Source organism: Xiphophorus maculatus, chromosome 1 (genome assembly GCF_002775205.1).
Source record: "Xiphophorus maculatus strain JP 163 A chromosome 1, X_maculatus-5.0-male, whole genome shotgun sequence".
Lineage (NCBI taxonomy): Eukaryota > Metazoa > Chordata > Actinopteri > Cyprinodontiformes > Poeciliidae > Xiphophorus > Xiphophorus maculatus.
The window spans coordinates 26,620,901-26,763,961 of record NC_036443.1 but is presented as its reverse complement, the minus strand read 5'-3'; the positions used below and the strand labels follow the sequence as shown (position 1 = coordinate 26,763,961).

General features: G+C 36.8%; 8 protein-coding genes and 1 long non-coding RNA gene across 21 annotated transcripts in view; 6 read left to right on the top strand and 3 right to left on the bottom strand.

The window, feature by feature from the left end:
- Nucleotides 1-13,545, top strand: part of LOC102235697 (membrane-associated guanylate kinase, WW and PDZ domain-containing protein 3-like) — a 134,242-nt gene extending 120,697 nt beyond the window's left edge. Inside the window, exons 13-22 of one of the 4 annotated variants that reach the window (XM_023335790.1) lie at nucleotides 523-617; nucleotides 762-954; nucleotides 2,030-2,245; nucleotides 3,967-4,152; nucleotides 4,262-4,355; nucleotides 6,785-6,860; nucleotides 6,949-7,086; nucleotides 7,432-7,570; nucleotides 7,838-7,910; nucleotides 9,929-10,010. In XM_023335790.1, the coding sequence (XP_023191558.1) occupies nucleotides 523-617; nucleotides 762-954; nucleotides 2,030-2,245; nucleotides 3,967-4,152; nucleotides 4,262-4,355; nucleotides 6,785-6,860; nucleotides 6,949-7,086; nucleotides 7,432-7,570; nucleotides 7,838-7,890 (1,190 nt within the window). In that variant the 3' untranslated portion in view covers nucleotides 7,891-7,910; nucleotides 9,929-10,010. Of the gene's footprint in view, nucleotides 1-522; nucleotides 618-761; nucleotides 955-2,029; nucleotides 2,246-3,966; nucleotides 4,153-4,261; nucleotides 4,356-6,784; nucleotides 6,861-6,948; nucleotides 7,087-7,431; nucleotides 7,571-7,837; nucleotides 7,931-9,928 lie in introns of all 4 variants that reach the window. The other 3 variants (XM_023335786.1, XM_023335774.1, XM_023335778.1) reach the window with 3 other exon arrangements.
- A 714-nt stretch (nucleotides 13,546-14,259) lies between these two features.
- On the top strand, nucleotides 14,260-24,062 carry LOC102223544 (round spermatid basic protein 1-like). The gene is made up of 7 exons (XM_005798964.2): nucleotides 14,260-14,875; nucleotides 15,837-16,504; nucleotides 18,752-18,889; nucleotides 19,591-19,733; nucleotides 19,833-20,000; nucleotides 20,514-20,622; nucleotides 20,699-24,062. Exons 1-7 carry the CDS (start codon nucleotides 14,275-14,277, stop codon nucleotides 21,221-21,223), a joined length of 2,352 nt encoding a protein of 783 aa, XP_005799021.2. The 5' UTR covers nucleotides 14,260-14,274; the 3' UTR covers nucleotides 21,224-24,062.
- Nucleotides 23,482-45,528, bottom strand: LOC102223284 (tyrosine-protein phosphatase non-receptor type 22-like). Its single transcript, XM_023335798.1, has 26 exons — nucleotides 45,198-45,528; nucleotides 40,520-40,628; nucleotides 38,045-38,121; nucleotides 37,819-37,914; nucleotides 37,691-37,729; nucleotides 37,526-37,597; nucleotides 37,210-37,269; nucleotides 36,854-36,996; nucleotides 33,641-33,707; nucleotides 33,468-33,545; nucleotides 33,231-33,317; nucleotides 30,662-31,223; nucleotides 30,496-30,570; nucleotides 30,262-30,339; nucleotides 30,050-30,121; nucleotides 29,830-29,960; nucleotides 29,136-29,163; nucleotides 28,893-28,982; nucleotides 28,618-28,686; nucleotides 28,396-28,529; nucleotides 28,244-28,271; nucleotides 26,962-27,024; nucleotides 26,592-26,695; nucleotides 25,947-25,977; nucleotides 25,779-25,862; nucleotides 23,482-24,162 (listed from the first exon to the last, which is right to left on the bottom strand). Exons 1-26 carry the CDS (start codon nucleotides 45,321-45,323, stop codon nucleotides 24,101-24,103), a joined length of 2,565 nt encoding a protein of 854 aa, XP_023191566.1. The 5' UTR covers nucleotides 45,324-45,528; the 3' UTR covers nucleotides 23,482-24,100.
- Nucleotides 45,529-47,651: 2,123 nt separating this feature from the next.
- On the top strand, nucleotides 47,652-52,758 carry LOC111609685. Its single transcript, XM_023339321.1, has 5 exons — nucleotides 47,652-47,703; nucleotides 48,915-49,247; nucleotides 49,370-49,687; nucleotides 51,991-52,144; nucleotides 52,250-52,758. The coding sequence occupies exons 1-5, from the start codon at nucleotides 47,670-47,672 to the stop codon at nucleotides 52,395-52,397; spliced, it is 987 nt and encodes a 328-aa protein (XP_023195089.1). The 5' UTR covers nucleotides 47,652-47,669; the 3' UTR covers nucleotides 52,398-52,758.
- A 1,970-nt stretch (nucleotides 52,759-54,728) lies between these two features.
- Nucleotides 54,729-67,057, top strand: LOC102227137 (membrane cofactor protein-like). Of its 7 annotated transcripts, none has more exons than XM_023331104.1 (13): nucleotides 54,729-54,824; nucleotides 55,578-55,676; nucleotides 55,787-55,975; nucleotides 56,196-56,292; nucleotides 56,897-56,970; nucleotides 57,051-57,230; nucleotides 57,326-57,511; nucleotides 58,338-58,397; nucleotides 59,154-59,192; nucleotides 61,442-61,486; nucleotides 62,251-62,305; nucleotides 64,815-64,872; nucleotides 66,241-67,057. In XM_023331104.1, exons 2-13 carry the CDS (start codon nucleotides 55,619-55,621, stop codon nucleotides 66,241-66,243), a joined length of 1,044 nt encoding a protein of 347 aa, XP_023186872.1. In that variant the 5' UTR covers nucleotides 54,729-54,824; nucleotides 55,578-55,618; the 3' UTR covers nucleotides 66,244-67,057. The 7 variants fall into 7 exon arrangements, with proteins under 7 accessions (XP_023186872.1, XP_023186869.1, XP_023186862.1 ...); XM_023331101.1 differs by having other exon boundaries at nucleotides 64,812-64,872; XM_023331094.1 differs by lacking the exon at nucleotides 64,815-64,872.
- A 144-nt stretch (nucleotides 67,058-67,201) lies between these two features.
- LOC106700284 (C4b-binding protein alpha chain-like) lies at nucleotides 67,202-75,059 on the top strand. Of its 2 annotated transcripts, XM_023331137.1 has the most exons (9): nucleotides 67,202-67,786; nucleotides 68,070-68,151; nucleotides 68,238-68,426; nucleotides 68,639-68,738; nucleotides 70,078-70,151; nucleotides 70,227-70,406; nucleotides 70,508-70,687; nucleotides 71,068-71,109; nucleotides 72,912-73,050. In XM_023331137.1, the coding sequence occupies exons 2-9, from the start codon at nucleotides 68,100-68,102 to the stop codon at nucleotides 73,001-73,003; spliced, it is 909 nt and encodes a 302-aa protein (XP_023186905.1). In that variant the 5' UTR covers nucleotides 67,202-67,786; nucleotides 68,070-68,099; the 3' UTR covers nucleotides 73,004-73,050. The 2 variants fall into 2 exon arrangements, with proteins under 2 accessions (XP_023186905.1, XP_023186910.1); XM_023331142.1 differs by lacking the exon at nucleotides 72,912-73,050 and adding an exon at nucleotides 74,260-75,059 and having other exon boundaries at nucleotides 67,202-68,151.
- A 1,562-nt stretch (nucleotides 75,060-76,621) lies between these two features.
- Nucleotides 76,622-84,525, top strand: LOC102229824 (membrane cofactor protein-like). The gene is made up of 9 exons (XM_023334422.1): nucleotides 76,622-76,708; nucleotides 77,266-77,365; nucleotides 77,452-77,640; nucleotides 78,374-78,473; nucleotides 78,552-78,625; nucleotides 78,705-78,884; nucleotides 80,695-80,874; nucleotides 81,410-81,451; nucleotides 83,180-84,525. Exons 1-9 carry the CDS (start codon nucleotides 76,697-76,699, stop codon nucleotides 83,218-83,220), a joined length of 918 nt encoding a protein of 305 aa, XP_023190190.1. The 5' UTR covers nucleotides 76,622-76,696; the 3' UTR covers nucleotides 83,221-84,525.
- A 2,102-nt stretch (nucleotides 84,526-86,627) lies between these two features.
- Nucleotides 86,628-97,872, bottom strand: LOC111608685. Of its 3 annotated transcripts, XR_002752805.1 has the most exons (7): nucleotides 97,800-97,869; nucleotides 96,593-96,726; nucleotides 94,475-94,525; nucleotides 92,507-93,874; nucleotides 91,719-92,424; nucleotides 89,370-89,444; nucleotides 86,628-87,203 (listed from the first exon to the last, which is right to left on the bottom strand). It is a non-coding gene; the product is annotated as an uncharacterized LOC111608685 (long non-coding RNA). The 3 variants fall into 3 exon arrangements; XR_002752804.1 differs by having other exon boundaries at nucleotides 91,719-93,874; nucleotides 96,593-96,708; nucleotides 97,800-97,872; XR_002752803.1 differs by having other exon boundaries at nucleotides 91,719-93,874.
- A 6,646-nt stretch (nucleotides 97,873-104,518) lies between these two features.
- On the bottom strand, nucleotides 104,519-126,371 carry LOC102233648 (hematopoietic progenitor cell antigen CD34-like). The gene is made up of 8 exons (XM_005798918.3): nucleotides 126,079-126,371; nucleotides 111,048-111,101; nucleotides 110,699-110,910; nucleotides 110,531-110,608; nucleotides 108,360-108,471; nucleotides 108,219-108,271; nucleotides 107,778-107,924; nucleotides 104,519-105,977 (listed from the first exon to the last, which is right to left on the bottom strand). Exons 1-8 carry the CDS (start codon nucleotides 126,158-126,160, stop codon nucleotides 105,786-105,788), a joined length of 930 nt encoding a protein of 309 aa, XP_005798975.1. The 5' UTR covers nucleotides 126,161-126,371; the 3' UTR covers nucleotides 104,519-105,785.
- Nucleotides 126,372-143,061: the final 16,690 nt, after the last annotated feature.

Below are 143,061 nucleotides of genomic sequence, written 5' to 3'. Positions count from 1 at the left end.
TCTTTCATTCAGCTGTGCCTGAATCATCTTAAAGAGACAGAAGCCCAATTTCAAGGCGCTAACTAGGAAGTCCATATCTGAGTTCAGTTATGTGACCAGGATGCCACCATTCAGAGGTTTCCAAGCACGCACCACTGGGAGTAAACCCCAGGGGAAATCAAGATAAACTACATATCCCTTCAAGCCCTGGAACCCCCTGGGAATCCTAAGAGAAAGCTGGAGAGTGCAGCTTGGAACAGGAAACCTACGTTTCCCCCAGGACTTATTAGTTCCACGATCTGATCTCAGATAAGACAAAGAAGATATATGGATATTTAGTCTGAAATGTAGACTAAAAATTCTACTGACAGACAATAAATTATGTGCTATTACATTTGAAAAAGAAATATTTACATAAACACATTTTCCTGAAGGTTGATTTTCTTGTAGTGTGATTTCTTGATTTGTGTGACTTTTCCAAATGAATCATTTTTGACCAGGGTGAAAACTTTCCATCTCTTCTTATTTCTTTCCTGTCTTCAGCACCTAATGCCAAGGATCTGGATGTGTTTATCAAACGGAACCAAGAGTCAGGCTTTGGCTTCAGAGTTCTGGGTGGCGAGGGGCCAGATCAACCGGTGAGTTGCACAAATTATGTGGGATGATAGTAAGTTTCCAAAAACAAAAACAAAATAGACTATCAGTTAATATAAACTCCTTATAATCACATCAACAGGTTGATGTGCTCTTTCAAGCACAGATCATTTCGATTTCTTCTTCAGGTGTACATCGGCGCCATTGTTCCACTCGGTGCAGCCGAGAAGGACGGCCGTTTGCGAGCCGGAGACGAGTTGCTGTGTATAGACGGCGTTCCCGTTAAGGGCAAGTCGCACAAACAAGTGCTGGAACTGATGACCAACGCCGCGAGGAATGGCCAAGTCATGCTGACCGTCCGCCGGAAGCTGACACACACAGGTAGGTCTGCTGTGTATAATCAGCTCTGCATTCCTCCGAGGGCACTCGCAGCACAGTTCCTTCATCTCCTCATTTGCCTCAGATCAGCATGCTAGAGGAGAACCTCGGGGAAAAAGCTTTGATGTGGGATTTGCTCAGTAATCCTTTAAATTTGCTCTGGGTGACTTCCCTGTTGGAAAAAAAAATTGGAATAAATGAAGTTTGATTAAAACGATGACTTTCTGCTTTGAAGGCACTTTCTCTACCTCTTGAAAGAAGATTTAATTTGATTTCATTAAAGATATTAAAACTATTTTACAAAAAGGTTGAAATAAGATGGTCGCTTTGTTGCTACATTAAAAAGCTGAGCTGATTTACACCTCAAAGTACTTTCTGAAAGTGTTTTTGCAGTAGCTCATACCTCCTGCTGAAATAAGGCCGTTTTAAACCCGCAAATAGCCACTTTATCCTTAGCAGGAGCACTTTTTCTAATGACTGTGCAGAAAATAAGCATCTGTCATGAGGACTCTCTGCTTTTATTGCTGGGTTTTAGAAAGATGAATAGGCTGGTTAAAGATCACGAAGCAAACATTCAACAAAAAGGGACTGACTCACATTCTTTTTTTCACATATCAATGTCTTTAGATTTGTTCTCTGTTCAAGAGAAGCAATAAATCTCCTGAGCGCCAAAAGCACATATTTAACACCTACATAAGTTTGTAAAATATATCAATATATGTGATATTAAAAAGAAAACTGAATATAATACATATATTAATATTTCTTTTGAAAAATATGAGACGATTAGAAAATAAAATGAGAAAATATATAATTCTATTTCATTTGACTATTTCATACGCCTGTGTTGCTGTATATCAATAATTTATTTTAGAGAATGTGTGACCAAAACAATCAGTTACTAATTTTCTCTCATTTTTACGTACATTTATTTATTACAATTTTATTTTATTTTAAATACCATACAGCCAATTACTCATTGACGGGATGGCCCTGATGTTCTGTTAAACCGGTCTGTACGGACTAGCCTGTAGTCAAAACACAAACATTGTCTTGTTTGTGTTTTGTCATTCTTCAGAGGCTGACGAAGAGGAAGAGAGCAGCCAGCAGCCTCAGCAGGTGGCGTCGGCTCTGGTCAACAGCTCTCCCAAAGTGCCTCGCGTTGAGGCGCCAAACGCCGTCCAGCCTGCTCAGCTCCCCAGACCAGAGAGCTTTGATGTTACCCTGCAGCGGAAAGACAATGAAGGCTTTGGTTTTGTTATCCTCACATCAAAGAACAAACCCCCACCTGGAGGTGTGGAGCAAACACAAACACGACACATGCATGATTTTTGTTTTCCTAGATCAGATTTTAGAATTGATGCAAATCAGCACAGCAATGGGTCAGGATATGCTTGAGGGTTTCAAGAATTTACTTCAAGTTTCGTATTATAGCAGCAGTTTACAACAACATTAAGAGCCAAAAATCCAATTTAGCCCCATCTATACAGACTCTAAGTTCAAATTCTGTTTGTTTCAAATGCATTCATTTCAATGTACATTATTAATAACTCTGTTTGCGGCTTTGTACAGAAAAGAAGCACAGACGCAGTGATTCTGTAGTGCTGTCTTTAGGAAATTTATGACTATACATAATTAATGGCAGCAATATATCAATCAGAAGTTTTGTCTAGAAAAGAGAAACAGCTGATAATGAAATCACTGAGCCGGGAATACTTTCTATGGGAAAGAAAAACGATTAATTGTGATTAATCAATTGTCGAATAATTAACTAATTCAGTAATTGATTAATCGTTAATTGAAGTATACAGACTCCACCAAACTCAATTTTCTGAAAGAACATAATTATCAGAGCAATAATTAAGGCAAGACTTTACAAAAAATATGTACATTTTGCATTTAAGTTAAAAAAAACCCACCTTTGTTTGTAAATATGTTCATCCCAGAACTCTTTTAGTGGCATAGTTCTACCTGGACCTAATTGAAAATCCTTTTAAAAATCTTTTATCAAATTATTAATCATTTAAACCAAAAAATAATCATCAAATTACCCCTACCTGGCATTAATGTTAAGTTGAGTAGAAACGGATGAAATTTTCACATGGTAGAGTAAGACGTTTTTTTGTTTTGTTTTTTTTTAGCTGCAGTTGCATTCTTTGCTACAAATGATCAACTGTATACTGAAGGCACATACAGTTGAACATTTGCCTAAAATGCAAATGTTATTGCATTCTAGCCAATCAATTTTTTATTTTCTTATTTAAAAAAGGAATTGATTCATTTCCTTTTTTGCATCTTTTATTTATAATATCGTATAAAAATGTTTAAGTGATTAAATGAAAAATCTGCAGAATATGTCAAATTTCTATGATTAATTGATTTACCATCTGAATAATTGATAGAATAACAAATTACTAAAATAATTATTAGTTGCAGCCTTAATACATGATAATTACTCAGAAATGACTCTATTAATGATTCCATTCAGAAAAGAGAACCAGAGGTAATGGCAGTAGTAGTTCTATCCGTGATGCATAAAAGAGAGTTAAACACAGAAGCACTGGGACAGAGATGATGCAAAGTAAATGACAATAAAAGTTTTGTCAGTCACGCATTCCAGAAAAGAAACAGCTTATCGCAGCATCACTGGGCTTACCTTCGACTGCAAACGTCATAACGAATAGTGCATTCGATGAACAGGCTGCCTAATTTGACTTCTTCTGAAAGGGATGCGTTTGTGGCTCGATTTCAATAAACTTCATTCCAATAAACACAGCCTTGTTATTACAGCGCTAGAACCACAGCTGACTTCATTAGTTTTTTTGTGGAACTCTTAAAACACAGAGAAAAAAGCTCTTTAGCTTTATTGAAATATCAGACATTGCTGTTCTGTGACATATTTTATTGTAAGCAAACTATTCCTTTGGATGTAGAATCAGGATGCGTACCACTGAATCACTGCTATAGAAACATGCTAAAAGTCAGAGTTTTTCCTTTCATCTTTTTTTATGACAGTCATACCGCACAAAATCGGTCGTATTATCGAGGGGAGCCCCACAGACCGCATAGGTCGCATGAAGGTGGGGGACCGTATATCTGCTGTCAACGGCCAGTCCATCATGGAGCTGTCGCACAACGACATCGTTCAGCTCATAAAAGATGCCGGAAACACAGTCACGCTGACTGTCGTCCCTGAAGAAGGTAATCAGGCGTCACTCTGGCTTCTGTCCGGCTAATTGGGAGGGTGTCCCTTCTTCTTTCTTTTTCTAATGGGCTAACAGGACTGTCGATGCTTTCTCTGTCCTTACAGACGGCGCTCCTCCATCTGGAACAAATTCAGTAAAGCACAGTCCTTCAGTCCAACATAGAGCCATGGGCCAACAGCCTTCCAGTCATCTAGACAGGTATAGTAACACACAGCGATATGCAATAGGTTAAGTCGGCTTGAACAGAAAAATATTTCAAAAAAAATCTCCAAAGTGCTTATAATTTTTATAAAATTTTCTAGTAGATTTTAAATATGTCATGTTTTTTCTTTGATTTTGAGTTTGGCCATCGCTAATTGCTAAAAATGTCATCAACTCTAAAATTAAACCATAAAGTTCCTGTAAAGTGGATTAAACCCAGCCATTTTCTAATTTTTAGACAAATTAAGCAAGGATTGAATCTTTTGTGCTGTAGTTCAGAGGAACAGTCCAGTTTGGAAAGCCAAGAAAACAGAATGCTGCTGAGTAAGACAGAGGAATAAAAAGTCCCAGTTGACTGTCTTAAAGCTTCTGGAAGACATGGCGTTCTGTTTGTCGCTGTCGTGCCGTTTGTCTTGTGTCCTCACCAAGCATTTAAACAAGCCCCAAGTCCAGACAGTGGAAGAGATCAAATACAGCTGTTCCTTAAAGGAGCACAGTGGATAGAGAACAAAATATTTCAGATTTTTGTTTAACATGAGGAGAGTTCTCTGACCAACACTGTTCCTAAACATAAGATATCTTTAGTATACTTTCTGGAAAAGTATGGAATTTTATTCAAGTATTGTCCAAGTCGGGATACGTATAGGCATAGAAAAATATTAGTCTTTTTTAAGACTTATTCTTCATTCCCTTGTCTCAAAGTTCCATCTATTCATTAGTCCACCTATTCACTTGTCCATCCTTAGAAATGTCTGGCAGACGTTCTTAGTCACATGTTGTACTATATTGTAAAATAGTACAAATAATTTATTTCAAATGGCACTTAAAATCCAAAATGAGTTGCTGCTGGCCACGCCCCTCAATACAATGTTTACATTTGCATGTGAAAATGGCAGCAAACAGATGGCACAGTTTTTCAACCATACATCTTTGAAAAGCATTAGTAAAACCTTGTGTACAACCAACAAGAATGCAGTAAGTGGTTTCTGGATGGTATGTCAGCAACAAAGCCATTTTCTAGCAGCCATTGGAGATTTTCTAGCAGCCATTGTACAGCGCATACAGCAGTACAAACAGCTGACCAAACGTGCTGGAGCTCCACTTGTGTTGCTAGGTAACGGATAGCAATTGTGACTTAGCAATTGGAAGGTTTTTGAAATGACTAATTTTGCAGGCACCATAAAACATGAAATTATTGCCAAAAAAACAGCTGGGAGTTTTTTTAAGCACTTTGGCTGTTTTTGGAAGCAGTTGAGACAAAACTGGAAGTATAAAGAATTTGTAATATTTTTGCATAAAAATTAAAACATAATTTTGTAAAACTATGTTTTCATAATAAAACAGAAGAGTGAGCTTTAATCTGGTTTAATGTCAGACAGAGAAAAACGATTATGCTTGTTTTTATACATCTCATTCCAAATGTAAATGTATTATTTTGACAGTTTGGTGTTTTGTGACCTACATCTTGTTTTAAGCACCTTGGGGCTAATTAAGATGGCTTACCTTCACTGCAGAACGTTTTGTAAACTCAAGCAAAGGTGTTGTTTTTAGACATCCAATTAAAGGTTCTAAAGAAGCTCCCAGACTTCTGTTCATCTGTTTCCTGCTTCTTTATCTTTCATATTTCTATGTAAAAGATGCTTCATAGAAATCATCTCTCTCACAACATGCCACTGTGTTTGAATCAGAGAAATTTGTACACCCACATGAGACACTAGACGGTCCACTGCCGGTTCTTCCACGTGAAATCACAAATTACCTCCCAAAGTCACAACTCTCGTCTGTTTCTGCACTGCCATGGGGCTCATTATCATCTCCTGTGGTCTGCACACATCTTGTTACCAAAGAGCACAGAGAATCCCCCAGTGGTCACTCCTTGGACAGAGAGGAAGCAAACAGGGAAGGATTAATGAACAGGCTTTCTTTCTTTTTGAACTTTCTTCAAACAAGATTACCTGTGCGAGAATCCTCAATCCTTTCTCAGTGGTTTCATTTGGACTTTGCATTAACCCCTTTTTTAATTACCAGAGCATGCCTTGGCTTTGGCTCAGATATGAGCAGCGGCTGTCGGCTTCAGCTTGGCAGTCGGAAGTGAGCAAACTCTTCTCAGCACAGAGAATTTCTCAGCTCTTCAGATGGTGTGTCAACGCAGCAAAGTTCCCACAAAGGCATTGTAATGAGCTCTTCAAAGCATTAAAGCGTGCCGCTGTTATCTGTCACGGAAATGTAAAAGCAACACAGCTCTTTGAAGGATTTATAGTTCTCAGTACATGCTGTAATGAAAGCAACAGAGAGAGGCTACACTGCTGTAATCACAACGTGGAAGTGTGTAGATATTAACACCACTTCTTGTTTTAATCTAGTCTTCTAGTATTTCTTCTGTTTTGTGTCTCATTATAACATGTTTGCTGTCTTCTCTGTGGTAGGGCCGCGGAGTCTGAGATGAGGAACTCTCTTCAACCGAACGAGATGGGAGCAATCGCCACATCTGGACCCAAACAGGTAAAACTAGAGCTAGGATTGCACCTATTCAGCTTTGTTGCAAGGTTCCTGAGGTAACAAAGCTCACTTCCTTGGGTTGGAACTACAGGGCTGCTTTGTGGTGGAGCTGGAGCGCAGTCAGAGGGGCTTCGGCTTCAGTCTGAGAGGAGGAAAGGAGTACAACATGGGCCTGTACATCCTGCGCCTGGCCGAGGAGGGGCCTGCTCTTAAAGATGGACGGATACATGTGAGTTGGTTTAATAATGTCTCTCTGACATCCTGATAAACCAGGTGATACCACAAGCTGATCCTAATAAACAACACACTGACATCCATCCTTTTGTATATGCATTCATCAAGCCATTTTCCATCCATCCATCCATTCATATGGCCAGCCATTCATCAGTCATCTATTTGTCTATCCATCTATCCATCCATTCACGAGTAAATCCATCTCCATCCATCCAGCCATTTTCCATCCACTATCCATCCATCAATCCGTCCATCCATCTATCTATCCATCATCATAAACTTGTGGTTATAGTGACATCATGGGAAGTATGCTTGTAAACTGAAACTATTGTAATTTCAGGTTGGGGATCAGATTGTGGAGATCAATGGCGAGGCCACTCAGGGCATCACACACACTCGGGCCATCGAGCTGATCCAGGCAGGGGGCAACAAGGTTCACCTGCTGCTCCGACCCGGCCAAGGCCTCGTCCCAGATCACAGTGAGTCACAGCATCCATCCGCCTGCACACACATCAGATCAACAGCATATTAACCAGGCATACATTAGAGCGATATGGTTGGCAGGGAGGTGCATCCTGATTCACATGCATGAGTTTCAGGCTTCTCTTTAACCTTTCTCTCTTGCCATTCTCATCTAAAACTTCTAACTCAGTCTGCCTGTTGTGCTGTTTATCCTCCTTGCTTTCTCCCTGTTTCCTCTCTGGCACGGCTGTCTGTTTCTACCTTTTTATCTCTTCCTCCAATAGGTTCCAACTCTTCTTCCACCCTGTGCTTCTACATGAAACCAGAACATCACTAAAGGCCTCACTGCTTTTCTCGGTCTGTCTCTAATAAACTTGGTAAAACTTTTTGCCTCTAATTTTCTCTCAGATTTCAAGTGCTGTATTGACATCCCTTGAATGTTTCTAAGTGTCAGTGTGATTTTGTGTGATAGACTTGCAAAGGAAAATGATACACAGTTTTTAATATTTCAACGATCTAAAAATCTGAAATGTGTGGCGTACATATGTATTCACGCTCTTTTACTCTGATACAACCGTTGGTTTCATTAAAGTGTCCTGTGCAGCAGAGTAGCACTGAATTGTTGCCAAGGAGAAGCGCAACATTACAGCTCACAAGCTGTAATGCTCCACTTGTGAAAAAAAGTAATAATAATACTACAACAAAATTAAATCCACTGCGAACAAATTCTGCCAGAAGTTAGCTGGTTAATACAAAGAGCTCCCCTGAATAAAAGCCAGCTATTCTCTGAAGGCCTCAGAAGTTTGTTTGAATGAACAGCATTGTGAAAGTAAAGGAACACAACAGACAGGTCAGGGTCATCTGTGAAGAAGTTTAAACCAGTGTTAGGTGATAAAATGACATTTTATGCTTTGAATATAAAAAAATGCAAACCTGATTAATCACCTGATTAATCACCTAACCTGTCAGTATGGTGACTCTGGAAGAGTTGCACAGATCCATTCTGGATCCATTGTCCAATCCAATGTCCAAAGGAAAAATATATTAAAGTTAGTGGTTATAACATGAACAAATGTGAACATGTCAGGAGGTATAAATACATTTGCAAAGCACTATATGTATGTGTGTCCACAATGCCACTGAACACACCATGTCCTCTTTTGTAAAAGAAAAAAACTGTGGAAAAGTTCTTAATCTGTTATTGATCAAAGAGTGACAGGTGATAACAGGATCTGTGTGCATTCACTGGCATCAGCCTTTTAATTTCAATGACAAAAAGAAGAAATAATTCGTATGAGTTGCTGCTCCGAGAAATCCAAAAAGCTCATTTCAGTGCCGGTAGATCCATCGCTCTGCTTTATTTATTTATTTTTTTTGTTCCTCTCTTGAATTTTTCTGCCGCCTATATCAGCTCAGAGCCACGGCTGTGCGCTTCTTATCAGCTCGGTGGAAAATTGAAACGTCAGTCCCAGTTGAACCCTAGCACCCTTCCAGCTGATGCATATCTGAAGCTAGGCCAATATTTAGATGGAGATTGCAAAGGCTTATTGCAGAAAGTGTGATGCTGCTTCTAATGAATAATGTTTTTATTTGTCTTAATTTTTGTTGACTTTGCAGCACATGAAGAGGTTTTAGTTTTTACATGATGTTTGAAATCCTGCGTAGTGTCAGAGTGGCTCTCAAAAGTTTAGACACCCCTAGAAAAATGCTTACGTTTTTATATATCCAAAGAGACAATGGAACTTTTTCCACCTTAAATGGTATTTAATTTATTCAGTTCTGCTATATGTGATTGCTTATGATTGCAAAACCTTAAGCTAACAAGTTGTTAAATCAAAAGCAGCACCCAGACTCTGTTGGTAGAACCTTATTAGCTTTCAACATCTTGATTTGGTAATATTTGACCTCACTCTCTTGCAAAAAATCTGTAAGATTATGGAGACGTCTCTCTTATAGTGACCCAACAAATTCAATTCTGGATTTGTCTGGGCCACTCCAAACCTTTTTTTCTTCAGGTGAAGCTTTCTATTGTTGATTTTGGGTGCTTGCTTGTATTCACTGCGATGTTTAAAAGTAAAATCTTACCTAATTGTCAGATTCCTAAAGGTTTTGGGCCAAATCTCATTCATTCATTTAGTTCCAGCTAAAGAAAGCAACTACCATCACCGTGTTTCTTGTTATTTTCTAGATTATTGCAGAGGTTTTTGTTTTTTGTTTGAATTGTATGGAATAAATGTCACCTTTTAACGTTGGAAAATGTTTTGAGATCATTTGAAATGGTGTCTAAACCACTGAAATCCAGTGGATGCTTAGCAGAAATGTTTTTCAATATCTGTTATTGTTATATTTGTTATATCTGTTATATTTTTTTCCAGGTACAAAAGACAAAGTAACCATTCCAACGACAAGCTTTCCCAGACTCTCTGCATCCGATGACCAGTCATCTCCAGCTTCCCCGTCCTCTAACTCAGGATGGTCACCATCTTCCTCCAAAGTATTTGCCCCTGATGAGCCATCAGCCGGGGATTACAGAGTGCCTGGTTTCCCCGGTGCTGGACAAGAGCATGGTAGACAAGCTAACCGATCAAGAGGACAGCAGGTCCCTACTCACAATCATAGGCGTTCTACTAGCCCTAGAAAAACTGGGCAGAGCGACTACAAATCTGGCAGTCCCAGGAAAGTAACAGAAGGTCAAATGGACAATGTGGAGCATTCTCAGAGCCCCCAAAAAACACTGGAGGACATGAGCAAGGAAAGAAAAACTCCTGGGCAGCGAGACCAGCGCTCCTCTAGTCCAAGGAAGGGCCCCAAGAGGGAGCATGATCCTGTCCTGCATTCAAGGAACCCAGAAGACCCTCAGAGCCCCAGACGCCCAGCTGGACAACAGCCGGCGGGGGAAGTGAGAGACTGGAGACATAAGGGGGAGGATGCAACTTACCGGCAGGAGAGAGGGGCTGCAGAGAGTGGAGACAAAAGCTGGGGGGCCGACGATCATCACAAGAAGGGAAAGCGAGCTGAGAAAGAGGCAATGGCGCAGAAATCCCACAGGGAGAGGGCAGGGTCGGACGCCGACCCTGCCACTGCCAGCCAAAGGGGTGGAAGAGAGAAAGCCGAAAAGGAATATCCAGAGGCCAAGTATCAGGGGCCGGCCGAGCAAGCAAACAGAAGGGACCCTAGAGGTTCCAGCAGTAGCATCCAGGATCCCAACTGCAACGGGACCAGCACCAGCAAGAAGGCTCCCATCACCCCCGGCCCGTGGAAAGTTCCCAGCTCAGCCAAGATCCAGTCCCACGTGGACTCCACATATGCAGACATCTGAAATCTCTCCAGGGCTGGATGAAGACGAAGCTCGGCCTACGAGAACTGAACACGGGTCGGAAAGATCGGCTCAAAATATAACCAGCAACATACCTTCTCATTTATACGTACGTCTCGTCGTTTTTTTTTTCTCACCCAGTTTGCCTCAGATTGTTTGCACCAACCTGCTGATCTCTGACATAAAACAAGTATTTGTACTTGACTCTGCTGCACGGCCACGTCAGATGAGTTGTGAGCAGGGTCTTTGGAAGGAAATCTATTCTGTGCCAATCAGAGACTCTGGTTAAATGGAAGCTGCTCCTGATAGCACTCACTGTGAATCAGTTTGGAGGAGTCCAAATGAAGTGCTCACCCTGTCTACCCGAGCCACATGAAGGAATCTGTGTTTTTTGTGTGTGTTTACTTTTGAAGGATTACAAGCATACTCAAGCACTCACAGCTTTTAAACCGAGCAGGATTTATTCACTGTTATAGTCCCAAAAGGGACCTTAGTTTTCTTCAAATGATCTAATTAGACAAACTTTTTTTTTCTTTTCATTTTGAGAAGCCGATGAAAGCTGTGATTTGTGTGACTGCATCCGAACATGTGAAGTTATAAATCCCATGTTGGTGGGAGGACCACTATGAAGCTTTATATGCATCAATGAGCAGACCAGATACTTGTGGTTATAGATCTAATGTTTTTTTGGTTTTTTTGTACTTGTGTTGTGAAAATAATGTGAGAATTAAAGCAAACAGGATAGTCTACACACGCGTCCATGTCGAGTGCACTTAGGTGGAGGCCGAACATGTAGATACACATCATTGCTTAAACAAATCCCCATTTTAAAAGCCTCAGACTTTACATGATATCTCACGGTCTATAAGCAGCGTCATCCATCATGTTGTTCACTGTTAGCAGCACTGTGCCGATGTGTGTTTTATTTATTCCTTTAGGATCTAATGTACTTCATCTGAAAAATTTTAATATTTAGCAAAGTGATTACTCAAATATTGAACATATTTAGGATAAATAAATTAGCAGAGCCTTGCAACTGGTAAAAGTGCAAACTTTCCTTTTTTAATTTGCATAAAACATTTTGATATCTATTTGTATTATAAATAGAGGCACAAAAAACATCAACCCTAGTTCAAATGTTTGATATATAATGCCAGATGCATGCATTGGCACTCCTGGTAAAGATGTCCAAAAAGCCATGAAATCTTTGAATATTGTATTGCAGAGGTATCATTTCAGACCAATATTTTAAAAACGTACATCCCTTGTTAAGATAATTATCTTTACGATTATATAAATAATAATTATGATGTTCTGTCCAATTTCTTTGGAAGAGAAATTGGCCTACAGCATACATATCCTCCACCATGCTAAACAGTGAGTTTTTTTGTTTGTTTTTTTACATATTTTTACACTTTATTTTACAGGAAACACACCTGAAGTGTTAGCTGCCAAAAAGTTTAACCTTACTCTTATCTGAGCAAGAGTTTACTCTTTGCTGCAGTGCTTCAAGGATAACCTTTGCATACCAACTTCCCTGCCATCCTCCTCACTGTGAGTAGGAAATTTGCTTTTGTCCAAGAAAAGTGACTCTGTCTTTACACCACTAGGAAACTAAAAATTGTGAATTATTAAAATGTTTCTATGTACACAGACCAACTTAAAAAAAACAACCTCTGCTTACATATATCTTTAAACTAATTGTAAGGGTACACATAACTATTATTTTGTTAGATAAAATGTTTTTCTTCACAAAATAGATGTCCTAAAAATTTATGTTTCTTCTTCAATTGTCTTATTAAGATTGTTCCACTGCAATAAAAACAAACTTATTTTAAGGCTTTTTACACATCTTTTACCAATGCTGCCAATCTTTGTGACTGGTGCTGTATTTTACTGTATATTAAACTCAAAGTGTAAATCTTAACATGTATTTCCAACATGGTTGTCAAGGTTGTTTTATACACAAAACCAGACCCTTAAAAGATTCGAACTAATCTTCAGTTTTGACATGAAAGCTGCTTGTTTGTGATTGCAGATACATCTACATAATGTGAAAACTTCTGCTCTGATTCTTTGGTAGTCTAATGGGAGGTTCTGATCAAAATGGGATTTAGTCTGGTGTTAAACGATGTAAAAATTACGAAAGCATTGACTACAACAACTGTGCTCCACCAACAAGAAAGAAAATGTAGCGTTTTGGTATTCCTACTGTGGACTAGAGTGACATCTAGTGCTCCAACCTCTGCTCTGCACAAACAAGTCATAGCTTTAACCCCAACCCTCATCCCCCTACCTGCATATGAAGACGCAACATATGTTTGTCTGTGAGGCCGCTGAATAATTTATTGTCTGTTTTCACGTTGATATGATGGGCTACTGTCATTTTTACTGTTCATATCTTTACCATGTCTGATGCTGTGGCCTTGCATTGCTCCAACATATATAAAAGTCATAGTTTTGACATCATTGTAGTTGTAAATGTTTATAAATTGTACAGCACCTGTATAAAAAAAATGCCTTCATGAAGAAAAAAAAATCTATGTAAATTGTTCCATTATTTTTTTAAGGGAGATGAGAGGAAATGTTATGCAATGGGTGAAAAAATAAATAAATAAACTGATCATGGCATACTGTTCATGCACTGATAAATAAAGGTTTACGGATTAAATATAACAGAGTTCAAGTATTTCATTCTGTCTCATACCAGGCAATGTTAGTAAAAACGTTTACAGCATACACATCCAATTTCAATTTCACAATCTTCAACACCAACAGACATTGTACCGCAGAATACAGAAGATGACATTTGAAAAGACAGAAGACTACAGAAAAGACAGGTATGCTGATGACTAAACAAACCTTTCACTTATTTTGAACATGTCCTTGCGGACACATTGACTTTCTTTACTATAATTAACCCATTTTGTGCTCCGTGGAAAATCACAGTATAATTCTGAAATGTACATTCTTTTTCAGTTTGGGGTAACCACAACTGTTATTTTTTTAAAAAATATTATTATTACTACATTTATTTATTTATTTAGTTTGCTTGCTTTTTTGTGGGGGGCGGTTTATTGACCGGTTCTTGACCGTTTATTTAACCCGTATGTTTTCTTTATTTTAATTTTCTGCTGATAAATGTTCACTAACGGTTCAGCGTCTGCCGCGTGGAAGCACTCCCTCTTGTGGGTGTGATCAAATTAACCATGACGTCAGCTGAGCGAGAAGAGTGCGTGCGGAGCCGCACGCAGTCACCTCAAGTTCAACTACAACTCCCAAGAAGCCATGCGACAAATGCGAACTACAAAACCCACAATGCAACCACAACGCATGCGCAGCATCGTCAAAAATGTTTAAGTTGACTACAAATTGTTCGGATAAGAACTACAAATTGTCGCGGGCATGCGCAGTAGAAGCTCCGAGCCCTTTAAACATACTGTACGTGCAAAGATGGCAGCTCAAGTCGACTTGCTCCGTGCGAAAGTGAACGACGAACGGATAAGGGACAACTATGACAGATTCATCAAAGAGAAGAAAAAGAAGAAGAAAAGGGATTTGTCGCCGTCAGCCGACAAAAAAGAAAGATTTGAGAAAGTGGCGAAAAAGGTGAAGCTCCATCATCACCATCACCACCACAACCACCAGCAGCAGCACGCCGAGAACCGGAGCCACCAACCGCATCAGCTGCAGCAGAACCCCAAAGCCCAGAACTTCAGCCCGGATAAACACGTTCTCCACATCCACCACCACCATCTCCTCCACGGCCACCACCATCACGGTCTCACCAACGGCACCAAGAAGAGCCTGCAGCCCGCTTTCCCAGCTCCGAAGCGAGCCGTGCCCACTCAGCCACCTGCGCTCTTCACTTTCACGCCCCTCAAAGTGGTGAAGGCCCAGCCGCAGGAGCTCAAAGACAAGCGCCGGGAGAAGGAGCACAAGCTGAAGCTGAAGAAGGAAAACTCGGAGGCCAACGTTAAGCTTCCTGAACTGAAGAAGAAAAAAGGTGAGCTTATTATTTGAGTGTTAACGGCTGGAAGCCGTTTAATGACACCAGATCATCACATCACAAATGTCAACAGTAGCTTGTAAACGGATAATTTTAGCTAGCTAGTTTATTATATGGCCAGTTCAGTAAGGATCGTAGTGCTTACATTTTAAACATCTTAGCTGACTGTTTAAAATTAGCCTTTCTTTTCAGTGAATGAACAATGAATTTTAAATTAGTCGTTTTAATTTAATCTCTAAGCACTGGTTTACCGCCATTTGCTGTATTTAAGTACCATTATTTTTGCTCTATTCATTTTATTATAAATTATTATACATATATTGTTTACGAACTTTTATTTAACTTATTTATTCAGCTTTTATATTAGATTTATTATCATTTTATTTATGTATCCATTGTCTGTCCTTTGTATTTAAATCATTTTAGTTTTCATTCTATAGTTATTCTTTAGATTGTACATTATTGTATTTTCTCTACATTAATCCCGTTTAATACATTGACAGATTTGGATATTTTGGGGCTTTCTAACCTCTTTTGAACATGTCTTTACCTGTTTGTTTTTTAACAGGTTTTCAAACTTATGCAACTGTTTACATAGCATAAAGTTGCAGAAAGAGTGATACACTATTAAAGTTTCTTTGAGTTATTGATTGATAGATTTTGATTTTGTCTTTAAAAATGGCAGAAATGCATATTGTGTTTGTGTTGTGGTATCTTGTCTTTACAAACATTTATACTTCATTCTAACCTCAGAATTACAAATGCCATGTACAAACATCACTTACAACAATATATCTTATTATTAAGTAGTAGAGATGCTATATATTAAGAAAATATGGCATTGAGAGATTGAAGTCGATTATTGTTTTGGAGATAAACCCAGTTTATTTCTCAGCAACACAAATAACTCTCTCCACTTTTCTAATTTTGTCTGACTTTTTTAATTGTGTATTTTCAGAGTTGATGCCCAACAATGAAAATGGAAAGTCTCTAACACTAGAGGAATATCTTCTGAAGAAGAAGAAAAAGAAGAAGAAGCATCGTGACGATGATCAGGGTGCTAAGAAGGTCCGACATCTGCACACCAAAGCGGTTCAGACTGTATGCGCTGGGCTTGGGGCTGACCTCACAGTCCTTGTTAACCCTGAAGCTCCGCTGCCCGGCGTAATAAAGCAAGAAAGCACTCGGCTTCCTGGCAGAGAACCTGCCGACAACTATCCACCTTACCTCCAAGCGCTCAAAATGGGCCGCGCTCCTTTCCTCTCGCATCAGGACCACTACATCCGCAGCTCCTGCCTCCAGACCGGTACCAGATATGGACGCTTTCTTCACGAGGAGAAGCAGCCCAACGGAGGCGGATCTGTGCTGCATGCTTACGCCGACGAGTTGGCGTGCCTCAGTCCAGCTGAGATGGAGGGATTCTCCCGGGAGTTCCTGGAGCTGACCTTTGCCGAGAAGCCCAAAGGTGCAGCGGTCTACGCCTTGACTGTGATCCACGGCGCGGCTTCGTACCTGCCTGACTTCCTGGACTACTTTGCCTTCAACTTCCCCAACACACCTGTCAAAATGGAAATACTGGGCAAGAAAGACATTGAGACCACCACTATAAGCAACTTCCATTCTCAGGTATGTAGAGGAGGGGAAAACAAAGGCAATGTTCTCGACACAACATGGCTTCAAATTTAAACAACCCAACACTCCTAGTGCTCAGTAGGCTGTGCTGTTGTGTATTGAAAAGCACCTTATAAACTCCTCAGGGTGTCCACAGATCTTTAAAAAGTCTTTAATTCATGTGTCTAAAATCAAGGCCTCAAAATGTCTTAAGTTGTTTTTTATAAAGTAAGTTGGTCTTCAATATGCTAATCATAGGTCTTAAATTTTGTCTTGACAGGACTAATTAATCGTATGGCAGAGTGTTAGGGCCATCCTAAGAAAAACTTTTTAAAAATTATAAGAAAAAAGTCATAATATTACGAAAATAAAGTCAAAATAACACAAGAATAAAGTTATAATAACATAATAAAGTCATCTTAAGAGAATAAATGTATATGAGACTAAAGTCAATGTGATACTAACATAATGTAATTTTACCAGAATAAAGTAATGTTATGACTTTATTCTCGTAATTTTATTTATTTATTTTTTTCTTGCCATTACCCTAATACTCCATAGTTTGTACATTTCTTACGACATTTAGGTATTAAATTCCATTCAAAATGGGCTTTAAAAGGTCTTGAAAAGTCTTAAATTTGAGATGGTGAAACCGGCAGAAACCCTGGTTGTGAGCTCAGTCGGTTTGTCCTTCACCAGAATGATAACAAAAAAATGCAACTGGAAAAACCTGAATTCTGGCAAGTTTTATTTGGAAGTAACTTCTGCTCCCGTTCTGACTAGTTTTATTACTCTTATTTTATGCAAAAAAAAAATTGTTAGTGCAAAACAACAGGCAAGACAGCTGTCATTTGCATAAAAACAAAACAATTTTGCTTTTCTGTTTAGAAAAACAGCAGCAGTAGGTACAAGCATTTCTCATTTGTTTACTTTCTAGTATGAGAAGGAGCAATCTGCCATCAGTCCTCTGTGTATGTAAGGGCTGTAAGCTCTGGCTGATGATGATTGTATGTCACTGTGTAATATTTCCCTCTATGCTGTGACTGCAGTGCATGGAAAACATGTGCCAGCAGGTACCAGTTTACACACTAGGATAGGTATATCACAATGACTATTAGACATTAACGATTAAAAAACAATTTTAGATATGGCTGGGAAGCAGTACATTCCTGGTAAAAAACTTCAAAACTTCTAGATCAATTAAAAATTGTGAAAGTCAACAAAATAGTATATTTGTATGGTTAAAGGTAAAAAATTATAAAGCTAAAGATGGAATGATTTTCATCATTGTACTGATGACGACTCTGCACCAGGACAAGTTGCTCTGTTACAGGAAAAGAGCCCAGAGGCCCCACTTAACTTTGGAAAATATCCAGATGCATTTCAGTCTCTGAGGATTTCTGGTATTTGGCTGAAAATGTCTGACTTTAAAACCTCAGAAAAACTCCTGAGTTTTTTTTTTTTTTCTTTGAAAATTTGTGACTTCGCAATGTCCGAAAATAGCTTAGTTTTAACATTGTGCATTGTTGGCTTTAATTTTTCTTTTCCACATCCAATATGTGAAAATATGTGAAATTAATGTAGAAATATTGAGGCTTTTTTGGTAGAAATGTATTTCTTTGTGGCCACATTTGAATGTTTTTCATTAATCTACAATTGCGACAATTTTCCGCTGTACTTGCTAAGCACTTAGAGTTCAGCATGTAACATTTTATCTGTAGCTCTACACAGTTTTAACAACCTGGAGCTCATGTGCAAATAACTGAATGGGTTAATGGGATTCACACACTGTGCTCTACATTACTGGTGTGTAAATGTGGGCGTATCAGAAAGCCATTAGTAGTAATGTGGATTTCTGGAGGGTTTTAGAGCAGAACCTGTCGTTTCTGGCAGGTGACTAATTGTGACAGTTTTTGTTCTGCTAAAAGGAAAAGACAGTGAAGCCTGGATGGTTTTATTCATTCTGATACCATCTGCTTGATGGAACAGCTGTGTTTTTATTATATATTCAGTACTAAAAATGGAATTATCAAGAGAAAACTCAAGTTAGTAATAATGATTGCTGTATTGTCATTCTACAGGATGCAGTTCAACTGTGTTAAACAAAAAAAGCAAAAGTAAAAAATTACAATAAATCTTTAAAAAATGTATTGTATTTTTATGGCCCTTAATTGCTTTCATCATTCAAATTGAGAAAATATTATTTTAGCTTATAGATAAGTGGCTTGTAGCACTTAAAGGTTCCTTTACTTCTTTCCCCAGGTGAGCCGGACGTATTGTTCTGGAACGTACCGAGCCGGACCCATGAGGCAGATCAGCCTGGTCGGCGCCGTGGATGAAGAAGTCGGAGATTATTTCCCAGAGTTCTTGGACATGCTGGAGGAGTCGCCATTTCTCAAGGTGGGAGAGAGATTTATTTTCCTGCTCTTTCAATAGCTTCTGTAAGAGATTGTGTGTGTGTGTGTGTGTGTATTAGTATTTTAGAGCAAGGCAAGCAAAAAAAGTATGTAATCTGTTGTTTGTAGTGTCAAAATATCTTATTTTTAAGACAAACAGAAAGAAAAGCTATTTAGCTAAATTATTTACATTCATCTCATCTTGATTTTTGCTTTGACTTATGCATATTAAGAATATATGCATGCTTTGGAAACATATTAAGAAAATATGGATGTCCAAAGTGTCATTGGCAGCTGGAAGATATGCAGAAACAGAGATGATGCAGGCTAAAAGTGCTTGAATTGTAATAAGAAAAATGGAAAAAAGCCTCAAAGGCTTCACAATATGCATATGAGTTTCATTCCAGAAAAATATGAACATGAAGGGAAAAAATGTCTGCAACAACCCAAGCTGCCAGAAGAGGGAGACATTCTATATTTTAAATGTTATTTATATGTTGTGCAAATGTTATTCAAAATGTACTTTTGATGCCGTCATTTTCAATAAATTCATTGTATATTGGGCTCAGGATAGTTATGAAACAAATTTCATTAGATCTTGAATATTGTTTCAGTATTCTGGCATATATTGTCTTGTAGTTGCAGGAATTACCTTGAATCATGCCCATTTAAATGTATTGTCTGTATCTGTGAATGGTTTTGTAGATGACCCTGCCTTGGGGAACCCTCTCCAGTCTGAAGCTGGACTGTCGCTCTCAGAGTGACGACGGACCCATCATGTGGGTCCGACCGGGAGAGCAAATGGTTCCAACGGCTGATATGCCCAAGTCTCCATTTAAGCGTCGCAGGTAAGAGCTTATGCAAGAAAGTTGGACATCTACCTCTAACTGAAAGGAAAAACGGCTGCTCATCTGCTGCTTTTCTATTTATTTATTTTACTCTTTTAGATCTATGAATGAAATAAAAAACCTGCACTACCTACCGAGGGCCAGTGAACCCAGAGAGGTCCTGTTCGAAGACCGGACTAAAGCCCATGCTGATCATGTAGGTCAGAGTTTCGACTGGCAGAGCACAGCTGCAGTGGGGGTCCTGAAGGCTGTGCACTTTGGAGAAGGGTGCGTTTCCTTGAGCATAATCAGATTTGCCTCACCTTTGTTAACTACACTGCAGAAACACTTAATCTTAACTAATATGTTTAACCAGTTTTTTGTACAAATATTTTAGTACACTTGTAATGAGTCAAAACTAACTTACAAGTAACTTTTCAGCAAGATATTGGAGCTTGTTTCAAGAAAATAATTTCTTAATATTGGTTTTCAAAAAAGTACTAGTTCTACTGGCGGATTTCTTTACATATAACATGGAAAATGTTTTATTATAAGTGAAATAATCTGCCAGTGTAGCTATTATTTTTTTTAAAGAATACTCTCTTCTTCATTCTTAGCTTTTCTTGCTGAAAAGCTACTTGTAAATTAGTTTTGTCTTATTTCAAATGTACTAAGATATTTTCCCTTCAAACTAGACAAAAATACTTGGCAAGAATTGATGTTATTGCAGTGCAGTTGATTTCTCAAACCACAATATAACATGATTATTTACTTGTTTATGTTTAATGGGATCTCTTAAAGGGATAACCGCCCTCGGATTACCAAGGATGTGGTGTGTTTTGATGCTGGGGACTTTAACGAGGTTGTCCAGAGGCTGCAGCTGGATCTTTATGAGCCCCCAGTTTCTCAGGTAAATTCAGATTCCAGTTAAAAATAAGGTCTTATTTTCTGTATATGTTTAATAACGTGCGTGTGTCTTGGTGAAGTGTGTCCAGTGGGTGGATGACGCCAAGCTGAATCAGCTGAGGAGGGAAGGCATCCGCTACATCCGTGCTCAGCTCTGCGACGACGACATTTACTTCATCCCCAGGAACGTCATCCACCAGTTCAAGACGGTGTCAGCCGTCTGCAGCCTGGCCTGGCACATCCGCCTCAAACAGTACCACTCGGCCGAAGACACGGATGCCACAGAGGAGCAACAGCAGCCCAAAGATCTCAGCCCCACATCAGGCCGAGTCTCTTTTTCCTCCCCTGCCAGACCAGACTCCACCCTCACCCCTTGCTCACGACGCCAGCCGGACAGCATCCATGGCGGGGTGGCCAAAACCGAGGAGCCCGAGTTCCAGAGGCCGGCCACGCCGTCGAAGGAGCCTCAGCCGGCCCCTCCTCAGCCCACCAAATCCACTCACCTCCCCCACCTTTACCCCACCCCGGTCCACTCTGGCTGCACGCCCTCGAAGGAGCCCTCGCTGCCAAAGGCTAACAGCCACACCACGGAGATCCCCAAATGATCCCAGCCAGCCCTTCTTTCTTCCAGCTATAGCAGGAAGTATTTAAAATTTTAGACTAAATTTGACATCTGAGTCAATCAGGAAGCTTTTAAATTATTATTCTTTTTTATCTCACAATAATGGTGTGTTTTTGTCTTCTTTTTTTTAACCTACTGTATTGTTATTGTTTAATGGGACAGAATAATATATATATTTAGTTATCGGATGTAAAGAATCTTATTATTTTTAAACTGATATTGTAAATTGCCACACGTGCTGTGTGAAAGAAGCTTTTTTTTTAATTTCACGGTGAACTTGTTTCTTGAAAACTAATTCACCCACTAACCTGGATGTGTTCTTTATCGTTAACAGAATTTCTTCAGCTGCATGAACCTGCCATCTTATCATGTTTGACCCCTGAAACTTATGAAGATCACTTTAATAAGCCCTGGATTATGTATTTTTATTCGATTGATTTGGAAACATGGGCAGCTGTGTGCAGTGAGCTCAGCGCAGATTGGGCAGGGTGTTAATTTAGCTTGGCTGGGGTCACTTTGCGTCAAAGTAAGATTGAAAATCCCCCAGAAATTGGATGTCCATTCTTCAGAGAATCCAGTAATGTTTAAAGCACCATGTACAAAACGTCAGTGGTTTGACCGTTGTAGCTAATTATCAGGGTGGCAGCATATCTGGGAACTGGCAGCCTGATGGCAACAGTAGTAGCATATCCCTGGTGTGTGATACAAATTCACATCATGGCCCTTGCTGGTGTGCTTGGTCACTGAACCAAGATTTTGTAGCAGGACTGACCACAAGCCAGCCTAACCCTGGCCACACTGAGCAGGCATTACACAAAGTAACTTCTTAAACACCATTTACACCACAGCAGCTATGTGCTTGGTATTCTGACGCCACTCTGGCTTCAACAAAAAGAGGATCTCACCAAAGGCAACTTATACCATGTTCTTCACACTAAAACATAAAAACATGTGATGATTAGTCTCTATCCATATAAATTTTAGTATGAGCAAAGCTGCCAATGAAGCTGCAGAGAAGTGCTCACACCTCCAAATTGCACATGTTGACTTGTTGTTAAGCACCTGAGGGAAGATTAAGGTTTTCTGTTGTCTGCAATTCAATATGTTTGGGGAAAATTGTTTTGAGAGAAGAGGAAGCGCGAACAATGTCTCATTAGGTTCATGAATTAATTTCTTTGTTGCGACTAAAAAAGGAGGAAGTGTTTACCGAGGTATGATCCTTCACAGCAGCGCTGTACATCCTGGAGGACGTACAGGATTCTCAATTTTAAAATGAAGTTCCACGTTTTCTGATTTGATACTTGTGGGTGTGTATCCAGTCTGCAGTAGGGTGACACTTGCCTTTAAACTGAAATGACTTTTTCTGAGATCCCGAAGGCCGTCTGAAGCCACTATGAAGTGGACTAATTTCCCCCTTGAAAAACATAATGCAATTATGTTAATAAACTTAAGGCACTTAAATCTTTTTTGCCAGTTATGACTTTGTATTTACAAAGTCATAATTCAAACTTTGTATTAATGTTAACTCGTTTGATTGTTTATATCTTTTGTATATTTATTTTCTGCAGATTCTGATTTCTGATCCGGTATCTCAAGTATCTTTTAATCACAAAGGAGCTGCAAAAGTTGCACTTAGCAATAATAGTCAGTCATTTTTCATGTTTAGAATGAAAATGGAGTGTAATATGTCGTTGTGATAGCTGAGATTATGTGAATGTTGTGATGGTTTTATTGTTTTTTTTCATCAAAATCCTTCGTAAAGTGATGACTTTAGGTAGTTTTAGAAAGAATGTCTAGGATGAAGGCTAGAAATTATGTTCCAAAGCGTCCAGACATTGGATTGAGATTGAGGTCTTCAGTTTCTTGTTTTCAGAATGATGTTTAGAAGGTAGGAAGTGAAGTCGTGCTACTTAGTGCCTTTTGCATGAATAGCCGAACTCAACACTGAAGGCTTCTATTTTTTTGATGACTGAAATGGGAAATAAGTACCTGGTAGCAAATACTTTACACATAATAGTTTGGCTTTTCTAAATCACAGAATGGATTTTTTGCTATGTTATTATGGCTTCCATATAGTCTTGACTTCTTGTAGCTCTTCTTTCTTGAAGATTTTTAGATTTAGTTTTTTTCCCCTAACTTGTCGGCATCATAAATTACAGACAGAAAGATACAGGATGCATACATTGTTTACCCTTGTAAAATAATCCAATTATGCTTAAATGGGAAAAATACAATTGGAATGCAAAGAGATATTTTTTAATAAATAAATGTGCAGTTGCAGCATATCCATATGCATAACATTCAATATTTATCAGGATTACCATTTTATCATATCGCTTTTAAATAATATGGCGAAGAAGCACTGAAAGATGCAAAGTCCGCTCTGTTTGAAAGACAAAGTGCAGCGCTCATGAGGATTCGTTATACCCGTTTTCTTGTTTCACACTGAAAGCATAAATGCGATCACAATCTTCAGACACATGGACATTTAAATTTAGTCCTAACATCATGCAACAGCTTTGCCTTGAGCACAAAATAAAACTTAGACCTATAGAAACTCACTCCAAGCGGTTTCTCATATCTGAATATTTAAAGTCCCACTTGAGTCAATGTTGCTTTTTGTTTTATAGAAGGCACTGTTCAGTAGTTAAAAATTTGCTTTACTTTATAAATTGCACAAAGACTTCGCCCTTCCTGTGTGTTTCCTGATGGGAGGTGCTGCTGCACAGAAACGTCTGTTTCGGCTTTTCTTTGCTCTTCTTCTGCTGTGTCGGATGTTTTCTTGACAAATTTGTAATAAACCTGCTTCTGTCCCAAAGTCACTCAGTAGTGCAGTGTATCATTTTGAGACCAAGTCTCTTCAGATCCAGCTCTCCGGGTAGCTCCGAGGACCTTTTGGCTTTCCAAAACGGTTCCCAAATCCTGTGGAAGGTAAAGATGATTTCAGAAATTAGATTTGTGATGGTTTTGTTTTATCACCTGGCAAAAGTATTTTTAAATCTATTAGCTGCTTTTTATGATTCCCTTTTCACAAATCCAAACTCCAGTGTATTCTTAATACAAATTCAAAGCAGACTTTATTGAGCCAAAAGGATATGATGTAGTAAATAAAGAGGTGAAAGTAGGGGAAATTTCATGTGGTCAACAAACACAAAGATAAAGTATTGCATAATTGTGAAGTGGAAGTAAAATTATACATTCGGGCACAACTACTGACTTCACATATGTGCATCAATTTTAATTCTTGCCACAAGTTCTCAGTTTGTTTTTGGTCTGGACTTTGACTGGGCTACTTTATTGAACCTTTAACCAGTAAACTATTAAGAACAAGTTGTTATTTACAGTGACAACCTGACAGGGATGGGAATTAAATAGTGTGGACAAACAACATTAGCTTCTAAAAAGCAAAGGAGGTGAATTAGCAGTGCTTGCCATCAAATGATGGTTTCATCCAGGGCATACTACTTTTGGAACATGTCATGACGATCATGAGATTGACAATCTCCAGTCAGAAGATTCACTGCGAGACCAACTGCTACTGGAGACCCTTGCAGCCCACAACATCACCATCCACAGCGACTCTTGGATGACGTAAGTTATGAGATTTAAATTAAATGTCTTTAAAATTCATGTATCTAAAATAAGGCCCTTGAATGACGTACTTTTTAAATGAAATAAAGTTTGCCTTTAATACATTAATCACTCATCTTACATTTTGTTGTGGTAGGACTATTTAATCATGTATATTGTTTTTTTGATTTTCTTCACAGGACTTTTCTGTCATCTGCAGACATTATCACTGCGTTCTGTGGCTTGAGGTGGTTGCGGCTACCGGTAACTAGCTGCTAAAATAATCTAGATAGCTAGCAAGCTTTCTCATGTCCATCATGGGTAAGTGCAAATTTATTGCCAGTTGGCTGGATGATGTTCATCTAAACCATGGACTCACTTCTTTTGCCAAACCACACAATGTACAATTTTATTTTGTACATTTTTCATTATTTAGGTCTTAAATTCCATTCATAATGGAATCTTAAATCTGAGTTGTTCAAACCTGCAGAAACCCTGAAAAAAAAAATTCCTGAGTAGAATTGAATCGCCACAGCATGATTCTGCCACCAGCATGTTTCAACATGGAGAAGGTACGTTCAGGGTGTTTGCTTATCCTCTCAAATAGCTTTTCTCTTGGAGACCAAATAGTCTCATCTGTATAGGCCACTTTCATCCAGTGACCTGAAAATAATTTGCACAGATGAACTCTACTTACTTATTGCTTAAAGGTAGTTGCTGTACTGGATTTTATTTAGTGGTGTCAAGCTAAAAAAGGCTAATTATAAATACATGGAACACTTTTTTGGAATATTTAAAAAAAAACATTTAAACCACTTATGATTTTTCTTCCATTGCAGAATTTTGCTTTACTTTGTATTTTGTCCACTACATAAAATTCAAGTGAAATAAAATATAATATAAATAAAGTTTGTGGTTGTGACATGACATAAATTGTACGTTGAGTATAAACTGGCATGTTGACTTACCAAATTTAAACACAGTAAATGAGCTACTATGTGAGGTGGGAGTAGCTCCAGCCTGAATTGGAGGCGGTGGAGGGGCTGTTTTAGCTAGGAATAAAGTTTTCACACAGTTAATTTGAGAGAAATTATTAGTTTTATTAATGACGTGAAGTACAGAATAACATTACTTACGTTTTGATTTATGCCTAAAAAGTTTCAGGCTCTAAATAAAGAAAAGAAAATTATTGATATATGCTTTAAATCAGTGGTTCTCAAACTGATTTCAGTGATGTACCCCCTTAAAAATATATTTTTAGTCAAGTACCCCCTGACATGGGCAAAACATTTTCGGAATAAAAAAGAGGCACAGAGATCGTGGACATAAATCCCATTAAAACATACTTTTCCATGTACGTTCTGTACTTTGTCGGCTTTGGTTTTGCCTTCTTTTTCACTTTATCTGTACTTTCAGCAGCATTGCTGCTACGCTTTAGCCACGTCTCCATAGTTACAATGTAATCATGATAATGACGAGTGCCCTGGGTCCGTGGGTCAAACTAACTTGGTGGGGGGGTCCGTTTTATTTTAAAGGATATTGAAACTAAATACTGAATATAAAATTCAGTGCATGAACACACATTTATATTTTATCGAACTTTTTACAAAATAATTTTTCCCAAGACTTATTATGAGGAGCCTACTGATTTTTTAAAGATATTTTGAAAAGCTTCACGTACCCCCTGCAGTACCTCCATGTACCCCCAGGGGTACGCGCACCCCCATTTGAGAACCACTGCTTTAAATTATCCATAGCTTATAACATTGCTCTTGTCTTACCTTTGATCTCAACATGCTCTTTTCATTGCTTTTGTCTACTTTGCTTCCTGATCTGTCGCTGTTTGGGGTGGGCGTGTGGTTTATATTCTGTTGTTCCACTTGCGCTGATGAACATAGAAATGGAAAGGAGATGAAGCATATTTTTGCCCAGATTTTCATTTGACGCGATGCTCCCCCCTCATGTCTGTGCAAAAAACCTTATCCGAACTCTTAAAAGGAATCTCAGCTTCCTTAGATGTGCAGCATTTTGTGGCTGATCTGCTTTTCTTGATATGTCTGAGGATCTTCTGTCATTTTGATAAGTGCTTGTACTGTTATTAATAAACTGTGTGAGAAAGGCTACTGTGTAGTGTGCATCAAACTGACTCACCACTTCCTCCTTCAGCTGCGACCACAGGAAGAGGAGTGAGCTGCGGAAATGCACTGAGGGGCTCTGCAGTATGAACACAATGATTAATGAAAACATCCCCAGTTGAAACATATTTATTTCCACTAATAATAGTAATCAGCATGCAGAACATTTAACCAGTCAAGCTTTAAACCTCTTCATACCTCCTTGTGATAGTGACATTTATTTTTGCTCTCTGCGAATCTCCATGGTTGTACTAACAAAAAGCTTAAGTTTCTTTACTGATGAGGAAAACTGATGCAGTGAATTAAACCAGCATGGACTTGTTCTAAGCGCTTCCTGTCACTATGTAATTATATTTAAAGAATAAATTATCTGATCCATACCTGCATAGCGAAACATTAGAGCATAGCTAACCTGAGACTTTATTAGCCCAGAATTTGATTCGCGTATCCACTTCTAATTAAAGTACATATTTAAAAACAAGAAATACTTAAAAGTTTGAATGTATAACAATAAAAATAGGTAGCTTGCAATTTTAAAACACACATTTCATAATCAAAAAGAATGTTTGGAGTCCACTAAAACAACAACGGACTACTACAAATGGATGATGATGATGTCTCTAGTGTTGACTTTGAACCTATCACCCTTTATAGGTGTGAACAGATGTCTTATTGTTTTTGACGAAACATGTCAAAACATTAATGTGAGAACGCTTAGTTTCACTCAGAAAAAGGATTCAGCAAGCACCTTATCGGTCACTATCTTCTACAGAGTAAATGAGTCTAAGCTTCACAAATTTAAACAGATGGGGAGAATTGATTTGTTCTCATTATTCAACCAGGGAGTAAGCAGTCACATCATGAGGTGACTATAGGTGATGTTTGTGAGCATAAAGTTGGTCAGGTAAGAAAATATTTTATTTTACTGATATATGTCTTCAGAAGCATTGTGTTCTCTCTATATTAGAGCCAATTAGAAGAGAGAACATTTGACAACAGTTATCTGTTGTTTAAGCTTCCTTCAAGCACCACCTGTAGCAGTAGTGTAAAGTGACACCTTAGACCCAAACAACCTGCTGTTTCCAGAAAACTAACCCAGTCAGCTTGAGTAATTAAATTATGGTATAAATATGCAAAAAAAAACTACAAGTATATATCTGCAGGCCTGGGATCCTATGCAATAGTTTAAATCGTTGATGCTCTACATCCGAGTCACAGATCTGAGCAACAAGCAGGTGGCTATCTGTGTTAACTTTTAACTGCTTAAAGGCTCAGTAAGATGAAGGCAGATAACTCACCTGAACGTGAACTTTTAGCACGAACACTCTGAGAAAAGATATTAGACATGTTAAAACTTAGGGGAGAAAAAGGAAATTTGGCTTTAGGGCCCAGTAAAAACTAACCCAGAGTAATTCTTTTGAACCTTATGACATATTGGAGTTCATATTACCTTGCTCCGGTTCATGACAGCATCCAGGAACTTCTTGGGCTGGGAGGTGCCATCCCACTCTGATGACATTCCTACTCTTGGAAGGGGCTGTGTTGAAACCATGGAAAGAGGGCGTTGTATATTTCTCTCCAGAGCTAAGAGATCAGACAGCGGCAGTTCTTAGACAAACAACTCTTTCTGTACAAGCTGAATCGCTGTATAACAAGGGAATGAAATGCTCACTCGTTTCTGCAGGGAGGGGGAAGGATTCTGGGACTCTTTTAGCAACAGGTGATGCCAGACTGTCCTCAGCTACAAACCCAAGTATAAAAGAATGTTTAATTCTCCTTTTCTAACCATTTTTGATTCATTCTGAAATTTAAATAATATTTGCACAAATTTTTAACTTTATTCTTACAAATTGGAATGTACACATAGATTTTTTTTCCCTTTTCTAATCAGTTCTGAAAGAAGAAAAACATTTACATTTCTTAATCTTTTATATCGGACAAGCTTACTGTGAGGAAGAGGTGGTGGAGTCATAGGGACCAGAGGTGGACGGGAATTGTGGAAATTTGTTTGATCAAGTTGCATTACTGAAGTTGGAGCTATCATGAAAAAACACAAAGCTGATTACATTATTGCTCTTCTAGAAACATCAAAGCTCGCAAATGTTAAACTGAGAAGAAAAAAAATTGAAATTATCAGTTACAAATTAACAGTACTTTGCTGTGGTTATTTTATCAATCAGAACATCTTACCTGAGAGAGTCATCTTTGCTCTGAGGCTCTGCAAGAAAAAAAAAAAAAGCTTGCTTTCAGAAAATCTACAGAAATATTTTCTAGACATGCAGCATAAAGTTCATAGCTTGACTGTTAAATAAAAAATCCAGAAAATGAGAGGTACCTAGTCTCTCAAAGACAGATATAGGGTAAGCAGCTCCTCTTCAGTATTTAAAATACAGACTGTTCCTTAGGGTGTTTTCACACTTAATAGACCAGTAGATGTAATTTGATGGCAGACCAAAGCTGCAACATTTGCTAAAGTTTCCTTTCACATTATACTGTGTGAAACAAACCACACCCTTTGACAAACACCTTCCCCGTAAGAAACAACATAAAAACCGAAGAATAGAGCGCAACATCATTCTTCATGAAATGTAAACATGAATGGAGTGGCATCAGATTTTATAAGTTGCGTAATTTCTCTTTTGTCTCTGGTAAAAGATCATGAGCCATTTCTTTCACTAGCACTGGATTCAGTTAGTTTTGGTTGTATTTACCCAGTGCTATTCTCTGCATCCTGCATAATTGTTGACCATTGTTGAAAGCACTGCTATCCTCTGTTTAGTAAAAAAAATTGCTTTGAGGAACAATGCTAATCTGTTCTACATCCTACCTTCCATTAAATTCCAAGAATAATCTACATCTTCCAATGAGAAGAATGTTTCCTCACCTTGCTTCTCACAAATGTTTTTTCCTGTTCAATTGCATCTTCTTGAGTCAAAGTTCCCGACCACTCTGAAGACAGTCCTATTACGCCCAGGTTCACTGCCAGTGGCACCCTTGCCAGAGTTGGGACAGGAACTGAAAAGCAGAATTTGCTCATTTGAAAAGAAATTTCCAATTAAGATAATCTAAAATGTGGCTATATTGGGATGCAGTAGCAATATTACCTGGATCAGAGGCTAATTCAAATGATTCTGGGGTTCTCTCTGGAAGCGGTGGGGCAGGTGATGGGGGGCTTCCTAAGAATTTAGAAAGAGGAAGTTAAATATTTGAATAAAAATCAGTGTTTGAAGTATGCAAAGAATTACTACACATTTAAGGAAAATGGCGGCAGACATCTTATGTTCTTAACGAAAAGTTTTCATGGATGTGTTCTTACCTGCCTGCTCCCTTATTGGTTCAGCAGCAGCATTTGGTGGAAAGATAACCGACAACCTTTCACATGGATCTGGCAGCTCTGTCAGACGACATTTTGTTCAACAAATACAATGCAGCAAGATTTTATGTGTCACTCACTTTTCAATATGTATTGCACAATCAGAGATGATCAGATTTTGAAATAGATAATGCCACCAGATATTTTTCTTTTCATATCTAGACTGAGGAAACTAACCTTCTTCCTCAGCCAGGAAGTAGGATTCCGGGGTCCGTTCGGGTAAAGGTGGAGGCGCCTCATCATCGGCTGGAGCTTTGAAAGTAAAACAAAACACACGACTGCAATTCAGCAACTCTTATCTGTTTTTTGTAAGACTAAGTCATTCAAACAAGTTTCTGCTTACCTGAGGCTGGAGAGCTGTTTTCCATGTTCTGGTCATTCAAGAGAAAAGAAGGTGCGCTGAAGAGCGGGCTGCATGTCCATTTGGAGTCTTCTTGTCCTTCTTCCACTATAGCCTCATCAGATGAAGGGGAGCTCAAAGAAGTGTCAAAGTAGGGGTCTTCCACCATCAGACACACAGCCTCAGGCACAGCAGGTGAAGATGAAGAATTCAGTACAGAGGTGTCATCTTTGTTTGGTATGCTCTCACTCGTTGTAAACGCAGCAGGGTTGGCATGAAGCTGTTTAGGAGAGTTGGTCGGTCTCTCGTGTAAGTCCTGCGTAGCATTCACAGCCTCTGGTATGACTTGGAATGGGTTATATTGTTGCTGGACCCAGTGTAAGTCTTCGTATTTGTAGGCAGTTAGATTTTCTGAAGCCAGAGCCAAAGGAGAGCTGTATTGTTGGAAATAACCCCTCTCTTCTTCAAGCAGGTGTTGATGGTGTGGGGTTAAGTCAAGTTCCTCACTCTCGTCAGAGAGATCATTTTCACTTGTGGCAGCAATGGCTGATTGAAGCATCGTCACCTGTTCAGATGAAAACACAAATAGTTACAAGAGGATTTTATCAGATGACCAGGTATGTACCATTTCTTTATCTGAAGCAAAAGGTCAAAGGGGTTATATACAGGCCACATGAGGTTGTACATTGATGTGATCTATCTATAGATGAAGTGACCTTATAGTCCAAAGCCCAGACCCCAGGTGCAAGTTAACCAACAAACACAACCAAGATACAGCAGTTGTGTCATGAGGAATTGGCCAAAATTTCAACAAACTACTGAGAAAAGCTTGAAGAATGTTAACTGGAACAAGTGGCTTAAGTCATACAGTTTAAAATTTAATTCAGCCAAGTACTAAGAGAATTTGTGAGAACTTCTAAATTTAAATCTGCAATTATCCTGTATCAGTAAGTTGTTTATCCACCATTAGCACAATTTTTTTGAAAACTGAATTTAAGGTGTTTTAAACTGGTCAAAGTACTATGTTACTCATCATCATCATCATCGTCGTTGTCGTCATCGTCATCATCATCAGTTATTAAAAGATGACATGTTAAATTTAGTTGTATGAGTCTTTAATATTCCACCTCTGGAACATAACGTTATTACTTTCAGCAGCTAAAGATTACATCATACAAAATTACAAAATCAATTTAGCCTGTGCAACAGATGAAATGCAGTCTGAACTAACCTTCCTAGTTGCATTGTTAGACATATGATGTCAATCAAAATAAAAAAAATTAAACTCATAGTTTGATGAGAGAAAACCTGAATTTGCTCATTTTTAATCTTGCCACTGGAAGTGAACACTGCAGAGATCAGATTAACTTTAAGAAAATGATTTTTGCTCATAGCAGATTACCACACCACCATCACAACTTCTGATTTTCCACTCGTCATGTGACTACAATCTAAATTTATGATACGTTGAAACCACAAGAAAGCCCGCCGCAGCTGTTTGCGTTCTTCGATCTGTACCTTGTGCTTTTCATATTTTGGCATTCGGAGCGCTCACAGTTGCATACAAAAATGATCGATTTTTCAGATTTTAATAATAGATCTCAGCTTATTGATTGTGGTACTGCATGTTTACGATCTTGCTGCAACAATTAGCTTCACTTTCAAGTGCATTGCAATAGCTTAGTGTAACATTAAACAACAAATGTTCAGTGTGAAAAATGAAGCTAAGTTTAATTACACATAGATATGCTTTTTAACATCTAGCTCAGTTAAATTTTATGAAGTCATTATAATTATGTCATAATTACTGTTCTCATAAAAAAAATAGTACAAGACTATCATTGTGCATATCCATCAACAGGTTTGCTTTCTTATCCACTGATTAACACTGTGTGAGTTTCTCTATGAGGTTTAGGTCACTTAACAACGGTAATGTTATTTGGCAGAGTGGATAAGTACCAAGTCTTATTAGATTAAAGAAAGATTCTCCAAACTGCTTGTCAGCAGGTTGAAGCATGCAATGCTTCACAGAAAAAATTTGAAAGTTGTATGTCATGTCCTGTATATTTTTATGAGAAATAATTCTCAAAGAACTGTCTCTGTCTGCAGTCCATGTATTGTGAATTTCCCCTAAATTCTTGGCTACAGTTAGTTCCTGTTCACACTTTTTACTTCCACTTAACTATCCTTTAATATGCTTAGTATTAATACCATGTGCAGTCAGCTTCTTTAGTAATGACCTTTTGTGGTTTACTCTCTTTGTGGAGCATGTCAATGACAGCTGTTAAAACATTGGTCTTCCACCTGATTGTGTAGGTCATCACATGTCTGTATTAAAAAATTATATTTTTATTGGTTTCATGCAATATTCCAATTATCTGAGAACCCATAAGTACTAAATAACAGAAATACGCACTTTAAATAAGCCCTCTCCAGATAGTTTGTTTTTTTAGTTTACCTTACCAAAGCATTAAACATTAGAACACTTATGATCAGTGGTTTTGCATGCCACTGCACATATTTTCCTTTTCAACCTGCACCTTTAGATCGATTTCTTGTTGTAGTTGCTCACCTCTGTGTTGCAGCTTTGTGTCTCCATAGTTTGCAAATACCTCCGAAACAGTTCCCCGATAGTTCTGTAGACGAGCAGATATTGTTCCTGAGGGTAAACCACAAAAGCATACTGAGTTACAACATGTGTCTTTAGAACAAAATACAAATCAATCTTTTACGCTGCAGAGAAATGGAAAGGAAGCTGACGCTATTGGCCTGAAGAGAAGTTCTGCTTTCTGGAAGGTTGCGTAAATACCTTCGTTTGAACTACAGATGGCCTCTGGGTTCTCATGTCTTGAACTAAGTTATAGATGTTAAAGTCTGACGTGATCGTCTGCAAGCAGGCACACATAAAATAAACCATATATATAAAATATGTTGCTGTCCAACCAATGAAAACAACAATATTCTTACACTGCCCTGTCTTACCTGACTCCTGAGGAGGTTCCATGTATAATCAATGACACACAGGGCTCCTGTTCTTCCACAGCCAGCACTAAAATCACAACAGCAAAAAGTTTTGACCAACGTTTAGCATCAGGACAGCTAAGTTGAAGTAAATAGTCACAAGTGCACCCTCTATGAATTCTATTTGCTTACAAAGATGTGAAGTCGTCTAGTTATTTAGCCTAACATCATGTTTATAAAACAACACAATGGATACTTTTATTATACATTCATAAAAGAGCTATTAATAAATAACTTTGGATTGCACATTAGTATCAGAATGAATCACAAGACCTTTGGAACAGTTTGTGCTTTTGACACTGAAGCAGAGATGTGTGGCCATTAATGCACAGCACCATGTCTAATTAGCCCAACTAATAAATATGGGGGTGGAATGGAAATAGTTTGGATATACCACAAATGACCCATTATGGATCATTTTATCATTTCCATCATGCAAGTGGATCTGGCATGTTTACTGTTAAAAGATACAGTTGTTTATTATTAAGTAGCTGCACGACACATTATTGGGAAGCAAAATGACTGTAGGAATGTCAAAGAACATTTAGTTGAAATTTAGAATGTTCTGTCTTTAAATGTTTACCGTTTCATATCTGAGTTTTCACAACAAGAAGCATTGTTTGAATCTTTCTAGAAAAAGTTGTTTTGTTGTCTCGATAAAACAATGTCTTAAAAAAGGAAGTGAAACTCTCAGTCAGTCTTACTGATATGGCACATCCTATTTTGCCAGTAAATCTTACGCTGCCACGACCTTAGAGTGTGAATCATGTAGCGCATTAACGTACGTATCGATGCGGTGTGGGATCTAATTAATTTATTCCAGCACAGAACACACAGGCAGTTTTCTGCCTGAATCATTCATTTTTGAAGGCCGTAACCTTATGCAACCTTGAATAAGTGATAAGGGTGAGTGATGAAACCACAATGCAAGTGGTGGAAAAACTCAGAAGGAAAGCCCACATGTGCGTTTTAAAGTGCAGTGGGCCGTTGGTTCACCACCTACGTGCATTTCCTGTCAAAAAAAAGAGGAGGGGCCTAACGACTTAGGCCTGATGCATGAGGACATGTACCCACAAGTAACACGGCGGCATCAGTCAAGCCTCTTTCTGCATCTCAAATGATGTTCACACATGAAGGTGCAAAAACAAAAAACAAAAATAAATCAAGTGAAATGTGAGTTAACAAACTTCAAATGCCTGATGCTTGCATAAAATAAATAGAATAGCTTTCAAATATTTAAAACAATAATTTAAATCAAATAGTGATAGTAAAAAAGTGACATTTTGAAAATGTGATTGAGCTGAGGTGTGAGCATCTCCCTGTCATTTTCAGTAGCTCTAAAACTAAAGCTTCATTTGCAATAATTGTGTTAAATATGGTCTAACTTTAATTTTCTTTTTCAATTCTAACAGTTCGTACAACCTTAGTTATGATCTGCAAGGTTGCCGAGCTTTATGTTTCTTAGTCGATCTTAATTGACTATTGAACTACTCGACCTATTTGTATAGTTGTACAAATATTTTCAGTAAGCTAAAATAGTTTTTTTCTAACATATTTGGATACATGGATAATTCATAGCAGATTAATCCAAACTGAAAATTCTAAATTCAAGTGATAAATTGATTGTAGAAATGCCTTAAAAACGTAATAAAAAAAGCAATATCCTCAGTTAATGTCTACTCTCTAAAAAACATGAAGAGCAGACAGACGTTTGTTGTTCTTTAGATGAGTGTGAAATAGCAAGAATTTTTTTTTTGCATTAACCAAATACATAATTCACAGAAAAGAGCCTACAGTTTGCAATAAAATGTATTTTGGGTTTCAGTGTTTTTTTCCAAGAAACCATTTACTCCCACATTTGTTTCTACTTATTCTCCTAATCTAATTTATGACTTATTCATGTTTGTTTCTGCAGACCTCCAAACAGAGTTGACATATTGTTACCAATTGTCCAAAAAATAAGGAAAATGTTGAAAGAAGTGAATATTTATGAAGTATCATGTACTTCATATTTGCATTGTATTGCAGTGGTATGCCAAGGTAAAAAACAGTGACTTGAATCACCAGGCCTGATTTGATCTGATCTGACACTGCATTAAATTTCATGCCATTTCTTTTTGGATGCCATAACAAGAACCCCATAAGAGCTGCAACAATCCCATATACTGTAGAAGCTTTGTCTGTGACTGATGAAGTTGTCAAAGTCATAGATGTTTTCTCTGGATTATTTTATGATTAACATTCATTCAAGAACTGTGAAGCTCTCAAACTTAAAAAAACAAACAAACATCAGAGCAAAAAGTAAATTGCTCTATTTAGAGCAAACAGTTTATCCCAATGCATATACAGTATACAAAATAAAAGGTGAACTTTATTTCCTCACATTTAAACACATAGGAGACATTTCTAGATCTTTGTGTGTCAGGATAAGAAAGCAGCTTAATATTAATTTAATATTGCAATTATGAAGTTTCTGTGCTTAATTCTTTGAAACCCCCATGTTCTACACGGTATATGTAATCCTTTATTGTTTTACACATCATCAAAATAGCCTTATGTGTGTTAATAAGTTATTCATCATGAAGTCTATTGTTATTTCTGAGTGGTGAGTACACTGTGAGTTATCTGCATGACTAGTAATGTTCCCCTCCAGGTAATTTGGGTAGCTTTTGGGGATTCATGATGAGAATAGAGGGAGTCCAAGTATGCAACCTTGTGGTCCACCAAGTTGTCTGACACATTTATCAGTGCTGAAAACATGGGGTGAGTAAGTGTTTTTTGTTCTTGTAAACCCCAAAATAATGGTTCTGTCAGTCTAACAATGTGCCATTTGATTATCTGATTAAGAAGTCTAGAATTACCATTAGCATTATTCTGAAAACACAAAGAAAAAAATGATTCCTTGTTAAGAATTTTTATGGTTTGATTTTTGATTTTGTATTTGAACATTACTTTGTTTTGTGGTTTAATTGATAAGCTAAATATCTACACCAGGGTTATTTCTTCAGAAACAGAGAAAAGTCTAATTGTTTAGGAAATGATTATTGCTTACATAATCAACAACATATTTGCCATTTATCATTTTCAGACAAATAAATGAATATTTGTTAAAAGAAAAAGTCTTTGCTCATCAGACAATGGCTAACATTCCCATGTACTAGTAAAGTTTCTGACCTGCAGTGGATGCATATGGGGATGTCGTCATGCGCCTGGTAACAGCGCATTTCATGCAGCATGTCCAGAATGGGTGGGATGGTGTCTGGTACGCCGTGATCCGGCCAGTTGACGTAATGCAGCTGTTTCAAAGTTCGGCTACACTGAAAAATAGAAAATTTAAATGTTTGGGATCAGTTCATCCCAAATTTTATGTCACATGTTTTTGTTTGCAAACCTAACATTTGAATAACTCAGTGAGGTTCGAGGTTACAGTCTGTGTTTTCAGTCGTTGTAGCTGTCAACAAACCAGTTCCTTATCTCCTGATTGTCTCAGAAAAAATGCCATGACAGTTACTTTCAAGGTTAATGCTTACGTTGCGATAAGTCAACCTTAACGTCCTTGTCAGATAGTCTCCTTTACTTTCCTCAGAATCCTGGAAAAAAGTGGAAAAAAAAGAAAAACACTTTTAAGATTGCTGAGTATTAAAAACGGCTAACTAATAAGATACAAAAGAAAAAAGAACGAGTTATTTTGTTCATGTTTTTAAGTTTATATTGTTCAAACGTTCCATGACGTGCTGTGGGTGTCGGATGTGAATAACTGGAAAACTGGAATGTCAATGTATTTTAAAACAATTATAGGAACCTGTCTGAGTGGGAAGTGTGACAAAGTGATACAAAATTACTCACACAGTGGACGGTAAAAGCTTCGCATATAAAAGTATCCTCTTGATTTTGTGGCCAGTACACTTCACACTTTTTCTAAAAAGAGAGAAAGAAACAAAGATTTACTTTTGAAACGTTTTCATTTTAAATCCATGAGAAATCATTGTTTTATGTGGACGCTATTGTTACCTTTCCCATTTCAAATTCTCGACAGGACATGACAATAACCTGAGGAATGAAGCAAAATGAAAGGAGTTCAACAGGATCATAACAGAAACAACGTTTTGACAAACGCAGCAAGTGACAAGCAGACCAACATTTATGTTATATTCCCAAATCATCCGTAAAAAGTCCACCAGTGTGTGTGGAAGCGGACCCTGAGTAGCAATATACGCCCTGGATCCTGAAACTCCCTGTAAACAGAACACAGCATACAGTCAAAGGATGTTGTTAATTATACTACCTAGTTATTAGTTGCACTGTTTATCACATCAAATGAGTAATAGAGCTACTTCCTGAGAAAACAAAGTACATTTAATTTACCTTAATATAACTTGCATTGATGTAGTCGGTGTCTTTTTTCGATGTGGTGAGAGTGAGCTTTACTCGGGTGTGGTCAACTGGAAGAGGAGAAACATGTGGTCAAAGTACCATCAATGTAAAATTTCAATGATTGCATAAACTTTAATTTTCCTTTTGAGCAACACAGCAAAAAACTAAATTACGTCAAACACAGAAGTGTAAAGATAAAATGCATACCTAAATGTAATTTTACAGGTGCACCATTCATAACAGTCAAAAAGGAAAGCAGAAAACTGTTAAGATGAATCCAACATGTATTTGTTGTATACCACCTTGCCTGACTTTTAAATCGACACAATCGACGCACTCGGCTCGTGCGTCGATGAAGAACGCGGTTAGCTGCAAGAACTAATGTGATTTGCAGGACACAAATCACTAACAAATTTCCAAACACTCCAAACAAATTTCAGCTACAATTTACTATCACCTTCCGTCTAGACATGGAAATGTGATGGAAAAAGTCAAAGGTAAAAAGGCGTCCACAGAAAGATTTTATTGATTTCAAAATGTGGTTGGAAAGTAGTTGGAGTTGATCACATGAGCAAACCAGCCCTGAATCATAATGTCTTTGTCAATGTGTGGGCTTACATAACAAAGCAAGGTGTTTTCAGTAAAAACACCTAAAAGAAAAAAAAAAAACATAAAAAGATGTCAACAAATGTCCAGTGTTTTCAAAGAAGTGACAGAACAGTTACGTACTGTGAAGCAATCAGATGGACAATGATTTGGCAGAAACCCAGCAAAAGATATTTAAATCATCGGATGTGAAAGAAACATCTGGATTGAACTAAAGAGGGTGTAACTGTTAAGTTTGAGGGAAGATTTTACAAGTCAATGTCACAGTTGCGTGTGTGACATTCATTTGCAACAGAGGATACCTCATACACCCAATAGGCCGCATTATCACCACTTAATTGTGCTTAACTCAGTGGCTTAATGTGGAAACCAATGTGGATGTGATGACAGACACAAATGATAAGAAAAGTTTCCCCCACATGTCAGGATGTTTCACCATACATGCTTAAGTGAAGACTCCAAAACACCATCAAGCTGAAATGCTTTGGTCTACTAATAAAGTTGCTTCTTAGTACTTCTAGTATTGCTGTAGTCTTCACCTTTGCAGGTATTTTACCCTCTCCATTCACCTTGGGAGTCTATGAAGTTGTGCCAGAAACATTTAAAATTTCACAAAATGCAAAAGGCCACAGCACAAACTCAATTGGACCCATAAGAGGTGTCCCCTCTATCTGATTATATTTTTCATAGTTTTTTCCCTGCCAGTTGCTAATACAGTCTTTGCCCACAGCACTTAATCCATTAGTTATTAATGTGAAAAAATATGTTTTCTTTTTGTCACATTACAATTTTTCAGATCATAGTAATATTAAAATGATATACCAAAGGCAACATCTATCCAAAACTCTGTGAAAATAAATGTATTTCCCCTTGTTACATCATGAATGAAATGTTTGCAACCAAATGTTCCAGAAAGCTGAGTTGAGTAATCAAAATAAAATCAAAATATAGCTGTAAAATGTTTTTAAAAGAATTTGGAAATGCAGAGTAGCAACAACTTATGACTATTTTACTGTATTTACAATATACAACCGTATTATGAACCTCCAAAGTTAAAGTAAGTGTAGTCTTCATTTGATGAATAAAAGAACATGTAGTGTCCCATCGTTTTCTAAATATTAATGATTCATGAGCACTGTTGTTATTTTTATTTTTGTCTCAAACTATAAAGTGAAAGCCTAAAATATTACTTTGCATGAAGTATTTGCTTTAAATTGGATTACAATTTACCATAAAATATGGAGTTGTAGACTTTTTAAAATGAAATGACTTTCTTCAAACAATTTGAAATCTTAGCAGTTTTCCCTCCTCAACACACAGATTCCTTGTTCCTGGAAAATGTTAAAATCTGTTTGTGACAATGAAGCAAAAACAGAAAACATTTCTAAGAAGTCAAATACTTTTCCTGCACTAGGTTTAGCATACCAGACTGAATACATCGGGTATAACAGAAACATAAAGGAAACCTTCAAATTCAGACATCTTGCAGGTTGTTATTACTATTTTGACAATTTTATAAAATGCTTTATCAGAGTTAAAGTGTTCTTTTATGAAACATTTTTTTCCACCCAATAGCTTGAAAAAGAAAAAGGTGTCATGTGCACACAGTGTTAATCATTTATATATTCAGTAATACCCTAGCATTATAAAATTGCTCTCAGCTTTACTACCAAAACCATGCAGGTGTTACATTTTTGATCAACTGTGTGCTGATGTTTTTCAGAGCTGTAGCATCAAACTCCGACAGTCTGTCACTTTCTTAAAACCTAGGTATAGAATCATCATTCGGTATTGACACCATTTGTATAAACATGTTATGCCAACCACAGTTTTCACAGATTTGCACTGAGCCCAACTTACAGGGAACAATGTCCTTGTATCGATTCTTCTTGATGTTTTCTTGTTTTTCTGCAGTCTTGGTGGAGAAGACCTTCTCAATGCGATACTTTGTTGACTGGTTTTTCAGCCTCTGAAACACAAAAGATTTTTTTACAACGTACATTTTTAAGTAAGATGCTGTCATTTCATGCGGCAGTATAAATGTCACTGGGCTTTTTTTTCTGTCTCTATATATAACCACATTGGAACAAACACACCAGGAACCAGATTTCTATTACAAAGTCATTTAAGCTGCAGCGTGAGGCTTCCTTTTTCTCATATTTTTTTTTTAACTTAGGAGGGTTTTTTTTTAATATAAAATCAGATATAAAAAAATATAATAATAGTAAGGACAGTATTTACAGTGCAAAAAAAATTATTTTAATATACTTGCATTTTCTACAGCATTTCGTGGTATTTACTGAATGCTTTAGATGTTGCAACAAAATGTTCAGTGGAAAGTTTTGTACATTACAGAACCTTATTTGTCTAAATGAGTAAACACCACCCTTTTGCTAAAATACAAATGCCAAAATGAAGCGTTTTCATATTCATGCTTCTTGTTGTCCTCTTTAAAACAATAAATTTGCCTCATTATGCTACATTCTACAACATTAACGATAGAAGAAGGCAGAGAAACTGACGGCTGTATGTGCATGTGAAATGGGCCCAAGAATAATCCAAACCTTGGTAGTTTAACAGAATTTAGTTGCATAAGATCATTTTCACCACAATGAGAAGTGAGAAGTGACAAATACAATTTTATGTAATGTGCAAATATCTGATGTACAGGAAATGACAATCTGCTCCCTTTCTACAAGATTGGTTCCAGCAACCACCCCGTCTGCCAAGGTAAACTCCAACCTCATTGGTGTCTTTCAGTTTTACAAAGGACGTCTGCATTCTTACTCACTGTTTTAGTGATTTTGTATACACTGTAGTGTGTTTCATTGGGCAGACAGTTCAAGCAAAGGCCAAGGTCTGCAGCATTCCACCACCCCATTTTGAAACGTGCCATATCAATGCTTCATTTTGTGTAATTTCAAAAGATAGAACTCCAAGATCGCTTGATTAAATGGTTCCCAACCAGATCATATATAAAGCCCATCATGTATTCCAGGTCTAAATACTGCTTATTGATTTGGTATCCATGTTCTAACCAGTGGTTGAAATTTACCAACTTTAAACATTTTACATTGACAGCTGTTGCAGGAAAGCAGTACAGACAGTTTCTTAGACACTCTTCATAAAATATAACGTTGTGCGCTAAGTTTGTGAAGAGAACAACTTTTCTTTTCTATTTTAACGATTTTTTCTGTTCTAGTGGCCTTTGTTTGATGGTGAAGGAAAGCGGATTACTGTGAGTGAATCATGTGCCACACAGTCACAATACCACAATAATGAATAAATGATTTTAGTAAACTACTGGGAAAAAATACAAACTAAAGTATAATTAAATGTCTTTTATGAATTGACTCATAAATGTGTTTAGGGAAAACAAAAACATCTTGGTTGAGATATCCCTAATTTACTACTCTGATTTTAAGGTAAGAAAGACGAGATAAATATGTATGTCAAATTACTCCCCAAGAATGCTGTTTTTTCTGTCTTCTGTCTCCTAAAGTCCATCAGTTAAGCCTATAAATAACTAATGTTCACTGAGTGTTGCCCTTCATGTCAGACCAAAGGGAAAGTCATTAAATCTGCCTTATTTTTTTTTTACATTTAAAAAATTTCAGTGGATTTAGAGATGCAGATTTACTGCACGTTTGCCACTGGCACAAAATTGACGCAGGTCCTGCTCAAACTTCAACAGCCAGATAATAACATTAATTAATCTCATGCTACACTTTTTAGATCCTCTACCTGCACTAATGAAGACTCACTCACTCACTCACCCTAACCCTATCTGCAATGGAAGCATAGTCAAGCCTATTATCTGATTGAACTAATAATTATTTGACCATTGTGGGAGATTCATTCACCATATATAAAGCATTGTACTTTTAGCCCTAGATAGTCAGGTGACTATGTATACAACATGTAAAACATACATGTATCATAAATGATTCACAGGGGGTGTCCAGACTTAATGTGTCACAAAATGTATGTCATTTCTTTGCATCTGAACCCAGACTTAAACTGTTTTTATATACTTATATATGATTAAAGACATACAGCATACAGAGGAAAGCAAACCAAACACTCCAGCTACAAAGCTTTTCATTTTGAAGGTAATTGTCCTCTATTACTTAAAAGGGAAGTCACACCAGTATTTTGAGAGACTGGCTAAATGAGATGCCAAATACATTTAGAGGCCATGTGAGTTTGCTGTAGCCTCAAGAAATGGATGTCTGCTGCATTATGCTCCACGCTATCAGGTTGTTTTTTAAATATCTGTGCAACTGAGAGGTTACTGGTTTTTAATTGCATGCTTAAAAGGTTTTGCACTCATCCACAGGAGATCTTGCTATGCACAAATAACAAAGAGGAGGTGTGGCAGCCCAGGCGTATTTCAGACGCGAAATTTTTAACCTTCTCTTTCTGCTACTTTTGCACCTCACAACCAAATTAACAGCATAAAAATTATCTTTAACTTACAGGATAGGGGCTTTTTCTGACATACTGAAATAATAAGCGAGCACAGAGGAAGGGAGAGATACAAATGAGGCTGGCTGACAGAAAAAAATGCAAATTCACCTCGATGACACAAGATATTCTAAGTGCTGTCTTGCTCCCTCATAATTATTCACCTTTTTAAGACATGGTTTTTTAACATTTAAAATGGGTTACTGGGGCCACTTTCTTTTGGCAGTTTTACCAACAACTAATCCACTTTTAATTTATTTCCACTATCTCTTGTGTAGTGTGAATGTGGACCACATTGTATGTGCGGTTTCTATGGCAGGTTGAATGCAACTCAATCAGTTTCATGTTCAGCTGCCTTGCATATTCAAATTATTTGAAGGGCTGTGAAGAAGATTGTAACTTGTTTCTTCTCTGTAGCTTTGTTGTAGGCTACTGGCCACTTTATTGGGCACATTCAATTCCTTTCCGAGATAGATAGTGACTTAGCCTCACATGTAGTTTAATGCATTAAGGTGTGTGGATGTGGAAGTAGCTTCTGCAGTTAAAATTATGTTACACAGACAACATCTCTGAATACAACACTGAATACAAGCTAATGCAGTCCTGTCAGCTAAAAACAGGAAATGAAGGCTAGAATTTGCCTTCATTTCTTCATGTTAGATACCTTCATCTAACAGTAACGGATTAGAAAAATGTTGCCTGCTCCATTGATTTTGGATTGTAGCTGAAGTACTGAGATGGTAGTGTCAGAATTTGGCAAAAACAATATGAAAGCATAAATCCATCCTGCATTGCGTCAACAGTTCAGGCTTGCGGTGTTGGTATAAAGGTGTGGGGGATGGTTTCTTTACACACTTAGCGTCTATTAATACTAATAGAACATAATTTAAATGCAACAGCCTGCATCACTTTATCTATTGTCTGAAATCATGTGAAACTGGTTTCTTGACAATAACAATAAATTTACTCCATCGTACCCAGATCTCAACCCTAAAAGCAATTTTGGAATGTGGTGGAACAGGAAATTTGCATTGTAGGTGTTCAATATAGATAAAAATTTGTAACCGATTGTTGAATCTTTGTCAAGAAGAATAAGAACAATTCTGAAGGCAAAAGTAGGCCCAACATGACTTTAGCAATGCCAATGTATGATCACTGACCACTTTGTAGCTTCTTTATGGCTACAGCTAGCGGGTTTGGACATCTCCCAAGCTTGAAGAAAATAAATGTTTCTGTATTTCATTGGCTTTTTCTAACATTTCTATGACAAATATGGAAATATTTTTAATAAAATAACCCACAAAAGTACCAAAAAGTGTGAGACTCAAAGTTTAAAGGCAGAGGATTAGAGTCAATTTTCATATGATGCACTCCAGATGAAATGAGTGTCTTGATGCAAGCAGATAACTTCCACCCTTAACCGAATGACACTCGGGATTCAGGCCCATCTGTGCTGATGAGACTCTCTGAGACACTGTTCCTTTTGTTCAGAGGGCTTGGCAGTCAGCTTAAGAGTCTGTTGAAAGACTTGCAGACCGTCTGTGACTCTAACAACACAGAGTCCTTTTTGTCCTTTAAGGAAGTGATGAAACAGGGGTGTCTAGATGGAAGGCAGAGGGGCAGCATGGGAAACACACAGTGCTGTCCTCAGGCTGTCAGTCATAAATGGCAGCTTGCCACAAGATGTCAAACATGAACTCTAACACCACTGACTGCATGTGTGTGGACATGTGGTTACCACAGTTGTTTGTCTTTGCTACTTGAGGGTGGTGAAGACATGATTCTTCCTCACTGATTTCTCGTCAGTGTCGAGCGTCATCGCAAAGAGGAAGCATTAAAGTGCCTAGGAAACTGTTGGTACTTTTTGCTGAGTATGACAACTTAGAAATGTGAAAGACCATATGCTTTCGTTTTCATTTAGATTTTGTCTGTTCACTCAATAACAAAACACTTTACTTCTTTACGTGGTTTCATCATAGTTAAGGAAAGTTGTAGGTGAAACAGAGGAATTCATCGTGGATTCCTGTTTAAAAGCAGAACTTTAATGCCTGAACTGTTACAGCTGACTCACCGCAAACTCCCCAGAAATACAATTTGGTGCCCCCTCATCCGCAGCCTCCTGACTCTCCAGCTGGGTCAGGATGCTCCTCAGAATCCAGGCCTGCTGCTCCATGATTGGCTGTTCGCTGCCTGGCATAGGGTTTCCTTCACAGGCATGTCAGATCACAAAGGTCCGTGTCCACGGATCATGGTGTTGTCTTGTGTTAATGGTGGCACTGCAGTGCACTTCTCTATCGCGACTCTTACATCAAGGAACTGCTGTGACGGAACATATGAAGTGTCACAGAGGAAGCAAAAGTCAGCTTACAGGTTCTGTGGTCAGATTAAACAGACTGACGCGCCCCCTGGATGTCTCTCACTGGGTCCTAAAGTCACTCTGCGTTCAAGTGCTACCATGGAACTGGGAGTGAAACATCAAGAAAACAAACCGAGCCATGCATGTGTGCTTTTAAACACGTCCAAACAGCTCAGCCTCTAAAAGTCAGAGTGCAGTGTAAGCTGTACAGCCTGTTGGACGACATTCAGGATACAGGCGAGGAGTGGAAAAGGGATGTTGGCAGAAAAAAAAGAATGGTCAAAGGAAGGGCATCTGAGTCTAACTTTCTGAAAAGGCTTCATCTACCTGTTCTAGATCATTTTAGATTTCACTTATTAAAATATGAATACTCAGTTTGTCATTTTGCACAAAAAGGTATTTATTAGTAACCAGAAGAACTTTTTGTCACAAAAGGGAAAAAAAGCTGTCAAATGTCCTTCAACAAATTTAATTACTACTCACTTGTGAAGCTGAATTACACTTAATGTAGGAGGTAACTTTCCAAATAAAATTAAGCTATTTGAAATAAAAACAAATTTTTGCTGTGATCAACAGTTGTCATACATTGGGTTAGCAGCGTGGTGACATCTAGTGGCTTTGTGCTAAACTTAAACCGAAATATAATACTGTACTGCAGCACAGTAATCAACAAACAATCAGTGTGATTTATAGTCAAAGTAAACATCACTTTTTCCCTATCGATTATTTTAAAAGATTATTTATTTCTTAGATCAGAATTATGTTAGCATGCCCAGAGAAAAACAAAGAAGAAGAAAGTGTTTTACTATGTTTTATGGTAACAAAAACTAAGCACACCCTCTGATTCATTAACCTGCATAACCAGGTCTAACATCAATAACTTGAAAAACTGTTTCTTGCTAAAGTTATTCACACCCTTAAACTTTTTTACCCTTTGTCACTGTAAAACTATACATTTTGATGAGTGTTATACAGATTTATGTGAAAGACCTACACAAATTAGTTCAAATGAAGCAAAATGAAAAAAAGAGACATGTTTATAAATGCTTTTAAGAGGTGTTATGTGGGAAGTCAAGCATTCTAATCTCATAAGTAGTTGTTCTGCGAAGGACATTTGCAAACAAAACAGCACGATGAAGTTCAAGGAGTTTCAAGAAGCAGACAGGTTAGGGATAGGCCGTGGAGAAGTCTAAAGCATAAATCAGGTGTTCAAGCAATCTCCAGAGCTTTAAACATCTCACAAACAGCACTCATCAGGGGTTAAGCTCAGCATTGTAATTCTGGGGAAGCTGATACACAGCTCAGGTGAGAAAAGCTGTTGACAGGAAAACTACTTGGGTTTTCATGAGCTGTACGCCAAAATAATCCGTATTAAGACAATAAAAGACCTGAAATATTGCAGTTAGTGTGCAATGAATCTAAAATATTTGAATGTTCAATTTTTATCATTGCATTATGGAAAATAATGAACTTTATCACAATATGCTAATATTTTGAGAAGGACCTGTATTTATGGCCTTGTAACATTCTGTTCAGAATATTTTGAATTGTTCTGCGATATCTATCAGAATGCAACATCCTGCAACCATTTCTGAGACTGCAATTCCATCACTGGTTTTCCTAAATTTTCTTAATTAATTATCCGATTTTCCCACAGTGCACCCCTAGTGTAGGATTTAGGAATTGAATTTATTTTAAAGAATTTCGAGTTAGTGTCTGTTTTATCTTTTATTGCTTATTTTACTTATTTAAAAAAATTTTTTTAAGGTAAAGTCATGTCACTTGGATGCATGCTACATACACGTATCATTAAGTTAAGTTCCACTTAACTTAATGACAGAAAGTTAAGTGGAAGAAAAATTTGATATATATATGCTGGAAAAAAGGTGGATTTCAGTGCAGAAAAGCTCCTCTGAGAATGTTCCCCTATAAACATGAAACACTGACTATTGTAAAGGAAAAGCAGATGCGCTCGAGCAGGTAATGTACTCAAACCACATCTTTGAGGTCCCAACCAGTATGTTGGTGTGCAGAAAAAAAACACACCATGTAGAGTATGCAGCTAAAGCATATGAGAATATGTGGAGAGGCGAAAGTGGCTCTAACAAACAACAGGAAGTTCAAAGTGATGCAGTCCACCTCTTACATTTCCGAGCAATCTGACTGAAGGCAGCTTTTAGTATCAGCATGAAGATATTGTGCCTACTTTTGCTTGTACATAGTGAGTAACCTATGAACTAATATTTATTGTTTTTCATTTTACTTCCTAATTGTCATTAGTTTTAAAGATAAAAACATATAAAAAGATTGTTTTCCCAATATTTGTTTACATCTTTAAAGATGACAGAGTAGATAAAGTAGAAACTATATATGTGTTTCTTTGTATAAAGTCGAGTGAAATAGTACCTATTACCAAATAGTAAAAAGTACTAGTTGGTAATAAATGCAAAGTAAATTCTGTGGTCATTTTATTGTAATTGCTTACAGATACAATGAAATTCTCCAGGGGTTACGAAGTACCAGTTGTACAATATTTGAACATTTTAATAAATAATAACATTAATATTAAAAATAAACATTGTTTTTTTTTAAATATTATTTATCAGTTTTAGATGAATGTATAAACAGTAATTAGTGTTTTATTTTGCTGTTGTACTTTCCTCTGTAAATAAGAATAAATAAAAGTTGAATTGAAGGTAAATATTTTCATGAAAACTGTAGCGAAGGTTCTACGTTTTAAACTTGAGACTGGTGGAATGATTACACTCGCCACTGTTGTAACAAAAATATTCTCTTTATGATGGATAACCTCTACAGCACTACTCACATTTTTAGCAGGCACTATGTACTAAAACTTAAAACAATTTAACATTTCCTTGCAATTCCAAAATTTTACACTGAAATGTTTTTAAAAACATTTCGTTTCATTATGCATATTAAACTTAATTTATTCATTTAGTTGTTTTAATCCCCCCGCCCCCCGCAAAAAAAAAAAATATATATATATATATATATATATATATATATATACTGTATATATATTTAGAAGCACATGTATTAGCACATGTTAGGGCAGAGTTGCGTCACCACATTTTATAAAGTTGAAGCACACAGAGATAGGAATATTTGATCATTCCTCTTAGTGTAACTCTGCAGGGTGATTTTGGCCTGACAATGTTAATTTATGTTTTAGGTGAAGCTTTTAAGCTTTGATTTGCTTATGGTTTAAGTTAAACTCCTACCTATTATACTGGGCCATGTTCTCAACTTAAATGTTGGATTTCTCTAAATACTTTTCTTTTGTGAAATTATGATACTCCAACAAAAATGTAATTCATTTTAAGATTTTTATGACTCTTAATCAGGGAGGCCAGTAACTGGCTAGTGATGTGTTTTCCTTCTATAAACACTAATATGTCTTTAATTTTACAGCAAGCCTTCAGCTCCAATGCGATGAAAGAGAAATCAGAGCACATATTGGAGGAGAATTCATAATTGTCTGCAGATACGAAAGTAAATTCCTGTTCAGCAACAAGTACTGGTGCAGAGGACCCTCTAGATATAGCTGTGACATTTTGCGGGATACCGATGGTGTTGCAAAACCCAAAAATAAAAACAGGTTGAGCATATTTGATTTGCCAAGACATGTGAAGCTCATGGTGAAGGTAACAAATCTCCAAATTGAGGATTCTGATGTTTATTGGATTGGGATCGAAAAAATTCATGCTGACATAATGATGTCAGTCAAAGTGACTGTTACCCAAGGTAAGAACCATAAATTAATTAAGTTAGAGCACTAAATTAATGCGTTCTCCTTTTATAGAGTGCATTGTTTACTGGCTTACAGATGAACTGATTCAGACTGACTACTCTCATTTTTGTGCCAGTTCCAGTGTCTAAACCCAGACTTTGGCCCCTGACTCCTCTGGCGGACGGTGCAACATGCATGGGGAAGTCACTAACCGTCCGTTGTGGTGGTGCAATGGGAACCAATGTTTTTTATGCCTGGTATCAGCATGTTCACCACAAAGGTTTCTTGCTCCTCAGCTCTTCAGATCTAAGCTTACACTGTGGCATGTTAACAGAGGACAGCGAGTATTACTGCTCTGCCAGTAACAGCATCAGCAATGCTCAGAGTGATGCCCTTTCTGTGAAGATCTTCTTGCCTGACAACAGCAGCTGCATCTATGTTGCTAATATTCCTGGTAAGAACCAAAGTGATGTGACTAAAACTGGCCAATAAAACCATTAACATCCCTCATAGAATATAGCAAATAATTAACACAGATTGAATAATAATCCACAGTATGTTATTTGGTGAAATAAGACTGCCCTGGTTAAACATGTCCCTTAAATGTGATGATCACTAACACAAACATAAATCAGGGCATAGCAATAAATATTTCACAAAATAAATGTATGCTTTTATGAAAATCTGTTTAAATTAGTTTGTTTTCTATTACATCTAAATGTTTTAACTTTTATGGTGCAACAGTTATAATTAGCTTTGTTTTTGTTACTGCATGTCCTTTTAGAGAGAGCATTGCTTACTGGCTTCCAGTGTAGCTAAGATATGCTGATAAGGCTGGTGTTTGTGGTCAAACAAAAGAAAAGAACATGCACCTGACTTAGTGATGACGTTACAGGAAGAAGAACCATGTGTGAGTGTTCTGGTGAAGGTGTGTGCCTGCTGCTTGTCTTCCTATTTTATGGGTGTGATACTTAGTTGTCTATGTCAACATCCTTCCTTTTTGGTAGCCTACCCTCACCTACAGACCGTCACAATAGTTTTAAGAAGAGACTTTGGTCATCTTTATGTCAACAACAGAAATTATGGTCATCATGACTGTACTTGACACTAAATAAGTCATAAAATATAATAGATTGAAGTCACAGTCGTGGTGTAAAGGAGAAGACTTAATTTCCGTTCAATGGTTTTATGTGTTGAGAAGCAGAAATGCAATGAATTCAGATGAGCAACAGCATATAAAGTATACAATGATTTATTTACTATAATCCAAACCTAACTGAGAATAACAAGCTGTGTCCACTCACAAGGCTCTGTTCAGTCCATAATTTATTCTGCTACTCTCACAAACATACATTCTTCTCCCACAAAACTATGTGGGAGAACTCAGAACTGGCAGTAGACTGAAAGAATAGTAAACAAGAAGATTGACACCAAGAAGCATGTTTGTGATTTTAAAAAACACAGTGCTGGAAAAGTGACTTTTAACAGATTTTACTTTGATTCTTTGAGATTTGTTTCTTGTCTAGTGGGTCTTTTTTTAAAATGTTACTCTAAGTAATCTAATCCTCCGTTATGATTAGAGAAGCTTTCAGCACATTGTATGTTGGTGCCACTCTCTCAATTTCATTGTGCAAAAATACTGGGAACATAAAACAACGGCTCGTTCCAACGTGCATCTAGCAAAATGTCAAGTGACAGGTGGCAAACAGCTTGATTGTTTTTTCACTGATTATACATCTCAGGTTATTCTGTCACAACATAGTGACAGATTTAACGAATATGTGAAAAACATACATTGTTTATAAAGGTTACATACTGCAGCTTTAAGAATTCTACTAAGTGAACATATAGGGAAGAGGACTTAGTTTTGGGAACTTTACAGAACTGAAGTGGGCACTGCTTTTTAAATGCTCCTTTGTTCAGCTGAGACAACACGCCTCTTGTTAAGCCTGTCTGCAAAACTGACTGTTCTGGGCAGTTTTGCAGGATTTCATTAAGATATTGAATTAATCATTTTAATTCTCATATAGCCATTCCAGTCTACCATGATTTTCTTCACAAACAGCTTCCATGTGATAACTGTTTGTACGCTTGTCCGTAACCTTTAGACCTATTCCCACCAGCTGAAAAAACAAATTATAATATTATGCAACTCTCTAGTACAATCCCAATCCAATGTTGGATCCTCAGACAACGTGTCCGTACACTGGGCCAAGAGGCTTTATCAAACTTTTTTCAGTTGCATCTGTGCTCTGTGACAGAGCACCTGATTCAAAGGAAATCACATTAGTATAAACGACTTTGTGAGATTCCTGTGCTTAATTTATAAATTTAAATTGGGTGCATTGAATAAATAAAAGATCTAAAACATGCAGGGAAGAGAACCTTTACAACCAGAATCAGGACACCTTTGGGAGGGGTGTTGATCAATAAAGAACCCACAAACCTCAAGTAACTGCAGAACATGTGTGTTAAGTGTGCCAAAGATCAACAACATTTATGTGAGAGACTTTTATGGTCACACAGCAGGGGGTTAGTTCAAACTGAAAGGTTTGAACCACAAGATATTAATTCTGTGGTGCCTTCAGTGTTTAATGCTCTGGTTTAACATGAAATGTGTTTTACGTAAAATGTGAGATTTTACAAATATGAGCTTTTGAACATCTATGAGGTTTGATATAGGCCTATTATTATCATGCTGTTAAAATCAGCAGATTGCCACAGTGTTTTGTAAATATCTTTGCTTTTATTTATTAGGACAGCCTGTTTATGACTGCGCAGACAGAATGAGGACGACTGTGGCTGAAACTTCACCAACAACAATCTGCTTAGAAACTACAAAAATAACCACTGATACATCAAAGCAATCTTTACAAGTCAATCAAAGTGCTATGGATGCGTTTTTCAGCAGGTTAGAGTGCATCTTTTTACTATCTCCCTGATGAAAATAGTATATAATGGAATTAAATGATTAAAAGTAAATTCATCTGAAAAAGTTGTCACTTCTTTCTTACAGCACATGGACTGGAGTACCAGTGTGGTATGAGCTGCTGCGATGGGGTTCTATGACAGTCTTAATCATATGTCTGTGTATATTCATCAGCTGTACGAAAACAAGTCACAAGAAACATGGCAGAAGGAGGAAAAAGTTTAATATGGTGTGAAATCCATTTTGTTTTTGTTTTTTGTCAATTTCATTCATTTTAACATTCATTGTACAGATGTAATCTTTAAAGAAACTGTATTTGCCTCAATTTGCATTTCAAGCTTAAGTGTCCTAAAGCCTAAAGTAGAATTACTGGATGACATGTTATGGCATGCAAAAGAATACTTAAGATAAGTCTATGCTCTATAAGCGACTGCACAAATGTCCAAAATTTGCTTTTACATTAATTATTATACAAATGTTGAGTTGAATTTTAACATTTATATGAATAAACTCTTGTTTTGTTGTTTGAACTGTTTTCTGTCAACTTCTCAGTTATGTACCTTCTTTTTGGGTCTACTATACGAAATTTAAATACATTTCATTAAGGTTTGTGGTCGTTACAAAGGATTTAAATGCTTTTTTACACTTTTCAAATATGTGTAATATGGCAAAGTAAAAAAAAAAAAGAACATAAATGTTGTGCATATTTTAGGGCCATAAATGGAAGCAGAATTGTTTCTTCCAGGATTCCAAACTGTTGCAATCTTTGAATCCTTATTTTATTTTTTACAATACTACTGTTATATTATAGTACAAACATTTTGTGGTGGTTTTTTTTATACTTACTTTGTTTTAAATGTATTATAGTGACATGTATAGTTAAACAACCTGAATTGTGGTCAGATGAGACCAAGTCTTAACTTTAAGCAACATACAAAATGCTTCATGGAGGGACACTAATGCTTCGTATCACCATGAATACATCATCTCCATCTTTTTAAAATTTAATAAATTGGTATTTTATTCTTATTTTACTCATTTTTTTCATTTGTTTTTCACAAATAACTTTGTAAAAGCTAAAAAACAAGAACATTTTTTTTGTTTGGTTTTTTGAAAGATAAAGAGAGAAACTCATCTTTGTTTACACTTTATTTTATGTAGATGTTATACAATACTTGAGTTTGAAACTTAAACTTTTCCTGCAAACATATGTGTTTAGTTTCACAGAGTTATTTTAAAATATTAGCTGGTAGAAAAGCATGACAGAAGAATAAGTTACTCATGAAAGGAATGTAGCTGAGTACAAATGAACTCTGAATTATTCTCAATGCAAAAAGAGTGTTGTGATGGATAGAGCCCAAATTCAGTTTTATTCTGAAACATTTTACCTACTGTAATAAAGAGATTTAGTTTAATATTGTGTTTTAAGCCAGATTCAGATAAATGATCTGCAACATCACCCAAACCAAGCAGCACTTGTAGTGAACTTCGATTTTACTGTAGATGTTGAGGATCCGTCTGATCCTCTGTCAGACTGATAAAATGTTTCATTTTATTTATCACTATTTTACACTTGAATCCATTGTAGGCCCTGAATTGTGAAACATTTGAGTACAAATGGTTTGACCTGAGTAGATTGAAATAAAATACATTTCTCATATAGTTCATGTAGTTCATTAGTGAATATAGTTGCCATATTCTTATGGCTATTTCCAGCAGGACAAAGCATCATGTCACAGAGTTCAAATTATCTTGGACTGTTTTCTTTGGATAATAATGAATTCATTACACATTTCAGTCTCCAGAGTCAGAAATTGAGCTCTTCTTTGCTCAGTATTTTTGCTTTCCATCATTTGTAACAGGTTCATTTTTGTGCAAATATTTTGATCAGAACAATCTTATCTTATCTTATTGATGTTGTGGTTACTGAATGGTTACAGACTTGTGAAGAATGTGGACTTTTCATGTTTAATATATTGTTTCAAGATTGTCATTGTCCCACCCAAAGCATTGCAAATGGCCAAACAGTAACCATAGTTTATAAAAGAGTGTTCTGGAAATGGAAGCCAGTGTATAGTTACTCACAACAATAATGGCACACCCATAATTTCCTAAAATTCATTCTGTGTTCTCTGCAGGATGTTTAGATATTTTGTTGTGCTCTGTTCAGACAGATCGTTGGAAGGAGTAGGACATTGTCAGTTTATTTTTATAAAATGCTCAAGTCTGACAGATAATTTCTGAAAATTATTACGTTACATCCTACTTAAATTTATTTTGTTTCTAATTTGGGTCCACTAACGCATACTGTTAATTTCTCCATTTTGTATATTTGTAGTTTAGCAACCTTGTAAATTATTAAAACTTAAAAATGTTAGTATGTGCAAATTGTATATATTACGTTTACACGACTCGACTAACTTGATCATTTTGAGTTGCATTAACTTGTACAACTTTAGTGACCGTAACATAAGTTATGCCATACGTACTTCCATATCACCCATACGTAATTGCGTATCAGTAAAGTGTGTCACTTCTGGTTCCGCCCAAAAAAAAAAAAAAAAACTTCTGGTTACGCCCTTGTCAAAGAGGTGGTGCACTAGCAGAAAGTGTCCGCCGGCATAGTGAGTCTTCGTGTTTGTTTGAGAGGTGTTTATAGTTGGTAAGTCCGAATCTACTCTATCTAAACCTGTTAGATTAATCTATAAAAGACCAAAGAATTGTACTTTTCAGTAATTTTCGGTTTGCTTCAGTTATGTTTGATAGTGTCTGTTTAGCTAACCTTCAGATAGCTAGCTAGCCGAACCCGGTACGTTTTTTCGTCGAATATAAATATTTATTTATCGACAGCCGATTCAGACTGTCTGGTGTACTTTTTCCCATATTTTTCACAATTAATTAACCTTTTGGCAACTTCGGCTTACAGTACAGTGAAACTGAAGTTACGTTAAGATTAATCTAAGCCGTTGTTTCCGCGACGCGTTAACGCCCACATGATTAGATATTACACAATAAACAAGCTACTTATTTTCTTTTAAAACTCAGTTTATTGCTGTGCTTGTTTTGCATGATGTTGCTTGTCGAGTTGGTGTTTCTGAAACGTCAGAATATTGTAGACATTTTTGCCTCGTTTGCGTCGTTGGACGTTAAGTTGATTTGGTGATATAAACAGAATATGCTTGGAATAGAGTTCTGTTTCAGAAATATGGTAATTTATTACAATGGATGCTTTCTTTCATTTAAACATATGTTGGTAACACAGTGGGATCTGGTTTCTACCGAATCTTCAGTCTAACATGACAATTATTGACACTGTATGGCTGTCATTGTTCGTATTTAAAACATTTAGAGCTTGCTGTCTGATTGTTTTAGTTAAACCCCTTTCTTGTTTATATTTGCTTGCATCTTTTCCCAGAAAGAAACTGTTGTCACTGGATTACTGTCCCAGATCCTGCCATGGCTGTTACAGCTGTTTTTATACTCATCAGTCTTGGCTTTGCCATAATTGCTGAAGGTTAGTTCAAACGGGGACAGAGCATGCGCAACCTGACTGTAATTTAAGCTCTTTCAAATCTCACGCCCATCTTTTCAACTAATCCTTCAATTTGTAAAATTGTTTTCTAGCGCAAGATTGCTCCAAACCTGCTGCAGGACCCAACATGAATTTGAGGGATGAATACATTACTCGGCAAACATTTGCAGATGGGAGCAAAGTTTATTTTTCCTGTAATCCTGGCTACACACCTGCTAGAGGATCTGCATTTATCACATGCACTGCTGGCACATGGAGTACTGTGCAGCTGCAATGTGAAAGTGAGTATTATTTAATAAATCACACCATGCAATTCTCCACGATACAACAGTAGAATAATTTCACTCACAATTTGAAATTGTAGTATTCTCAAAAGTCAAACAATTATATTTTAACATTATAAAAGTGCTGCTTTACCATTTTCCCCCACATGATTTTAGTACATTCAAACTTCAACAAATTGTAGTTTGAGTGTAATTTTGTTCCCTTTTCTTGTTCCAGGGAAATCTTGTGGCAGTTTGGGAGAGGTGTCTAATGGTCATGTTGATTATGACGGAATTGAGTTTGGTGATACAGCTACGGTCACTTGTAACCCGGGGTTAGTAACAAAATTATAACTTTCTCTAAGAATGCACCTGTTCCATGTGTAAACAGTAAAGTCATACTGTAATGCTTTTATTGAAACAAAATGTAAAACTAGTCTGAAAAAAAAAATATCACCAACCCGTTGAAGAATATAATAAAATACTCTGCTCCATAGTACTTTTTCTTCTAATTATACTGTCAGAGAATTCAAAAAAGTCAGGCTAATTAGAAACGGTTGTAGGTGTTTTCTATTTATTAATAATATTAATCTGGGAGAGGACATAAAGTATTGGCCTTATGTCCTCTCCCAGATTAAAGGACAGTAGCATGCACCACTGAGATAATTACTGAAATATTTCCTGTCATTGTGGTAACACACACATCAATGCTATAGAAAAATCCCTAGCCAAAGCATCTATTGTAAATGTGCTGATGGTAAAATCTAAGTATAGCGGCTGAGCTGATGCTCAACCCTCTTGGTTGTTGGAGGCTAGTAGCAGCATTTTCTTTTTGCTAATTTTTCTGTAAAATCAAAACAACGGTCTGTTTGCTTGTCTCAGTGTTATAAAAATAATTAGTTAAATTAAATACTTTTTATTTCTCCACTCATTCATTAGTTACATGCTGGTTGGGAGATCGAGTTTTAGATGCGAAGTCAGCGGATGGTCTGGCAGGTTGCCGACATGCGACGGTTGGTGATCTTTTTGTTCATCTCATCTTCTTCAAAGTTGAAAGGGTCTGAAATATGAAAAACTTAATTCTGTTTTGCAGCGGTGATGTGTACCACACCAGCACCAGTTACAAATGGTGCATTTGATCCACTCAAAGATTTCTATCTTTTTGGAGAAGTTGTGCGGTACTCCTGCGACAAAGGATTGGTACTTAATGGATCAAAACATATAACCTGCTCTAATGATGGGAAATTCTCCTCTTCTCCTCCAAACTGTGTCAGTAAGTGTTGATCTGTGTTTGCTCTCAAATTTGATGACAAAATTATGACTGATTACTGTAGTTACAATAATATTTTCCTTTCCATTTGCTTTTAGAGGTTGAATGTAAAGATCCTGTAATTGAAAACGCTGTCTTTGTAAGTGGTTCTCGGCCTCCACACGGATACATGGCTACAGTGACCTACAAGTGTAAATCTGAATACGAAATGCGTGGACCCAATTCTGTGACATGCAATATAACTAATCAGTGGTCACCATCATTACCAGTATGCATAAGTAAAAGTAAGTATGTGGGGGAAAAAACACTAATAAAATAATGCACATCATTATCTGAACAGTAATTTCCTTACATGGGAATGAAAAAGTTTCTGAAAAGTGACTCATTCAAGTCAGCATTCAGAGATACAATTTTTAAAGTTGTTCTTCAAACTTCTGGTTAATGGATATAAAACTGAAGGACAAATTAGGAAAACAGCAGAATGAAAAGGTTAAATACTTGGTACTATGGTACTTGGTACTTAGTACAATATGTATGAGAAGAGAGTTTTGGCACCTTAAGTTAGTTACCTGATTTAAAAGTAAACAGTACATTCTTCAGATAATGTGCTTTATTATGTGGCACTGATATTTTGTTTACATTTTCTACTCAAAATAATGTCCTGATTACTATCTACATTTTTATGTGTGTGTAGAAAATACAATATTTAACTGAATTATATCTATAATTCTATTCAGTTTTGGGGGAGTTGATTTGAATTTGTGGAGAAGTTTTTTTTTTCTATCACGGGAAATTAGAAGGACTTATTATTTCCCCTTTTTGACATGTGACTATCTGAAGTTGAATTTAGGCAAAGATGAGTGGGCTCGATAATTTTACTGAACAGAGGGTGTGACGGGCTTTTTCCTGAATGGAAAAATAGTGTAAGATATTTTCAGACCTTTTTTCAAGACTTCAAAGTTTAAAGTTTTTTGTTTAATTAGATCAAGTAAGTCATTTCTTCTTCAGATGATTTTCAGGCTGTTTAGCTCATATTTATGTTATTTTTTTAAATATCAGGAATTATTGGTACCAAGATGATCTCCTTATTACGTTCTTTGTTTTTCCCAGTGATAACTCCTGTCCCCACTGCTACTTCCGCTACTATCACCACCACAAAAAAACCTAAAGGTCAGTATATTAACTTGCATGTAACTTGTAAAAAATGCCTGATTTTGCAATTTGATATAGACAGGAGCGATGTAAATGTGGGAGCAAAATCGTAGCTGCTCAAATCAAAGAAAAAACAATAATGCTCAGGTATATCATCATGACCACTATCGTGAAGTAAATAATTAATTATCCAGTCATCATGTTACCTGTTAATAGGTTGAATATGCAATTTTAGGCAGCAAGTGAATGTTGTCCTCAAACTCAGAAATTCCAAATTTGTAGTTGGATCTGGAAACGCCGCCCGAAGTCGGACATTTCTCTCTGAAAGTGAGAGAAACTCCAACTACCCCACATTACGATTTCTAAGACCAACTTTGCATTTCAAAATGGCCTCTCTTTGCAACAACAGTAGTAAGGTGAGGTGGAACCGTGTTTAGTGCATCTAAAATCAATATTACAAGTGTCTGCAAGTCTAAACTCAACAAATTAGAAGTGGTGTTTTCTTATGACAGCTAAAGCTCAAAGTGGAGACGGTATGCATTTTCAATCATGTACCTGAACTGTTACCTTCAGTTGTTTATAAAAATGCTATATATATATATATATATATATATATATAGGTAAATAGAACACAGGTTAATGCTGAAAAAAATAGACAAAAATGAGGATTTTAGCCAGTATGTCAAGAGAAGGGTCCAGCTGGAGACGGTGTTTATTTGCTATGTTGAAATTTTAACTTCACTCACTATGTTATCTGGAACGCTTTTACCTCAGGTGTGACATCTACCCAAACTCCAACTTCCAACTCCCCAGGTAAATGGAACGTAGATTATATGCTGATAAAAATAGGCTTACATTAGGATTTTTAAAATGCTGTGTAAATAATACTATACGGCCACAACAACAAAAATAGATCAACGTTTGTAAGCTAAAACAATGCTAACCTCGCTAAAGCTGCTATAAGCAGTATAGCAGCTTTAGAAGTCAGAAGTATCATCTGACTTCTGGTGGAGAGACGAGACGTAACTAAAGGAAGGACCACCAAACAGGTCAGAAGATTTTACATTGCTGCCCTTTCACAGAGCTTTCCTTTTTTACTTTTCAACTTTTCAGTGCCGCTTTATGTTTTGCAGTTTGCTTTCACTGTTCTATCTTCATGGCTAATATGTTGCATATAGCGCCAGTGTTTGACAGGTAACGTTCCACACAGGAACGAGATGACTACACAGCCTGGCCAAGGCAAAGCAAACTAAGCAGCTGCTAAGGACCCCCAGACCTTCAGGGGCTCCTATCAATATTTGAATTTCAACACAGAAAAAAGATCAAAAGTTTAGCATTGTTTATTAAAAATGACAATGCTGTTAAACTTGATCTAATGGTTTTTATTTATGTCAAAAAGACAATAAAATCAGAAGACAAAACAAAACATTACTAATAATCATGCCCAATGGCATGCAATTTGACATAATTTGTTCGAAAAGGAGCAGGTGGAAGATATAATATCTTATTATTTTCTGTCCCCCTCAGAAAATAACTCCTCAATTTACAAACATTAAATCTCTCCACACCAGATAAACTCTTAAATTATTTCCACATTGAATGACAGTTAAACCTCACATTCTCATCCTTGAATGTACAATTATTTATACATTTTTAATAACAACAGCATTTTTGGTCTTTGAGACATCCATTCTACACAACATAAAATTGTTATATGTTATACAACATATAACAATGTTTTCGAACAGTTTAAAGTTTTCGAACAGTTTTTTTTAAAATGGATGATTTTCAGCAGAGATAAATTAAAACATCAACATGTAAATCTAGGATTTGATTAAGAAGTTTACTTTGTAAAAGTGCAAAGAATTATCTTCATAGTTTGATTGCTGTGTCACTGTGGCTACAATCTGATGCTATCAGTAATCTTCATTTGATCTCGGTTGTTTGACATCTCAGCAAATAGTCAATTATTAGCTTTTTTAAAATTTTTTAGCTTGACCAAGAGTTCACCAAGTCTATATTTAAAGTTAGTTGATGTTCTTAGCAGGAAGAGGAGCCCTTAAGACATCACTCACACGGAGAATTAATTTATGAGGCACTAGTAGGGACAGAGTGTCAGAGGAGGCTTTTCTGTTTTGTGACTGTTGAGTTTGTAAGCTAGATAGAGAAAACTTTTGATATGGTGGAGTTGAGGCATCATGGGGCAGCAAAACAAGAGGGTTCTGCGTGACTTGGGAGAACAAGAAAGCTTTTTCCCTTTAGGGCCACCGGCACACTAATTGAGTGGCCCACTGGGGAATTCCTTGGTAACCCATATCCTGGCCCGCCCACAGACAAGAGCCATATTGCAATGGCAAGAGCATCTCTAAAATATCTACTACAGTATTTATCAAAGCTGGTTCAATGAAGGAAGGGAAATGGCAGCTGAACGACAGGGTGACTGTCAAGTCTCGTTGTTGCTCGTGTTCCAATTCAAAGGATGACTACTAAAGATCAAATTGTTGAAAGTTGAATTCTAGTTCTGATAGTAAGGTTTAATAAGTGGAGGAAGCAATGGTAGTCATGATCTGTGTAAGTATGTTTTACAATCAGAATCCTGATTGCTTTTTCTCGCCTTAGCTTTTCTGATATTTCTTTTCTTGCGAATGCTACCATTTATGATATCGGTCTGGCTGTCTTATCCATATAGAATTTTAAAAAATCTCAGGTTTATTTTACAACACAGAAACCAGCAATACTGCTCTGTACAATAAACTCCTATGCTCAGTCACTGCATGTTACAGTTTTCCTACCGCTGTTCTACTGCTTGTCATCTTTAATAGTAAGAATCAACTTTATCTTTTAAGTTTCTGCACAGTAGCAAGGAATGTGACTTTGATTGCACACTGGAAAGATGAATGTACAAACTCTAGAAGAGTTAAAAAAAACATTGCTGGGTTTTGCAAACAGTGCTTTGTATCACCTGATGCAAAGCTTTTTTTTTTCTAAAAAAAGATGCAACCTCAAATTAATTCCTGCTCTCTTCTGTCTCTTGTTTATTCTTTTTTCCTTGTTTTTCTTAGGTGAGGGTGATGCTCACTCTCCGACATGGATTATTATTGGAGTTGGTAAGTTTACCCTCATCCTTTAGCTGCTTGTTAACAGTAAACAAAGATTATGTGAGCCCTTTTCAAAAGTATTGTGACCTCAGATGAACAGTGTTGCTATAATAATACAGATTATGGAGTTCTACAAAGGTCAAACAAAATAACCTAGAATGTCCTAGTTAATAAATTAGCTCCTTTGCCGAAGTTATTTTGGTTAGCTTTTTGCAGTCTGCTGCCAAAACAGAAAAAGGTTTTCTGATCAGTAGTAGGGATTGCTGTAACTGAACTCATTTAACACTGAGTTTAACATTTTAACCTTTTTAACTCTTCTGTGTTGCTTTCTTTTTGTTTGTTTAACACAGTAGCTGTGTAGAAATCACCAAAACTATTGTTGGCAGATAGCATTTTGGCTATCAGTAAAATATTATATATAGAGAAGTGCTATAAGCTACTTTTTTTTGACAAATTATTGTAAAGATATTGATTTTTGTTATGAGAACATCTCCAAATGGTTAACACTTGAACACCTGATTTTTTTTTCTCAGTGCCAGTTGCTCTCAAATTATTTTAAAGAAATTATGTTAGGTGTCTGCTTCTAAAATAGATCCAGTTCATTTCTTCAGACTGGCAGATTTTTAAAATTAATTTGAAACATTTGAAGAAGAGCTTTCTGTTTAATGTGTTAGGGAAAAAAACAGAGTGATTAAATTTCAGGACCGTTTTAGTCTTGAAGCTCACACACAACCTCTCCAAACATCACAATGTTTTTTTTTCCATCAAAATAGTTCTCATCTGCAGCTGCCTCATTGGCATTATTATATTCTTCATCCGAAAGAAACGGTAAATCTTTGTTTTATATCTATGTAAACTAACGCTTTATGGAACTTGGAGTCTTTGTCTGTTTTTTGTCCTGTCCTCAGCCCAGCCATTAACAGTCTGAATGTGTGCCTTTACTTCCTGTCTGAACCTTCTCACCATTGCATGATGAAGGTTTTTTTTTGCACTTTGAAGTAGGGATGGGCATTTGAAGAAGAAATGACATTATAACCTCTTGGTAATTCAGATTTTACAAATTTTGCCCTCCACCAGCTTCTGCATATTGTGCAGAAGCTTGACCATCTGATCAGAAGATGCTGCTATGCCTTTGCCACTAGCAAAGCCATCATCTTCACTTTTAGCTTTTGCCATCAGATTAATAAAATGAATAACTACTGATCTGAGAATGCAATGCCCATCTCTACTTTACAGACTTTTGAAGCTTTATTATGTTGTGGATGGGATTATATGCAATGAAAAAGGAACTCTCCTCTATAGAGCTGTGGGTCTTACTGAGCTCTCACTGAGAATTCTCTACAGACAATATAGATGCATCTCAATGAATTAGAATATTAGTGAAAACATAATTTCAGAGTAATTAAGTTCAACCCAGGTATGATGTAGATTTCTTACATACTGAGTGTACTTGTCTCCTTACATACTGAGTGTACTTCAAGTGTTTGCATGTTGCTATTATGTATTTTTTAAAGATTACATTTACCAGATAAAATGGAGATTCAAAAATGGAAAAGATAAAAACAGGTGCAAAAGCTTGCAGGACAATAAAATCAGCTCCATAGAGCTTGTAATTAGAGGGATACATAAAATGCTTTCAAATTTTGTGATATTTGACTGCTGTGATATTTGACTGCAGAAACTTTGGATTTGAAGCTTGGACTTGAGTGAACCAACAGTATTGTATGACACCGCTTCCAAAAGCATCACTGGTGGTGGGAACCAAGCATTGAACCTCAATTAACTTGGATTCTGAGCCTCTGCAAAATTTTAATTTTATTTGAAAAGGCACTTTGAGCCACTGAGCAGTCTTATAATTTTTTTCACTTAGCCTGTACTTCAAAAATTATCTTTGCCTCAAAAGCTAAGCACAAAAAAACTATACAGTTCTAACCTGTGTCATGGATGCAGTCAATTCCATGTTAAATAGCAAGACTTTTTAGCAATAACTTTTTGCGTCTTACCTACCTTGTGGAGGATGTCTGACTCTCTGCTGGAACACAGTCATGTCAGCAATTTTCCGCTTGATTTGCCATCATATGGCCATAATTTAAATAATCTGTACAAAAGTTTTACTTAACTTTTTGATGATATTCTAATTTACTGAGATGCACATAATTTGATATTTTTAAATAGCATTTAAAAAATTTTTAATGCTACATTTATGAAAGCATTAAATTCTTGTATGTTCAATCCTAAACCAAATAACCTACAAATGACTAATTGCTGTTGACGTGTCTATATAATGAAGCCTCATTATTTTTAGTCTCAAAGAGCAAACTCAAACCTGAATAAGCAATCAAAGAAAAGATTTTCTCATTTGCATACTTCTTCAATTATTTCATAAGATTGTACATCACAGAGCCACCATAACTTTTTTTTTGAGCTAACTTTGCAGTAATTCATAAATCATCAGTGTTCAGTGGAACAGTGATTTTTCTTGGACTTCACTTGCCTGTGAAGTCCAAGAAGAAACATTTGAAGAAACATTTGATTTTCAATGTTTCTTCATATTGTCACCTTCCTAAAATAATGGCCCGAGTTATTTTTAGCCAAAAGTGATTTTTTTTTTGCCTATATCACTTTTGTCAGAAAATGACACAAGCCATTATTTTAGGAAAGTGACAATACGAAAGTTGTTTCTATTTATAATGACTATCTGGCTGTATAGGAGAGTTTCTTTAATAGCTACACTACTTCTAATCAAGTGCCAAATTTAAAATGTATGTTGAAATTTGTTTTGATCCTTTGGGTTTAATTTAGCTAATATTTCTGTTATTAGCGGTATAATGTTTAAGGTACATTTAGTTTTTACTTCCTTCAGATAATGTTTCTGTGTAACTTGAAAATCTTATTTTAAAAAGAAGGTATTTTCTTCATACACAGTAAGCACATCTTCGCGGTGGGTGTGACACTTCAAACTTTACCACATTGTTGATGTGGTAAAGTCATTTACCACATCAATATACTGTATATATGTATTTTTTTCAGGACAAAGTTACAAAGAGTGATTCTGTTCTGCTAGGATAAATAACCTGATCATAATTTTCATCTTCATAAAAAAAACAATACAACTGTGATTATTTTAAGGTGCGCTGTGTGTTGATGGCTGCATGGTTGGCACTTGTTTGTGTTGGTGGTCTTTTTAGATGAGTAGTAAACAGGATGGTGGGTGTTACCTGTTTGGGCCTCAGGTTGCATGTTACAGGAGGTCTCAGCAGGCTAAACTCTTGTTAGTCGCCTTTTCATGCATATATTTCACCAGTAATATTGACCAGTCATTGGTGGGTTACAGCAGTCGGCGAAACCGTATTGTCAAAGATCCTGCAAAAGATGGCGAGGATGTAGCACTCTCGGTAAGGAGACTGTTGTTCAACAACAATTGTGTTTAATAAAAACAAGATTGCATGATGAGAAAGAACATGTTTTATTTTATTACATTGTATTTGAACAGGTGAATTATGGTATTATTGGGAGAACTTTTTTATTATATAAAAAAAAAGCCCAATAATGCCCAGATCAGCCACAACACTAAAATCAGCAATAATGTTTTGCAGGGTTTTCTTTCTGCTGGAAGCCCTGTAGTCTACAGATGTATACTAGATATATCATCATAAAGGTTTCAGAAAGAACTTTCAAAAAGTAAAACTCATTTTGGAGATGCATTCCACACAGTGGTGTACCCCAGACTTTTATTTGTATTAATTAGGTGAATATTAGCCTGGTTATTGCCTTCCTATGTAATTCTGCTCGATTGTCCTGTTACTAGTCAAGCTACAAAATATTGCTAAAGAAACTCAATGATGTATCAAAGCAAAATGTTAAAGTTAAGTGGAAGGAAAGAGTGTTAAAGAATTATAAATAATAATAATAATAAAAAGGTTTTCAAGTTTAGAGGTAGCAACTACCATGTCCAGAATGAAGCTATCACAGTTAGTGATGGTTTGCAGAGCCATATTAAGTGTCGATGTTAATCAACTGTGCTTCTTAAAGTCCAAAGTCACCACAATCGACCAACAGGACATTTTAGAGCACTTGATGTTTTCCTCTGTGGCTATTAAAGTAGCCTGGGTTTCCTGAACACCTCAGCAGTGTCACAGACTCGTTGCCTCCTTTCCACGCTGCTCTGACAGAGTAATTTATACAAATGCTTGTTTTAAAAGCTCCCATTTTGTTGGTCTTAGTAATATTAAAATAGCTTGAAAACTGAATTTTAGGTTGTCATTAACTGAGCCATAAATTAAATTAGTGCTTTGAACTCTACACTCTGTGTGTAATAATTCTATGTGAGTTTCAATTTTTGAATGGAATTACTGAAAAAATCTTTTTGATGACTTTGTAATTCAGATGTAGCCGAACTTGATTATGGAGTTAGAACACCTTACCCAAGAGTCTTTTTAGCTCTGGTAAGAAGTGTTTGACAAATTTTCATTGCACTGACATCACAGAATATTTAGAGGCTGTGGTGGGTGGTGTTTAAAAAGCCTTATTTTAGAACATTGCAGCATAGATAATTGAGATTTTAATGTTGTGGCTGTTTGTATATTTTTAACTTTCAGCTCTGTTTTTCTCTCCGTCTTTCACATTACTGTAGGTAGCCAGCTATCCTGTGGGAATGCTTTCTTCACTCAAACATTCAGCACATTGTTTTCCTGCATTGTAGGTGTAATGCTTTTTTTTGTAGGAAGTGCTTGATGACGTTTCTCTGTTGCTTTTTTCTTTAGTAAGCGTCACTGTTCTGTTGGTCCAAAACTCCTGCATGTGAAGATGCTACCTTGTGGAGAGGACTATCCCCGGACCCATCTGTGAATGGAAACGATTCCACAGAAAAATGTGGAAATTTCACAGTTTCTTCAGAGTAGTCAGTCTGTAATTCAGACTTTGCAATTTATTCTCGCTTGATGCTTCAAGCGCCTGGTCATTTGTATTCACTTGCTACCTGTTTTACTTTTTTGGAACATTACTGTACTCTACATTGATTTGGAATGTTTGCACTACAACACAGCTCAAGCTGAAATATTTGATCTAATTACAAAAACAAAAACTTCACCTTTTCTGTAACTGTAAAGATTACAGGAGTTTTTTGTAATTGTAGAAAAGACTCCTAGCTGTTTAAACAACTTAGTCTTACAGTTCATTATTTATACAGATCAGAAATTAGTGCCTAGCAAAGTTACATCTTATGTGCCTGTATGCAAAAAAAAAAATGCTTTACTTTGTATGTGTGTTTGAATTGCTATAAACAATTTCCTGTTTAAATCATGTTCTTATCAGTATCAACCATTGAACAGTTTTTGTCTTTTTAGTGTCTTTTTCTTTCTGTTTGTTTTGCTTTATATTATTTCATAGATAAAAATACCACTTTATTTTTTTCTCATCTGTAAAATTCAGTTTTCCTTTTACATGCTAAAACTTTTTTAGTACCAAAAACTGTTTTTTACTGTGGTTGCATACATTTGTATTGAAGGTTGTCTCAGTTATTTAAGTGGATGACGTCTATATGATTTCATATTGTTTGGAGGCAGTTGTCTAATTGTGTGTGTGTGTTTTTTTTTTTTTTTTTAATTAAAATAAATGCTGAAAACAGAAGTGTTGTTTTTCTGGACTAGCAATTGATGTATGTTGTATTTTAGGGTGACATTTTGTTTAAACCATGTTGAGTTCTTACCCTAACTTGCTTTATTGTCTTTGAAGCACAAATAGATGCTATTCCAAGTTTCAACTATTAACCCAATAGATTAGCCCCATCCCTTTCAGACTGGCTACCAATTGCTTGGTTCTTCATGAAAAGTGATGTGAAAACATCCAAGTGCAGATAGATTGGTCTTGTGCAAAGTCTAGAGAGCACATGAGATTAGTGTATTCTCTAATCAAATAATTCTGGTAAAAGATCTTTGACAGGAGGATGTCCCAATCAAGATTGTCAGTAGACAAGAATTTAAGCTCTTCCTTTTTGTCGTGTTGGCGACACGTACTAAGAGTCTTTCCTTTGTCTTGTCTAAAAACATTTTCTGAGAAACTCAATTACATCAGAATTTACAGAAATCAATTATTGAACTACTCAGACTGTAAGGAATCAATACAATCCATACGTTTATTTTTAATGTAACCAGTGAAATAAGTTACAATTTTATTAATTTGAAGAGTCTGGTTGTTTTCGTAAAAAAACACCCCAAAACAATTCCTCCTGCTGCGTAGATGATGACGTGTTTCCGGTGGGCGGTAAAATTCGAAGAGGCACACTTATCTAAAAGATAAGGAGGCAAAAAGGTAACAGATAAAATAATATATTTCTTCACATAATTAGCTTTCTAACGCCTTTCTTCTATAAGTATGACTTGGATAACTCTACTTACAAATTTGTAGCGGTTGTCGATGTAACGGTAGCTTCTTTTTACATATCTAACTGAACCTGAATCTAAACGTTTAACTACGAATAACATCATTCAAGTGGACACATGGAAAATGTAGTTCAGCACAAAGTCTCTTTAGATTTGCATGGTTTTGGTTTAACAAATGTAGGTACGTCACGGTTTACGTTTTTCTTTTCCAGAAAAGAGCTGTAGTGTTTCTGAACGTTATCATGAATGTCCTCTTTCTGCTGAGTAGTTTTGGCCTTGTCATCACTTGTCTAGGTGAGTTCAAACTAAAGTAATAACTATGCATTCAGTTCTGACTTCTCAACTAAATGTATTGAATTTTTGGAAAAAATGTTTTCTAGCTCAGCAATGTTCCAAACCCACTGGAGGATCACACATGCATTTGAAGGATGAGTACATTACAAAGAGCACATTTGAAGATGGGGCCAGTGTCTCTTTTAGCTGTGCTCCCGGCTACACATCTGCTGGAGGGTCTCCACGGATCACATGCTCAGCTGGCGCATGGAGCACTCTGCAGCTGAAATGCGAGAGTGAATATTGTCCACTAATTGCTCCTTATACTTCTGCAATTACAGTTGTAGCGTTGTTGCACTTCCAGTTAAAAATGTTAGTTTCTTTAAAATGCTACTAACAAACTGTAACTCTGTTGTAAAGTGTTTTACAGTTATAAAAATCATTCTATTTGAAATGTACATGTATTTATTCTGGATGAGTGTAATTCCAGGTAATTGTGTTGTTCCAGGGAGGAACTGTGGCGCTCTTCCAGATGTCAATAAAGGTGATATTGAATATAAAGATGGGACTGAGTTTGGTGATACAGCTGTGGTCACTTGTAGATCAGGGTAAGTCGCACAATGGCAACTTCTAAGGTTTTATGTTCTAATTTATCAGAGTGTAAAGCCACATCTAGTCGCAATAAATTGGGAGTGATCATCTTACTTTTGATCTTATTAGTCTTTATGTAACCATGTAAATTTTCCCCCACTCTTGCCTCACAGTGTTATTTTAGTTAATTTACATTGTCAAACATTCATTTAAACATGGTTTAACAAATGTAGGTTTGATCTGTTAAAGTGCTAATTCAGCTTTACAGTCAGGTGAAGATCTGAACATGGTGGAATTTAATGCCGTTCCTATATTATTTGCATTTCTGCACATTTTCTTGTAGATTTGGTGCTGTGTAGCAAACCACAATGACTGGGCTTCACATAGGGTTTGTGTTGGTATCTTAACGTGTATGCTTTGAATAACTGCTGCACTCACCATTGCTATCCAAAAGTTATTCTAAGGTCATGTCTCTCCAAGAAACTTTCTTCTAGAATTTGTTGTTTTTGGTTCTGATCCATTTTTTACTGGGTTCCTATGGTAACAGGATAACTCTGAAAAGGGTGGAACAGGATGTATGTATCAGTCCATCCACCGGTTTTTGCTACTTTTTGTCCATTCATGAAAAATGTGTAGAAACTCTATTCCCACACTTCCTTTTTTAAGAACTTTCGCTGAAAAAAGCATCAGTTTGTTGTTTTCTTTATGTTTACTGTGTATTAGAAAGAAAATTGCTATGACAAATTGCCATAAAGCGTCAACTACAGTTGTTGTTTTTTGTTCAAACAATTTTTCCACTGTCAGATCTTTTGCAATTCCTAGACTCTAGTTTGTGTAGTAGATAAATAGCCTGTACTTTTTTAAAATACTGTTCATCTTCTTGGGCTGTGGTTAGCACTGTTCCCTCGCAATAAAAAAAAGTCCTGGGATTCTAGCCGGTATGAACCATTGGACAGAATCCCAGGTCTTGGGATTCCAGCCTGGGATTTTTTTTTAGCATTTTCTCCTTTGGTACTCCAACTTCTTCCCGCAAACCAGAAACATGACTGTTTGGTTAACTGGTCTCTCCAAATTGCCCTTTGGTCTTTGTACACATGGTTGTTAGTTTTGTGTGTGAATATGTGTCTCACTCTGTGTTGTTTTATACAGCTTTCGTATTTCTTCACGGTTTTGTTGAGTAAAAACACTATAATGAATCAATTGTTGTATTTCTGATGATGTGGGATTTTAAAAGGTGAATAATTTCAACCTAGATTGAAATTAAATGCCTGTTCAATCTAGGTTTACTTGCCTGTTGTCGTTGGTAAATGCACTTGCTAGATTAAATGTATTTACCTTTTCTTTTTCCTTTACTAGTTACATGCTAGTTGGGCAGTCGGTACTCAGATGTGAGGTCCAGGGATGGATGGGGAGAGTGCCAACATGTGATGGTCAGTGATCTTTGTGTTCACTCATATTAGCTGAAATGTGCTCCAAGTCTGATTAATATTATTTTTGTTTTGTAGAGGTGAAATGTGTCACTCCAGCTGAAATTGTAAATGGGAGATTCAGTCCAAAGAAGGATTTTTATAGTTATGCAGAAGTTGTGCGGTACTCCTGCGACAAAGACCTTGAACTTCGTGGAACCAGGGACTTATTTTGTTCTGAAAATGGGAAATTCTCCTCTGCTGCCCCAACCTGTGTCCGTAAGTATTTTTTTTTTAATTCCCTCAACTTTAAAAGTATAACTAAAAGTTTCATTAATGTGATTCTAATTGTAATAAAAAATACTGTTTTTCACTTTCAGGAGTTGAATGTAAAGATCCTGTGATTATAAATGGATTTTGGGAATCTGGCTCTCGACCACCGCACAAATATAGGGCTTCAGTGACATTTAAATGTAAACCTGAATACACAATGATTGGAAATCCTACAGTGACTTGTAACATAGATAGCAAGTGGTCACCTGGTCTTCCAAAATGCACCAGTAAGTTATCAATTAAAATAATCAAGTGTAATTCATTGTCCACTGTCTTGATATAAATGACGTGTACTCTGAGGTTTTCACAGTTTGGCAGTTATAAGCCACATTTTTGCAGATTTTTATTATTTTAGATAATTTGTCATGAAACAAATACATCTAATAGGAAATCAGAAAAATCTGTGGAACACATCACATTTTCCTGCTTTATATATCTAGATATGTAGTGCAGAAAAATTTAGCTACATGGAAAGAAGCTAATCCTCAATGTTTATTCCTCACATTGTATCAAATTAGCTTCTGGTAAGAAATGTTCTTCACTATTCTTTACTGTAATTTCTTTTTCTCTTTTCATTCTCATCAGTTTGCTTTGTCTTTCTTTTCAGGCAATGGGAATGCTCTTGTGGGATTACTTACTGGTGCACTAGGTGAGTTTTGTTTCTGTTCCCTACCACAAATATATGGCCTCAGAAGGACAGCATGAATAACATACCAGATACAGCACTTAATTAATTAAAAAAACGATTATCTCTCTTTGGACTACTGCCAGTTCACATTTCACAAGATAGTTTAGTGATATGGCCACAAAGTTAATTCATGGTTCTTTCACTGGTCAGACAGAATGTTCTGTGAAGACATCACAAGCTATGTTACATCCAGTTCCCATGCAAATTTTTGATGAACTTTTAAAATCTCGTTAAAAAAACCGAAAAACAATGAATGGGAATGTTTCCATCTACTGGTTTGGAGCGAATCAACCAGTCATATTTTTGTCTGACTTTTTCAATGCACCAACACAATATTTGGGTTCACCCAAATATTTCACAGCTCATTTACTGCAACATTCACTCACTAATAAATAGGTGTTGCAAAATGAAAATATTGTATAATGATTGTGTGCAAATTCATCATAGTTATCATTAAGCTAACTGGTGGTGGATGGCTGTGACACTGTGCCGTTGTACCAGTCTTATGTATTAATTACTAAGCTATCTTTAAGGAAACAGTCAAACATTTAAATAGCACTACATGTTTCTCAGTAAAAATAGTGGGAGTGTTTTCATCAGCATCTAGAAAAATCAAGTAAAACATTTTTTTTATTAACCTATGAGGAGTCCATGTTTGTTGTCTGGATAGGGATTTTTTATGTTTGACATTTCTGTGAAACACTGTTCTGAAGGCTTTTTGTATAAGATTTTTAACAAATTATTTCTATCAAAGCCTCAGCTTTGTCATATTGATTTCAGTAAGAAGAACTCTCCTATAAGAACACGTTGGTTTCTGAGTTGATCAAAGCTGTCTAAGCTGAAGACGCTCGAAAGTATTTCAGTCATACAACAAAAATCTGCTGAGAAGAATCCGTTATTGTGTTCTCCAAGTCTTTTTAAAATGTGTACACTGTAATAGTTATTTGTGGTAACTTCCTTATATTTCTTGTATTCTGAAATTTCCCATACATTTAGTACAGTTAGATGGCTAAAAGGTGTGTGTTCATATCACATTGGCCTGTGTACCCCAGCTACAAACTGTTGTATCCTAAAAAGGGAAATGGACTTTGCAACTATTTCACAAAGTTTTGTAAGACAAGTCTGTGTTAACTTTTGGTAAAAGATGTCAGCTGTAGTTTCTAAAGCCACAATGGTCATTTCAGTGTGACACAGATCTGGTAGGACAGGGCAGTCGGACTCTTCTGTAATCGCGATGTAAGTCACTCCAAGTTATTAGAAAGACAAGGCACATTTAGTCAAGAATGAGTGTTCTGTTTTATGAAAGCATTCCAACAGCAAACTACTTTTGAAGGGAGGAAGTTGAGGCTTGTGGTGTGGCTCGGATTGCAGAAAGTTACAAACTAACCCTATAAATAGGGTTAGGTTGTGACAACTAACTGGCTGTACTGAACAGTTTCTTCTAAATGCTGCACTTCATTTGTGGTATCACATGATTACTAATAAATTACGCTGAAATGTATCCACTCTGTAACTCAGCTTCAGAAATGTTTGTTTCTGGTCTCCCAGGACATTGAATCTGTGTGGATGCACAGCATAAAACGCAAACTTCTACAAATACACCTAAAATCGTTTCCAAGTGGATGTGGCCTTAATCTGGGGTGGAGTGGAAAACAGCCTGGTAGAAGCAGTGGTAGTTTCTACCAGGAGTTGAGATATGTGTGCAGAGCACTGACCCTCTCACACTCTTGACCAAAATACTTCTATACTTTCCTTCTTTATAGCAAGACTGATGGTGCAGGTGCAAAAGCCTTCCATGTTCGTAGAGATATTTCCTCAAATGATAAAGAAAGTACAAGATCATCATCAGAGATAATGACGAGGCCGCTTACAGGGAGGAGGTAGACCGTCTGGCTGAGTGGTGCGACAAAAACAACCTGCAGCTGAACACCAAGAAGACCAAGGAGCTTATCGTGGACTTCAGGAGGAACGCTGACCCACATCCACCCATCCACATTAAGGGGACAGTGGTGGAGCGTGTGGACACCTTTAAGTTCCTGGGAGTCCACATCTCCGAGGACCTGACTTGGACGACCAGCTGCTCCAAAGGTGCATCAGCGCCTCTTCTTCATGAGGACCCTGAGGAAGAACCACCTGTCCTCAGAGATCCTCACGAACTTCTACCGCTGCACCATTGAGAGCATCCTCACCAACTGTATTACAACTTGGTACGGGAACTGCTCTGTCTCCGACCGGCAGGCGCTGCAGAGGGTGGTGAAAACTGCCCAGTATATCACCGGGGCACCACTCCCTGCTATCAAGGACATCTACAGGAAGCGGTGTTTGAAAAGGGCCGGGAAAATCACAAAGGACTCCACTCACCCAGCACACACACTCTTTTCCTTCCTGCCCTCTGGGAGGCGTTACAGAAGCCTACGGACCAGAACCACCAGGCACCGGAACAGCTTCTTCCCCACAGCTGTCACGCTTTTGAACGCCTCCTGACATAAAACATAAACTATAAGGACTGTACTCCCCTATCCTCTCATACAACAATAACACATGGACTATCTTCACACACACACACATCACGGACTGTTTTCTTCACACACACACATACAACCTGTAAATTTTATCTGCCATTATTTATCTATAATCCATTCCCTAACATTCTTGTATATTCTGTATATTCTGTATAATCTGTGCATACAGCTCCCATATTTATATCTATACACAATATCTATATCTCTTGCTATAACCCCTTATAGTCCATACATACATAGTCTTGTACATCTGTAAATAAATATTTATATCTTGTAGAGCACTTCTGGATAGATGCAAACTACATCTCGTTGCTTGTACTTGTGACAGTGTAATGACAATAAAGTTGAATTCTAATTCTAATGCGGGCATAATTTGACATGAACAGCTGTAACAACTTGATTTCTTTAAGTTGTTCTTGTTGGTGGTTTTAATTTTGTGTCAGCTTAATAGACTTTTATTCTTTTTTATCTCTGCTCCCTAATTCACTTTAAACTACTGTGTTTACAGGTTTTAAAAAGTGTAGGACACATTTGTTTTTCACATCACAACTTGTTTAATTATTTTTATTTGTTCTCTTTTTTTCAATAGTAACCATCCCAATCCTGTTGCTTCAAAACTACTGGATATAAAAAATGTTGCCCTAAGAAGAACAACATGACCTGTGAGCAATTTCTAAGGGAGTCTGCCTTTCATATGCTGGAATTCAGTGGAAGTTTACCACTAGAACATGAACGCTTCAACCTCAATCTCTCTTTTATGCTTCAAGTAACTTTCATGATTTTTAGAGTTAAAAATATCCTGTAACGATATGCTGTAAAGACATTCATTATCACTCTCTACATTGTTTCTATATGCCAGCACTACAGTAGAGAAAAGCTTGGTCTTTGTATTCAGATTGTTTTAAGTGAAATTTAGGTATTTAAAATCTTTTTTAATGTGTTATTTATTATAGTTTATTAAGCTGTTAGTGTTGAAGGTTTACACTGAAGGAAACATTAGACTGTTAAAACACTCATAGTGCCTTACCTGTGGCCATGTTTCATATACCTGAAGGGAAAAAGTCATATGTTGTAAATTATTTTTAGTTTTCAAATGAAATGCCTTGATTTACCACTTGTTGAATGTTTGCATTAAGAATGTGCATAATATTTAATTTAATCAACCAAGTTATATACAGAATGAAAGAAAATCAGTTTAAAACCTTTCCGTTGTTTATCTCGGTAATTGTATCTACTTACTGTTTTGAGTATTTGAACCCTGGTATTGACTGTCATCTCAAAGGAATTTTGTGAATGTATTTTTAAAAAATGTTTGCACTTTTTTCTCTCTTTTTCAAATATTATCTGATATAATATTATATTATATTAGTTAATATACTTTTAATCAAACCGAACTTGAAGTTCTTCAATAAATTAAGAAGAAACCTAAGTGTTTTTTAAATTTTTTTACTTGTACAACTCCTCAAAACCCTTTTACTCTTGTCATATTTACCCAACTTGAACTGCACATTCTCACACATTACACCAGTATGTAGTGTTGTCAGGCCATTTGGGGTTCTGTGTCATGACATAAGTAGAACCTGAATTCAAACTCACAACCTTCTGATTACAAGGCAATTACTTCCAACTGAATCACAGCCCCACCAATAACAGTCATCTTTTGATATAGTATTTGTCTGTTGGTGTTGCGGAAACCTCTATGATCATTACACTTCATGATTTGATAGGGCGCTGTAATAAGAATATGGACTTATAGGCTGTACCTTAAAAGCAATAGCTAATAAAACCACATTCCATTGTCAGTTATACTATGTGCAGCACAGAAGGGTCTCTCCATCTCACATAGTTCTCTGAGTTTAAGGGATTAATGAACAAGTTGCCTTGAATTGATTTGTCTGTCTAATAAATGAAATAACAGTTTCTTTTTACAGGATTCATTAAAAAATATATGTGAATCAGAGATGCTGGAAGAAGCAGAGGAGAAAAAACAGTAATTTCACATCTCAGATTTTGATATACAAGGTAAAATATGACATCATTTATCACACCAAAACATGATACAGATAAAATGCAGCTTTTGTGGATAAAATTAAATTGTTACGCATATTCTGTTACTCTCTCTGCAGTATGAAAGTGTAGGAACATAAAATATTAGTTTGACAAATATGAAATTAAAGCTGGATCTTACTGATTTCTTACAAGGAAATTTTAAATTACGTGATCTGGCTATATTCAGAAACATTGCATTTGTTTTAACCTTTAAAGCAAATGCAAAAAAAATGCATTTGCTTTAAAGCAACAGTGATAGACAGACAGAAAATGTGCAACTAGATAGATAGATAGATAGATAGATAGATAGATAGATAGATAGATAGATAGATAGATAGATAGATAGATAGATAGATAGATAGATAGATAGATAGATAGATAGATAGATAGATAGATAGATAGATAGATAGAGGGTGACCATATTTTCATTTGGGAAAACCAGGACACCTTGGAGCGCGGGGGTGTCTGAAAGCGGGGAAACTCTTTTGTAAATAGTAGGTAAACATACATTTGCGCTTTGGCATGTTGTTGGCGTACTGACAGCCACGCTATCTATCTTCTGATTAAGAACAGGGCTGCCCGCACTGACGCAGCTCAGGGATTACGTCACACGCAGCGCCGTGCGCAGTGCCCTAGTGCCTGTAAATTTAATGGTCCAATGAAGGTAATTTAAAAAACAGGACATTTCCTCACTTTCTAAAAAAAACCCCGAAACGCCCGGGACAGGACGTGAAATACGGACATGTCCCGGGAAATACGGACGTTTGGTCACCCTATATATATATATATATATATATATATATATATATATATATATATATATATATATATATATATATATATATATATATATATATATATATATATATATACATATATATATATATATTCTACGGTAGGTGGCGGTATGCACACAAAGCTGGTAATGTAATCTTCCAACAAACCCAAATAAGAAGCTGAGCAAACAGCTGTGTCGAATGAAAGCTAAGGTACTGTTTTCTCATCTAACGGAATCTCTCTGGTTATTTGTTGAACTAAACTTGTTGAAAATATCGACTTTGTTGTAAACGTCGGCATGTAGTCTAATATTTGAGATGAACTTAGATTAACACATGTAGCTGGTTATAAGGGTTACGCCTTGTGTTTTGACAAAGGAAGAAACAGTCGCATTGAAAAAGTGACGGTCCTTTTTGTTTCTGAATTAATATTTTTAATGATAAAATGCTGTCGCTGAATGACGAACTGCTGTGTATTGAGCCTGATGGTGATGAAATCTAAAGAACAGCTACTGACATTTCTGACAAAAAAGTATTATATATATATATATATATATATATATATATATATATATATAGAGAGAGAGAGAGAGAAATACAAATACCTGCAGTTGTTTTTACGGGGTTGACCAAGCTAAAGAAAACTTAAAGGCTACATTCCTTTTGAGTTAATATTTTATAGAGACAAACCTTTTCGCGGTGACTCATTCTATCTCACCATCCTAGTTAACAATTAATTTCCCTTCTATATTTGCATTCTTCTTTTCCAGAAAGGTTTCTTTGTCGTTGGATTACTGTACCGGAACCTGACCATGAGTGTTTCTGCACTCTTTCTACTTGGCAGCCTTTGCCTTGCCATGACTGCTCAGGGTGTGTTCGCGTTCACATAGAGAACAGGAAACCTTGTTCCTGTACGTAGGTTTGAATCATCCATTGTTTTATTTATTTTATTATAGGGCAGCAGTGCTCCAAACCTACCTCACGGCAGAACATGCATCTAAAGGACGAGTACATCCTTAAAGACACATTTGAGGATGGGTCCACTGTGGTCTTCGTCTGTGATGTTGGCTACACATCCGCAGGAGGTTCTGGAAGCATCAAGTGTACTGCAGGGATTTGGAGTCCTGTTCAGCTGACTTGCGAGAGTGAATATGCTTTCTTAGCTAAGTTCTTAATGTACTTTCAGTAGCATTTTTTGCAATATGGCTCACTGCCCAGGGTGCTACTGTGTGAGGGAGCGTCACAAGTACTCAAAATCTCCCCAGTGTAAGGCTAGCAAGGAATTATGTGCATACACTCCTTGTTAATGATGCTGAAGTTGGTATTTTATTCAAAAAAAAATTTGTTGGTTATTTAAAGGACTGTTTAAGAATCAAATTTATCTAAAATTGTTAAGTTTACACAGGATTATTTTATAGTGAGTTCATCTGCATTCTTGAAAAGTATGAAGAAAAAGAAAATTGAGTGTAGAACAAATGTTTGATTTTCCAGACTGTTTTCCCTACTTCCTTATTTTCTTTAAGACAACAATCTAGTATTATCACTGGTTTTACATTGACTGTTAATAAGTCAACAGTTTTATATTTAATATTCCACATCACTCTATGCATTTAAAATTTGTATTTTGGTTTTTCATTTACAGACCAAATGTACATTTGTTGACAAGTGCTATTTTATTTAATGTTTGGTCTCTAGACAATTTCAGTTTTAATTTCAACTGGATGTGGGGTTCTTAAATGCTTAACAGACAACAGACATGTGCTTACCAAAGTGCAACATCTTTTAATCATCAGATAATTAATGACTGTTTTAAGATATTCATATATTGTCTTGTAGTTTATAAAAGACAAATGTAATGCTTGTGTCTTTCTATTCCAGGGAAGAGCTGTGGATCTCTTGGTGAAGTGACTAATGGACAAGTTTCCTACCCTGAAGGAGTGCAGTTTGGGGATAAAGCGTTGATCACTTGTAACATAGGGTTAGTAGAAGAAAAATAGCTTGTGTTCAGAGTTGAATGAAATGTTCATCTTATTCTATTGTTTGTTTTTTTTATTAGTCATATATTAGTTGGTAAAAGTGAAATCAAATGTGAAATCCAAGGATGGTCGGCCAGGTTGCCGACATGTGAAGGTTGGTGACATTTGTTCTTACTGATCTTATTAGAAATGTAAGTTGTGTTTTTTTGTCTAATAGGAAATTTGTTTTCTAGTTGTTAAGTGTCTTCAGCCAAGTAGTATTGCAAATGGTACATTCGTAGCACTAAAGGAAGATTATGCATACAGAGACGTTGTCGAGTATTCCTGCAACAAAGGTTATACACTCAATGGATTACGACAATTAATCTGTGAGGAAAATGAAAAGTTCAAACCTTCTCCTCCGTCATGCGTCTGTAAGTATTTTAATCTTGTCATCTAAACGTTCATCATCACTTGAAATTTTCTGTATGCATTGTATATAAAGACGGGTAACAATTTTTTTTTCACACTATGATGTTAAATCTGACTGAACCATTCCTGTTTTAGGGGACTTAGGATTACCAAATTATTTATTATTTACCTTTATTTTTGCTAAATATTAGAACTTTTTTCTTTTTACTTTATTAAAATTCATATACATTTATGCTGAATTTAGTATTTAGATTTTTGCTTTTAACTATATTACTTTGGTGAAACATTTTGGGTATTTTTCTACAAGCCTCTCACAATAGTTTGCTTCAATTTGGGCCCATCTTTTCTGACAAAACTGGTTTAACTGGGTCAGGTTTGTAATCCATTTTGCTTACATACTTTTTTTAGAGCAGTTTTTTGTTGGTCCATATTGTGATGGCCATTCCAAAGGTTTGACAGTATTTTTCCTCAACTATTTTGGTTCACAAGGTGAAAAATTGGAAGACGCATTTGTGACCAAGATTTAACTTCTTGGCTGATGTCTTGAAAAGTGGCATCAATATTTCCATGTTGTTTCCTCATGATGTGTTTTATTCTGTGAAGTGCACCAGTCCCACCTGCAACAAAACACACATAAGTGATATTGTCACCTTTGTACTCCACAGTTGGGATGGTGTTGTTAGAGTTGAAAACTTCCTTTTTTTATTTTTCAAATGTTACCATTGTTATACCATTGTTTAACCATCATGGTTAAAGACAGATTATTTCTCCCAAATTAAAGTGTTCTTCTCTGAGTGCAATTACAAACTGTAATCTTGCTCTTTATGTTGCCTTTGGAGTACTGGCTTCTTTCTCTTTGTAAGGTCGTTAGCGCTTGTTCTGGGATTGATTTCTTTTTGCACAAAAACATGTTCATCTCTGGATCACAGAACCTATTTCCTTCCCTAATGGGTGTTTCTGCTCCATTTAATTCTTTGAACCAATGAGTGGCACCTTCAGGCATCTGGAAGTTGGACCCCGTTAAGACCCAGATGTATGGAGGGCTCTGCTTCTTTGTATGCAATTTTGAATAATTTTTTAAAACTTTTTCCCCAAAGATGTCTCACCAGGAAGCAGTGTGTTTGAGGTGTTCCCTTAAAGGACGTCCATTTAACTTAAAGGTTGTAATTGAACCTGGCTGACCTAGATCAAGGAAAGTTTAGTCTAATTTAATGTGAGATGATAAAAGTTACCTGTTTCTTATAGCCTTTTCAGTTGTATCTGTCAGTACTGTGCAAATGTTTCTGGCAAATGTGGAAAATTGACAGAAATAATTGATGCTTTCGAAAACTGAAGTGTTAAAATATAACAAACAAAAGAAAATTCTAAATAAAATTGACATTTGGTATGGCCACCCTTTCCTTTTAAATGTACACTTGCACACAGATTCGGAAGGAACTTGGCTAATAAATCTTGGTGAACCAACCCACAGATTGTCTGTGAATGTAGTCCTCTTAAAATCATTTTCTCTTTTTATGTTATCCCATCTGACTCAATGATGTTGAAATCAAGACACTTTTATGCCATACTGTTTTCTCTGACCTGAAGGTAATCGTTAATGGCATTGGCAGTATGTTTGGAGTTGTTGTCATGGAGCATTTCAGTGTGAAAAAAGTTAAACCAACCAATGAATTTTTGACAGCACTGTATATGTAAAAGTGGATAATCTTTAGCACATGTTTGCTATAATTGGTTTATACATTTTTTTCATTCCTGACAAAACTATTGCACAGTTGTGTATGTTGTATAACATTTTCCATTTTTTGCTTTCAGGGGTTGAGTGTAAGGATCCTGTGATTCCAAATGCAGAATATATTGACGGTTCTCGGCCTCCACATAGGCACATGGCTACTGTGATATATAACTGCAAACCTGGGTACAAAATGATCGGACAAAATACCCTGACCTGCAACATAAGTAGCCAGTGGTATCCTAGAATTCCAGAATGCATCAGTAAGTCATCAATAACAATTATCACCATTGATTAGGTAACTCTGAATAATCAGTAATCTCTTCATAGCTTTACGTAAAATGATAATGGAGTACATGTAATATTACAACTTTAAATCTCACTTCTTCCATAATTAGCATCTATTTTTTCTATAATTGTACTTGTCTAAAATCATAGAAACTATAGAATGGCCATCTTTCATACACATACAGATTTATAAGCAATAAACTTTTACAGTTTTATAGTTTTTCTTCTGTATTTTTTGTTTGGTGATCTTGAATGCTTTGAAAGGCGCCTCCAAATAAAATGTATGATTGTTATTATTCTTATCACTATATATAGAAATCTTGTGTACATAATGTTGGAGCAGTATATAGACTTGTACATTTTTTAGTTCTTGTTAAATATTGTATATATTTTTATACGATTTACTTTTGTCATAGCTTTTTGTAATGACAGAACCACTTTGTGAAAAATAATCCCATTATCCATTCCCATCATTTCAATTTTATTTATTTATTATATTTTATTTTACAGGCAATGGAAATGTTGTTGTGGGAGGATTACTGGGTGGACTTGGTGAGTGTCAATTTCATCTAAGATAATGATTATTAATTTGCTAAGTAAATACCTACATTTCTGTTCTTTGTTTACAATGTATTCAAATTAACAATCTCCACCTACTTTTAATTAGCCTAGATGTAAAAACAAAACTTTTTTTTAATAAACAGACTGCAGAGCAGAAATTATGAATTTTAAAACATGTTTTATAATCAACCATTTCAGACAATTCAGTAATGTGATGAGAAAGACACGCCTCTGTTTAAGCTGCCGTAGCCTTTCACAAGTCTGCTTATCAGGTTTTCTGCATTAAGAAAACCACAGCTTAAGGTTTCCTTTCACATACGCATGAGTTCAGACTTTTCCCACACCAAGTTTGAATGTTTTAAGATAAGTTTTAGACAACTTTTCTATGTTTGTGTTTGGCTGACGTCCTTTGTTTCCTGTTTGGACAAAGATGTTAGATATTGATGACAAACTAGACTGGCTGTGAAGACGAGCTTCTTCTAAAATTATCAACAATTTCTTGCTATCAAACGACTGAAAATGAAGCTGTGACTTAATGCTTATTATCATTTTTAGAATGCCTGGGTTGAATTTGCTTTTGGGATTTGTGCTTTTAGTGATCAGCTGTTAGTAAAAGAAGGATGTATTTAGTGGTGCATTGAAGCATTTGTTGGCGTGTGTTGCTTTGGCCACATCTTTAGCTTCAGAGAGTTCAAACTTCAGGTCATTTGATATGTTTAGACTTTAATGATTAATGTATTTAATATCAGCATTGGTACATAGTCTAACTAGGGGTCCCTGGTGCAGGATCTGCAGCAAAGCCTTTTTGGCTCCTTTTCTAGAGCAAATTGTCCTGGCACATGTCAGGTGCTGACTTCTATGGAATGCCTTAAATGTTGTTAAATGGTATCAGTGGAAGAATTTCAGGAACAAAAACTATTGTTGACCAATAAGAACAGAAAGACCATCAAGGTGACCTACTATGCTTCCTTGAACAGCTTAGGATAGGTCTATGGGCTACGTGCTATAAAAAACATGTTCATATATTTTTTTACGGAAAATCATTCTTCTCCTCTGTTCTGCCTATTTACAGCTCCAGGGATAATGAGCTGCTTTAGGGCATGTTGTCACTCTGAATACAAATAAGTTGCTTCCATCCATGTCCCCCTGACTCAATATTTACACTCGCACGTGAAAATGACTGCAAACAGATGAGCAATTATACAACAGTACTTTGAAAAGCAGAAGAGCATCCTTCGTAACCAACAAGAATGTAGCAAGTTGTTTCTGAGTGGCAAGTCAACAACAAAACACTTGTCCTTTCCAACAGCCATTTTACAGCTCACCAAATGTGCTTGTGCTCCACTTGGGTTGCTAGGTAACGGTCCACTGCCCATCACTTGTGACTCAACAATCATCAGGGTTTTGAAACGACTCATTTTCCAGACATCAAAAATAATTAACTTGGTTCATTTTGGGTTTTTTGGGGGCTGCTTTTAGAAACAGTTGAGACCCAAATGAAAGTATAATATATAGTAGATCCCCTTTGAAATGAATCTTAAAATAAAAATACTGCCAGTAGATGCATTTATAAAAGTTGTTGTTCATGCTGCTTGATGTTTTTTTTTTCCCTCTTCCTCATTATTCCTGTTGAAAATGGCTGTTTTACGAGTTTAAACATTGCCTTACTAGTTGTCTAAAAGTTGTTTAAAGAGTCTTGTTTGTTTTCTTTTTTCACAGTAAGCATCACAGTCATGTTTGTTCAAAATTACTGGATGTAAGCGTATCATCTCGAGTGGAGGTCTTCTTCTGACTGATCAGGGATGTACCTGCCCTTCATGTGCTGTGCAGTCTTTGTCATTTTTTGGGAACTTGATTCAAAGCGGCATCCTGGGACAGAAGTAGATTAAGTTCTGTCCCTGTTTGATTCATTCTAGATATAAGCAGTTCAGCATCAAGCATAGCCTTGGTAGTCAGATTTACAAGTTGTCCTAAGCATGTGCAATTAAGATGTTTGAAAGATGTTTTAAATTTATATATATATATATAGCAAGTTGCTATTCTAAGAGTCTAGTTTATGTATTATTTTAGTTTGTAGCTTCACATAGTAAGATTGCTGCTCATAAGGTTTTATTTGTTACAGAAATATTTTCATTAATATGAAATGAATCATGAGTTTTGTGTTTCGAATAGCTGATCAACCAGTCAGTCTTAAAGGTCCAGACTGAAGAAAACAGAATGAATTGCTGGATAATCCATAGTGCCTGAACAAATATAAATGCCATCCTTGATGTGCCTGAATGAAAAGATATTAAGTATTGTTTTTTTGTAATGTATGTTCTTAAATATTCTTTATGTTAATTCATTTCTTAGCCAATCGTAGCACTATATTACTGGATAGAACTACATATTGCATAGAATGTCAAATTACGGTAATTCAGGTTTTATTTATTGCTGCATTTTTATAAGGGGACAGTATCATGTAAAACCAACATTTTTTTAACTTTATGTCATTCTATAATGTAATTCCCTCATCAAAAACATACCTGAAGTGTTGCCTTTATTCTTTCATGCATGTTTATGAAATCCATTAATCTCTCGTGGCATAAAGCTGCAAAGTCAAATTTATTTTAAGTCATGTGATATATGCCATATTTTTTACAAGAACTGAAGGTTATATAGTTCCTTGAATTAGATATTAAATGGTTCTATGTACCTGAAAAATACACAATACTGCCCCTTTAAAAATATTTAATATCAAGGAGTTAAAGAGTAATATCTCAACCATCTAAACACTGGAATTAACCTGGATCACACAGGTATATTTGAAAACCACTCTAAATATTGCACTGGTTCTGCCTTTTATTTTTGAAATATATTTAAAAAAAAGTTTTTTGCTGTATTTTGAGCAGAGAAATGAAACCTGCATTTCCCTTTCCTATTTAAGGAAATGTATTAAATAAAAAAGAAATCCAGTTGTACTTATTGCTTGGTATTGTATATATTGACTGGGGCTTGCTCATATCTTGTTATGAATTTTTCAGTTTGGAAAATGAACAAAGCAATAAATCCGTTTACATCCTTCATTTATGAGTGTTACATCTTTGATGGTTTATTGTGTATGTAAGAACACTCGTAGAATATGGGGAGAATTGAAAACTAAAACTCCCCCATGAAATGGCTTAATTTAAAATAATACTATTACAATTTAATTAGATATCAATGCAATTCTATGATAGTTTCATATTCGGTAGTCTTTGCTTTGTTTTAAGATGGGAATGTTTATGGTGCTGTGAAATGTATTTGTCCCTGAAAGATATATTTTTTGATATGTTTGGATAATTTCTTTCAGCGTTTCAGATCATCAAAACATATTTTGTGAAAGATAACCTGGGTAAATACAGAAAGCACCCTGAAAATGTTAGTTGTATTTATAAAAGGGAAGAAGCTATTGTACAAATATGGAATCAGACAATTGGCACATGAGTGGGTTAGAAGTTACCTAAAGGACAGAGAACAGTTTGTAGAAGTTAATATCTGCTTTGCACAATATCAGTTGTGGAGTACCTCAAGGATTGGTTCTTAGATCTATACTTTTTCTTATGTATATTAGCGTCATCACCATGGTTTCTAAATTTCTTAAGTGTATCTTATTCACCGATTACAGAACTTTATTAAATTCAGGAGAAAATATTTAAAAACTGCTATACGCAGTTGGAAATGATTTTACAAACATTTTTAAAAAACCGTGTTGATAGTAACTTACATGTAAAACAAAATTTAGGATATTTTGTATTAGTACAAAAAGTAGGGCTCAACTGTAAATGTCACAATGGCTAGACTTTATGTTCCACTAGATTTGGGGAGTTATTGTTCAACAACTCCATTAAATCCTCTTTATATCAAATCATCCTAGTTGATTAAATATTCTTGTAATTTACTATTTGCTTCCCCATAAATATATTGTTTTCATTTGATTACTGTCTCAGATCCTTTGAGTGTCTTTGCCCTCTTTCTTCTTAGCAGACTTAGACTTGCTTGGACTGCTCAAGGAGAGTTCAAACTGGAAAACAGAGGCTGTAGTACCTGGAAGTTCTTCCATTATTTTTTAAATACAGCAACTGTCCTAAACCTCAACATGGATGATGCCAACATGAAAGACTCATTTGAGAAAGAGAGAGTTTCATGTTTCAGTGATGTTGGCTGCAAACCTTCAATTTGTCTTCACTTGTTAGAAGTCATGTTAGGCTTTTTTGCAAGATTAAAATAAACCACCAACAATTTTATATAGAGCACAAATTTATATTTTTGTCATGTTACAAAATTGTAAATTGCATGTGAGAGACAAACTAAAAAATAATTTATCTAGCAAACTAGCTACCTCTTTTACCATTTACAGATAACATTAAGAAGTATGGTACAGTTCTTCTGAATTAACAATTTCTACTGCTGGAATGGGATTTATGAGTGTGGTTACATTGACCAATCATCTGTACAGTATAGTGTTTCAAGAACAAGTAAACAAGCTTAGAACAAAGGTAGCTTTCCAAATATAAACAGAGCAGTGTTGAGGCATGCCTTCCACTGTGAACTTTAACCTACTTTAGCTACTTTTGAAGATCATTTCAAACATATTTCCTTAGGTTTTTGAAAGACTCACAGTGCCACAATCTTAAATATATATTATGCCTTTAAACTAGTAAACCTTCACTCCCTAGTCATAAATTTTCATTGCAGTTGTAGTTTGTATATAATTTCGTTTTTGGTAGTAAAAATTGTTTTTCTTCGCTCAGGTAATAATTTGTGAATGTATATTAGCTTAATTAATGTTAAAAATAATTACTTACACTCTTAGCTATTGGTTGATTTTCTTAAAACATTTCATATGAGTAACCTGCATGAACTTAATATTGAGTACAAATATGTATGCCCTGCTTAAAATATGTACTATCACCACTTTTTCAATAGAAATTTAATTAAATAAGCATTTATGTGGCAGTCAATGAAATTCTGAAAATACCAGATTTTAAAACATGCCTTTCATATGATACATCCAGTTACAACGCACCATGTCCAATTTATATCTGTAGCTAGACTTGGTGTGGGTTTTGCTAAGCTTGGTGGACATTCGATGCCCCAATATCATACTGCCACCTTGTGGATAAAAGAGGAATAGCTTCAAATCTAATGAATTTAAGTAACATGACACTTTATTTCATACTTATTAAAATTAATCTAACATAACCCCTCTACATGCACATGCACATCCATGTAGCTTTTCTTAGTTTATAGCCTTAATGTCAAGTTTCACTCCACCCAATCCAAGAAAGGCCACAATGCAGCAGAGTTTCCTCCTCAAGGTATGATGAGATCTGTCCTTCATTGTAACCGATTTCAAATGGTGCTAGAAAGAGAAACAGACTCTGAACACCAAAAGAAATCAGTCAACCTTGGAGAGAGGACAAAGGGACTTGAAAAGTGAAAAACATCTTGGTAGACATGATTTGTAGCTCAGAGACTTGATGTTCTTTAAGGAGGGAGCCTCAGAGAGTTGTGTGTGTTTCTTTACAGCGTCATATCTATGGTGATGGGCTCATTGTTGCTTCTGCCTTCTGCCAGTGCAAAGAAACACTTCCCACCCAAAGAACACTGATTTCAAATGGTGCTAGACAGATGACAACACTCTAAGCCACCATCTGAAACCAGCTTCCAAAGGGGGCACCTCTGGTAAAATCCATCATCAGAGTGGAATATTCAGTGGAATCTGAAAAAAAAAAAAAATATATATATATATATATTTATATATATTTATTATAAATATATAATTAAATAAACAGATTTTTTTTTACAGTCTTTATCAGACATATGATTGGAAATATACCCATGCCATAAGATTGTGGCATGGTTTTGTATGCAGCCCATCTGATGCAATGATGGTAGAACCACCTTTTGCTGCAACTTTTATGTCGTATATACGTAGGTTTATCTAGCAATTCTGCACTTCTAAAGGCTAGACATTTTTGTCTATTCTTTCCAAAGTGTCTCAAGCTCAGTTAGACTGCATGGAGATTTTCTGCAAATATCCACTTTCAAGTATTGCAACATATTTTCATCTGGATTTAGGTCCAGAATTTGGGTCACTCTAACAACGACATACTGTATATTTTTGATCTACACTGTTCTATTGTAGCCTCCCAGACACAAGTGTCTCTAGCAAGTTTTCCTCCACAGTTGTTCTATATCTACATCAATCAATCTTCCCATCAACTATGTACACCATATTTCTCAGTGAAGTTTAAAAAAAAAAGAAAATTTGTAGCTGTCATGTGAATGAACATGTTGAGGTTCAAGAATAATTTTTCAATAACTTGCCTCATCTATTTATACTTATTGTAACCACTATAACATATCTGATAGATACAGTAAAAGTAGAGTTGGGAAGATATGGATGAATCCTGGAAGCAAATCCACACATTTTCAAATCTGCAGTAACTTCAAGTCAAGCTTGCTTAGTCATACATAATGTAATCTTGTTGAGGTGTAGGAGTTATATACAAATGCATATTTTTGTGGATGAAAACTAAGTCATTTATTTCACTCTTTGTCTGCAGATGTGAATTATGCATAAACCAAACACCCACAATACTATGACTCAGAGATGCATGGCATTTACTCACAACAGAGTTATACACAGGTTCTCTGTTTCAGCTGGGACTGCTGACATCAGTAATATTTATAATACTGCACTGTTGGGAGCATTAGAAGTAAAGTCAAAGTTAAAAGCTGCTTCATTTGGAGACTTTAGTGCCTAAAACAGGACAGTTCTACAGATTTGTGTTTTACCAAATAAATTAAAGGCACATTAAATAACAAGATGAGGGTCAAAAGTTAGGCTTTCAGAGTCTGTAAGGGATCACCAGCAGTGATGATTTAGGTGTAATTCGTCTAGGGGGGCACTGCATTCCCCTGTGATGTACATAGAATCAACCTTAAAGGTTGGGTGACTGGTGAAGCTCACGATTTGAGTCAGCAGCTGTTTTTGATTTCAAAAAGGCTCGTTCCTCAGGGCATTATTGTGTCAGGGGGCAGTGCGGAAGCTTGAAGAGGAAAAAAGTTTTCAGTCATGTGCCCCGCAGACATGCTTTCTGCTGTTTATTTGCATATCCAGTCAACATAGTTATGCAAATAAGACGTGGCGTAAACACTGTACGAGAAAATGAAAAAACCTTAGCCTTCTTTTATAGACTCTAAAATTTATATTCTTAAATTTAAAGGACTATTTGACCGTTTTTATGTACTTTGGACAGCATTTGATCACCTAGTTGAAAAGCTAAGTAAAACCTGAACTGACTTTTTGTACAGTAAACGGAAAAAGTTTAAATCTGTTTGAAAGAGAAACCCCTTCATTCTATTTGTAAAAAATCTAAAATGAACATGTTGATGTCTTTTTTTTAATCATAAATACACCTTTAGCAACAAGACAAGAACAAAAGCCACTGTTAATAATGTAATCAAGCATAGATGGTAGTTACCTTTTCGTTGATTACACGTTAATCAGCAAAACACAGATTCATTCAGGGGTTTGCACATACAGTAGTGTCAATCATGCAAGGACCTCCACTGACCCACAGCATGAGCTCCAGGGTGGTTTAAGATACAGGTTTATGGAATCTGGTTCATAGTCTGTTAAAAATCTGAATTAAGGGATACAAATGAAGTAAATAAAGACATCAAAAGCAAATGATTAAGTGGAAAAACACTTTAAAAAAGCACCCGTGCACTTCTCAGTCACTCTTTTCCCTCTAACACACCCACACAAGTCATCTGATATATAATCCAAGCTACATGGATGTGTGAAGGACCAAACAACAACAGCATATGCACTCTAAATGCCTCCTCTGTGTTGTATACCTCTGGCTTACAGGCTCACCTGCAGACAAACGAGATTAATCCCGTTCTCTCTGTCGCTTGGAAGAATAGAGGATAGTTTGTTCGTCTCCAGCCGCTACAAGAGGAAACGAGAAAGGAAGTAGCAGTCAATTGCTGGCAATGAGAGCCATGACGCAGAAGCAAAGCTACAATGCACAGAGAGGGTGGGGCAAGGACAGGTAGTGGCCAGTTCACTGACTTGTTGCCAAGTACCTCAACTAAGTAGAAAACTAACCAACCATCTCTAATTTCCTTGTTCTTTACCCCTAAAGTTTTTGCTGTTAATATACAGGTGAACAAGCTATTGAAAAACCGTAATTTTTACAAGCAGGTAAATCAAGTGAATCCTGTCCCAGCCTAGAACATTCACAACAGGTTCTTTCCCACAGCATTTACGAGCCATTTATCAGGCTTCAGGTGGACAAGGCCGAGCTGTTTGTTTCCGTGAGGGACTATTAAGATGTTGTATTTGAGTCTGTTTGCATGGTAGCCACAGTGACAGCTCTGATCAGAGGGCCTCCCTGGCGGTAGGTGTCTGATTCCTTTGCCTGGCTCGCTCCACCCTGCCCTGTCAGTTTTCTTTTTCGGGTTGTTTGTTGCTTGTGTGCTACTCGACCTGTTGTGTAACGCTTATAAAAGATTTAAAGGGACAGGAGGCCTTGGGAGAGTGATAAACGACACATTTGCAATGAGACTGCAGAGCACACAAGGGAAATCAGTGGGGATAAATACAGGTCCATATTTATAGAGAAACTTTAACACAGCAGTAAATTTTTAAGTTTGCTCTTGGAGATTTACTGCTGTGTTAGAATTCACTGCAGTGAAACACATAGATAAGCAATTAACTTATGAAAACTTGTTTTGTTTAATATAAACTGATTGTGTACAATGGTACTTTACAGACCGTTAGTAATTCTACATAGTTCTTTATACATCAATCAGGCATAACATTATAACCCCTGGCCTAACAGTGCGCTGGGCCCATTTTTTTTTAGCCAAAACAGGCCTGATCCAACAAAAGATGGACTTCACAAAGTGTGATCCTCTCCTCAGCAAATTAGACTTATTGCTCCAGCGCATCATACATATCAATTGGATTAGAGATCTGTGGCATCTGGAGACCAAGTCAAAACCAAGATCTTGTTTGGTACTAGTACACCGTTCTGAGCCTTCTAGCAAAGAACATTATCCTACTGAAAGAATACACCAAAGAATACTGTTTCCATGAAACCGCACTAATCCCTAATATAAGATGCTAAAGCTGGTTAAAAATGTCAATTGTATAATGACCCAGTCTTTGTTTTAAAATCATAATAACATGTTTTGCATTAATTGCTCTTTCATGCAGTAGTGAGCAGTAGCTTTACTCCGAATTTAAATAATTAATGACTTTTCACAGCAGGAAGTGAATGAAATGATTAAACAAGTGATTTTAAGCATATTCTTATATCTTCTTACATTAAAGAGCAATCTAAATAAAGCATCCGAATAACATCAACAATCTCCAAGAGTTGCTACATAGCACATTGTAAGGTGAATCATTAAAACTTTAATAACTGTTTAGGTATTTAGTCTCTCGTCTTCAATATAAAGCAGTTTCTCAGATACTGAAAGAGGATTTTTTTTCTATGAAAATGTGATCAAGCTCTTCTTTCTCTAATATTCTTTTAGAGCTTGTGAAAATCTGGAAATGTCAGGTCATATTTTAATAATAAAACTAAATCCTCAGGACTTCACATTGTAAGCACCACAGTTAAGATTCGTTGACTAAAATTTAAACCAAAGCTGCGTAATGGTACAAAGTACGCTATGCCATTAGCACAGGCAGCGACTGCAATGCAGAACATAAGCAGCAGATGCTCTTTGAACGTCTCAGAAACGCTGCATATTCTGCATACTGGGGATCAAGCCAGGAAAAACATTTTTTTTTAAAACTCTCTCTCATCTTGGAGCTTTTTCTGAAATTTCTACCATGAACAGGAAACGCTGTGCTATAACCAGCAGATTCCCTTTACTGACAGTCCAGAAAAGTATGAATTCAACTAGCTCTTTAGTTTCCTAGAAAGGAACTCATATGTCACTGAGAATTCATGGGAAGGTTCCTGGAAGAGTGACTCACTTGATATGAAATTGTTTTGTTATTCCTCCTCCTCTAAGATATGGAATGAAGAGCATCTTAAAATGTCTTTGAATAATGTAATTTAAGCATAGGACAAACTCTCATTGCATTTATCATTGAAATTTCTTTTGTTTTTTGCATTTAAAATCAATAAATGTCAACAATGAACCACTATGCAATAACTAAGTCATGTATTCACAGAAAAGTGTTCTAGTGAGTGCTAAACCTTACTGTGAGAAAACAATGCATCCCAGCCAATCAGAGGTTGAATGTCAGCTGCCTGTTCTTTTAAGCCAATGAAATGCTGTGAAGCCTGGGAAGCTCCTCCCATCCAATGAGAATGCAGCCTTGGCATGAAGGCTTGTGATGCAGCAGCTTTAGGAAGTCCAGTCCAGTGCATGTACATTGGAGAGAAGCCAAAGCTAAGTCACAAAAAAGAACAAGGTTTACAACTTTTCTCTGTTTTGGTTCATCTCAGCACCCCTCTGTGCTTCCTCTCCACCTTATGTTTTTCTCTTTCCTTCTCTCCCTCCCTCTCTCTTCTTCTTCTCTATCTGTTTCTGATCCAGAGCCATGACATTTAAACCTACTTACCCCCTCCTTTCTCCAGGAGACGGATAGACCGATAGATAGGCACACAGATAAACAGACTGAGAGGAAAAAGGAGAGGTACTAGCCGGTTGCAGCAAAGTCCAGCCCAAAAGCGACTGCGTCACCATCTCTGTCTCTCCTAACTACGCAGAAACAAATGTGTCTCGGGAAGGGTTTTGCCAGATCCCAATGGCTCTGGCGGGTGAAAACAACTCACATGATGAAAGTATCACCAGATACGGAGTGGTATGTGACAGCAACATACAGCAGCCTCTGCCTCCAAGTCTGGATGCTGATTCTTTCCATCAACTTCAGCAGAGTTAACCAGAAGAGTCCAGAGCTGGTTCTATTTTAATACAGACGCACATGATGCGACATTAACAGATACGTTTATTATGTAACTTCACTTGAATTGCTGTATGTGTCACCTGACTGCATAGTAGGAGGGTCAGACCGCACCGTCATTGATTATTTTAACCTATTCGCAAAAAAAAAAAATCACCCATATTACTAGAGGAGAGAGTGGGGAAAAACAGCGCTGTACCTCGATGAATTCTTTGAAAAACATCCCAGACTGAATATTCGTGCTGTTAACCTGTTTGTCGCAACCAGCGCCACCTAACCAACCAATCAAAACAAGCTCTAGTAACTAACTGTGTCAAATCCTGAGCATCCATGTTGAAACTCAGGCACCAGCTCACAAAAACTACGCAACACACACACACGCACGTGCACACACTCTAAACGTAGAGCACATCAAAACTACCAAGGAAGAAGAAGAAGAGGGCAGAAGCTGAAGGTGTCCGAAAAGCAACGTGCCTCCTCCGGGTGATGACTCTGGGCTTCTGTTATCTCAGCTTCTGTTTCTCTCGACATGAAAAAGTGACGTAGCAACTAATCCGAAATCACTCTCTTGCACTGACTCGGAGTTGCTCTCCCTCGCTCTCTGTATCTCCCCTTCGCTTCCTTTCTGCTCACCACTGAAAAGCACACACACTCCTTTTATTTCCATCTTGTTGCAACAGCAGAACTGCTATTAGATTGCTACGTCCAACTCACACACACACACACACACACCCTACCCACTGCCAGACAAACACAACAGAGTCTACTCAAATGCGTATGTACACACCAACACACACGCAGCTGTGCACACGCGCGCATGATCACACTATTTCTCTTCCTGAGTGTGACGCAGCACTTAATTCTCTGTGCTTTTTTTTATGCCACTGTTGTGGCTTACACAAACGCAGCTTCTTGATCAAGCTGAGCCAGAAACACACTTGCTAGCTGTCACACAAGGCAAGTGAGCACAAGCAGACTGCAGTTAAAGGGACCCTACCACCACGAGCCTCTGGCCCCCCACTCTGATGTAGCTGAGTCCTCATCTCCCCCCCATGTTCCTTTCTAAACAGGTCTCTCCCTCTCGGCTGCTCTCCTCTCTGGCGCTCTGCTCCCGGCTACAGACGCACTCAGGCTCCTGTGTCTGAGCCGCCTTGATCACCTGACAACCCACTGGTTTTAAAGGCACACCATCACCAGTGTGTTTATCGGTTGCGTAAGCACTCAGATATTGTTTTTAATGCCGCCTGATGTGGATCTGACTCAATCTGTACCTGGCTTACATGTTACTGTCACAGGTACGTCGCTTTCAGCATATTATGCTCAGACAAACTCTTTGTTGATATTACTTCTATAGGAAAGTACATCACATGTGAGGCATGCATGTCTGACACTTCGATGATTCGACCAACCACATGGACTTCCTCTTCAGTGCAACCAACCATAGATTATCCCTAAAGAAAACACAGCACAGTTTCATCAAGTATCGTAATTAAAAAGAAAAAACTCAATTCCCCTTTAGTTTCAGCTACTTTCAGACAAGAAATTTTAAACGCTTCTTACAATATTCACGATATTCTGTGGTACTATTGTGATAACAACGAAAGTGACAATATGAACTATTTATTACTTCTATTTTAGGTAACCATATCGTATTTTATACTGATGCTAAAGTCCACATGGGTGGACCTTGTTTATTAATTACTGTATGTGGCTTCTGAATTGGTTGTACTTGGTTCTATATAGAGTTAGGGGGGTTGAATACAAATAATAATTCTAATTGACATATATGTACTACTTTATGTTGGTTACATAAAATCCCAATAAAATACTTTTTCTGGCTGTAATGTGACCAGTTGTGAAAAGCTAAAAGGTAATGTCTACTTTGGCAAGGAACTGTGATGAATAGATAAAGGAAAAATTAACAGATTTATATGGAAAATGGGAAGTTGTGTTGTCTTTAAAAAGGATTGTGTTCCCATCTTATAAATAGTCTGTTTTGGCAGTAGTTATTTTAAGCATTCAGGCTGCGTCTGATGTGATTGCTGCCTTACCTTGATTGGACGATTTGCTTTTTTGCTCCCAACGTAAGTGGGTCAGGGGTGCTGTAGCAGTAGGGAAAAAAAGATACAAGTTAAACAGAGTTAAACTTAGACACAAGCAATAACTTTAGTATCAACATTTTTTATGTTCATGGGGCAAAATGTTTTAACTACTTGTTTGCAATCAGCCTGGCATTTAAATAGGAGCAACAAGCTTGATTCAGTCTCTTTTATGGACTTGTGTGCTACCAGCAACAAAGCTGTACTTTTTGGGTCTGTCAGTATTTCTGAAGCATAAAGTCCTCTTTATGTGCCAAGCTGAAACACAAGCTTTGTCCTAAAAAAAAACAATGGGTAAATAAACTCACTGTATCAGAATGATGCTAGTCATTAGTAAAAAAAAAATAAATAAAAATGGTTGAATTCCTAAACAGCTGATTATGTTTTATTCTGAGTTTGGATCTGCTGAGAGGTGAAGTGAAGACAACTCTGTTGTGGAACCATTTTTAACATAATAAAATGTCTTCTCATTTTGGCTCCTGATAGCCAGGTCCAGAAAGCAAAACAAAGAAAGGAGAGCATCTTTAAAAGAATCACCTTTCACCTGAAGCTATAAATGAAACATAAATGGGTCTGAATGATCAAAGCATGTTCGCCCTGTGCAGACTGAGAGTATTGATCTGTGGACGGAGGTTTACCTGCCCCTTCCAGGATAAAGATTTCAGCAGTCCAAAAGTGCAGTTCTACGCGAAACAACTAGAATGAAACAACTGAAACACGAACTTTAATGTGTTTTATTGAGCTTTGGTGAGATAGTCTGCATCAAAGTGGCACATAACTGAAGGGGATCCAAAAATATTCATGGTTTTCCCTTTTTTTTTCTAGTAAATTCTAAAAGGTGTGGCAGGCATTTGTAATTAACCCACCGAGTCAACACTTCTCCTGCAATTATAATCTTTTTAGTAATTAAGTGATTTCTGAAGGTATTTGGTTGCAGTGCCTTTTTATTTTGGGCTAACAGAGTAAATGGGGCTGAATGCAAATACAGGTCTGATTTTTTTTTTTATGTGGAACGTTTTGGAGGAAATTTGTATCATTTTATGCAGACTACTTTGTATTGGTCCATCAAGTAATATCTCAACAAAATTCACTGAAGTTTGAGGTACAAAGTGGCAGAACATGTAAAAAGTTTCCAAGACTTTGATTGTACAAGTACCTGAAAATTAGGTTTAATGTTAAAATATTTTCATTTCAGGAAATTTGGCTTTGTTGATTCAAACCAGAAATAAAAAAGTGCCTTTTGTTTACGCTGACACACACACGGCAACAGATTTACTGATGCATCCACGTGTCGACTCTTCCTGTCTGCTATTTTTGTTTCTCATCCAGCGGACAGTGCGTTAATTTTAGCCATGTCATCTATCAGCTGTTCCTGTTCCACTTCCTAAACCTTAATCCCTGCATTGGAAAGATGCCCAGTCAGCTCTATTGACATCGTATTTGACTATTAAAAGGAACAATAAGCACAATTCCAGAAATGTTTAATGTTTAATGTTGTTGAGAAAATGCAGTTACTATATGAGTGCTATTAAAATAAAAAAGTGTTTAGATTGTTAAATTAAAATATTTATCATCTAAACAGAAAAACTAGTGTGTACACATAGTTTTAAATGCCAGAAAGACTGCTGCACCGCCTTTTTGGCTTTTTTTAAATAGGTGCATTTAGAAATGTCATAATCTTTAATAAATAAAAAATATACTAACATAATTAAATATGCATAATAAACTTTTTTATAAATTAATATCTAAATATAAATGAACACATTTATGAATAGAAGTAGTTTTACAACTACTGTTGTTTATTTGTCCACGGCCACACCCTGCACATGAAAACTGAAACTCATTCAGCTTTGCTGCACTGCTGCTATTTCTCCAGTGTGTTCTCATCTTTCATTTAATGTAAAAACTTTTTTCATAGAGAGAAAAAAAAACGCTGTTGTTGTTATTGCTTCTGAAGCACCAAACAAAACAAAACAAAAAAAAAAACCCAGGTTCATATCATTGTTTTACCTCAAAACAGAACAGATTGTTCTGACCTGGAATTAAATTAAGACTAAAACATTCACTTACCCCCTTTTCCGGTGCTTGGTCTCGGTTTACTTTGTAGCACTGCATCCTCCCAGTATGAAAACTGACTCATTTCATTAAGTCAGTTTTGGTGTAACTTTCTTGCATTCTGTACAAACCTGCAGAAATACGCCATCCTGTGTTAAAGAAAAGTATTGCTGAGTGGTGGTTTGTTTACATCGGGAGGGAAAAAGAAGTGCGTATGAAACCTCTGGATGGATGGAGCTGAGTCAAGGTGCTGGCGCAGCATCAAAATACAGAACAACTATAAACTCTTAACTTCTTCTGTTTTACTCTTATAAGTAGAAACTTATAAGAGTTTCTTTCTTTTATAAAAGAAAGCTGATTCTGACTTTTATACATATACACACACACACACACACATATATATATATATATATATATATATATATATATATATATATGTGCTCATTATGACTTAAATATATATATATTTAAGTCATATATAATATGACTTAAACGAGAAGGAAGGAGGCGACATGATAGTGGAATCTCATAGAAAATGCGTACCGCTTTATTCCCTAAATAAGTGAACATTTGGGAAATCCAGCATATTTACTTCTTATTCGGTAACTTTTCAACTTGTCATTGTAGTTAACCGCAGCTTCGCATTGAATTAAGGGTCAAATTCCGCAGGAGCAATAAATAAACCCAAATATTTGTATTTGCAGAGATTACGCAGAACCACATGGATGCACCGTGCTCTCACTCTCTTGGTAAATTGAAGTGCGCAACATCCTCCCGCAGCAGGATGCATCCAGCGCACCTCTCCATCCCACCCAACTCCTCTGACTGCTACAGGACGTAGATCCGCACGCAAATCTGATCTTTTCAGTTTTCACGTTTTAAGAAAGCGTACGACTGCAAATGCTGAACAATGCTGAAAAGAAAAGAAAAAGAAAAATTGAAACTGCGCACATGATCAGTCGCGGCCATGCCTAATTTATTATAGGTTTCCACTGATAAATAAAGACGTTTAAAACAGTTTTAAGGGAAATTATGGCGAGGATTGACGAGTATATTATATAAACATACTGTGGAGGAAAAAAAAACTAAGTAGAGCACGTTACCAAACATCATTACAATAGCACCGCCCACCATAGACGCACTCTAACCTATATATCTATATAGAAAGATGATTCAGTGGAACAGCAAGACCATAAAACGGAAGGTGAGATGTGTTACTCACTGCGGTCTCGTCATCTTGCTGCTCTGTCACCGCTTGTGCTGTAACCTCACACCAACCTCTCGGCTTGTTATTCAGAACAGAGTGGTCCCCCACTGCCCTTACGAAAACCCCTGCCCATCGACATTTTCACAGCAACACCCGCAGGCCACGCCCTCGCGCACACACCCCCGTGCCCTCATTGGATGACGCTGCAGAATGCGTCGACCTGATCACATGCTCGTGACGCATGTTTACAAACAGGCGCAGAGCGGAAGCGAGCCCATGCATCGAGAATATTCGCTTCTACTCTCGTCCAGGTGGTTGAAATCAAGGCACTTTATTTGGATTCCCTGGTCCTCTCCAGTGCGCGCTCCCGATGCTTGGGAAGGAAATTTTGTGTGGGATAACTTATTTGGCATGACAATTGTCAATTAGGTAATTGGTTTTCTTTTCTTCTTTTTTCAGAGAAAGGCTTCAATAAAAGGCGTTAGGTTGTTAGCTCTGCCTGAGCTAATATTTTCATTAAAGTAAAAGCAATTGCAGTGACTAGTGTATACTTTTGGTTGGACAGCTCATTAATCACAGTCACAAATGATGAGATTTTGTCATTAGAAAATTAGCTGCTAGGGCACAAGCAAAAGAAAATTTTAAAAATATTTGTTTTGCGGGATGCCTGAAAGTGAATCAAAGCCGAAATCATATTTGAAGCATTTGTTAATTTATACTATTACGTTTATCAGAGTATATAGCAATTTCTAATTAGGAATCTGTTTGATTTCCCAGGCATGTTTTTCTCAGCTAATGGCCACTAATACTTATTTTGCCACCAAGTTAGCAGGAAAGGAGACAAAAACAGTCTGAGGATCAAACATTAAGACCAGCTGCTCTGTAATAACTATTAAAAACGATTTATCATTAAATATATGGGGTTCGCAAAACTTCACTGAATTTACCTGGACCTGTTTAGGTTGGTCAGAAATCACCCAGGTGGGTTTGGCATGGGGACTACAGTTGATGTGAACAAAGCATATCAACCGGATATGCTTTGCTTACATGGAGAAAACATTAAGTGATCAAATTAACATTGTTGTATAATTAAGCTTCAAACTGAAAAAGTCTATATAATAATCCAAAGACTAACCATGAATGTGATCAAACCAAAAGTTACCTAGTGGCCATCAGCCCGCTGTGGAGATATTCACACACACTGTCCTGATGAGCAGTGCCTCAATGTTGGAGCTTCCCCAGACTGCATGTAATATACAAGCAACACATTTTAAAAACTTTCATAAAATATTCCCATCCTAACGAAACCACAAAGTGGAATCATAATGTTCCTGCCTACACATTTTGGTCAATTGTTTCCTTTTGTTCTTCTTTATTTTTAAATGTGACAGGCAAATATATGAAAAATGTCATGACATTTAGCAAACATAACCTCATTGCAAGGCAAATTAATTTTATTTATATACACGTTTTTAACAATATGGCAATTCAAGGTGCAAAATGAGTGTTAAATGTCCCAAAGTAGACAGTTTGAGACATTTGGCAATCTCAATTTCAACTTAGAATAGAAAGTTTGCTCGTCTTAGCACAGCAGGGGGCATCCTAACCCAACAATTTCACATTTCCACTACATTTTCCCACTGCATGTTCTACTTCTTTTAATCCTTAATCATTTTCTGCGGTCTTATTTGAAACAAAACAACAAAAAGTTTTCCAAATTATAGTTTGATGTTTTACTTTTTACACAGTCTTTAGACTACATCTCTAATTCAAGCATGAAGGGTGAAATACATCTGCAGCACTAATGTGATGTTTTGCAAGGATTTCATTTTCTGATAGTTGAACCTAAAAACTTTTACTACAGCTTACTGGAAGGTGTCATGCCATCTATTGTATCACTGGAAACATGAGACAAGTCTTTCCATTTTGTTTTCTGAAACAGATGTTAGGAACAGACAACAACAGAACAGAAACGTGACCAGATATCGGTTCAGGTTTTTATTGTATTTTGTTGTTGAGGTGTCTATGGAAACCAAATGTAAAATATGGGTTTTCTTAGGTTTAATCAGTCTTTCAAGTATATTTATTTGCTGCCCGTTAGTCCCTTGGAAAATTCCAGTTAAATGCTTCATTCCAGACAGATGATCCACAGAAACTGCAATTTTACGTAATAATTTTACAAACATCTGATAAAAGCTGTTCATCGAATAGAGGCGCATAAGAATGTCAGCTTGGAGAGGAACATGCACATAATTTCCTTCTGTGAATAACCCCATAGGGCCCCATTTGTTTTACAGGGGAAATCTCCCTTGACTGGACCCCATCTTTAAAATTGTTTTGAAGACTTTTAAAACTTGTTTCTTTCCAGTTGCCATGTGTTCCTGTATCTCGTTGCAGAAGTGCATAGGGGCCCCTTTCTTTGCTGTCTTGTTGAAATGTAGGTCATTCCTTTAAGTTCATGTGGAGAGTATTCTTGAAGTTTTCATTTGGTTTGTCTTAGAAATATAGTTCCACTATCACAGCTGTCTCTTTAATGACAACTGGGTTTTGCTGAATAATGTCGTTGAGTTGTGTTGACTGACTTTGTGACAGAAAAAACATCTCCATTTTGTATTTTATTTCCTCCAAGTTTTAGGAAACACTTTCAAATATTACTCTTTTTATGTCTAAGTGTCTCTGCTCCTAATTGTTGATTTAATTATTCACATGACATCCAGAACTACATTGTAAGTTGCTGTCACACTGTTTACTTTCTGTCCATATTGACATATTCGGGGATTAAAAAAGAAGAAAAAAACTTATAGTTCACTTTCAGTTCAAGCATCTGGGATTTGGAGGTGAGTGAAGCCTTTGTATAATATGTTCATATTTGTGCACAGAAAACAGTAACAGACTGTTAATATTAATTGAAATAAAAAAACAGAAGCAACAGCTAGAATGTTAACTCTTAATGAGTTTCAGTTTGTGGGGAGTAGTGACGTTTATAAAGTCTAACATCTGCTGGGAGGGAGGATCTGTGATGATGCTTCTTTGCACACCAAGGATTCAGCAGTTTGTTACAGAAGGAGCTCTCCAGTTCTGCAACATCTTCATACATGCAACAAATACAATTTGTTTTTCTCCCAAACAGACCTTTATTGGCTTTCATCATATTTGATCTTTTTGCTTTTCAAATATTTTCTTGTAAGTTCCCATATTTTGTGGCATGACATCTAATTTTGGCCTTTAACCCTAATGTTAACCATCTGGTAAACATTTGGTGCAAGTACATAAAAACTGCTTTAAAATGTGACACAAATAATTTCCCAATGCCTTTTTCTAGCTCTGTTATGTAGAGAGCACAATAGTAACACAATTAAGTACATTGTTAAATAACTTATACCTGATGGTACTGTTATAAGGAAATATCTTCAGAAAATATAATTTGGATTCTCTCTGTCAGTACAAAACAAACACATGGATTTCTCCTGCAGATGAGAGAAATTGCAGACATTTGTTCCTTTGTGTGTTTCTCTCAGAGGAATAACGTGATATAAATGTTTCAACATTGTGACTTGATGCCATAAATTTGTTCTTATAAAAAAATAAAAGCCCTCATAAATTCTCTTGTCACATTTGACCATTTAACCTTTCCATGAATGTGAACATTCACAGATCATAAACCTTGGGGTCTCATTAAGTTTCCTATTCTTTAACACCTGATCCATCCAGTGTAATGCTATCATTAATGAGTTAAAAAAGGGGGATGGGTGGTGGGATAGCAGAGAAGGAAGGGGTTTGGCGTAAAGACGTAAAATATGATATTTGGCAGCTGTGACTACGATGAGGATGGAGTCCCTGCATAATCAAAACAACCAGCTGAGTTTTGTACATAATCCCAGAATCCACTTCACACACATTACGCTTGGCAAGATGGAGGAAAAAGAAGGGTGGGGAAACTGAGGCCTGGATGGGATAAGACATGGGAGGAGAGTGGGTCGAGGCTTGGAGAAACAGAAGAAAAGACGTAGAAGGTGAAGTTTATGGGTGTTTAGAGCCTGGGGTGCAAGTGTCAATGAGTGGAAAAATTATAAACTCAAGAAATCACAAAGGTCTTCACTCAGTTATGGACTGAACTGCATGTGATGTCATGTTTTTCTGTAACAAAACAAAAACATTAAATTTAAAAGCTATTGTTAGCTTTGTTAATTATCAACATTAGTTGTTTCTGTGAGAAATACTTCAAAAAAGGTTTTCGACTTTGCAAAAGATCTTGACACTCTTACTTTTTTCTTCTCCTGCATGAACAGCAAATTGAACAGCACAGATCTGACTAAAAAAAATAATTTGTGAAAGACTATTTTGTGGGTCTTTATCGGTGAATATTTTATTGACAATAATTTGAAAAGTCTGTTTATCTCTTTTTAATAGTGCCACATTTATAAGGATAATAAGACAACTGAACTATCTGTTGAGTAGTTCAGTTGTCTCCTCAAAGCACGCTATGTTTGACTGATCTGGGACATGTGCTTTAGGGAAACTTCCAGCTGATGTTCTGCAAAACATCTGCAACATTATTTCAAGTCATAGACAAAGTTGGCATCCAAAGCAAAGAACACCACAAGGGCACCCTGTCACCACTTATCAACCATAAGCAGTCTTTTACAGATTTGCAGTCCAAGTTTGCACAACATGGCCTTTCCTGCTGTGCAAACTGGTCCTAAGGAAATATTTTATTGATGTATCTTTGAAAGTGACATTGCAGGGTGGAAATGAAAGCAATGAGATGCAATTTCTAAATAAAAGCATTCAAAAATAAGCAAGTTATGCTCTCTTGAAGGAAAATAAACAACACTGTGTATATTTTAAATATGTGGAAATGATACTGTGGAAGGGTCATGATCACATCGTTTGCCATTTGATTCACAGAGGGGGAAATGTTTTTGCTGCCACACCCAGGCGGGTCAAGACAAAACAGTGTGAAGTGATGTCATAACTGCTGCTTATGTAAACCAGCTGTCCAATCTTATGGGCTGTGTGGGATTTAAATTCCCTTGTATCATGGAGCAGATGTATGTAGGCGCAAGTATGTGTGGCAGTATGTGCACATATGTATCTACCAGATATTCAGTTTTTTCCATAATTCAAAAGTAAAAGAAAAAAGCTCATTATGTATTTATAATTTAAAAAAAAAACATACAAAGTATATTTGACAAAATATTAATTTTGTCAAGAGTTTATTTTATTTTCGTTTAATGTTAATGTGTAATTGGTGCCTTATGTTACATCAAGGAGTCTTCATGTACTTTAAAGTAAGTTTTGCTGTGGCAACATATCCAAAATATAGCAGCAATACAACAAAAGTGCATATATTTTAAATGCTGACCTGCTGCTTACTTATAGAGAAAATGTTAATACTTTGAACATATATTATTATTTAAGGCTTCTTATGTGCTGTTTATTCCCAACTAGAACTATTTGCCTTGTTTACACTTAGTGGTAAGGCTAATAGCATACCTAATTAGCATCTGGTTCTGCATCCTATTTCATGGTCTGGTGTGACAAGGGAGCACTTTTATTGCCAGTTAAACTCACATTGTGTCATATTACTGTGGCAACATAAGTGATGCATTAGTGCATATCATGCAGTGAAGCAGTGATGTTTTTCTGTTCCTCAATAAAATAATTGACTTTTTTCTGTGACGCTAACTATACCCTAGTCCCATGGACCTACAACTAAAGAGGGTCCAGCAATGGTGCAGGACTGCTTGGTTTTACAATGAAAAGACACAAAATAGAGTATTGAACCACACGGACTCATGCCGTACAATTCAATGAAAAGCAACACTTTCACTGACATGGGAAATGTTTCCAGACAGATACTTTTGTTTTGCTCATAAATCATTAAAAATAAGAAGACATTTTATTGCCTTCATGTGGATCGAAACCACACCCAGTTACAGATTATGGTCTAGCTTAAGATTCTGTTCTAGAAGTCAGCTTAAGGTGGTATATTACATATTTTCTGACACATAGTGTCATTGTAAAGCGCAATCAACTAAATATGTTACCTTCAGTTGTCATGCACATGCTGCATATATAAAAAACAAATTACAAGAAAACTTTGCATCACAACCAACTTGAAATTGGCCTCTTTTTAAGAGGCGTCTATCATTTCTGGCACGCTCTAGAACATCATAACAACAATGCTTCTCCATGATGCATTCTATACCTTTTATAATGATTCTTAGAAGCTCAGCAGACACACAGTTCCACCAGGTGTTTGCTAACTGCTGCTCCCGCTAGAGATGGTGCTTTGGGTAAATAGGTGTAGCATTGTAGCATTTAGACGTCCCTGAATGGTTGCCATGGGAGATTCCAGGATTTCTCAAACGTGTATGCACTCTGGGTATGTTTCTGAAGAAGGAATGACATTAAAACATAATATACAGCTCTAAAAAGGCTCTAGCAAATTACAAAAAAAAAAAAATTAATTAAATATTTTTTGAGTGTTTATGAATATCAGTCAGAAACTCAAAAACTAAAATAATGAATGAGTTGGATTACAGCTCAAGTTGTAAGATTTTAAATCAAAGGTTACAAACATTGATTTTAAAATGAATAAATACTTTAAAAAAATGTTTTTTTTTCTTAGACCTGGAAACTGATCAAATCTAATTTTCTATTTTTTCTTTACATTTTAAGATTGTAGAAACCCCATTCAAAGAAAGATATGGCACAAAGTAAAGCAAACGGAGGAGAAATTGTGATTATTTATTTTTACAAAATTCAAGCATTTGTGAATTTGCTTTTTCAATGTTTACATTACAAAATTTGAAGTGTATTTTAAAAATGTTACAAAACGTTTCCAAAGAAGAAAACAGAGAAAAACCCATAGAAATATTAATAACAATAATAAAAAATAACAGTCACAACCTTGAGTATCATGAAGATCAAGCATTATTTAGTTGAAACAAGTTTAGTTTTAAGAACATGGGTTATGAACTGACATATGAGGCATAAATACTCCTACACCAAGTGGATAAGCAACACAGTTATATACTAAAATGAGAATAACACTGACAAACATGACAAAAAAAGCTGAGAGTGATCATCAGTTGGTCTGTTCTCTTTTTGACTGATCACGTGATTTGACAGTTTCCTCGTGGTTCAGTCTCTTCAAGTGACAAGGAAGAAACTTTGATTCTTCTTCCACTGCAGCTCATTCAAACGACAACTAATTTCATAAAACTGTACAGGTTTTAATGGCTAACATTCATGTTCACACTCAAAATCTTTTACACTTTTATCAAGTCATCAAAGTACAAAATGAAAAATGAAAGCCTAGATGCATGTACTGATATATACAGCCTATGGACGATGGAGATCTTAGTAAATGTTAACACTCACATGCAGCAAACATTTGAACGTGTACAGTGGGTTTATTTTGTCAGACAAGTTTGTAAATTTGCCATGCTTTGCTCCTCTTCTTTTTGTCTTTTCTGGCTTGAAATAAAAAAAAAATTAAAGACATGTTTATCCATATGCTTATGCTGTGTTGCAGGAATTGTAGCAAGTTTAAGCCAGATGACAGGTGTTAGGCTGCTGGATTCAGCAGTATGTCACTGGCTGCAGTCTTCATAAGAGTTTGTGATGATTAATTTAAAAAGAAGAGCTGCCAACCTTCTCTTGTTGGTCTCAGTCTGACTGCCATCAAAAACCCAGGGACTGTCTTCGTCATCATCAGCACTATTTTTATCTGCCAATATTATCATCATCAGACTAGTTTTCCTAATGTTTGTTGAGGCAAACAGCCAACGAGGAAAAGAACCACAGCAAAGCTCTGTAGCTCTAAGAGAGGTTATTATAATCCCTGCTGGGGTTTTTTTGGTTTTTTTGCTGTGGCCTCTATGGCTGAACAGGATAAGATACCAAATTTCTTTGTGTGGGCATGTATGCATCTGTGTGGATAAATGTATTAGCAGGAGGAAGTTCCTGGACTGCAGCAGTTGTGGGGCGATTTCACAGCTCTGTGTCTGCCGTCTTTGCAGTGGAGTGGCCGTTGGTGGGAGGAGAAGTCTCGGTCTTAACCGCCTCCAGAGACTCTCCATTAACGCTGGGTTTCTCCTGAGTTTCTGGAGGAGGGTTCAGAGGGGCCTCAGACGCAAGGGTGTTCCCCTGATTCTCCTGATCCACTGGGAAGGCTTCCTCTGCCTGCAGCAACAGTACAATTTAACATTTTAAAAGATTAGAATATTGTCTTTTTTTTATCTCAAGTCTTATTTCTATACCAGTTACTGATTTTATATTTTTATCTTTAATCTCAAGTCAACCAAAGGCAAATAATGTGTAAAAATAACATGTTTGCCTTGTAAAGCATTTAGATAATTAAATAGCAACTAATTAAGCTTTCTTAATTAATCAGTCATCAACAAGTTTGAGCACCACTATAAATTTGTCTGCATAAAATTACTTTCTTATGAAAAAGTCATGAGAAAGTCAATATTTTTAGGTACTGTTGACAAAGGAGGTTCAACTGTTGAGTTGTATTTAACAATCTCTTACACTGCCTATGCACTATAATAGTTTGTCACATGAACTTAAATGTTTAAGGAAAATGTATTATTTTTTCATTATATTCAACAGATCAAACAACAAATGCATCAAATATGAAGCATTTTTCATGTTCCGATTAAACACTAAAACAGATGCGCAGATGGACCCAATAAGCCAGAATGTTTCCAGCACTACCCATAAACACACAAACAAAATACAGCCTCTTGTACAATCTCTGTCATGTTATGTGAGAGTTACAGGGAAACAGATGGGTAGATGAAACACTGATCATAGCAAATGCATAAGGCCATGGAGAGCAGGGTGTGGGGCTCTGGATGAAGAACTCGGTCTTTCTCTGCAGTTCATCTGATGGTTGGCCAGCTGCTTTCCCCAATTGGAACACTGCCAGGCATTTTCTGCAAGAAAACTTTGCTGCTGCTTTGATTTCAGATATTCTAGTGTTACTTCATTAGAGTTCTGACATACAGATCCAAAAACAGGATCTGTATTGAGAAACTCAAAAAGAAAAATCATATGTGCAAAAGAATGATATACAGCCGTAAATCAGATGGGATTTGGCCAATGCCAGAGCTATTATTAAATTATAGGAAGAATGCTCATAAAAAATTTTTTTCAAAACATGTCCTCTAAATGATGCAACCCTTTTATTTTACTCAAATTGTTCACAGTAGAAAACAGTAAGGAGTGTATTGATATTAAAAGGATTTTTAAAAATGGCTTCTTTTGGAGGGTTATGAAACATCAATATGTTACATATCATGAGTTATTAATTTAGCATTATCTCTTTGCATAAAAAAATTATTTAGCTTCCAAACCAGCTAAGCATTATTATTAGTCCAGGTGAGGCGAATACCAAGGCAAATTACTCTTAACAGCTCCATTTTTGAAAAATGTAAAAGTAATTAATAGGAAAACACTAAATTATTGTCAAATACTTAAGTAAGAATCTTTAACCTTTTCAATCCATCTGCACACTTCCAAAGATACACAGTGTAAAATCAATATAAACACATTTGTATGAACTGCATCACTTTTATATCAAACAGTTTCTCTGTCCAGGTACATTTACCAGGTTCCGTTATCAGTAGTTGTTTCACAGGGAAAATAATCTGCAGCGCATCACATACAACAGTAGAATGATTCATAAAACACTTTTCTCTCATTAAGAACCACTTTAACATTTCTGAAGCTGGAACTTTTTCAAGTCAGAAATCTTCATTGCTTTGGTGCCACTTGGATTAACTAATATCTTTAGCTGTTACCTAAAGAATGATCTGAACTTTACAAAAGTAAACTTTATTCAAAAAGTGTGGACTAACCAGATAGTTGCCAGTTAATTTAGAATAAAGCATTTTATGCATTTTTTACCAGGGGTACAAATAAGTGAGGAGAGTACTGTGATTAACTCGGAACAGAATAAATAAAAGACATTCTTACCAGTTTTTCTCCCTTAGTTTCAGGCTTCCGTTGACACTTGAAGTATCCCACAATCATGCCGAGGGCAGCAAGAAGACCAGTGACAAGTACTCCAACAAATACAGAAGAGTTTGATGATGGTGGGACGTTAACGTTTTTCAATCCCAACTACAAGAAAGTTTTATTAAAAAAATATTGGAGAGAAAAAGGTGAAATAAAATGTGGTTAATAGAAGTAAAAAAGAATCTTTGTTTGAAAAGATTTAGTTCTCAATTATCGTCCCAGATCTATGAGGTAACATTTAATTTGCTGTTGACATTATACAGTCAACTAATAAATCACTGATTAAGATAATAAAACAGGAAAACATTTTGAGAATGATTAAGCTGTAATAAAATTGTGTAGGGTAACATTTTAAATCAGCTTAATGATGTTGTCATCACATTTAATGCTCTCCCTCACCTCGCCTTTCAAAGCTTCACTTTTGAGTGATCCAGCCAAAGAAGACAGTTTAGCTGCAGATCAAGAAAAGTTAGTTGGTATTAAGGCAAATCAATAATAAAAACTTCAAATTGTTTTATCATAGATGCTATCATTAGTTACCATCACTGCTGGTCATCAAGACATTGCTGTTCTCTTGGAAGATTTTCAGATCACATTTTTCAGAGCTGCACCAATGTGCTAGGTTGTCCTCAAAGATGCGCTTTGTTGCTTCCTGTAAGGAAAAAAAACATATCTGCTTGTTTAGTTTCTATCTTATTAACCACAGTTTCAAAGTAATAAAAGACCATTAAGACATTAAATAAAAATGAAGCTTAATTGAACACTTACATCAAGAAAGTGGTCTCAAATAATTCTCTTTCAAGCTAGAAGACAAATTCCTATTCAAAATCTTTCTAACCACACCTGGTTTTTTCCAGTCGTATCCCATATATATGACATCACCTCCTTGCGCAACTCTTAGTTCATTCTTCTATTGTAATAGGAGCCAGACAGTGCTCAATGACCCCAAAAGAGCCCTATGAACAAACCCCAAATCCCCACTTAGGTGGGAGTGGGCCCACAGCTGGACTCTGGAAATTCTTGGCTGTTTAAGTATAGAAACAAGCATGTGAGAAGTAAATAAAAGCAGCCAGAAATCTCCTGTGGTACAACATTTACATATTTTTATGTAAAACAGATTCCATTCACGAATGTATTTTTGTGTCACTAATTTTGCGTTGCAATTATAAAACTGAACAATGAACATGGGTTAAAAGAGTTAATTTACCTTTCACTGAGCAGGTCTTGTTAGAATATAATTTAAACCACCTGGCATTTGGGGTTTTTTAGTTTCCTCGCTTATAATAAGTTGCCTTCATGTTTGATGGTTTGTTTCTGATGCGGTTTCTACATTAGTTTGACTTTTTTAGTTAGTTGTCATAGCAACAAACCTAGTCAGTTGAACATAGCGCTCAGACCTGACCTTGCTGTGTAGTGCAACATAGTGATGAACACTGTTCAGACAAACACCTTTTGTCTCCTGAGAAATCCACAGCTCTCTGGAAATAAAAATTCAGTGTGCTTATTGGTTAGGTTATGCTGTTTCATATTTAGCCATGTAGGCTTGTGTATCTAAAAACCTATTTTAAGTGGCCTTAAAAATGAAGTAATTTGACTTGTTTTATAGAACATCCAGTTATGTCATAAATGCAATTATTATATATCAAGTCTATGAGAATCCCCAATTAATCAAATGATGACTGGATGAAATAATGATTGGTTTAGAGGAGGCCATTGAACCATCGTGCACTTAGCATGCTGAGGTGAGTGAATCTTCACCAGTACAGATGGAGTGTTTATATAGAGTAATTAAATGAAGTTTATTCATGAGTCATTTCATCACTTTAATTAATTAAGTTAATTAATCTGTGGTCAATAAATAAAGAACTACAAGAACACGAACTCTAAATAAGTTTCAGTGTGACTTTTCTTCAGCAATGGAGTCTTGCACAATTAGTGTGGATATATGTGATGGTGGTTGACTGTATTACAATTTGTTTAAATGAAAAGAGATTATCTGCATTTTATTTTCTTTATGTGTTATGTACATCCTCCCTTTGTATCTAGTGTGAGTTTTCTGTCAGTAGCCCCATACAAATTCGAAAAAAAAAAGACTTGACAATTTAATGCATATTTTTTTCCATCAGTTTAAAAGTCAGGCGCTTTGGAAAACCATGGAAATACAACTTAGGTAGTAGTGTGATAAGGTAGGGTATAAGATTAAAGGATTATAAAATAACAACAAAAAAAACTTTTGACTGTTAACAGGTGTTAGAATGGGGACAAAAATAACCTTTGATGAGGATTGACAGTTGCTTAGGTTTTTATATATATATTTTTTTTAATTTTTAAACACTATTTTAAATGTGTATTAAAAGTTGAATGCCAACATTTATCTTAAGTAATCCCAGAACAAGTAATGATCTCTGTGCATTTTTTGTTAAATATCGGACACCAAGAACTCATGACAGCTAAAGAATGTCTGAGAAAAGTCTGGACCACTTTTTACACACTCTAGCTGATGCATCTAATTCCTTTATAGATTATTCGACTTCATCTGGGTGCACGTCACAGAAGGTCATGTAAAGGTCTTCTTCCAATAGAATAAAAGTCAGTCGGAGTGACACAAAGATTAGCTTTCTCTTCTCCTTTGGTGCATGCCAAAAATTGCAGCTGGCAGGCAGCTCAAGGAATTTAAAGAAGCTATAAACGAGACAAACACTTGTACTCACACAGTCCTTTGTTGTTACTTCAGCCTTAACAGCACTTTGTTCATGGATTTCTCCCTCTCCAACACACTCAATATCAGGCTGCAAAGACAGAAATAAAGATTAAATCACACTTCATAAGGTTCAAAAAGATGAACAGGTTTTAAAAGATGAACTCAATGAGATCCTTACTGAAATTATTGGCACGTGTGTGTCTGTGATGACCCTTGAAGTGTTAAGATCCTTGGGGTCCCCCAGGATACCTCCATCTTGATCATTGTGTCTGCTTGTTGGGACATTTGCTGGAGCAACAGTAAAACCTGCAGAATCTCCACTGGGTCCATCAGAGGGAACGGCAGTTGGGCCGGGATTAAGAGTGGAAACAGCAGCTGGGGCATCAGTTCCTATGGACATAATAGAGATATAAGGCCTTGATACTTGTGAAAAGTTTTAGCTCTTTGACAGTTAACAGCAGTAATTCAATAATGTCTTTCAAATGACTGAAAGTTACACAATTGCATTTTTATCCCAAATTTCTCACCAGCATTAGAAGCGTCTATGTTTGGTGTAGAATCGTCTTGACACATCACCTCGCCTGTAGGAAACAGAAAAAAAAACTTGAAATACTCCAGTGGTTCCCAAAGTGTGGGGTGCGCCCCCTAGGGGCTGCGGGGGGGCTCGGGAAGTGGCATGGATGAAAAAAAAAAAAGTTAAACAAAAGTGTTTTACTGTAAAGATGGTTTGTAGTGTGTTTTGTTGCAAACTGAAGTGTGAAATAAACTTCAGTGGAGTTTGAAAACAAAATATGTGTATAGGTTTATGTCTGGTTGAACAATGTGTGTGCCCAGTTGATTTTTTTTTTTCTTTTTTGGGGGGGATTTTATAGTAATACACAGGGAGGCCCAGAAGAAAATCTTTAGGAACCACTGAAATATTCTAATGTGCACATAGCAAAGATACAGTATCAAGGTAGTTTACAATTCCAAGCATTTTCCTTTTTTTGCTGAATTGGTGATCCAAGCTAAAGATTCAAAGCAGCTTTTTCTGCTGTGTATTTGATTATAGAACTATTAGTAAGTGTGACTGAGATTGTTATTGCAGTTTTGGAAAAACAGAATTTCGAGGAAAATGAAACATGATCTTCTGCAGGCTTATGTCATTACACCTTATTTGTCAAACATGTTGTTTGTCAGGTACAAGAAGAAAGAAAATTTAACATCTAAGAGACAATATTTGTAGACAACAGATAGTGCACTAAAACAATGTAATTGTACGAACCTGTGAAGTACATGTGATTAAATGCCAGATGATTGTGCAGAACATTAAAGTCCTCATTTCACCACTATGTAGAGTTCTTTTCAATACTTTGTGTGCATCCAACTGTTTAAAAGCATTATGACTCTTTTAAACAGCTAGTACACAAGACTAGCCTAAGAGCACAGAGAGTGAAGCAAAGTATAGCAATTGGAACACACATTAGTGGTTTCAGTCAGGATAGTCAGATGAATTAATTTCTATGGTACACGTATGAGCCACAAATACAAAAGCAACTTTTTGACTTGATGAGTTGCTGATACATGCTGGGGGAAACCCCTTGGCAACAGCAATTACTTGTGGGATAAGTTGACCACTTCCTAGGTATTAAGCAAAAATATTCATTTGCTGTGGTTTCTATATTTTTAAGAAACATTATGACATTTTTAATTGGTTACTTGACATTTACCAACAAATGATTATGCCAACAAACAGCAGTAGGATTTTTAGCTGGATAATAAGACTAAATGAAGTGACAGTAATACTGTATAACACAACAGTTACTCAGATGTATCTTAAAACTTAGAACAACTGCAATTTAGTTTTTTCCTCGCTGTTCAGTCCCTTCCTACTTTATCCTAATTCTGGATTGTTTATGTCAGCAGGTATGCCTGCAGCATGTACATCTATAAAACGCATCTTTGTGTTTTGGTAAATAAATTAGGTGAATAACAACTCTTTTATCGCACAAGACTCCGGCCAGATTCTCAAAACATTTAGATACTGCAAGAGTGAAAACATGAATTTGGACACTGGGCATCATAGACTCGTACTGAAGGAAAGATGGATCTCTGTCGGATTAGCTTTAGCAACTCTTGTATGCGACATTATTTTGGTCTATGTAATTCTGCACAAATTTCCACTGGACAGGTAGGTTTAATTAGGTGCTGTGCAAAATTATGTCTGTCAGATGAAAGCTGGAAAATTCAGAAGTTCTAATTTGTGGCTGTTGTAACTAATTTTGGGAAAGTAAGATATTAAAGTATGAAGATAATACACATTTGCAGAGGCTTTTGTGTGAGAAATTGTTCAGTATTTTTCCTTTTACTGTCAATCTTGTGTTACAGTAACCTTTTTCACCTGAGAGTCTGCTGAAGTTTAACATTCAACAAGTGACAAAATCCAAAATAATTGGGACCATGGTGCCTAAATGACATTTTTTACAGCTTTTTGCTTTATCTAAATCCAGCAGTTTATGTGCTGGGATTGACTCTTGAACAAATGGTTTCATCTGCCGCTTATGGAACTTACCCAGAGGCAATTCACTGCTCCTAAGCCCATGCCAAGTTTTAAATGAATGAGGTCAATTATGTTTATTTTAGTATGAAATTTGTAAAGTTTTTCATTGTCTTGTTTTTCTCTCTCTTTTTTAAAGGCGACTTGTAATGTCTGTCTTGTTCTGTTTTATTTTCTGCAGTTTTCATGTGCTCTACATGTGACTTTGTTGATGGCTTTTTTATTTTGGCTTGTTAACTCCTAAACTTTGTGTTCTCTTGTACTTCCTTCTCTATTTCTCTAGTTTTTTGGGGGGTTTTGGTTGTAGTTGGTACACACTGCAAAGTGTGTCCAAGAAAATATTTTACCAAGACCTATAAGCTTAGAATGTGGATGCAAACTAAAATCTTACTTTGCTCTGAAGGTCATTTTTTTCATAACCAAAAACACACAGGGACCAATTACTTCTACTATGTGCTAGCAGCATTCAGAATCAGCATGATGGAGTGTCGCAGCTTGTTTTGACTTGGGGTCACAAACTATCTTAAGGGAATGCAGCATGAAATGACACATGACTTGCGTTACACTGGGGCTATTGTGAAAAGTATGATGCATGCCGAGTACAAGGTCAACACAGAATATTTTAGATTTACATTTCTAGATTTACATTGCAAATGTAATGATGTGATGTATTATCAATATTTATGTGATCAATTAAGGTGGAGTGAATAGCAGAAATAAACAGTGAAGGAATTACAGTTGTAAATTCAATTATTTTATTCATTGATTAATTGAAATTATGATTTTCTAATTTTCACTAAGTATAATGCACATTATAAACCTGAAGTTATTAAATTCTTTCTACATGCCTTTTATTGTTTCACCTGCTTAATATTTAAATTCTTGCCTTGTTGCTTTGATTGTTTTTAATCAATTTGAGTCTCTTATCTCAACTTTAGTTAGACTTTCTGCTAACTAAAGTCCAGACAAGAGAGACTGAAATTGATTAAGAAAAATCATCAATTTGATTTTTCTATTCGGTACGCAGCTACAATTGATTGTAGTTGTTTACAATCAGCTGTAAGCAACTAGGAAATCAGTTACTTACAACAGATTTCCTAGATTTGTGTCCCGGTTTGGAACTAAAGCTGACAACTGCAGCATGTTGATTTTTCCCAAGTCAAACAGTATCCATGATTTAGTATTGTTCACTTTACCGGTAATGCAACTGATACAGATAATCATGAGCTAAGGCCCAGAGAAATGTGAGAAATTGAGGGTGGGGTATCTAAGAAAACTAAGAGAACATTCATTGCTTTTTGCTTATCTGAGATCAGGTCATGGGGACAACAAGTCCAGGAGGGAAATCCAAACATTCCATCCCCCAAAAAGATATTTTCCAGATTATTCTTGGGTATCTAAGCTTAGAGATGTAACTATCAATCCTTTTCTGGACTATTTGAGTTTTTGATTATTAAAATTTTCAGCAATTATAGCTTTTCTATTCCAAGGATTGTAACACATTCCCCAGATATCATGCTTTGTATTGTGCAGGACTCTGATGGGGACCAAGCAAGTGATCTTGGTTCTGCATTAAAACATGGATGTCGATGAACATGTATGTGAATCCTGGTGCTTTTTGCAAACAAGAGAGAAATAGATTAATAACATAGTATTGGGATCTTTTTCTTGCATTACTGATCCACCTCTCATCATGACCATAGTTGAACCATAAGTTGAGATATTAACTTTTTTGATAAACTTTTATTTTAACACAAAAAACTGGACAATTGCTCAAATGAAATGCAGAAAAGGCCACTGTCTGGACTATCAACCTCCTGCTTTATTCTATTATATATGAACAAGACGCCAAGATCCTTGAAGTCCTCTACTTGAGGCAGAGACTGTTCGATGGGAGCAGACTGCACAAACTCCAATAGGAGATCCAGTTACAGCACTGGAATTGGGTTTTTTTGATATTCTAAAATACAGTCTGTACTTCCAAATGATTTGCTCTATATGACGTTTGAATACAAATGCAAGAACAAAACATTCTTAACTTTTGAAGTCTACCAGTTTCACTGGAAATGTGAAAAAATTACAAACATCCTTTGACAATTCCTATTTTCCCATTTCCTTTCTTAGTTATTTCCAAATCCAGCTTCATTATCTAGAAGCGAGTGTTGGTAAGTATTTATGGCAAAGGGTAAGTTTAAGCAGCTTGTCTTGTAGAGTAAAATCCTGGTAAGTTCATCAGTAAAAGCAAGATGTCTAGACCAAACATGTCTTAGGGTGGATCCTTCTTTTGAAGTTAACGTATAATAATTTAAACATTGTTTAGACATGTAAGCTAAGCACTAAAAACAAGAGAGAGAGCCTTTCCAGAGTTCATGAGAGACAAATGAACTTGGCTTGGGTTAAATCATTTGATAATCATGGTTAAATACAAACCCTCTTGAACTCTACAAATCTATTAAACAGATGATGTTATTAAACTACTTTGGCTAAATAGATTCCACTTAAACATGTGCAGATTTTCTACAGCCACCTAAACAGAGGTAAAACTGTCATACAAGCTAATATAATGACAGCCTTGAAGAAGAAAAAAAGGCAGTGAATGAATATTAGCGATAAGACTTTCCTTTTAAGCTTAATTCCCATAAAGACAATAAGTGTAGAACATCTAACCAAAACTTTCCTCCAGTTTTTAGCAATATGATTTGTGGACTGCTGACAATATCAGGTCACAAAGATTTTGAAAAATGTCTGAAGTGTTTACAATCCCTTAAACATGGGGGACCTAAATTCACTCTGTATTTATTTTACATCAGGTCAAAAACATGATCCTGTTCCAATATAATTTTCAGAGTGCCTTTCCAACAGTATAGACTACAGTCTATGCAAAGAACTAAGGATGAGCTCCACAGGTGTAACAATCTGAAGTCGGAGATATGTAAACAATGTATTGCCTCGTTTGTCATTGTGCTAGTGTGATGCCTCTCTGGGCATTTCAGCTTAACCCCACCTGCCCACTGAGAGTCCAATTGGCAGTGGAAACACTCTCCTGAACACGCCGGACCATAAACTATTATATCAAACTGTGATGCAATGCTTAGTGGAAATGAGGCATATTAGTCATGCTTTTGAAAAATATGGAATTTATATAGGGACTAGGAAAAAAAAAACATTATTGAGCGGAAGCCAGTTGTAGAGCACACAGCAAGCGCAGAAGAATATGTTTTGGTCAGATCATGCCAAAACGTTTTGGTGTAATTGCAAAACATTGCATGAAAAAAAAACTAATACACTCTGAACCCACCATACCCCATGAAACACAATGGTGGCAATATAACAAGAAGGGCATGCATTTCATTTGCACAACCCACAAATGGTGGGTTCTAGTTACTTTGACCCTGCTGGTCTTACTGCTTTATTCAAAAGTGCAACAATATGGAACTATTATATTTATGTTCTATGCTGAATTGACTTTGTTTTCCTATTTTCTCTTCTCTTTCACTTTTTATAACCTTCAGAAGGTCTAACTTCTGTTGAATCATACATTAAGCTATTTATATTGTGTAAATGTAATTATAGTTTTTTTTCCCTGCTCATTGATAGTTTCTTAAATCAGTTTTATGTAAAAATGTGTCTTTGGCGTGCCGTGGTGGCGTAGGGGATAGCGCGACCCATGTTTGGAGGCCTTGAGTCCTCGACACGGCTGTCGTGGGTTCGATTCCCGGACCCGACAATATTTGCCGCATGTCTTCCCCCTTTCCTGTCAGCCTGCTGTCATATAAGGGACACTAGAGCCCACAAAAAAAAATGTGTCTCTAGGCATGGATGTGGGCATTTTTAGCACTCCACCACTGTGGACACACACACTGTGAAAGGAGTCTTAATTCCAACCAGACATCCCAGCATTAGTGTAAACCATGGAAAACTTCAGTCTTAACACAAACACAGGAAAACATACAGAAACATAACCTTAGACTCTTCCCACTGAGTTTCAAGATGGGAAATGAAAGCATAACGTTAAGGCTGCATAGGATGTAACCTCTGGGTTTATGTGAATGTCTTTTTACGGTTCTAACGTTATTTATCACATTTCTTCAGTTACCCGGATTATCAACACATACTGTAGATTATAATTAGTGGTAGCTCTGCAAGCAAAAGACTAAACGCCTTTTTTAAAAATATATGCAATAAACATCTGAACGTACACTATGATGAAGCTCGTTTGTCAGTTTTTACTTTTTGGGAATCACATTTAAGCTGAGATTAAACATACTTTTAAGTAGCCTAGATTTCTGCTGATTTTTTTTCGGGGGGGGGGTTGGATGTAATATTCTGATCTTAAATGTTTTTCATGTGCTTAATTAATCTGCATATTGGCTACAAATATGCTACACTTTGTGAATTAAGATAATAAAATAAACAAACTTTTCAATGATATTCTGATTTATTAAATATGACCGTATAGGAGATCTCTAAATTGGTTATGGTCATGCCACCTTTCTTTGGAATGCATAAAAATATCCATGACAGCCTGGTAAAAGCTTGAGAACGAATTGTATATTCTACTGTATCAGACAAATAAACACTGGAGTGTTATTTACTTGAAACCTTGTATTACACAATAGTGAGGTTGGGATATGAAGATATGTAACAATAAAAATTTCCTGGACAAACTAACATTTAATTAATTATGGCAGATCCAATCTCTCAACCCTGGAATGCACTTCCATGAACTTCCCAGTCTCTGAAGAGACATGGGAGAGCAGGGAGGTGTGATGATTAGCTGGAGGAAGAAGGACCAGGTCTTATCATCAACTCTCACACTAAAAGTATTGTGAAGGCTAGTTAGAATGTTTTTAAAAATGGTTCCTTAATTTCCTTTCAGACATCCTCCTCTCAGCCCCTCCTCCACCAGTTCTCACTGGGGACAACCCTTCATCCTCCCCCTCACTGGCCAGCAGATGCAGTTACGGCATTTTGTGAACTCATCTTTACTGGAAAAACTAGGTAACATGATTTTCTCTGGAGGGAGTGCAGTCTGTAGTTTAAAATTATGATAGTAAGTGTAGACACCACAATTTACCAGTTAGTAAGTTTATGTTAAGCTTGGTAATACTCTTGTTTCCTTACTCCTTTTTTAACTTGAACTCACACATTAATCTGAAACAGCAGCCAACCAAACTTGGCATGTCTCTGTCTCCATTGGCACCACGTCTAGATATTTATTATCTCCCAACTTCACCCATCTGTCACAGCATTTTGCACTGAGGTGTAACAGCCATTGTTACTACCATCCCTGTGTTTAAATTTAGGGCCGGGGTGTTGCAGGAAATGGCTGCAAACGCAAACATTGTTGTCACACTTGATTAAACTGCTCCAGCTGAGAGTGGGAACAGGGGGACAGGACTTTTTCACTTATAAATTATGGCATTTGAAGATGAGTTTTGCTTCCTCCCTAGGGGAGACAAGGGAGGAGACCCAATAGATGGATGGGGGAGAATAAGGGGTGCAGCTGCTGTAAGTGTCCTTTGGGAGCTCTTTCCCTCCCTGCATACGCACTGTGCTGTGAACTCATGAAGGAGGAGGAAAGCCTCAGCCCTAAAGCTTGGGATTATGATTTGACCTCCACCCAGACTGCAGAGACAACACATTGGATGTCATCATTAGCCACACCCTCAAACCATTACTCATCCAGATGTCCAAAGAGGACCCCCAAAATCTTCCAACCACACCTTTTCTGTTCATGTTTCTTTAACAGAAAGAGGCTGACTTAAGATCATTTTAGAAAATACGATACAGAATCAAAACACTGAGACTAAGGCTGCAAATGCCCTTTAAACATTTGTAAACTGTTACAACCACAAACTTCAGTGCACTTTTGGATTTATGAAAAGTATAATGTGGGTCTGTTTTTACTATTCAGCTTTTTCCATGTGTGTCATGTCACGTAAGAGGATTTCTTTTTTAACAATGTTTTTCTTCTTGCTAGATTTCTTGTGTGCACAGCCAATGATTCTCCTACCTGAAGACTGGATCTCTTCAGCTTTTCTACAGTTTCACTGGACATTGTGTCTACTTCTCTGATCAATGTACTCCTTTTCTACCTCATTTTTAATCGACGTACCATTTTCTCTCAATTTCACAAAATGTGAGAATACAAAGTACTGAATATATAAATGTTGCCAATTATCTTTACAAATATGGAAAAAAAAACTTGGTTGGATAAACAAACTTTTTTGTTGTAACTACTGTTGTAAGAAAAAATATTAATGTAAATTAAGTAATGTGTATGGACAATGCTGATGTCCTTGAACATGAGAATTATTTTTGTTTGGGGTGGTGAAAGTGGACTTTTCCTCTTTGTCCACTCCCTTTGTGTTTTCCAACAAAACATACGATAGCTTTTCAGGGAAAAAAATGGAAAAGAATGGACAAGAGTGTTGGAATGATATCCATGCACATCCAAAGAGGAAGTGACCTCTTTGAACTGCAGAGGGAAACGTACTGAGACCTACACATGCACATCACCCGTCACCAGAACTACTACGAACTCCTAGAGCAAACAACATGACCATTGTGTTCTACCCTGTCATCACAATGAAATAGATGAACTGTAGTCTGGTGAAAAAGTTAAAATTTCTCTCCCCAAAAAATTTCTTTTCTCCATTCTCTCTCTTCTTACTACATTTCTGAGTGAAACTGGGGGACAACAACTGAAAACAGTGCCTCATGATTGATATCAACCTCTGAGAAATGTCTGTTTTTATTCAGTCTCGAGTTTACTCATTAAAATAGTTTGAGCCGGGCAGTGAAACTTTAAACCTGTTTCCAAAACAGACTGTTCATTTTCCGAGTGGATTAGAAGCTGGAAGCAGCAGCAGCTGCTTCAAGAAGCTGCTAACTGCTCTCCTGTCTGTGTCCGAGCCGACACCAGCAGATGTTGGTGGACTCATTCCAGCTGCCGATCTCTGCGGGGGAAAGAGGTTACTAAAAGACATTAGAACCTATGGCCCTACACGCCTAGGACAAAGTTGAAAAACAAAACTTCATAATAAACATTTGATAAACTTTCTGTGCTTGTCATGGAATCACATACACTCTGTATTAAGTATTCAGATATGTAACACAAGGGAAAGAGTCGTCCAAACTCAAGACTTCCTAGAGCAATAAAAGACCAGACCTTGTTCTTAATTAAGATGTATAAAGTATGCCTTTAATAGCAGGCAATTTGGCCCACATTAATTACCATGAGCCATTATTTGAGTCGTCAAATGGCTCCAGCGAAGGCTCATTAGGCGCTTTTGTTTCCATGGATAAACAGTAAAACTCTCTGCAGGTACAGCACAGCCTGGTTCTCCAGCACAGAGTTTGTGCATTCCCTTCAATTTCCATCTTTATTTTCCTTTCAAACAGCTGAAGCTGTGCAAGAGTGCTGCAGTCCTACTTTCAGCTGACCGGCAGTGTGCAGCATCCAGAGGAACTGGGTTATTCTGTGCTTCAGAAAAAAAGAAAACCCTTTTTTTTTCAGTTACCTCATTAAAAGGCCTAAACCGTATAAACTGTCCAGGTCTGACTCCTGGTATTGGCTGTGGGTAGCATTTAAAAAAGACCAGTTTTTAACAAAGTCTGTTTTTTGTGTGAATGGACTGGAATCTGAGATTTAATCAATTTTAACAAATTTCAGACATAAGGAATAAGCCTTTTTGACCCTTTATATTGACATTTAAATTTAAAGAGAAGCTGTAGCAGTTTCCTGGCTGGGACATGTGACCATCTCTTGCTAGCCCTAGCTAGCCCTCAAGCAACTTAATAAAAAGTGGCAAGCAACAAATCTAGCAACTTTTTAATGTTATCTAAGGCTTTTGAAGACTCTCAGCATGAACGCACATATTGTTCTTATTCTTCTTAATAAACAGTGGTGCTGCCGGTCCCCTCCCCATCCCAAGGCACTCACAGTTGATCCAGTCTTCATGCTTCAGTCTGTCTCAGCTGCAACTATATTCACAGCCTCCAGCTATCTGAATCTAGTTAACATGTCGGAGCAACAAAGAGGCTGACAAACTGAAAGTCTGACAATATAAAGGAAAGGAGAGAACGCAATGTCTGGAGAGTCAAGTGTAATCCTAATTAAAGACTGTACAGGATGTTAGTTCACCACATTCTTAGATCTCCCAAGGTTTCACACTTTCACATTAATTTTAATGTTAGTACAGGTTGTCTAAACCTTGCCTAGAGCAGAGATTTCATGATCAAAATTGGTGCGGCTCATATACCTAGAAATGTAAGTGCTGAAAAGAGAATTAGCAGTTTTTTCTGCCTACTTTATGCCAGTCACAGCCAACAACAATAAAACAGCAACAGGGTGCCAGGGGAATAAGAAACAATACGTTCTCCAGAACGGCAGTAATTGGGAAAGGAAGATCTGAACTTTGACGTGGCTTCTGCTTTTCATTAAGTTTTTATATATATTTTTTTAACTAAACACTGTTCCTATTTCCCTCAAGACAACCCCCTTTCCAGAAAAAAAATATTTATGAGTGGAGGTGGTCGTTTTGTTTTCTGTTGAAATGTTTTCTGAACAGTAGGTGATAAAGGAAAATACATTAAAAATGGCACTGACACATTAAATGTACTAATGAACAAACAGAAGATTCAACAACAGCAGCTACTTTGCAACATATGGACCATTTTTGATCTTGATGAAGAAGTTTCTGAAGTAAAGAGACGTTTGACAAAACTCAGACTCTAACGTTAATTATTTAGCTCACGCAGGTTCTTAGCCACAATTTCTGGCCCAGATGGACACACACCCTGCCTGACATAAGACCACTATCTGCCAAAAGCTTATATAAAGACCCACGCCCTCTAGTTGATGACGTAATTCAAACTCTAACATCACATCTTGGGACTTAAAGAATGCTGGTCAACAGCCCGGGGCCATGAGAAAGAGAGTGGCAATATTTCGCCTGTGTTTTCATTGGCAGAGTGAAGTTTCTAACCGAGATGCAAAAGTTTCAACTGTTGGAGCAGTTGATGTCGTCAAATTAAATGCTTCAACCTTACGTTAACATCTTTTATTAGTTAAGCTTATGCGAGTCAAAGGTTATCTGCCTATCTCCTGGGGATTTTTGCACACCAGAATCTTCCAAACAAGAGTGAAAATCTTTGTTTTAGTGTGGCCCTTTTGAAACAGCAATTGTCACAGCTTCTTCTGCTCTGGCCAGGCCCCTGACTTTAGCAACAGGAGGAGTCATTGTGGATGACATGGTGAAATAAGCGAGAAAAGATGTTTTTCTCCCTGGCTGGAGCAGATGTAAAGCTTGGGTTTTCCCCTAAAAGAGAGACACACAACTTATAACGTACTCTGGGAACTTTCGAATGACATCATCCAACTCTGCAAAGCATGGCCAGTTCAGTGCTGCATATTTGCACGCCTGCATAACTACCGACTGGCAGCCATGGGAAGTGGGAATTTAAACCAAATCTGTTTGCTGGAGAGTCGAGATGATTGAGTTGCTTGGATATCGCAAAGATCTCTCAAATAATCTTGGCTCTACATCTCTCTCTGTTCTCAACCATCTACTCTTGTTTGTTTGATTTAGATTTGTGTTAAGAAACTATCAATCACTACAGATGCAAATAAACAAAAAAAAGACAAAACTACTTCATCCATGGATCATTCTTCTCACTATAGTGCTTCCGATAGATGTATGCTGTATGTTTTCACTGAAGCTCTTGCCCTGTTGGAAGGCAAACCTTTGGCCCAGCCTCAAGTCCTTTGTTGTCTCCAGCAGTTTTTTCCCCTAGAGTTTAGCTATGTCCACCTTTCTGCCAACTCAGACAAGCTTCTATATCCATGCTTAAGAAAAGTTATCCTAAAGTATAATGTTGATGTTTGTATTGAAGATAATGAGCAGTGTTTTCTGCCGCTCAAATTGTTCCATTTTAGTCTGATTGGACCAAAACTTAATCTTCCACACGTTTGCCTTGTTCTCTACAACTAGCAAAATTAAAAATAGCTAAACAACACCTCTGACCTTGTCAAACACAGATTTGACCCCTGAAAAATGCTAAAATTGCCCACTCAGGACGCTCCATAGGATTGCTAAAGGTGGCCTGAGGGATCTGTCTTTAAAAGGTTAAGACCTTATCCTTTAAGCCTCGCAAGTTGGGAGCTGCAGCAGCTCCCAACCAGACAAGCCCCAGCAGATCCCCTGACTTCCATTATCCTGGCTAATGGTTTCCTCTATCCTGCAGCTGGTCAGAGTACAACTGACCAGCTGCACCATGGAGAATGTCCTCCTCTAGGCATGAGCTGACCCTGTTACTTGACCTTTGTTTGAGCTTTGAACTAAGTATTCTCTTCCAATGTATAACCCTGACATACACCATTTTAAGAAGATAATGAACAATAACCCTAGTGGGCATAACCTTTGGCTAGCAAAGGACTTTTTCCATTCCTAATAAAGATTATGAACGATAATAATTACTGGTGCTAAATTTGTTGAAGCATGGACTGATTGGTTATTTCTCCCAAGATGAACCAAACTTGAACAAAACACAAAATCTGCATTGAGCAGAGTTGATAAAGAGGGTTTTTCATCGGGATCAAGACAAGCTAATCGAGCATGAGAGATCAAAACAGTTCATGTCTTTGAATATCTGTTGACGTCATTGACCAATCATCTGACCCACATTTTGTAGCATTGAAAATACACTGTCTTATTTTTTTTAAAGTATCTGGATTGCTTTCTGTAACTTGTATGGTGCCATTAAGGCAGTTCAAATTGTGTTTATCTACTACTAAGATAGCTACATGAGGTGACAAACACTTGTCTGAGAAATCTCTGCATATAAGTAGGTATGAAATCAAGTTTTCCTTCTCTAAGCTGTAAATTTGCCTGTGCAGTTATAACTTTTCACCATGGTGAAGGTTGTACACAAGTCTGAACATTGTAGCAGGTCTATGTGATCTCAGAGCCAACATTACAGCATAGAAGCCAGGGTGGGTCTGCAGACACCCTCGTGATATTCCATTATTATATTAGTCTATAGATCACTGGAAGAGCTTATAGGTACTTTGTCATTAAGATAATTATGACCTAGTGTTTAAAATATTTGTTACCGTGTTATTTGCTTTAATGTCAGGTCAAATCAGAGCGCTATTTTCTGGATGTTGGTCACCTTTTTTCATTACTAGCTTGACAGGAAGACCATGCAGTAAATGGCCCAGGGATCAAACCTTGGACATCTGTAGTAAACATTTGCTGCTTTTGTCTTAACTTCTCAATGCCAACACAGCAGTTAAAAATATTAGTAAAATAACATTGACATAAACTTCTATAACTCTTTGGAGATTTGTGTTGTTTTATAATGGTAGAAGATTTATCTATCTATTATCTATTTCAAGATAACAGAAGTCTGATTAGGTCCTGAACTCTCTCTGACGCTGATTGTTGACAGAAGAAAAGGAGATAGGGAGTGGTCCACAACCAGTGACTTTCCTGTGTCAACACTGTGCTGAGAACAGAGCATCAAAAACATTTCCGGTCAGCATAACTGTCTGATAAAAAGGTAAAGCGAGGTAAAAGTAAAAAATATCACAATTTAGGAAAATGCTATTTTGCAAAAATTTGTCATTGTCTTATATTTCTATTAGGAACCAGAAATGTTAACAGAATTTTTGTCATGCTATTATTAATTGTGCAGAAATGCCTCTTACAAACATGTCATAGGTGATCAGCCATCTGTTGGGAGGAAATGACTCTTCAAAACAAACATGATCAGGGATTAGAGGTTTGTAAAATAGTGTTTGCATAAACAGCTCTGACCTTTTTGAGATTACATTAGCTTATGCATCTGGGACCAACAGTGTTATCTACTGTAGGTAAAAACTTGAGCCACACATTTCACATCGTGCCTGTTTTGCAGTCACGTTTGGGGATTTTCCTTTTCGCTCTGCAGATTATTTTTGCTCTATTGCTTTTCCAGATTAAGTTGACAAATAGAGACCAAGCTCTATGCCGTGCCGTGAACTTGGAGCCAAATTTGTTATGAGTGATATTGGGCAGCAAAATAAAAAAAAACACTTGACTTGATTGGGAGTACCCAGCGTAATTTGATTCTCATGTAAATCTAATTACCATCTGTTTCTCTGCTGCGGCATAGGGTTTGTGGTATGTCCTTTTATTGCACAAGTCATGAACATGTTCCACCATCTCATGATCATTTCCCGGTTAAAGTAAACGATTCGCTCTTTCCATCAGTCTGCAATATTCCTCCTGGTTCTCCCAAGGTCAGTCCAAACATTTAAATGCATCTGGGGCCTGACAGCTCTGCAGAAGTCATTACAATTGGCTGGAGTAAAATCAGCACCGCCTTACAAGTACTCCTTCCAACCCATGCATCACCCTGCAATTAGCATCATGCCTTGAACTGATTTGGAGCATACTGCCCCAGTGAGTACGCAACATGAAAGCGCGCACATTTACTATTCACATGGTAGATTAGGAAAAAGCACAGGTAGAAGACAGATTTTTATCCTCATTTCCAATTTCAATGTGTTTTGTGAGGCTATGAAATCACATATATTTTGAAAAAATGCAAATACAAGTAGATTGTCTATGTGGTGGGCATGTGGTTTGAATGTGGCTTTATCCATTTTTTACAAATTCAAAGACGTTGTAGCACCACCCAGATGCTCGACAGGATGTAGAGCATAAGGATTTTCAACTGAAACTTTCCGTCTCCGAGCAGATCCTTTGTGTCTGCAGCCACCACACCACTAAGAATACGTCTAGATGTTCATGTGCAAGCCTACTTTATGGAAACCCCTCATGCTCAATTAGGCATGGGATTTCTACTAACATATAAATATACATTTTCTTTCCTAAAATTATGGAGACAAAACCAAATAAAAAAAAATCTTGAAATTCTACAAAGAATAATAAAAATCCTTTGTGGAAACCACTAAAGGTGTGAATGAAACAGTGAAAAAGACATGCTGTAATTAAAAACAGACTACTCACTGCTAAACAATAGAGCGCAGAGGAGCAGAACTCCAGTCATGCTTCTGCAGAGCCCATTCATTCTCCACATGGATGCGGCCATCCTCTGTTCGAATTCGACACGTCTGGCGGGACTTTGTGTCTGAAGGGGGAAAAAACTGTGGGAAGTGAGGGCGAGCTAGTGGGCTACGGAAGCTTCTCTTGTGAGGTCTGAGAGAGCAGGACAGGAGAGAAGGATAAAGCCTGGCTTGTGTTCCGTCTCTCTTTATACGAGCCCGCTCCTTCAGCCTCCCTTGCTCAGCTCTTTCCACACCCCTTTTCGAACTGCCTCATGTTCACCCATTTCCCCCAAAGCAACGGCCCCTGCTTCCTCCCTAGTCTCAGTGTGTGTGTGTGTGTGTGTGTGTGTGTGGGCGTGGGCGTGTGGGTGCGTGGGCGCGTGTGTATGTGTGTAGGGATGTAGAGCAGGCAGTAAAGTGTGACGAGATGTTTCTGGGAAGAAGGCTGGGTGTTGTTTTAACTCAGCTTTGTTGGTACTGGGTCATGTTTCTTAAACAGAGGTACAAGTTCTATTGGTAGTACTCAGGTTGTTTATGGTGGTACTCAGAAGAATTGTTGATATTAGTGTTGCAAGAAACTGTTTTCTACCTTAAAGATTTGTTCTGTTTTTGCTTTTCTGTCACACATGTTTCTGATGGTCATACAATTTGTAGTACAAGACAACCTGATCAAATACAAATTGCAATGTGTTAAAAGCTATCCAAAATAAATCCTTGTGCCAAATATGAAAAGAATTGGTTATGCACACTTGGCAGCTTCATTTACCATCAAACATTTGCGATAACTGCCAATGACTCTTTACCATTCCTGGGGAAGACTTTGGACCCACTCTGCATTGTACAGTTGTCAAAATTACAGATAAATGTCAGAAAGCAAAAGAAACAAATCAGTCCCAGACCATCACACTAGCAGCACAAAGTTTGATTGTTAAAATTTTACTATTTTTCTGAAATCATTGTTGGTTTTACAACAAATCCCAGGAAACACACATTTCAAAAAGCTCAACTTCTCTCATTGGTACACAGAATATTTCCATCAACCGTGGTTCTTACATTGGTACTTCCCTACATAAAGAAAGATTCACAGTTGCTTGACATTTTCTCCATTTGTAGATAATGACTCTCACTTTGATTCGCTATAATCCCAAACATTAATATTTATTTTGAAGCCCTTTCCAGACTGATAGATGTAAATGGCTTTGCCATCTTTCTCATGTGTTCTTGAATTAGTTTATATTAGGGCATGATGTGCTGCTTTTTAAGATCTTTATGCATATTTTATGTTGTTAGACTGATGTTCAAGTCTTCCTATACATCAGGAAGTCTTCAGGACTGGGTGTGGCTTTAATGACTTAAACTAAAACATAATTTGGTCCAGATTGGAGAACCAAGCTTTGGGACTTGCACAAAAATTAATCTATTTATTTATCCTTTATATTTATAATGTATGACTTTTTTTATTTCATAAGGGGTAAGACTTAACTGGTTGCACTGGAGTCTACTTGGCCACCATCATTGTTAGATATGGCTGATGATGGTGGAGTTTGCAAGGTTACTGCAAGAGAAAATAGTCTTAAAAATCAAATCTGAAATTTCCAATTGGCTTTGAACTTCAAGATTTATTTTGCTGTTTTTTTGTTTTGTTTTGTTTTTTCGCCAGGACCTGTGCATGTTCTCAACTTACACACAGAAAACAAAAACCCCACTGAAAAATGTGAATAAAAACATAAATTTAATTGTGAGAGTTTCATTGGCTTTGTTTAGCAAAACCGATGTAAACAGTGCAGGATCAGGTTGCTTAGAGGGCATCATGTATTACAATTCAGTAATCACAATTCAGACAAGAGTGTTAGAATAAAGTTTTAATGATGAAGATGACAAAACTTACAGGTTGGGTATTAGCAGAACAAAAACACCAGAGAATCCATGTACAGAAGAGATCTGATCAATAGGAACCACATAAGTCTAATCAGGGGAATGTGGAACAGCAGTCAGTGGAGGGAAAACAAGAATGCAGGAAAATAATAAACTATTTAGTTTATTATAAAACTATATTACCCAAATGACAATAAAGAACAGGAAATGAACTGAATATGGAAAGATCTTACTAATATAAACAAACCCATAAATTATCAGAAAACAGACCAAAATTCAGACACTACTGGATCATGTAAGAAAGGAAATTCTATGTAGTTTATTTAGGATTTCCAACTGAATTGCTAAACAAAGTGAAACATCCCTGTAAGCCTTTCTCTTACAGCACATTTAGCCAGAAAGTTTAAGAACCCAGAGTGGAACCTTGGATAAATAACAGTAACCAGTGCTGGTGGTTATATACTATGTGCTCCATTTACCTTCAACAAAAAAAAATTACATTTTGCTAAGTAATAAACAGTGCGAATCAATAGCAAGGTTTCTCTCTGCAGTTGCAGAAATCACGTGCAATATACTTACCAACAGATTTTGTGATAGAAACAGAAAGTCATTAAGTGGCATTAAGTGGGATACAAACTGAAAGAGGAACAAATAAACAGTTTATTACTGCAGCTGTGTGTGTTGCAGTCATGTTAGTTTTAGATGGTGACAAAATTCCAACTTCGTCACTTGGAAGACTTCATGAGTACTGTGTTTTTCCAAGTTGGCACTTCAAGAGTGTGACTTTTAAAGAACACACAAATAAACCACACCCTTTAAATATGCAGCACAAATAAAAAAAATAACGTGTTTTTTGCTTTTCTGCTAAAATAATACGAAAGGTTGGGGTGGCTTTCTACATGAAATTTAAGAAGCACTGATTTTGTGAATTGCAAGCATTAGACTTTTGGAAGTGCATAACAAAGTAAGAAGACAGAAGATATAAAAAACAAAAATTCTAATAAAGCAAGCTAAAAGAAGATAAAAAAGAAAGAAAAAGGAAAAGATAAAACCCAAAGTGGTTGAAGCAAAGAAGATATAAACATAAGGAGTTTATACAGGAAGATACTCAGAGCAGTTTTTACTCTAGACCTGCAATGTTCGCTTTCCAGTCTTCCGGCTGACATCTACAACAATGGAACACATGTATTCTGTTTAAATTTCTCTTGGAGATTCATCTGTTCATCGGGGCCGGCTCTTCCTCTCTCCAGCATGTTACAGCTGAGCCAGTAAAGCACATGGCGTCTCTCAAAATGCCTGGACACACTTTTTGTCTGTCTCTGGACAGACGACGAGCAGCCAGCAGTGAGTCATTACTAAGCCCCAGAAGAACACACACAGACACACACACATGTGCACGCCGCACATGTGCTTAGTTCATTGAACAATCACACGAGTTGTTAGGAGGAAAACACCAAGTCTGTAACCTGACGTGTTTCAGAGTGTGATGAAGAGAGTTAACAGCACATATTCACATGGACATGTGCTGCTCCAGAGTTACAGACTGAAAACTCAAATATTTTTTTTTTGTAGAAGAACTTAACCAACTCAATGGCTAAGTTCTTCTACAGAAGAATTTTGTTTTAAATTAAACAAATTAAATCAACTATTAAGTAATCAGTTTTTATAATTTTATTTATTCGAAATATATCATATAATTCCAAATGGCTTCACTTTCAGACTATGATTAGTCTTCTGACACATGCAACATTTATTTAAAAAATCATCTACCATGTTGTCTTATTTCCCAAAGAAGGATCACCTAAGTATATAAACTGGTGTGCAAAAGTATTCATACCCCTTGAACTTTTCCATATTTTGTCATATTACAACTAAAAACATAAATATATTTTTAGTGGAATTTAATGTGAAACACAAGCACAAAGCAGAATACAATTGTGAAATAGAATGAAAATTATACAAAAAAACTGGACAGTGCAGTGTGCAAAAGTATTCAGCCCTCTACCCCTTCAATCAATACCACATTTTACTACAATTACAGCTGCAAGTCTTTTAGTGGTTTAGTGTCTCTACCAGCTTTCCACATCTAGTAACTGAATTTTTTGAATCAGATTAGATAGAGAGCGCTTGTGAACAGTAGCTTCCAGATATTGCCACAGCTTCCCATTTTAGTTTAGGTCTGGGCTTCAACAGGGCCACTCTAACACATGAATATGTTTTGTTTTAAACAGGAAGACAGCTGTAATTGCAGCAAAAGATAGTTACTAGAATACTTTTTCACAACACTCTTCAGTTTTTTATTTGTAAAAACGGTTTTGAATCATGTATAATTTTCTATTTCACCACATTGTTTACATACAAAGTGATAAAAAGTTCAAGGGGAATGAATACTGTTGGAAGCCACTCTAGTTAATAGCAAAACTCTGGACAGCATATCTGTAAGTAGAATCTTGGTATTTTAGGATTTAGCTTTTATTTATTAAAATACACAAAGAATCCCTGTGTTGTAGCAAGGGGGGTGAGGAGGGGTACTGCCAGGACATCACGAGGATCAGCACATGGAAGCAGGAACTCTGACCCTCAAGGACATTCTTTCACTTGTTTGTTTTCTTCCTCTTTTTTATATGTTTATGCTGTTCAGGACTAAAATATCTGGTCTTATGCAACGAGAATTGAAAGGAACAGAGACAGAATTTAGAATGTCGGCCAAACCCAACTGGACTGTTTATTGCTAAAAAGCTCGATCACATTCTCTATGGACCAAAGTCCACGGTTCCAGTTAAAGTCAGAGTCGGCAGCTGACAGCCCAGCTTTGCAGTGGGTGATATAAGCAGAAGAAAAAAAACATTGGCTGTCTTCTGCCCTCATTTCAGGAGTGGTCCTGAAATGAGCCAACTTACCAAGGACTGATCCCACTGAGAACATAAAGTGTTTTCTTTTCTCCTGCCCTATCGAGAATAAAAGGACTAAAGAACTCAAGAACCATCAGATCATCAGATCACCAATTCTGAGCACTAACCCTTTAATCTAGATAAACGTCTCTGCAATTATTCAAATAGAAAGACTTTGTAATGTATCTAAATATTGATACTATTACATAATTACACTGATACATTTCAAATTGAGGTTTTACAATAGATTTCAGATTCTAATCAGTATTTGCTTTCAGGCATTTCAAAGTCTAAATGAAGCTACATGTTGTTATATTTATTTTGATATGCACTGTTAAGCCTAAAATTACTCATATGTCTGGCAAATTTTGATTCAGAATTATCTTAATTCTGCCAAGAAGTTTGTTTCTGATGGGAAATGAGCAACTGTCAAAATATAATAAAGCACCACCATTATAGCAATTTAACTTTTCTTATAATCACTGGCCAGCTTTTTGCCTGATTTCACAGCTTATTTTCACAGCTTTTCTTGGGTGATGAACTTTCAGTCTTTTGGAAGGCCTTCTTGCCATCACCCATCAGAGTCAAGTATGAACTGGGGCTCTCCAAAGAATAAATACATTGCAAAAATAAATAAAAAAAAATACTTTAAACCTTAAGCTGCAAGGAGTGCAAGTAATTTTCAGCTTAAAAGCAATGTCAAAATTACATCAAATTCACCAAATAGCAGCTTGTATGATATATCTAATAAATACCCTTTAAAGCTTATGTAAAGTAAACATACCTAAAGTAACACAATAAACACACTTTGAGTTTTTTCTGTCAGTTTTTGCACTTGCCACTTGTAGTAATTAGATCCTCCACCAGAGGGAGTAAGAGATTTATAGGGTTGAAACCCCCAGGTTTCAGAGAAAAGAAAGAACTTTACAGCTGTTCTAACCTTTTACAGATTAAATAACATTTTAATTATGAACTATTAAACATTTAAAAAATTGTATTACATATTTCAAGAATTAATTATGTCTGTATGCTTGTTTTTGTCTTATGTTCAGAAGTCTCATTGTTATTTGCAATCACAAAGGCTGTCAGTTGTATCTCTTCCATTGTTTTCCTCATTGCAAGAACAGATTTATTTGTTGATAACAGTTATGTTATGTTATGTTAAAATAAGATTTGTATTTATTCCAAAGTTCCCAAAATTCTGTGATATTTATAATTTCAGCTGCTAAATTTATGCATCTGATGTTGGCATGAAGTCCCTCCAACTGGCCAGATATATAACCGACATCCAGAGTTTTAAGGCATTACTTGAAATATTACATCATGTGTCAAAATTGTCAGCGAAGAAATATGTTGCAACATTGCAAATATTGATATTCCGATGATGACTGGAACTCATAATATTATGTAGCTCTAAAAGCTCAACTGCAGCTTGAAGCACAGAAAAACTGGAGGACTGCCATCTGAACATATTAGTGAAAAACTATATTTTCATAAATTTTATAAAGTCTTAATTTTTATAAAGTCTTGAGAAGAGAACCAGAATCCCCCTTTCTCTCCAAACTGCCCAGTTAGTTCCCATTAACAGCACTGTCAAAAACTTCACTTGAGCCTCCAACTGTCAGTCCTTTCTGCCAAAAGCTGAACAGTGACGAATCTCAAAATATCGGTTCAATAAACTTTGATTCTAACATGGTTTTACTTTTCCATTGTTACCCATTCCATTACGTACATGCAATATAAGTCAGTATTGTTTTCTGAAATATATCAAAGTACAAGCATCATGTGTTCAACATGTAACAAAACATAGATGGAATGCCCTCATTGTTTGAAGTTTAATCTGGAGAAAAGCTGTTTCTGTTTGTGTGCTAGTGAAAACGCTTTCAGATTAGTAGAACTGCTTTGGCTGCTCTACTAATTCTGTTCAAGCCTGTACTGAACAGAATTAGTATTATTTATGACGGTGTTAACTTTTTTTTTTTTTTTGCTGTGAATGTTGTGTTATTTTTGCGCGCTTGTGCCAGTCATGGCCAGGATTTTCTTGCGAAAGAGATTTTTTAACTCATTAGGATTTTAGTGGTGAAATAAAGGTTATAAATAAATGAAGTAAAAATATTAACCACATTCTTTGTCTCGATTCCTGACCTGTGTAAACTTTGAGGAGTTAAGATGTACAGTAGTTTCTCTCCAACTTAGAAAAAGGAAAAAAAATAAACATGGACCAATGAGAAGCAAGCAATCATGACAGCCAGTTTGCATTAAGAACAAGGTCTCAATCCCATTAGTAATTGATAAAATTAACACCTTTTTATCTTTTAGTAATACTATAAACGATCATCATTAACATTGGGGTTGGTGACTGAAGCCATTTTGTAAGCCCTTGCTGAACCACAGGCTCACTCCCTTAATATCTTTAATGAGATTACTGGGGTATTTATGTGAGAGATTACGCTAATACATTAAAAAAAATGTATTTAATTTGAAAGATTTTACACATGTTTACCTGTGCTGTCAATCCAATTCATAAATATATGGATGTAAGGACAATGCAAATTGTGGTGACTTACTTTTTATTTGTTCTCTCCGGGAAATATTAGATGTTGAAATCCCATGAGACTGTTTGACCAATGAAGAGCACAAAAGTGTGAGAAAAAGTTGAATATTTTTTAAATTGAAATTTTCCTTAATTAAGTCCAGAGTTTCTAAAAATATGGTTGTGTGTTTTACAGAGCCGTTAGAAACTTTGTGAGGTTTCAATATGTGCCACATTATTAAGGATGTATTTTCATCATGCAATCAGGAAAAGAACAATCTTAAATGGGATCTGTGATAAAGATAAAGCTTTAAACAATGTTTGTAGGATTTGGGAGATTTTCCTGCCTTTGTTTCAGTGTCGCTGAGGAAACTGTGTGCATATTGCGTTATATTTTCCTACTTTTCTGAAAGGAAATTGAAAAAGACTTAAATTTTCATGCGAAGTCACCATCAGGACTTCCCAGTTTAATCCATCTATTATCACACTACGATATAAATACGTTTCTGCTTCCTGCTGTTCTGTGTTTCACTTGTTGTCTCTTAACAGAAGAGCATCCAGGCTATCATTTGTCTTCCGAAGGATACAGGAAAAACCCACCGATGACCCCAAAGCTATGAAAGACACGGAGTCATTGCACGATCTTCATGGCCTGATTTTCATGCCCGTTGCATAAAAGCATGTGAAACAGGACTGAGTTGGCCAAGAGTTTCATTAATATAATAGATGGGCAGCACCAGGGTGCTCTGACTTGATGGTTTCAGCAATTAGTTGAACACAGCAAAACAGTCAGGGCTCTAAATAATATTTTCCACATTCTCAGTGACGGTTTAAACACTCCAAATCTACTTCTGAGGGGGAACTAAAGAGCTACTTTATTCAGCTTTCGTAGGATAAGATTCTATTTCTTTATACAATACCATGTTAGATGACAGTCCATATTTCACATAATATTCATCGACTTCTGTCAATCTGTTAAAAATGAAGTCAGTAAAGCAGTGCAGGACTGAGACAGCCTCAGAAGATAACCATGTGAATGATGTTGACGCTGCCAGACAGAACATGTTTCCATCTCGTTTCACCTTCTACAGGTAATTTGTCCTTCTGGCAAGTTCTGGCAAAACCGTGTAAATTGTTCACGCTTCTAATTTGATCTGAACTGGTTTGTTTGTTTATTTAAAAGCATGACAGTCCGTAGTATTTGGGAAAATACGTTAGTCCAGGAAAAATAAAAAAATGAAATTAGAAATGCATCAAAGATGCTCTATCAGATTGAGGTCTAGCTGGGCCCATATTCTCAAAGAATGCTAAGAATAAAAGTAGCTCCTAGTGAGGTTATTTCAGGAATATTCCTAGAAATTTTTCTTAGATTTTTATCTCAGAAAGATAAAAGAAATTCACAAAATACCCGAGGCCTTGAGAGAGCTCCTAAAATGACAAAATGCTAGGAGTAGTGAGGAGGACTTTTAGTGAGCCTAAGTGTCTTAAACAGAGATGATGGCAGAAAGACAGACAGAAAGGAGAGATTTTCTCTGTAAATTGGATAGAACTGTGGATACAGTTCTATCTGCACACAGTGCAACAGAAGTGCACTGTGTGCATCTGTATCTAACTGTACCATCTGAATCACACTGCCAAAATTAAGAATCATCCTACTGGCCAATATTTTCTGTTATTTTCCTGTTTCCACAAATCTGTGTGAAATCCCCTGCAAAGAATGCCCACATCAGATAATTATAATTATCCTATGTAAAGTCAGTGTAAAGTACTGAGAAATAGATTATGCTGATTAATGAATACAATAGTTTTATACAACTTGCATTGTGAGAACAGCTTGACAAACTTATCATTTTGAGAAGAAATATAAATCAAGTGTGTGCTTTTCATGATACTGCAATCAAAACCAAAATCAAAAGTAGAATGCCAGAAAATATTGCTGACATTTAGTTGACATATCCTGCCAAGAATTACATTTTGTACATTTTACTTTACATTTTGTAAAGTTTAATGTAGATTTTAAAAAATATCCACCAATGTGTCTCTTATAAGTTTTTTTTATGTTTTTCTCTCAGACCGGTTCTAAAGAGCAAACCTATACTTTCTTCTGCTTTACTTCTCATTCTTCCTGACTCTGTTGATCCCGTACATATGTTCATTTTAAGCACTCCCCTCTGATGGGAGCCTCCTCCTATTGTTCAGAAACTCAGTCCCTGCAGACTCAACCCAATTCACAAAGCAAATGTAAGTACTTCACAAGCAGAAAACCAGGCATACCTAATCTTGGACATATTCTCTCTGAACTCAGGAAGTTAGACAACATGTCAACATTTTATGGTACTTTGGAGAATTGCACCTCGGAGGAGAATACTTAAATACCTAAATTCATTGTTCTCTAAGCGATTTGCCTTCTCCGTCCTCAGCTTCATTATGTCCTCTTTTTGAAAAGGGCAAACTCTGCAGGCATGCTACTAGCCCTAATTGGCTCTGATTGGGAGACATCTTGAAGTGATTTATTCTCAAGGACAAGAGGACTGTGAAAGCTCAGGGTGTAAAGGGTTTTGAATCACAACCCAAGGATTTTTAATCCCTTCTCCACATTTTCTTTCAACACGTGTTCATCTCGATGCAGAAGAAAGCACACACACGGGATGGATTCCAGATCGTATAATACTTCAAAAAGCATATCACAGCTGGTATTTCATGTTCATGCATTTGATATGTGTTAGACCATGTACTCTTACATTCAGGGAATATGTCAGACTAAGTCTTATAGTATTCAAATGTGATGTTACAGTCAACTTCAGTATATAATTTACTGGCCTTTAATGTGTTACACCAACAATGTAGCGCATATTTGTAAACCAAATGGTAAATTACTCATTGTTTTATATATTCATTTAGTTTTACAAATATAATTCCAAAATGTGTGACGTGGTACTAACAAGGGCATGACTTACTTAAATATTGTGTATATATATTTATTTATTACGGTGGCCGACAGGTGCAAATGCGCAGCAAAAGAGAAAACATGCAAACAAACAAAAAACACGCGCACAAATTAAATGCGGCAAGCAAAAAGCGAATAAAATGCAGCAAACAAAAAGAGAGACGCAAACAAAAAAGAAGACACCCCCGAATGAAATGCAGCAAACAAAAAGTGTTGAAAACGGAAGTGCTCCAGACCACTAGGGGGAGTCAAAGAAAATAGTATTCATTTCTATGGGACCAGATGCAAGATTCAGAGAAAGAAATTTGAAAGAAAGTAAAGGTACGTATTACTATATTTCTTTTCAGATACGCCGTCTTTTATAATATTATAGAATAACAGAATAATTTATGGGTAGCGTGATAGACTTTGTGTCAGTCATACCGTTCTGGGCTCGGTCTCGTAGATGCTTGCCCGAATTAGCAAAAATACTATTTTCTTTGACTCCCCCTAGTGGTCTGGAGCACTTCCGTTTTCAACACTTTTTGTTTGCTGCATTTCATTCGGGGTGTCTTCTTTTTTGTTTGCTGCATTTTATTTGCTTTTTGCTTGCCGCATTTAATTTGTGCGCGTGTTTTTTTGTTTTGTTTGCATGTTTCTCTTTTGCTGCGCATTTGCACCTGTCGGCCACCGTAATTTATGCATACATATAATTGTTTTCTTTTTGAGGGGTCCTCATAAAATAAAATGAAAGAGTAACATTTAAATTAAGAACGTATAAGTGTAGTGCTGATTGGAGGTAATAATTCTATTGCAAGACTTGCTGTCATTGGCTATTTTGAATAGCATAATGTCTGAACTTTCCAGACATGCTAATGCTAAGTGTATGCTTGTTTTTGCTGGTGTTACAGTTGCTTTGCAATATCTTTGTGGTGACACAAACTCATTCTAGAAATGGTAAAACAAATGTCCATTTCAAATTCAAGAACAGTTGAGGAGCAAAAAAAAAACAAAACAAAGGGAAAGAAAGAAAGGAAAACAACCTAGAACTATACCATTTTTGTCATGTCCTGTTTTTTTATTCTGTTTTTATAAATATCTTAAAGATAACAGTTGCTCATGAGAAACTGTGCATATTTACAACACACAATCAGATAAGATCTGTTAAAATTAATTTTGTCAATTTAGACCGCTCAAATGGCTCTAATTATCAGCCTGATTAATCTCTATGGCAGATTACCATTAATCAAACTTCTACCAAAAATGGTTATTAATACTAATTGTAAACCTTTTGTATGATTTTATAGAAACAATATTTGAAAAATATAGTCTGCCCACCTACATTTGTGATGAAGGAAAATGCTTCTATTTATTCTAAAACAATATAAATGCATTGCAGAAATCTTTCATTTACAGAAATTTGTATCTCTGTTTTGAGGTTTGCTTTAACACTCAGTGATTTTCCCACACAGAACCATTAGATGGCACTATAAGATCAGCTTATTTTAGGACTATCTCAAGCTGGCTGCACATGGGAAAGCTGTTGCATTTAAAAATAAAAGAGACTCTGCACTCTTGTGGTAAAAAAAGGAACAAAACATGGTCCAGTCTGCTGCTTTTCAGGTTTTTGTCATGAGAAACTGTTAGCATCTAAGAAGTGATTTGTTATGAAAGACATGAAAGAAAACCAATATATTACAAAAGAAAATAAGAATAATGGGAAAAGAGACCCTAATTTTTAGACACATTTTTTGATCAGGCTGGACGGCCTCCAGCTATCACAAAGCAAACTCATCATGAAACTGCCTGGTGTTTCTGGGTGTGGCGACGGGTGGAGGAGGTGATGTGTGTTCTGCTGTCTGTTTTGAAGCTCTACACACCTCACCCCCAGCCGCTCTGTGAAGTGTTGCTCTGGGCTCGTCGGGAGACGCTCAGGTCCTCCACATCAAATATTCATTCCACAGAAACTCCTAAGCCTTAAATAATTCTCAAAGAAGTGAGCCGAAAGCGTGGCCTTGCTATCCAAGGCACGTTTCCATCCGGACAATGGATTCACGAGGGGTGGGGTGGGATGGGGTGTGGGGAGACTGAATGAAAAGTGGGTGCTGGCAGAGAGGGTGAGACGGGGAGAATTGGATCAATTGTATGCAGCTATAACAGACGGTTAATAATAACTAACTGAGCAGGCCGAGATAAAACACATTAAAGCGGTTTTATTCAGACAAATCAGCTGGCTGATCACATTTTAACCTAACAAAAGGTGATAAGGGGGTAGGACAAACCAGTGGCTTTTATTGATTTAGAGGAGTGAGTGTTGATCTGAGGAGGTAAGAAAATCTTTTCTCATTCAGGTCCAGGTGATAACACATCTCATCTGATCTGACCCTGCTCTCATCCAGGCTTTTATTCCAACCACATTAAACCATGATACCGAACACACATTAGCCCGCCATATCCGTGTCCCTGCCTGAACAGGATCTGTCCTCTCTGGTGAGCATGTGTGGCAGGTGGTTCATCGACTTGGCCCCCCGCCCCGGCCCATCGGCCTCCGCACACTGATAAGAGCTCAGCGTGGAAAATCAGACAGCGGCGCCCTGGCCTTTCAGCAGCAAGCAGGAGAAAATGAGCCATGAAGGAAATCGGAGGTGATTATCTTTATTATCAGCCGAGGGAGTAACCGTGGAAACAACGACCTGTGTGTGTGTGGATGTGTCTGTCTTGGGGTGCACAAGCTGTTCCAGCAGCCTGCTGATTGGCCCATACAAGCACCAGTGGTAATTAACATCTGCATATGCAAACGAGCGCACCGGCTAGGGAAATTTGGCAACCGTTTCTCACCTGCGCCATGAGCCCGGAAGCAGCAGGGTTAGTTCAGTTAGTCTCGCTGTGTGGATGTGTGGGTGCATGGCCTCCAACACATGGGTGCACCCCAACACACATCAATAGTACAATTATGTATGTTCTTGACTTTATATTCATGGCACAACCCGGTTTTTTGGGCAATGTCCCCATTTATTTGCATAGCAGAGAACTACAAACACCTGGACTTTTTGGAAGCGTGCGCGGCGTGGATGGATGGACCTGGGGCGGAGGGGTGGAGTGAATGCCAGCCCCACACCTCTCCATGTTTGCTTTTCAGTCCTAAGAGATCAGGCCACACAACAGGAGGCTGTCAGCAGGCCTGCTGAGAGAGAGCCTCATTATCATGTCAGGGTACAGGGACAGGCCACAGAAAGACACAGAGCATTAGCTTTGTCAGTTAAACAAACCAAATCACAGTCTGCAGCCGGGTGGAGTGTGAGTTTTAAGTGATGCCTTTATCATTTGTTTAAAAGTATCACAATCTGTTTTAGTTTCCATAAATTGTAAAATTGAAATTACAAAGTTTGTTTAATGGAAACATTCCAACTGCTACTTTTTTCATAAAAATGTTCATGCGCTAGGATGAAGTGGATTTTCAACTGTATTTTGCTAAATTGCAACAGGAAAACATTTTTGGTATCACACGAGTCACGTGATAAACAGCCGGATGTTGCTATTAGCACAAACGAAGAACGCAACGGAGGGTAGGAGGAGGAGGATTTTATTTGATTTTTTTATCAATTTGCAGCTGGCTTCACCAGAGCTCTCACAGCATCACAAAGTTTATAAAAAGCTCTGTTATTCAAATGTGCTGAATTCGCAGTGCTTCTGTAAAAATCGGCAACTACGATTTCCCCAAATTACCGCATACATAGCAGCTCCCAAGTATAAGGGGTTTGTCACTCCAACGCCTTAATAAGACCCCTCGTTGTCCTTTGATGGCTGATAGATAAGCGCCATAGCTAAATTATGAATATATCTCATGAAACTCTTTACATCCATCACTGCCATGATTTTTAATGATTCATCGCATGAGCAAGCTTATTAATGTGTGATTTTAATTTCATTTCTTATTTAATGAAAACACCACAATTGTGTTTTTTGATATTAGCAGAAAAACAAAGATTTGTGCACATTTGTAATGGAAATGCAGCTCGTATGTTGAGGTGAGTCAATTCCATTTTTCATGATTCACCACATTTAGCAAAGGAGATGTCTGTAAGAGCTCAACTGGCCAAACCAAACTCCAGTCTATGTAAAACTTTCTTTTCTAAGTCTTGCCAAATAAAGTGCAACATTATCAGTTCAGTTCATAAATGCCAAGCCAAATCCTCCTCTTGGATGATGACTTTTGAGCCCCAGCAGGAAACTGCTACCTTAGGAAACTGAGGTGTCATTTCCTGGATGATGCATTACTTTAACCTGAAACTGTAAAACAGAAGGAGGAGGAAAGCGTCTGTGAACTCTGCTTAGAAACACCGGTTTCACTTGGGTGAAGGATGGTGGATGTTTGTGACTCTGCTTGTAAAAACTGCTCTATGTTTCATTGTTTCAAGATGATGTAGAATGTAATCACCTAATGACTTAAAAGCCAGTCTCTGCGCTGTTATATGGTGCATCACTGAAAGATAGAGCTAACTTGCTGCCGTTGATTTGTCTCAATAATCAGAGCTTACTGATCTGGAAATGACAGAGACGTTGACCTCATTCTGTTTGCTTTGCAGGTTTGAAAAGCTGTGAGACTGCTGTGACCATGAAACTGAAATTGGGAAGACCAACAATGACAATATTTTATAACAATACAATTGTCTCCATTTTATACATTCAAACAGTAAATAAATATTTTCAAAGACATTGTAAAATAGTGTGTTTGCCACTGGTTTAAAATGGCATGGTCAATTTTAAACAATATTTATTTATTTTTTTTTTTTACACTTTATAAGGACAACAACTATGAAGAATCTGCACTTGCTGGGAACCATCTAATTCCTTCAAGACAAAGTTCCAGCTTTAGAGGAAATTATTTTGTATTTTTCCACTTATTGCAAAGTTGTCAAACTCTGGTCCTAGAGGACCTTTGACCTGCAAGCTTTAGAAACAGTTGCTACCCTGATTTGCTGTCATTAAGACAAATTATAATTTGTAATTCCCCCAGGCTGAAATTCACAACAAAGACATTAGACATTAATTTAAATGCTATTTCATGCATAATTAAAGCAAAGGTTGGGAACTTTATGGCAAATAACTGTTTTTTGTTCCATTTGCCAATTAAACTGATTTGCAGTGGTAGTTGAGTAGTAGAACACATGTTTTTCAGTTTGAAATGTCAGGGTGATGAGGTAAAACACACACAAGATTAAAAAATATATATATTTCAAAATGACAAATGACCTGCACTTATTTAGCAATTTTATGATCAGATTCAGCCATCTACACACACACAAACGTACACAGATTTAGAAACAAAGGGGTTTTCATCAGAAGGCAACAGGAGGGTCAGTGCCCTGCACAACTTTCAAACTGCTAAATGGATGTTCAAATGCAATACATTTCTTCATGATGTTAGAAAAACAAGATTTCTTTAAACAACTAATAATCAGGAAGCAGGGTTTGATAGAAAGGGCCACTCAAGCCATCCTGACATCCCCACATTTCAATAGTTCATCAGCGTCTGCAGGAAAACATTTCAAACTGCTTTTATCTTCTATAACACCATTTGTAGGTGTGAGCAATTCAGTGAAGCACATTTCTTAGAACCGGTTTCAAGATTATTTCTTATTGATTTTTGTAGCACTTTGTTTGTATGTGCCTCACTCACACACAAAATATATTACATACTGTAGATGGTAAAAGGACCCATTGGGGAGAGGCTGTGATTCATGCAGAGAGATCACAGACGTGTTTATTCCTAATGAAAGTGAGGTTGACGAGGAGCAGGTGAGGTGAACTGTGGACCACACATCAGCAGGAAGCCGCATTATAAATGGAGCAAGAGTTAAACACCTCTTCGTGACACTTTGTTTTTAGTGTTGCACAGAAATTTAACAACAAAATATGAACCATATAAAAAAGCAAAAATTTTCAGAAAAGCATCAGATATTGTTTCATTGGAAAATATAAAAAAGAGAGCTTTAAAACTCACCTCTGGCACCCTCTTTTGCCAACTCACATTAATTATTTCTGAATTTGCCTTGTAATCCTGGCTGGAAATCCTACCCAGAACGAATGGCATGTCAGCTTTACGCAACTGCTTGTAAAGGCATTACAGGGCGTTAAGTCCCGCATGGATTTGAATTGGTCTCAGCAGTGCAGGATTAGAAGCAGCGGGGATTAGACCTTCCCCAGAGGAAATACAGAAGGAGGGACGGCCAAGGGACTTAAGATATAAAATACATATTGTTTGATAGTCTGACAGCACCACCAACATTGAGTGATAAAGTCCATCCTTATTTGGACCACTGATTAAAATGTTTACAAGTCCTTCAATGAATTAATGAATTTGAGTAAATTTAGTCAGTAAGGAAAAATATTCCAAGACTTATTGAAAAGTATCAGGAACCCTGCCAGTACTACATTGCACAAACCAACTTTGTCAACAGAAAAGGTCTGAGCCTTGATTCATAACAGTTATGCTCATGTCCAGTCCTCAAGTTAAACTATCTTAAACGTCCCATCTGCAACACACCTGAATCAAATGAAGGGCTCGTTACCAAACCTCTGTGGAGCTTAATGACATGCTAATGGGGAAATTCAGCCATTGGATTCAGGCGTGTTGGAGAAGAGATGCAACCAAAGGCTGCAGGATAGTAGCTCAGTCTCGAGGTCTGGACTTGGGTATTCTAGAACTTGGTGGTTTAA

What these genes read in the sequence shown, in the direction of transcription:
- LOC111609685 (XM_023339321.1), top strand. Translation starts at nt 47,670, where the DNA reads ATGAAGATATTGTGCCTACTTTTGCTTGTACATA. An exon ending in CTATGTTGCTAATATTCCTG is followed by an intron (nt 49,688 to 51,990) that starts GTAAGAACCAAA and finishes TTTATTTATTAG; the next exon opens with GACAGCCTGTTTATGACTGC. An exon ending in ATGGATGCGTTTTTCAGCAG is followed by an intron (nt 52,145 to 52,249) that starts GTTAGAGTGCAT and finishes TCTTTCTTACAG; the next exon opens with CACATGGACTGGAGTACCAG.
- LOC102233648 (XM_005798918.3), bottom strand. Translation starts at nt 126,160, where the DNA reads ATGGCCGCATCCATGTGGAGAATGAATGGGCTCTGCAGAAGCATGACT. An exon ending in AAGTAACAACAAAGGACTGT is followed by an intron (nt 108,472 to 110,530) that starts GTGAGTACAAGT and finishes TTTTCCTTACAG; the next exon opens with GAAGCAACAAAGCGCATCTT. An exon ending in CTTGATGACCAGCAGTGATG is followed by an intron (nt 108,272 to 108,359) that starts GTAACTAATGAT and finishes CTTGATCTGCAG; the next exon opens with CTAAACTGTCTTCTTTGGCT.
- LOC102223284 (XM_023335798.1), bottom strand. Translation starts at nt 45,323, where the DNA reads ATGCCAGGCAGCGAACAGCCAATCATGGAGCAGCAGGCCTGGATTCTG. An exon ending in GGAACCTCCTCAGGAGTCAG is followed by an intron (nt 33,546 to 33,640) that starts GTAAGACAGGGC and finishes GCCTGCTTGCAG; the next exon opens with ACGATCACGTCAGACTTTAA. An exon ending in CATCTGTAGTTCAAACGAAG is followed by an intron (nt 33,318 to 33,467) that starts GTATTTACGCAA and finishes GTTTACCCTCAG; the next exon opens with GAACAATATCTGCTCGTCTA.
- LOC106700284 (XM_023331137.1), top strand. Translation starts at nt 68,100, where the DNA reads ATGAATGTCCTCTTTCTGCTGAGTAGTTTTGGCCTTGTCATCACTTGT. An exon ending in GTGGTCACTTGTAGATCAGG is followed by an intron (nt 68,739 to 70,077) that starts GTAAGTCGCACA and finishes TTCCTTTACTAG; the next exon opens with TTACATGCTAGTTGGGCAGT. An exon ending in TGGTCTTCCAAAATGCACCA is followed by an intron (nt 70,688 to 71,067) that starts GTAAGTTATCAA and finishes CTTTCTTTTCAG; the next exon opens with GCAATGGGAATGCTCTTGTG.
- LOC102229824 (XM_023334422.1), top strand. An exon ending in CCTTGCCATGACTGCTCAGG is followed by an intron (nt 77,366 to 77,451) that starts GTGTGTTCGCGT and finishes ATTTTATTATAG; the next exon opens with GGCAGCAGTGCTCCAAACCT. An exon ending in AGGATTACTGGGTGGACTTG is followed by an intron (nt 81,452 to 83,179) that starts GTGAGTGTCAAT and finishes CTTTTTTCACAG; the next exon opens with TAAGCATCACAGTCATGTTT.
- LOC102227137 (XM_023331094.1), top strand. Translation starts at nt 55,619, where the DNA reads ATGGCTGTTACAGCTGTTTTTATACTCATCAGTCTTGGCTTTGCCATA. An exon ending in CAGGTTGCCGACATGCGACG is followed by an intron (nt 56,971 to 57,050) that starts GTTGGTGATCTT and finishes TCTGTTTTGCAG; the next exon opens with CGGTGATGTGTACCACACCA. An exon ending in ACCAGTATGCATAAGTAAAA is followed by an intron (nt 57,512 to 58,337) that starts GTAAGTATGTGG and finishes TGTTTTTCCCAG; the next exon opens with TGATAACTCCTGTCCCCACT.
- LOC102223544 (XM_005798964.2), top strand. Translation starts at nt 14,275, where the DNA reads ATGCGCAGTAGAAGCTCCGAGCCCTTTAAACATACTGTACGTGCAAAG. An exon ending in TAAGCAACTTCCATTCTCAG is followed by an intron (nt 16,505 to 18,751) that starts GTATGTAGAGGA and finishes TTCTTTCCCCAG; the next exon opens with GTGAGCCGGACGTATTGTTC. An exon ending in AGGAGTCGCCATTTCTCAAG is followed by an intron (nt 18,890 to 19,590) that starts GTGGGAGAGAGA and finishes ATGGTTTTGTAG; the next exon opens with ATGACCCTGCCTTGGGGAAC.